We start from the raw sequence: 114,743 nt of genomic DNA on the forward strand, positions 1-114,743 counted from the left end.
AAGGAAAGACAATGGAAAATGTTTAAAGGGAGGAAAACACAGACCAAAATGGAAAATAGAAAAAAACACTAAGGCTAAAGCACAGGAACACTGACAGGAAGAAGAAAGCAGAGCAAATATTGAAAGCACTCAAAGGGAGAGAAAAACAGGAAAAAGAGGAGGACTAATAAAAAGGGGAAATAACTCATGTCAGAAGAGGGGAGAGTTTCGCAAATCCAGTTAAAGGTAAGACTGTCAAAAATTTAGTGTAAGGGGCCCCATGTCTGTGTTCACCTTGGGCCCCCAAATTGCTAAATCCGCCCCTGTTCTCCAAAATTGAACCAGTCCTCCCCAGGCATCAACTGTCCAGGTCCAATCTGCTCTCATTAAGTGTTGGGGATGATTCTCAGCTGCTGCTACACCAGAGTTTGGCCCAGTATCTGTAAATTATTTATAATTATTAGGACACCTTTCTGTTTTTGCTAATGTTGGGTGGCAGTCCTTGGTTACAGCTGATGCAACACGTTTTTAATCCATGTACTTTTAACTGCTTTGATACAATTATGAAATAATTTTAGAAATCCATTATTGATGATGGGATATTATGGGATGATTTGCAATTTGCATTCCCAAAACTTCAGGAAAATGAATCGTCACGCCCTTTTCTAAATGAGAAACAATCACAAAACAACCAGACATAGTTGGTCAGAAAATAAATCAAATAATTTAATAGCATAACATAAGTTTTATCATTATTTTTTATTTATGGCTTTACTTATTCTTGTGTATAAAATAACTTTTAATAAATGAATTACTTTTGATTTCTCACTAGAATAAAATAACTTTTTTCTCTTTACATACTTTTGAGAAAACGCTCCGCCCCGCTGAGGGTTTTTTCTGAGTTTTGAAGTGGGGCTGCACAGCTTAGCCTTTCACAAAAGAATAGACGATGGAGTTGTATTTAATTTCGATTCTTTTAGCGAGCATCTTCATCATTCCCTTCGCGCTGAAAACCTTCTCCCCTTACGTCTGGATGGACTTTCTGTACTTCGGGGATCTTTTGCGGATTTTAGTGACGTACGGCGCCAGACGCAGGAGGAGACCTCTGTTTTTCGTCCTGGATCGTTTCTTGGAGCAAACTGTAGCTTGTCCGGATAAACTCTTTATTGCGTTTGGGGATGAACGCCACACGTACGCGGACGCGGACAGGAAGAGCAACAAAATCGCCCGTGCGCTCCAGTCTCAGGCCGGGTACACGTCTGGGGACACAGTCGCTCTTTTTATGGGAAACGAGCCCACCTTCGTGTTTACCTGGTTGGCCTTGGCCAAACTTGGCTCTCCTGTCGCTCTCTTGAATTACAACATCCGGACCAAGTCTCTGCTGCACTGTTTTAACTGCTGCAAGGCCAAAGTTTTGGTAGCAGCTTCGGGTCTGGTTCTCTGGGTTCACTTTCAGGTATTTTTTGCAGCTGTGAATAAACTCAATGTTTATTATTTTTTCTTTTTGTCTCTCTAGATCTGAAGGAGGCAGTGGAGGATGTGTTGCCCTCACTGATAGAGCAGGGCGTTGTCGTCCTTCTGATGACCAAACACTGTGACACATCAGGAATCCAGAGCTTCTTGGATAAAGTCGAGGAGGCACCTGACTCTCCTCTTCCTCGATCCCTTCGATCACACCTTTCATTCAAAAGTCCTGCTGTTTACATTTACACCTCTGGAACAACTGGTACTAAAGAGGCCGGATTCGTGATGTTTTTCTTATTTCAGGATAATTTACCACCAGTGTATTAGCACCAGGAGTCCTTCATTTTTTTGCTCTAATCTGTGTTTCAGGTCTTCCTAAAGCAGCCTTGGTCAACCAAAATCGTCTTTTAACAGCTCTGGCTATTTTATCTTCAAACGGTGTCACGTCCAAAGATGTCATGTACACTAACCTGCCTCTCTATCACACAGCAGGGTTTTTTGTTGGCTTCATTGGCCCCATTGAAACAGGTGAGACGATAAAGGGCATAGCTACAATACTACGTATAGATCATCTTTATAGAGTTCATTCAGTTGCATGGTTTTTGAAGAAATTGTTTCTTCTTTCTCTTCCCAATCCTAATACTCGCACTGCGCCCTACAGTCTTCTGTGAAGTGCACTTTGAGGAAGTGCACTAAGTAAGGCTTTGAGTGTGTGGTACACAAGTGTGCAAATAATTGCCAAATAGGGACAGGGACATCGACCGTCACACATGCCGGGATGCTGGTTGCTGGTTACCTTTTTTAAAAAAAATCTTAATTAACAACTTTCAAACAAACAACAAAGCAATTGCTTGACAAAAATTACATTCATTGCTGTCAACATTAAATATTTGTTTAAAACATTAAGAGCATCAATTAATCTTCCTAAAATGAACTACTGTCATTTGAAAATACATATTTTCAGAAAAGACACTTCAGCAATGGATTGTGGGGGATACCCTTCACCGGAGTCCGCATTGATGCAGACAAGAGTGCAAAAGGACGTGGTCCACTTCCGCACTTGGGAATCGGGACACCTTACGCACTCGCACACCTGGGCGGGATCGCGTATTTGAAGGGTGCAAGTGTGGAAGTGTGAATATTGGGATTGGGCAGTTTTCTTCTTTTTCGTGACATGTTTGCAAAGAGACAAGACAAGGTTGACTTCAGTGTCAAATGGTTGACGTAACAGCAACGTTTGAAACCAAGATCAGTTATATCAGTTATTAGAGATGACTATCCAAAACTGATGTACCTAAATTTAATTTAATGTTTGTAAAATTGACTGAATTCTAGTTCTTTAAAGTTTTCTAATGTTGATGAGCTGTCTTGTGCCCAATCTCAATACTCGCACTGCGCCCTGTGGTCTTCAGCAAAGTGCATTTGGAGAAAGTGCGCTGTAGGGCTTCGAGTGTGTAGTACACAAGTATGCAAATACCGTAGTTGTAGAATTGAGACAGGGAGCATTGCGTCATCAACCGTAAAGCATGCCGGGATTCTGGTTGCTGTGATACTTCTTCAAAAAAAACCTTAATTAAAAACTTTCAAACGAACAACCAAACAATTATTTGAAATAAATTTACTACAGTCATTGCTGCGTTGTCTAAAAGTTTCAGAACATCAACTAATCATCTTAAAATTAACAACTTTCATTAGAAAATACATATTTTCAAAAAAGGCAGCCTTTTCTCCCGCAGCAATGGATTGCGGGCAATACCCTTCACCCAAGTCCGCATCGCTGCAGACTTGGGCGAAGTGCGGATCAAGGATGCAAAAGGGGCGTGATCAACTTCCGCATTTGAGAATCAGGACACCCTACACATTCGCACCCCTGGTCAGGGTCGTGCAATTGAAGTGCGCAAGTGGGGAAGTGTGAGTATTGGGATTAGGCCCGGGGCCATCTTTAATTGAGTTAAGTTCAAAAGGTTATCTCAGATGTGAATATAATGAAGATTATTTGAGATTTTCATTGAGGTGAAACAAATACAAAAATGTTTGGTAAAGCAAAAACATTACCACCTGCCTTTGGGCAGGTAATTAAAATATAATCAACATAAGCTCACAATTCTTAAACATGAGTTAATTTATCAGCTTCATGATTGAAAACCTCCAAAGCCTCAAATATCAAGCTATGGCTACCAAACTGCAAATTAAATCAAACTTTTCTTCTGCAGTGCACACAAGAGTAATCCTGCTTCTCTCATTCAGTGAAAGAGTCTTTTGTCAGCAGGGATCTGAACAGATCCTTTCTACAGAATGTTTCCTAGAACATTCACAGTTATGTGCTGCATGCCTTTATCTGCTCCCTTTCTTTAGTACTCTGACCAATAGTGTATGTAACAGCTTTTCGTTCAGCACATTTTATTAGATGCAAAAATGTCCACCTGAAAACTGTTTAGTTGGAGAAGTTGGTCATAAAAGTATGTTTTTAACAATGACTTTTGCTGTTTTATGTTGAAGGGTCAACCATAGTTCTAAAGAGGAAGTTTTCTGCCTCTCAGTTCTGGGATGACTGCAGAAAATACAACGTAACTGTTGTTCAGTACATTGGCGAGGTGATGCGCTACCTCTGTTGCACTCCAAAGGTAAAATGTTTATTCCAGTAAGTAAGGTTATGTTTAATATTTTTACAGAATAGGAAGATTTATATCACAGATTTACCTAATTTAAAGGAAATGGTTAATTTCACATTGTGATCGTATCTTTAACCAGAATTTAAATGTTAGTTTTACTTTCAGAGGAACAACTGAAAGTTAAACAAGCTCACACATGATCTTTTGGCTGGAAATGGGCACCACGCATCGTCTGCAATCCTGACTCTACTGTAACACTTCCTGTGAAAGACAGCTGCAGAATCCTGCAAACCGTTTGCAGAGAGCTGCTGTCAACGAAATGTATCTAGTACAAGAGAACTATTTAAATCTGTACATTCACAAAGTACAGCAGTAAAATAGAAATAATTCAATCCTAATTATCGCGTTCCAGCCGTCAGCATCCATATCAATGTGGCTAGGTAGCAACGAGGAAGAGAAAACATCAGATTTTATAGTTTTAAAAGGAATGCACAGTTTTGCATGAATCCCACAGAGGTTTATTTATATTTTGTAGTACTGTAAACATTCTATCTCCATGTGTGCCATTCAGAGTGTCTAATTACATCACATGAAGTATGGTCTCAGTTTACTGTGTGACCGTGCACGAGTCAGAGGAGGTGGCTTGTCTTTTTCTGGTCACCTCTCGGAATAGATGCTGGCCTTAAGGTTGGAGGGTCATATCGAATAACTCAGCAGTCGCATTTTCTTTCACTAGTATTCCGTTGGACTGAATGGTCGTACTATTTTAGGTCACAACGTGTAAGGGTCGTGGATTAGAAGTGTTTTTGCTTGGGTTGTTTGTTTCTATGTCAAATTCTTAACATATTTGAAAGCAAACATGAACAAGATAAGAAGGTGATGCCTTTTAAATTAAGGTGTTATTAGATAACTGTATATAAAGTCTTGTACGCTAACAAGCATGTATGCTAAAAATAACACAGTGCACGTCTTGGAAATACCAATGTGATGTGTTTAGACAGTTTTTGTCCTGTCCAATATCTACAGTACTGTTTTTTTCTTTGATCACAGTTTTGTTCTATAATCTTCATGAACAGATTCTACTTCTCTCTGTTGACATTCATTTAGTCAATTATTGTTTTTGTGTGAAAATGTAGAGAGACAATGACAAGGACCACAAAGTGAGATTGGCTATTGGGAACGGTATCAGAGCAGAGGTTTGGAAAGAGTTTCTGAACCGCTTTGGAAATGTTCAGATTCGAGAGTTTTATGCTTCAACTGAAGGAAATATTGGATTCCTGAACTACCCCGGAAAAATGGGAGCTGTTGGACGAGTACACTTTTTGCACCAGGTGGGTATAAGCAACAAATATAAATCTTTTAAATGAACCTTGAAATAGTGTGTGTGTGTGTGTGTGTGTGTGTGTGTGTGTTTGTGTGTGTGTGTGTTTGCGTTTGCTTGCTGATCTGTAATTAGCAAAACAAGCAGAAATCTGTAATGGAGCAAATATTTTATGTGAACAGCACACCTTCAGCTCTAATATATTAATCAATTTCTCCACTTTCTCCATTACTGTTGATCTCTTGGTTAAAGTCTTGACTCTTCCTGCCCAAACATTAACCGAGTTCTTGTTTGACCTTTCACCCTTAGTGTTTAAGTCATTCAAGGGGTCTTTTAGTTCATGGCCTTTTTTTTGGGTGTTTTTCTTAAGAATTTGGCCACACAGTTCTCAAATGTTTCATTTATTATTGGGAGTTATAGCAGAAAAACAGGCCCAAACCATGAAACTGTCACCACCAAGTTATTTAAATTTTAAAATGTCCTCTAAATGTGTTTTTCATTTTTATTGTTTTTTTTTACTAGACAAGTCCAATATATGGTTATTATCTATTGTTTTGATTCTGTAGGGGTTAAACATTGTTGATTTTAAGCTTAATATATGATCTTCACTTATGACCAATAAGATGTGATATTCTATATAAATATAGAATATCAACCTGCTTTGTCTTTGGATGTTTAATCAGAATATTCTAGGATTCTTTGCTTTTTCAGGGATCAAACACACTTTGTATCAATTCAGACAGAGTCAGGTTTATAAAAAGTAAGAATTTATTTTCTAAACAATTAAAAACATGACAAGTTAACTAGACTACTGTGATGGATGAATCTAAGTGGATGGGATGTGATGTATGGTGATTGAATGGTGTGTGTTTATCAGAACCTTTTATCTAGAAGAACTGAGTTCTGGGTGCGTAAAGGAATTATTTTGCATTAAACTATGAAGTTGGTTCTTATCAAAACGACATCAGACGCAATCGTGTGTGTCTACCTCACCATTTCTTTGGAGACCCTCTTCGCGGATCCGGAGGTCAGGGAGGTCGGATGACCTCTGGGCACCGAGGTTCGGTAGATTAACCGCAGCACCGACGCTCCAGTCCAGAGATGTCGCCAGGCACACAGGTTGGAGCTAATTTGCATCTAGAGCAGCTGTTTCTGAATAGCTGAAGGAAATGTTTTGCTGTGTCAGCTGTAGGCAGCTTTTAGCTTGTCGAAAGCTTGACAAGAGATGCGGTGTGAGCAGTTTCCCTCTGATGGCCAGTCAGAGTTAGCTCAACTAAATGCTGAATCTCACAGAATGCAATCCTGTTTTAATATTCTCAAATTATGATTTACTTGGCCAATCGGGATGTGCCATGCTAAGAGGTGTTAACAACAACAACAACAACAATCCTCAGAACATCACACCTTTCAGACACAGGATGCTCTGATTTGTGGGTAAGAAATTATCTATGTGTGGTGACGTTACTTTAACTTTAATTTATCTCTAATGAACATTGTGTGTGAGTGTAGATAATGATTCACCTGTTAAATCAAACATTACTGATCATAACATCAAAATGTTTCATTGTAATAATAAAATTCATTTCAATCACAGTAATTTAAGCACAGATTAATCAAAACATTTCATTAGTATTCATATAACATTTGTTCATTCAACCATATTATTATTTAATGATTATTTAACTTATGAGTTGTAAAAGTGTTCACTTTATTCAGAGGCATGAGCAATCCTGTAGAAGCGATAAGGGAATCTTAGGCCTTGAAATGGGAACAGGTTGTCGACAATATGTTATCATGTGTTCAGAGCTGCAGAATCTTCTGGGCTTGTTGGAAGATAGAATGTAAAATCCACCTTAGAGAATCAAATTTATGTCTGTAGATGACCGGTGGCATGTAGGTCGACATGTAGGTGAAAACTGACCATTTCTGGATGATACAATTCATAAAAATAACATCACTCATTGCAGCAGAGATTTCTATTCATTAGCTTTTAATTATTTACAACCTTTTGGCCAGCTTCCTTTTGGAGTGATCTCAGAAGTTTTGGGTACATTAATGATTATTCAGATAATGTGTTCAATACTTGTGCAATACCAGATGTACATTAAGTATGTCTGTGTCCTTTATGCTGAGTCGTTCTGGAAACCCACATTTTCTTCTTATTTGTTGTTTGTAGTGGTCGAAGGTTACAATAAAAGAGTATTGCCTATGTGTGTTTACCTATAATCTTGGTATTATCTTCTTCCTTTTTTCAAGTGAATTTCCCCACTGTGGGATTAATAAAGTATATTCTATTCTATAAACATGTGTAGACAATAGTTAAAATCTCCTTTTTTACTCAAACAGAAGTTGTTTCCTTACACTCTTGTAAAATACGACACTGAGCGAGACGAACCGGTACGAGACGCTAACGGTCTCTGCATCAAGTCACCCAAAGGTAATAGAAAAATTCTTTTTTCTGAGAAAAAAAAATCAGTTGTTTGTTTAAGCATAACTCTGTATGTTTCTGATAGGTGAAACAGGACTGCTGGTGTCAAAGATCACAGACATCGCTCCATTTGAAGGCTACGCCCAAAACAAAGAGCAGACAGAGCGCAAAAAGCTCCGGGATGTCTTAAAAAAAGGAGACCTTTACTTCAACACTGGAGACCTGATGAGAATTGATAAAGACAACTTTATTTACTTTCAGGATCGTGTTGGTGACACATTTAGGTGATGGCAATTTTCTGTGTTTTTAAAGCTGCTTTACAAAATCTGCAATACAAGCTAGCTTTTAAACACAAACACAGAACTCTCATCCCTCCCGTCGGCTATCATCTTAGGCCACGCCCCCCGGATATGGGAACATTCATTGCCAGAGTAAACAAGAGAGCACTAAACACCAGTCGCCATTTTCTAGGTTCAAACATTTTTTGTTGTCCGTGACTTGAAATGGTGTTTTCTTTTTTGGGAATCTGGTTGTTTATCCTAAAATTGAAGTGGTAGCAGCCGTCTGTTTCTCCTTCTCTGCTATATTTGAAAGGAGAACTTCTCACACCAGTGGTGTTCTGTTGCTAAATACGCAAGAAAGTAATTAATGAACGATCCGTGAATGTGCGCAGGTTCGGCAAGACCAAAAATCGGATGGTCTAATAGTTATTTTCGGTCAGAGCCGCATTATTGGCTGAGGTTTTTAGATAAACGCGACAGAACTAAATATTTTTTTTCTATTTTTATCTCCACAAAATATCTATATCGATACTATGAGAATGTTTTTAAGAGACTTGTTTTGCATGTTTGGCATTGCAGCTTTAATGGTTTCTTCTGATTTCAGGCTAAACGATGAGCTGGAGTTTCATTACAAATGCGACTAGTTTTTCTAAAGAGTCAAACTCACATGAACCAGGATCTTATTTAGCATATTAAGGACAAGCATGTGCTGACAAATGGTTCTGTCACTTTTGTTTTAAAAACAAAAATTAAGAAAAGGTGTTAAAAAGCAGCTTGTTTGCACTTTCAGGTGGAAAGGTGAGAATGTGGCAACAACCGAGGTTTCAGACATTCTTTCTTTCATCGACTGTCTCCAGGAAGCCAATGTTTATGGAGTCCAGGTGCCAGGTGAGGGTGGCTCCCAGTGCATATTTATTAATACAGAAATACAATAAAGATAAGTAATTTGTTGGTGATCTTTGCTGCTTAATTAATAAACTTTAGGACACGAGGGTCGTGTAGGGATGGCAGCTGTCAGCTTGAAGGAAGACGGAGAGTTTGACGGGAGTAAAGTCTATAAGCATGTCGTCAGCTACCTGCCGTCGTATGCTCGACCGCGCTTTATAAGGATCCAGGTGATTTATTCAAAAAAACTCATTCGTTATTGAAATACATTACTGTAAACGGAACATCCGTGATATTAACGTGTGTTTCCTTCTGTACAGAGTGCCGTGGAAGTGACGGGCACTTTTAAGCAGATGAAGGTGAAGCTTGTGGCGCAGGGGTTTGATCCAGGACAGGTCCAGGACCCTCTGTATTTCCTCGATGATTGTGTTAAGAGCTACGTTCCTGTGACCGCTCAACTCTACAGCTCCATCCTATCAGGAAGCATCAAGCTATGAGCAGGTTCACAGGCTTGGCTCTTTGTAAGTTTTAACTTCCTGCTCAGGGACACAACAGTGTTTTTTAGTGCTTTTGCTTTAAAATGAGTTCTTGGGAATATGTGTTGACATGAAAGGACACATGTAAGCAGTGTTTGGGTGATGTTTTTACAGTAAAGAGATGGTATAAATATGTTTGCTAGCGTGCTGGCTGCTTTCCAGGAGGAGGACTCCTGCTTAGACTTTGTTCTTGGTAATCTTTGGTGTTAACATGTGTTTGAAGGTGGTATGGTGCTGGATCCTGTTACAACAATAAAGATGATGTATGAGACTTCTAGTCTTCTAGCAATATTGTTTTCCTTGTTTTAATTTTAAAAAAAATTATTTGCTCTTAATTAAGATGTCAGTAGTGTGTGACCATGAGTGTTGGACAAAACATCTAGGAAATGGCCTTTTTTAAGCCATAAATATTACATAAATTAAAATTAAATTAAACAAAATAAAATTAGTGATTTTTATTTTAAGGACCACTAAATTTTATGTGCGTTTTTGGTCATTGCAGCTGTTTAGACCAAATTTCCTGACATCTGCAATGAACGACCACAAGGTGAGGCCACCTTTTACTTTGCACAACCCCACATCAGAAACAGTTGTAAAAGATATTGTAGCAATACTGTTCATGGTTAAGATAAGGTTAAATGTGTGTAATATCTCAAACTTTGTGCTTTAAGCTTTTCTCTGATATTAAAGTAAGTCTTTAGGACATTGCTACTGTAGCCTCCAAAATCTGACAAATAAATGTGATTACTTTGAAAAATTCTAGTCTAGGACAATTGCAGAGATTTTACTATAATTCCTTTATGGACAATAGAGTCCTATATGTTTGTGTTATTTAAAAATTGTTTTTTTTTTAATCACAGATTTTCTGCTGCATTACATTTAAAGAAAAGAGAACAAACATTTTATTATAGGAACGGGTTGGTAATAATGTGCTTTGCACATAAAGCAATTTCTGAAAAGTGATAAGTGATTGTTTTCATTGCACAAAATTGTTTAGGGAAAGAAAGTATTTTGAGAAGCAAAAGTGGACTGTTTACCATTTTGCTAGTTGAAGATCAAGTTTAGATTTTTTTAAACAAATAGTTAATTATTTGAACTGGCTCGTTTCTGCTCAGGGTATTGAGAAAGCTGGAGTCCTTGGGCGAAAGGTGTAATACATCCTCAACAGGTCAAAGGTCCATCTCAGTAGTGCATTCAAATGTTTCTATGACATTGTGCAAATTCAAACAGTCATGTGATTGCTTCATCTATTCTGGTGAGTGTTATAGAAAATCCACAAGAAGTGTGACTCCTAAAAATAAATGGCTGGCTGCAGACAAACATCACTAAGCAGTTCCATACATCCATGCATTTTCAGCCGCTTACCTGGGGTTGGGTCGCGGGGTGTTACGTCCCCGACAGGAGGTGTTAAAATGAGAAGGAGGGGGTAACATGAGCAATACAACAGTGGAGTTAAAATGGTTTTAATTGTTGTAAAATGTTCTAAAAACAAGAGCAAACAGATGGCGAGCATTATAAAGATAATGCAAAGCCAAAAAAAAAAAAACTAAAAAAGGTTAACATTACACCAATTACCAACTACAAAAACACCTGGTTAAAACATATTAAAAGTTTTACCAACACAGAAGGTGTTTACAACCAGAGTCAATAAAATTCCATCAAACCAAGTTAACTTTTTTTAACCAACAACATCAAAATATCCCTCTGGATCCTCTAAGAGCTTCACTCTTTAAAAGCTCATAACTCAGAGGTAAAACCTTTAAGTTAACTCATCTCAAACAAAGGGGTTGCGGTAGAAACCAAACTGAGGCCTGGAGGACAGCAGAACCCCTGCACTGCTGCCTTCCAGACTGCTGAAGGCACAGCCTTTTTATGCCAGGTGTGGGTCATCAACAGGATTCAGCTCAGCTGTGCTCCTCAGCAGCCTGGAAGAGAGGAGGGGGAGGGGCGGTGTCAGGCTTGATCACCAGGGCTGGGTGATCTTGGCTCATGCATCCCACTGGCCAGGCTGGCAGCCGTAGCACGGGGGCAGTGGGTGGGAGGCCCAGACTTTCCACTCCCAAGCTACTTGGGCCAGCTCCTCTGGGGGAATCCCAAGGTGTTCCCTGGCCAGCCGAGTGACATTGTCTCTCCAGCGTGTCCTGGGTCTTCCTTTAGGTCTTCTTTCAATTGGACGTGCCTGTAAAACCTCACCAGGGACATCCTAACTAGATGCCTGAGCCACCTCAACTGGCTCCTCTTGATGTGGCAGATCACTGGTCTACTCCGAGCCCCTCCCGGATGACCAAGCTTCTCACCCTATCACTAAGGGAGAGCCCAGCCACCCTGCTGAGAAAACTCATTTTGGCCGCTTGTATCTGCGATCTCACTCTTCCGGTCACTACCCAAATCTCGTGAGCGTAGGTGAGGGTAGGAACGTAGATAGACCGGTAAATCAAGAGCTTCACCTTCCGGCTCAGCTCTTTCTTCACCACAACAGTCTGGTAAAACGCCCGCATCACTGCAGATGCAGCACCAATCCGCCTGTCGATCTCACGTTCCATCATTCCCTCACTCATGAACAAGACCCTGAGATAACTAAACTCCTGGGGGAAGGACCTCATCCCTGACCTGGAGAAGGCATTCTATCCTTTTCCGACTTAAGATCATGGTCTTGGATTTAGAGGAGCTGATTCTCATCCCAGCTGCTTCACACTCGGCTGCGAACCGCTCCAGTGAGAGCTGGAGATCACATTCCGATGAAGCCAACAGGACCACATCATCTGCAAAACGCAGATACTCAATCCATATGTCACCAAAACAGATCCCCTCAACACCTTGATTGCACCTAGAATACCATACACCTGTCCATAAAAGTTATGAACTGAATTGGTGTTTTACTAACTTTTACTTCCATAACTTTTATGGACAGGATCGACACCAAGCAGTTATTGTTACAAATTTTGAAAATTGTTTTTTCAAGTCAAAATTCCAGCCCAAAGCACAATTTAGTGTGTAGCCCCATTATAGTACTGTCCGCATCATCAGGGCATCAAGATGTTTTTTGTTTTGTTGTTGCTTCTGTTGATCCTGTTGAAGAACATTTTGGTTTCTAGGATGTACTTTTTTGGTTTTTGAGGTAGACATTCAGAGTTTCTTCATTCCAAATGACATCTAAGTAAAAAAGAATGAGAGCATGTAGGGTTAGCGACATGTTCTCACAAACAGTCTATCGCTGCAGGCAGCCTGTTCAGACCTGCTGTTCTTGTTCAGCAGAAACACCAAAAGCTAGGTTAAAAATCTGAGTTTACATTTCGCAAAAACAGAATAGAGAAGACACTTTTTTGGTGAAAATTATAACAAAAACCTGCAAATTATAGCACTTTCCAACTTTTCTATATAAAATAATACTTATGAAGTGCTTTGTTTTTCTGTTGGACAATAAGTAAACATGGTGTTTGTGACACTTAAAAAAACCACAACACAATTGTCCATGAGCTAATATTGTATTTACTCTCTCATTCTTATTCACAACAGTCTATGAAGCAAAAGTTACCATGAGATAAAAATGGTCTAACATAGTAAACAAAGTATTTTTTGCTTAAGATTTTTGAATTATTTGACTATGCACTCATAAAAGAACAGCCAAATCAAATGTAAAGCAATAAGGCTTTGCTCCATTACCAGTAAAAAAAACCCCAATAAATCTTGGTCCCTGAATGCAACATCTAAGTGGTGCATGTATGGATGATGGCCCCTGCATGTGAGGATCTCCAGTGTGGCACTAGATGCATTTTAGTGTAAACACCTGTCATTTGTCACCTGGGGTAACAAGATGGCGTCGGTGCTTGGCTTAGCCGCGGTCACCGGCCACTTTTTCAAACTTTTCTTTGTCACGTTGAGGAGCAGGAGGTTTGGACCCAAGATGCAGAACTCCCGGAACGACTCAAGGCAGGAGTGGTTAAAGAAAATAATTCCTTTATTTAAAGGAGGATGTGCCAAAAGTCCAAAGCACAAAAAACAGACTAAACCTTAAAAAAAAAAGAACACACTGAACGCTCAAAAACAAACAAAAACTCACGCATGAGCACAGACTTGGAGAAACTCGAGAGGGAACAGAACAATGCTGACACAAACACAATGGACCAACAAACATTGAGGGACAAGACAGGGTTTTTAACACAGCGGGAAGCAATCAGGGGAACAGGTGGCAGGTGTGAGGAGTGAGGTCTGGAGGGAAGACGGGTGCCATTAATAAACTAAATGGGGAAAGAACTTAAGCAGAGGGGAAGATAAACCATAACCTATAAAACACTAAATAACTAAGACTAAGGGCAAAGATAAACAACTAATGACTAGAGGGGTAAGGAGGACTAATACAAACCAATGAGAACTACACGGGAGTGACTAGGAGGAAACATGAGGGAAGGCTTCATAGAGTTAACTAGTTTGGTTAACTCAGGCAAAAAAACAGGAGCAAAGCTATCTAGGATGATGGGCCTGGTTGGAGTCGGGAGAGGCAGCGATAAGGCTGAAGGAGAGATGCTAAATCTAACCTTATTGACTTTGTCTACAAAGAAAGACGGAAAGTTCTCAGTCTGTAACAGAGTGGATGGAGGCTGTAGGAGAGGCAGGAGAGACAATGCTGCGGATGGTGTTAAACAGCACCTTGGGGTTCCCTTTGCTCTGGGACACCAGGTGGGAAAAAAAGGAAACCCTTGCTTCTCTGACTGCAGAGTTAAAGGATGTCAGAAGATCCTTTAGGTGCAGCAGATGGACATGGAGATGGGTTTTCTTCCACAAACGCTAAATTTTTCTGCATTGGCGCTTCAGGCTGCGAAGGCTGTCATTAAACCAGGGAGTAGGGTTCACTGCAGGAACTGATCTGGTTCTGACAGGACAGATGTTGTCCAGAATGGAGAGGCAGTGCTCGTTAAACTGAGAAGTTAAGGAATGTGGGTTATTATCAGAAGAACAGGGTGGATCAAAAGTAGCAGAAAAATTGCTAGCTGTGCTCTCATTAAGAAAACGAGAACTAACCATACGGCGAGCAGGAGGTGGGGATGCAGAAACTGACAAGTTAAAGAAAATGCAATGGTGATCAGAAATATAAACGTCCTCAGGACAAACACTGTCAGCATTTAGACTCAGGGTAAAAACAAGGTCCAGAGTGTGTCCCCTGGTGTGTGTGGGGCCAGAAACATGCTGGGTAAAGCCGAAGGAGTCCATAAGGCTGGAGAAATTCATGGCAAAGAGATCAGAGGGATCATCAACGTGTATGTTAAAGTCACCAACAATCACCAGTCTGGACAGCTTCACAGTGGAGGATAGAAAGTCACTAAACTCCTGAAGGAAAGAACTGTTTGGACCAGGTGGACAATAGACCACAGCACAGTAGAACGGGTTCTTACGCCCAACTTTAATCAGCTGCAGTTCAAAGGAAGCAAAGTGACCAGAGGTTGTAGAGCTACATGGATGATGGTCTCTGAAAACAACAGCTAGGCCTCCACCACGACCAGAACCCCGGGGGGGCTGGCTAAGAAAAGAATAACCACTCGGGCAGAGTTCAATCAGACCAGAGTAATCAGATGTTTGCTGCCAAACTTCAGTCAGAAACAGAAAATCCAGGTTTTTAGAGAGAATTAAATCATTGAGCAGGAGGGACTTATTGTTAACAGAGCGGGTATTTAATAGAGCCATGCTGAGTGAGGTGGAGGAATCAGAAACTACAGAAACAGCTGGAGTTAGCGGACGTAAATTAGCAGGGTTAGATCCACGGTGTTTATAAAAACCACTTATGGAGGGAACAGGATGAGAAACCTCTGAGGAATGAGGATAAACCGACCTTAAAAAACTTGGACGGAGAAACCACGCCTCAACGCGGCCTGGCGGGAATGCAGAAGTGGCGCTCTCAAGTCGCCAAACAAAGGAAAAGAAGCTAGAAGATCACACCGATGTTTACTAGATAAACCACAATTTAAGAGAAGTCTTATTCTCACCTGGATTCCTGCTCGTTTACCTCTTTTCCTCCGACGTTTTCCCAGGACCGGATAAAAATCACTGGAGGCGCTCTGGTTGGAATCGTCGTTTGGCTCCGGGTCAGTGCGCCACTCAGATAAACAAGCAGTATGGTACGTCCTCGGTGCATCTTGGGCAATTGTGAACGAACAGAAGGACAAAAGAGTCTGGCGATCATAGGAGATGGTAGCAGGGACACTACTGAAGAGGATTGCAGACAGGAGCAAGGTGGAAAAGAGGAGGTTAGTGGAGAATGTCATGTTCTGTGTCCCCTTGATCCCCAGCCCCCTCCTGTTCGTCCTCTGCGTGCCCCTCATGTGTCCCCTTGTGCACTGTGTGTCTCCTTGTGTTCTCCAGCTTCCTGTAGACCTCTGCATGCCCCTTCAACTTCTTACCCTCATCTTTGTTTAAAAGTGCTTTTCAGTCCATCGGTCCCAGCGTGCTCTATAATTAATGCTTCTCTGGTTTCTGGTCAGGTCCCTGCTTACTTTAAGAACGCTGTAATCCACCCGCTTCTTAAAAAACCGAGTCTTGACCCCTCTCTCCATAGCAGCTTCAGACCCATCTCTAAACTTCCGTTCATCTTCAAGATCTTGGAAAAGGTTGTGGCTAAACAACTCACAGCTGCTCTTGATGAACATAACATCTATGATAGCTTCCAGTCAGGCTTTTGTAGAGCTCATTCTACTGAAACAGCTCTTCTTAGGGTGTCTAATGACCTTCTGACTCACAGTGATGCAGGGGACTGTTCTGTTCTGGTCCTGCTGGACCTGACTGCAGCCTTTGACACTGTTGACCATCACCTGCTACTGGAGAGGCTGAGAGACTGGGTAGGCCTATCAGGAACTGCTCTGGTGTGGTTCTCCTCTTATCTTTCTGAGCGCTCCTTTTCTGTAGCCGTCTCCAAGTTTAGGTCCTCCACCACCTCTCTTACCCATGGTGTCCCACAAGGTTCTGTGCTGGAGCCTCTGCTCTTCCTCCTCTATCTGCTTCCTCTTCAGCACATCCTGAGTGCCTTCAAAGGAATCTCCTACCATCTTTATGCAGATGACTGTCTGAGGAGAGGGTCAAAAACAGCTACAAAAGTGGCTTTTACCTGAAAATGATCAAACTCTGACAAGTTATTAAAACTAAAAGTGACACTATACCCCTTACCATGGTTTTGTGTGGTCCAAACAGATGTTGTCTTCAGTTAATTTTCCTTTGCTAGAAAGCCTTTCCACAAACCAATGATAGCGCCGGAGATCCAGTTCCTCTAGCCTAAACCCTTAAGAACAAAGAACGTTCTTTCAAACAAATTTCAACAACCCAAATGACCCAAATGAGTCTGTGGTTCATTGGGATGGTCTGAAAACAGAAGACTTCTAGATAAAATGCAAAATGTGTTCATGAAAGAAAATAGCTTCAGTTGTACTTTTAGGATCCAGATTTTCTTCACCAGCAAATTTATCATGTTCAGTGATAATTTTATGTTGCATCAGTGCTCCTGGAAAATAAGTACAGCTATATTTTCGATAAATAAACATGCTTTAAAATCTTTGAGCAACATGTGGTTGGCATTTACAAAAACATCCATCCATTCTACAAGGGGAAATTTGAACTCTGCACACATTACAAAGGTCAGCTTGCCAAATAAAAGAGCTTTGCCTGCTGTCCCAACCGTTTTGCAAACAAAAAAGTGAGAATGATACCTCTGGGGTATACAGTTGCTGGGAAATAATGTTTAAATGTTTTTTTTATATTCTTAATGCCATGAGATATTTTAAGTGCAGTGAAAAGAAACGGCAACATTTTCAACTTTACTCAGATTTTTAATACATTTTCAGTGGTTTCTAGTAGGAATTAATGCCTTTTAAGTCGTAATTGGGGGGGGAAAGCTCTGATGTGCCTGCTTCATTAACTTAGTGAGCCAGATCAGAGTTGAGCTTTGGGCAGCAGGATTTGGAGTCTTACTTCCTGCTGTTTGGAAAGCTCACCTCAGACTGGCAAACAGTAACACAACTCTACCACTAACTCTGTTTGGTCTGCAATGCTGATGTTTTATCTCCACAAATAACACAAGCCTGAAGGAGTACTGCCATGTGGTGGAGTCACTAATGCTAATGGTTAGCTTTTGCTAGCCGAGATATCGAATCTAATTGGCAGCAAACTGTCTTCCCTTGTTAAGTGCAGACTGTCCTGCCAAAAACAGAACAGCTGTTTTGGGGAATTTTGTAAAGAAAATGCAAACTAAGTTGTACAATAACCAATCTGTCTTGTTTAGCTAATTATTATTTTTGTTTCTTTTATTTAAAGAAAAATGAAAAACATAAAATGTAAACTTATAATAAATTTTGTTGCATTCATCACACTCTTGGACTTTATCTATATCTGATGGCTCTCAAGCACTGAAGTTGTATCAAAGTAGAGGACACAGGCTAAACATTTGTGTGCCTTACCTGGGTATGAAATGCAATAAAACTGCTCTTTTTTGCCCAGCTGTGTGCAGCAGGTCTGTTTCTCTTCTAGAATAATAAAAACTGTTGAAAAATAGTGTCATGATCCGCCCCGGCCTCCCTGTCTGTGTCTCTCCTGCCCTTGATTAACCTTATTGTTCTCACCTGTCCCTCATTACTCTGCCCATGTGTTCCTGATTCCCTTGTGTATATATACCTCCCTCTTTGCTCCTGTCAGTTGTCGTATCATTGTCGTTCATGCATGTTCGTTTGTCCTGTCGCTCCCAGTCTACAATTAAACATATTTTTATTTTTTTCATCCGTTTGCCTGCTCTTCTGCCTCCTGAAACCCACCACCACACATGGTCTGCCATCTCCCCCGCAGAACATGGCAGAATGATCCGACCAACCTGGACCTGTGGTGAGCTTACCGTTCTGTTTCTGTAGGATTATTTTTTCTTTTTTGTCCCTTTCAGCAGAGGGAGATTTCTGGCCTGGAGTTTTGTGTTTTCGGCGCATCCTACCTGTTCTCGGGGTGGTCGAAGTCCTCTGGGGAATCCTGGCGCATCCTATTTGTCTTCGGGGTGGTCAGGGTCATTCTCCTCCTGCTGTTTCACCCCGTCCCGTTCTTCTCCTGGAAGCCGCGGATCCTGGAGCCTCAAGGGAGTTACACCCCCTACGCACGCCATTGTTCTCCGGGGTGGTAGGGCTGGTCTCCCCACTCTTCTCCTGCTTCCCTTCACCCGAGCCTCCACCGATGGACCCAGCAAATCGGGATGTGCACCTTCTCTGACCGGATGTCGAGTACCTGCCGCCGAGCTGGGCTTCCTCGCATCGCTCCCGCTGTTCAACCATTTCCTGGTCCACGCCTGCGGGGTCTGTGTCTGCAGGTCCTCCACGCGGCAGTTCCTGCTGGGTCCTATGCCTGCTGCTGCAGTTCCTGCTGGGTCCCACGCCTGCTGCTGCAGTTTGTCTTTGTGTTCCTGGTGTCGAGTCAAGTGTTCCTGGTGTCGAGTCAAGTGTTCCTGGTGTCGAGTCAAGTGTTCCTGGTGTCGAGTCAAGTGTTCCTGGTGTCGAGTCAAGTGTTCCTGGTGTCGAGTCAAGCGTTCCTGGTGTCGAGTCAAGCGTTCCTGGTGTCGAGTCAAGCGTTCCTGGTGTCGAGTGTTCGAGTCGAGTGTTCGAGTCGAGTCAAGTGTCTGAGTTTCCTGGTCCGTCCCAAGTCAAGTCCGAGCTCGAGAAACCCTTCGTAAGTCGTAGTTGTGCTGCCTGTTCCCAGAGGCCCCTGCTCCGCTGCCCTGGACTGTGTTCTTTGTTCCCTGGTTGCGTCTTCTGTGTTCCCTAGTCATGTGTGCCCGAGTCTGGTCTTCGTTCGTTCCCGAGTCTCCTGTGCTTTGTGGCTTGTGGGTGTCTGGTATCCGCCCCTTGAGGTGGGGGGGGGGGGGGGGGGGGGGGTACTGTCATGATCCGCCCCAGCCTCCCTGTCTGTGTCTCTCCTGCCCTTGATTAACCTTATTGTTCTCACCTGTCCCTCATTACTCTGCCCATGTGTTCCTGATTCCCTTGTGTATATATACCTCCCTCTTTGCTCCTGTCAGTTGTCGGATCATTGTCGTTCGTGCATGTTCGTTTGTCCTGTCGCTCCCAGTCTACAATTAAACATATTTTTATTTTTTTCATCCGTTTGCCTGCTCTTCTGCCTCCTGAAACCCACCACAACACATGGTCTGCCATCTCCCCCGCAGAACATGACAGAATGATCCGACCAACCTGGACCTGTGGTGAGCTTACCGTTCTGTTTCTGGAGGATTATTTTTTCTTTTTTGTCCCTTTCAGCAGAGGGAGATTTCTGGCCTGGAGTTTTGTGTTTTCGGCGCATCCTACCTGTTCTCGGGGTGGTCGAAGTCCTCTGGGGAATCCTGGCGCATCCTATTTGTCTTCGGGGTGGTCAGGGTCATTCTCCTTCTGCTGTTTCACCCCGTCCCGTTCTTCTCCTGGAAGCCGCGGATCCTGGAGCCTCAAGGGAGTTACACCCCCTACGCACGCCATTGTTCTCCGGGGTGGTAGGGCTGGTCTCCCCGCTCTTCTCCTGCTTCCCTTCACCCGAGCCTCCGCCGATGGACCCAGCAAATCGGGATGTGCACCTTCTCTGACCGGATGTCGAGTACCTGCCGCCGAGCTGGGCTTCCTCGCATCGCTCCCGCTGTTCAACCATTTCCTGGTCCACGCCTGCGGGGTCTGTGCCTGCAGGTCCTCCACGCGGGGGTTCCTGCTGGGTCCTATGCCTGCTGCTGCAGTTCCTGCTGGGTCCCACGCCTGCTGCTGCAGTTTGTCTTTGTGTTCCTGGTGTCAAGTCAAGTGTTCCTGGTGTCGAGTCAAGTGTTCCTGGTGTCGAGTCAAGTGTTCCTGGTGTCGAGTCAAGTGTTCCTGGTGTCGAGTCAAGCGTTCCTGGTGTCGAGTCAAGCGTTCCTGGTGTCGAGTCAAGCGTTCCTGGTGTCGAGTCAAGCGTTCCTGGTGTCGAGTGTTCGAGTCGAGTCAAGTGTCTGAGTTTCCTGGTCCATCCCAAGTCAAGTCCGAGCTCGAGAAACCCTTCGTAAGTCGGAGTTGTGCCGCCTGATCTGAGAGGCCCCTGCTCCGCTGCCCTGGACTGTGTTCTTTGTTCCCTGGTTGCGTCTTCTGTGTTCCCTAGTCATGTGTGCCCGAGTCTGGTCTTCGTTCGTTCCCGAGTCTCCTGTGCTTTGTGGCTTGTGGGTGTCTGGTATCCGCCCCTTGAGGGGGGGGGGGGGGGTACTGTCATGATCCGCCCCAGCCTCCCTGTCTGTGTCTCTCCTGCCCTTGATTAACCTTATTGTTCTCACCTGTCCCTCATTACTCTGCCCATGTGTTCCTGATTCCCTTGTGTATATATACCTCCCTCTTTGCTCCTGTCAGTTGTCGGATCATTGTCGTTCGTGCATGTTCGTTTGTCCTGTCGCTCCCAGTCTACAATTAAACATATTTTTATTTTTTTCATCCGTTTGCCTGCTCTTCTGCCTCGTGAAACCCACCACCACACATGGTCTGCCATCTCCCCCGCAGAACATGACAAATAGGTCCAAATCATAATCAGCTTTGAATTAAATTTGCATTGATCTCAGATGATGAGAGAGTTCTAACTTGCAAACAGCCTATGAAAGTGCAGGACATAAGATAGCCTATAGTAATAAGATAACCCTAATGCTTAAGAGCCAACAGATGTATAGTCAGTCTAACAGTGTAATAAACAAGATTTATTACAAATACACGTGACATTTTTCAGGTTATTTTATGAAAAGACTGCAACTGGTTTGTTGCAAAACAGAACAGAATGATTAATATAGTGATAAGATCACATTTTCTTCAATAAACTCCAAGATCTGGCTGCAGGCATAAAAACCCTGCAGTGAGGCAAGACAGTTTTCTGTTACATGAAATAACCATGTTACATAAACATGTTACATGTACAACGGTACACAACAGTAGCAGCTACCTCCTCCACCGCACTACGTTGAATTTTTGTGGTAGTTTTAGCCGAGATGACTCTTTTTCGTGGAAGCCATTAGGTTGTGGATCGTAGAACGCTAACAGGAAACAAGTGCTAACTTCCAGTAAATACCCTGGAAGTTAGCATTTTCTCGTGCACAGGGTATTGTGAACAGAACTTGAGGACCCGTAAGGACACCAAGACACAGCAAGGCGCTTATTAATGTCTTTATTAAAAAGAAACCACAACTAGGTGTTACCAGAGGTGGGTGAGGCTGAGGCAGGGTTAAGGTTGTTTTATGCTTGACACATCCACGAGGTTCGCACGGCTCTGCGTGGCAAAATTGCGTAATTTTAACAACCACGCCCCTCCACCGCGCCTCCGCACGGCCCAAAATTTCCGCACCGCGCACCTAGGAAATTTTCTAACCACGCGGATGGTCGAACGTGGAAAAACATGGCGAACTGGCAAGAACTAGTATGGCAGAGGTTCGTAAATACAGACATTTGTATGATTCAGCTCTCAGAGATCACCGTGATCAACATCAACATGAGGCACGGTGGAGGGGCGTGGTTGTTAAAATGATGCAATTTAGCCGCGCGGAGCCGTGCAAACCTCGCAGATATGTCAAGCATAAATAAACATTTACGGTGATGCAGCAGAGGCTACACCAGTAATTGGGGGGGTGGGGGGTGGGGTGGGGGGGTGGGGGGCAGGTTCCTGATTGTCCCCCCTTCAACTTGCAACTGCCTGCCCCCTCAGTAGTTGGGAGACCAGAGCCATCCCTGGGATCCTCTGAACCATACGCAGATTTCCAGACGGGGATGGGCACCCCCACACGGGGACATACTTGGCAGGCAACAAATGTAAACAAATTGAACGGGATCGGCTTGGATTTTACTTTGTCGGAGTTTACTTCACACTTAAAAACCGAAGAAATCGCTTTATATAGTCAGAAATTAAATAGACTAAACATCTCCGACCCTTACCGTGCCCCTGGGATACTTTTTAAAAACGCCAGAAGCTGTTGGAGCGGACTTCTTACCGGACCTGGCCGGGGAACCCCTTGGGATTTCCCCGGAGGAGCTGGCCCAAGTGGCTGGGGAGAGGGAAGTCTGGGCCTCTTGACGCTACTGACCCCGTAACCCGACTCCGGATAAACAGATGAAAATGGATGGATGGACAAATAACAGATTTACACGTAAGTAGTTTAAATAGAGTGCTGTGCTGTTTGAATGTATAAACTGAACACCAAGAGAAATCACTAGTTTGATTTTTTTCTGTGAATAAAATAAATATGTCAGGCAAGAGCGTCTCAGGATCTGTCTGAGATCTGTCTCGGTGAGACATATAATAGCAATCCAAAGTGCTTTTTATGTGTGATCTGACAATTGATCAACCATTGCTTAAAAATTAAATACAGCTTAGCCGGTTAATTGCTGTGATCATAAAACATGTAAACGGCAGCACGCAGAACTCTCGGGCAACGTTTTACGTGATGTTTACTTGTTGCTGTGAGTAATAAGACAGAAAAAGCCACGCCAAAATAAGTTTAGGAAGACCACTAAGAATCGTAATAAAAGCATTTAAAATAAATACCATATACAGTTGAGGAAACGTTGGTTTAAGTACCTGATATGAAGTGGTCGCTGCATAAGTGAAAACCTTTAGTCTCGGGATCCCACAGCTTCATTTTAGCCCGGTCTCTAGTGCGTTTTATTACAATGATCCAACGTTTGCGGCGCTCCGGATCTTGGGGAATCCTGTAGATGGCTCACTCCTTATGTCATCCGCGTCTGTTCTGCATCCTGTCAGGTTCGGTGGGCTGAGCTGGAGTGGTTATGAGACCCAGGCGCGGAGAGAGTGGTGGATGGAGACTGATATGTGGCAGCGTGGGAAGTTCTCTTCCCGTATGGTTTGTAGAGTTAGTGTCTTAGGTCTTAGAATGGCTTGGCGTCTATCGTTAGATGATGACTGAGTGCCGGCTCCGCTGTGACAGGTCCTTAAATAGGCTCAGCGGGATGACGTCACCGGGAAGCGTCGGTGACAGGCATGCTGGGAACTGGAGTACAGCGCCAGCCCGGCCCGCAGAGGAGGTTAAGAGGAGGAGTTCATGACAGGACCCCCCCCGCGAGGGACGGCTCCAGAAGGCCCAGGGCGACGAGACCAGAAATCAGCCAACAGGGAAGGATCCAGAAACGAGCGGGCAGGCTCCCAGCTACGTTCCTCCGGACCGTAACCCTGCCAGTCCACCAAATACTGCCATCCACGGCCCCGGCGGCGGGCGTCCAGAATCTTGCGGACGGTGTAGACGGGGTCCCCATCGACATCTCGGGGCGTCGGCACCCGGGCCGGAGGCGGATGGAGAGGAGAAGACACCACCGGCTTGAGCTGTGAGACGTGGAATACCGGGTGCACCTTAAGAGTGGAAGGGAGGCGCAGCCGGTAAGCGACCGGACCGAGGACATCTCGGACTGGGAAGGGCCCCAAAAAGCGAGGCGACAGCTTCCTGGAACCAGCCGGAAACCGGAGGTTTGCGGTAGAGAGCCAAACCCGGTCACCAGGCTGGAACACAGGGCCGGGCCGGTGGCGGCGGCAGTGTTGTCGGGAGTACTCCGTATTAGCCCGGGTGATGGCGGCGCGAGCCCTGATCCAAGCGAGATGGCAGCGGCGGACCATATCCTGAGCCGCCGGAACCTCCACCTCCGGCACCTGATGGTCAAAAAGAGGGGGCTGGTATCCGTAGCAGGTCTCGAAGGGCGATAGACCCGTGGCGGAGGACGTCTGGAGGTTGTGAGAGAGCTCCGCCCATAGGAGGTAACGAGGCCAGGTGGACGGTTGAGACGAGGCGAAGCAGCGTAAGTAACGCCCAAGCTGCTGGTTTGCTCTCTCCGTCTGACCATTAGTCTGGGGATGATAGCCTGACGACAGACTGGCAGAAGCGCCCACCAACCGACAGAAAGCCTTCCAGAAACGTGAGATGAACTGAGGCCCTCTGTCAGACACCACGTCCTGGGGGAATCCGTGGAGCCTCACCACATGATCGAGGAGGAGCTCCGCCGTCTTCTTAGCCGTGGGGAGCCCTGCCATAGCCACTAAATGCACAGCCTTCGAAAAGCGGTCGGTGATGGTGAGGATGGTGTCCAGGTGGTCGGCAACGGGAAGCCCCGTGACAAAGTCCACACCTATGTGCGACCACGGCCTTTTAGGCACAGGGAGCGGTTGCAATTCCCCGGCTCCAGGTTGGGTGGTGGACTTAGACCGGGCGCAAGTGTCACATGCAGCGGTGTATTCACGCACGTCCTTTCTCATAGAGGGCCACCACAGGGCCCGGCGGAGGAACTGGAAGGTACGAGCCTGGCCTTGGTGTCCCGCGAGCCGTGAACTATGCCCCCACCTCAAGGCCTCCTGTCGACACACGGCCGGAACGTAAAGGCGGTTAGGAGGCGTCTCTGGGGGCGCCGGGTCCGCCGGGAGAGCCGCCCGGATGGAGGCTTCCAGGGGCCATTGCAGGGCGGCCAAGAACCGTTCGGTCGGGAGGATGGACCTCGGTTCAGGAGGCCTTGGATCCTGGGTGTGTTGACGGGACAGGGCGTCCGCCTTGAGGTTCTTTGAGCCGGGGCGGTAGGCGATGTGAAAGTTATAAGGTTCGAAAAAGAGGGCCCACCGGGCCTGACGAGGGTTGAGTTGGCGAGCGGTCTGAATATGGATGAGGTTCTGATGATCAGTCCAGATTAGAAAAGGAGTGGGGGTACCCAGGAGCCACTGTCGCCACTCCTCCAGGGCCCACTTTATCGCCAACAATTCCCGGTCCCCGACCCCATAGTTCTGCTGGGTAGGAGAGAACTTCCGGGAAAAGAATGCGCAGGGATGGAGTTTGGAGTCCTGGCCACGTTGTGACAGTACGGCTCCCGCGCCCGTCTCAGAGGCGTCCACCTCCACAATGAAAGGCCGGGTTAGGTCCGGGTGGAGGAGGATGGGCTCGCTTACAAAGCGGCGGACCAGCTCATGGAAGGCAGCAACAGCCTCCGGGGAGAGGCGGAAAGGGCGAGGCTGATTGGTTGTTTTCGTCAGGGAAGTTAATGGTGACGCCAGGGCGCTGAAGTTGCGGATAAACCGGCGGTAGAAGTTGCAGAACCCCAGGAAACTCTGCAACTGCTTCAGGGTCTTGGGTAGTGGCCACTGCGCGACCGCCTGAACCTTCTGTGGGTCCATGCGCAGGCCCTGGGAGGAGATGATGAATCCCAGAAACGAGGTGGACTCCTGGTGAAAAGCACACTTCTCCAGTTTACAGAATAAGTCGTGCTCCAGGAGGCGTGACAGAACGGCTCGAACATGCTGGGTGTGTTCCTCGGCCGTGCGGGAGTAGATGAGGATGTCGTCCAAATAAACAAAAACCCAACGACCCAGCATGTCACGGAGGACATCAGTGATGAAACGCTGGAAAACGGCAGGGCTGTTGCAGAGGCCGAAGGGCATGACCAGGTACTCATAATGTCCAGTGGGTGTAATGAAAGCGGTTTTCCACTCCTCTCCTTCCTTTATGCGGATGAGGTTGTATGCACTGCGGAGGTCCAGCTTGGTAAACAGTGTGGCTTGGGCAGTGGCGTCCAGAGCCGTGCTCATTAAGGGAAGAGGATGGCGGTCCCTGATGGTGATTTTATTCAATCCACGATAGTCTATACAGGGTCGGAGGTCACCTTCCTTCTTCTTCACAAAGAAGAACCCTGCCGCCCCAGGAGACGTGGAATGTCGGATAAACCCCTTCTGGAGAGCCTCATTGATGTAAGCGTCCATCGCCTGGGTCTCTGCCGGGGAGAGCGAGAACAGCCGACCCCGAGGCGGGGTGGTTCCGGGCTGAAGCCTGATCTCCAGATCGTAGGGGCGATGAGGAGGCAGCTTGGTGGTAGGCTCTTTTGCAAAGACCCGAGCCAGATCGTGGTATTGGGGTGGAAGGAGTGTTAAATCCACGTCCTTGGGTGGTGTCTCCCTAGGCTGTGATCCTGGAAGGAGTGTTAAATCCACATCCTTGGGTGGTGTCTCCCTAGGCTGTGATCCTGGAGACGGATGATGAAGGCGACAGTTAACACCCCATGCCATGACTTTACTGGTGGACCAGGAGATGTGAGGGTCGTGGAGGCGGAACCAGGAATGACCCAGAATGAGAGGAGTCGTAGGGGCGTGAATGACCAAGAAATGAAGGGTCTCTACGTGTTCTCCGATGGTCATCCGGAGGTTCTGGGTTCGGTGCGTGATCGGATATGGCATGAGAGGGCGCCCGTCCACTGAGGTGACGGGAACGGGATGATCGAGGAGGGTGAGTGGAATCTTGAGCCGGTTGACCAACCCCTGATCGATAAAGCTTTCTGCAGCTCCGGTGTCGAGGAGGGCCACCAGGGGGACCGGTCCTTGGCTCAGCTGGAAGGAGACCGAGAGGGTGGTGTGATGAGGAGCTGCATGAGTGGAAACTCCGAGTGAGGCAGCTCCTACACCGACCCGGAGGGACCGTTTCCCGGGCGTATGGGGCATGTTGCACGGGGATGACCCAGAGCCCCACAATAGGCGCATCGTCCCTCCTGAAAACGGCGCGCCCGTTCCTCGGGGGGCAAATGACCCAGTTGCATGGGTTCCTCCATGGGTTGGTTCTCCTGACGGCGGGGGAAAGTTCGGGATTGTACGGGAACCGCCCTCACTCCTGGTCTGGTGAGGAGGCAGCGGTCCAGCTGGAGAGCCAGGTCCACCGCCTGGTCCAGGGTGGTTGGAGCCTCGTGACCAATCATGCCCTCGCGGATGCGGGGTGACAATCCCTCCAAGTACACAGCCTTCACCGCGGCATCACCCCAGGTTAGACGGGCAGCGGTGGTCCGGAAGCGTGAGGTGAATTCGGCCACGGTCTGAGAGCCTTGTCGAAGCTGGAGCAGGCGTGTCTCATCTGCGACCTCGCTGCTGGGATGAACGAATGCCTTCTTCAGTTCTTTCACGAAGGCTTCATAGTCGTTGCAGACTGGGGACTTCTGATGGTACAGAGCAGCCGCCCATTCACCGGCTCGCCCAGTCAGCAGGGAGGTTAACAGAGCCACGCGAGAGCAGGAAGTCGGGTAGCGTGCCGGCTGACACTCAAAAGTCATTGACAGAACGGCCAACATGCTCTCCGGGGATCCTTTAATCCCATCCCATTTCTCTGGGAGACTTAGATACGGCTCCACCACGTTAGGAGTGGCAGATGACTGTCGTTGGAGGGCTGAGGAGAGTTGGACTACCAGTTCGGTGACGGAATCGAGTTTGGATGCGAGGCGATCAGTAACAGCACGCAGCTGATTGTTCTCCACACGGAGTTGGGCGTTGTCCGCCTCCTGGCGTTCTACTCGGCTGAGCAGCTGCGCTACCTCAGCTCGCAGCTGTGCGATCTCCGCTGGGTCTACTCGGGACTCAGTCATCCTGTCAGGTTCGGTGGGCTGAGCTGGAGTGGTTATGAGACCCAGGCGCGGAGAGAGTGGTGGATGGAGACTGATATGTGGCAGCGTGGGAAGTTCTCTTCCCGTATGGTTTGTAGAGTTAGTGTCTTAGGTCTTAGAATGGCTTGGCGTCTATCGTTAGATGATGACTGAGTGCCGGCTCCGCTGTGACAGGTCCTTAAATAGGCTCAGCGGGATGACGTCACCGGGAAGCGTCGGTGACAGGCATGCTGGGAACTGGAGTACAGCGCCAGCCCGGCCCGCAGAGGAGGTTAAGAGGAGGAGTTCATGACACATCCTGGGGCACAACAGGAATCTACCATATTTCCCGTTTGATTGAGTTTTCTGACAATAACAAATAGCCCAGCTGCGGGCTTCTGCCTGCCAATATGGCGCAGTTTCGATTTGAACTGTTGCATGCCGGGAAAAGTGACGTCAACTCCCGGAGCTCTATAGGGGCCCCAGACTGCAACACCATGCCCTCCCCAAATGATAAATAACTAACAATGGGGGCCCAGGTGTGTTCAAATTTGCTAAGTAGATTTTTTCTATCAGCAGACATTGTTTTTCTGAAGACATGATCCAACAGATGTCCTTTGAACTGAATACTTAAGGTCTTCTTTTGTTTCCAGTAAAAAAACAAAACAACCCTTCCTTAATAGTGCTTAAAACCAAGTAAACGAAATATTGTTGCTTCATGATTATTGTGATGTCCCCAAGCAGGCAGAGTGAGGGGGAGACAGGGATGGGACAGGCATTGTGTTATATCCTCATGTACGCCCTGCCAAAATGTACTAATGAATGGGCATTCCCAAACCACATGCAAATTGGTATCAGTTGGGTCCCCCATGCAACTGATACAAACACCAGTTTGTCTCAGACCCATCTGGAACAATCTTTGCCTTGTGTAGTGTATTCTGTGCAGAACTTTCAGCAAATTAGCTGTAAATTGTAGTTTTGAGTCATTTAAAATGTGTTTTTATGGATATCCCTCCACCGATTTAAGTCAGGGTTCATAGATAAATATTTCTCCCATTTAAACAGACAGAGCGAGGGATGAATCTATCTTGGAGATTGTTAATTACATTTTAGATACTAATTTTGGGGTTGGAGTTTTACGAAATTTGTGATGGTGGATGGAGGCTCTGAGTCAAGTTGCCTAATAATAAATCTTGATTGAATAATAGATTATAGTTAAACATTTATCAGAAGATAATGCAGCAAATACGGGCAGAAGACTCTTTTCATGTTCAGCTTGCATGATAATTTCAGAGTGACCAATTAAATGGTTTTTCAGTTAACTTGATCTAGTATTGAAATATTTTACTTTCTGAAATCCAGGATTTGTTACAGGTTTTTATTTTACAAAAACAAACTTCTTACATTCATATTGTGTGCAATAATGCAACAATTTCCTTTTTCAGTTACCTTTGGGGAACTGGTTCAAAGTGTTCCTTCCAAATGTTGCAACACCACCACCTCTTTCTTGGAACATTTTCCCACATGATTATAAAACGTGTGTTGTTTTGCTTCCGGTCAGCTACAAGAGTATAAATATGGCCCAGCTAAAAAAAGGGTAGGATAAAAAACCCAAACTGTGAAAATGAGCAGCAGACTTAAAGCAGTGGGATCTACAAATCTCCTTTCTGTTAGTTCATTTTGTGGAACGCCCCTTTATTCCACTTTATGCAAAAGAGAAAAGAAAGAAAACAATCTTTTATAAAGCACCTCTCAAAATAAAAATCACGAGACACTTCACAAAAACAAAACAAATGAAAGTATAAAAAAAGATTTAAAAAAATAATTGAATATATGTTTAAAATGAGAAAAAAAGAATTTGTGATAAAATATTTAAGGAAAAGGAGAGAGAAAATGAATAGGAAAGAGGGAAATCAGTGGAGAATAAAGAACGACTGAGAGTTGGTACAGGTAAATTTTGTTCACTGATGTCAAGATTGAGAAGTTTTTTTTGTTAAAGACTAAATGAACATTCCTTTAGTGTTTAAGAAAACAGTTAAGTGCTAGAAATAAAATGTATTTTCACCTTTCCTCTACCAATCTTCTGTTATTGTGGAGCAAAAATGTCTTTTTGCTCTTTTATTATCAGCTTGTTAGTCTTGATGAACTGAGAACTTTAAAGTGACAGTGTGTAGTTTCCCTGGCGATAGGGGGTAGTACCTACCTAAATGAAATCAAGCAAGCATTACTTTTGTGTTCAAGTAAAGCCTGATTTATGCTTCTCCGTCTGCGTCAGTGCGGAGACACGCAACGCCATTATCCGTCCTTGCGTAGGGCACGCAAGTACGTACGGAGTCGAGCCCACTTTTTTAAACATCCGTCGAACGAGACGGATTACGCAAGCTTGTGATTGGTCAGGATGCCGCTGTTGTTTACAGCGCCGCCATTGCAAGGAGAGCCAAGGATAACTAGCGGCAGACACGGAGAAGCTTGAAGAATATCTCGCGAAAAAACTCTAAAAATATGAACGTTTAATTCTCCCGTGACTGGAGGAGTGAAAGGATGCGCAGCAAGCATTTTATTTGTGGACGGAAATGACAGGAAACGTGGGTTTAGAGGTGGGGAGCGCATGAAGCGGTGGGAGAATGAGAGACGAATATGTCCCTGTTAAAAGTCTCTTATATACACAAAAAACACAATATAAACACACGATCTTGGACCGATGCATGACAGGATACCACAGAACAGCGCTACGCCCTCTGTTGTCCTGCAGGGCAATTGCTTTGCAACACTCTCCAGGAGACGGAGAAGTAAAAGAGCAAAACGCTTCCGTCAGTCCGTGCGTGTCTGTCCCTTGCGGAGCTGACGGAGAAGCATAAACCAGGCTTAAGACCTTACCAACAGATGGCTATTAGGGTCAAAAATCCCTGGGAGCACAACCTCCAGCAAAATAACAAGAACATCAGCTTCCCTTTCATCACTGGCAACAAGTAAAGAGGTCAATGTGTAAAACAACAATGTTTATTTTTGGTGAAAGTTTTTCAACCATTTGTTACAAATCAGTAAATGCATTTTGTTCTCACTGGCTCCCGTAAAGGGAACATGGCATTCAATATGGCGTCACCCAGAGACTTAGACCCACTCCCATATATTTTAGAACAGATTTCTATGGTTATATGTTATGAAACTGCCAGTATTTTTCATCAACTGGGCATCTTTTAATTCATTTACAACAACATTTTGATGGATATTTCCAGAGATTAATAGTAAAAACTACACATTATCTCTAAAGAGGGACTGCACACCATCAGAAAATGTAACTCCACCCCCTAGTCAAGATTTGAAATATGCCATGGCCATGTGTGGGGAATTTCCATCCTGAGAGGGCGGAGGAGAGGGAGGAGACTGTACCGATGCCATGAAATTGTACCAGCCCCAGTCAATTCAATTCAAGTTTATTTATATAGCGCCAAATCACGACAAGAGTCGTCTCAAGGCACTTCACATAATAAACATTCCAATTCAGGTCAGTTCATTAAGCCAATCAGAAATAATGTTTCCTATATAAGGAACCCAGCAAATTGCATCAAGTCACTGACTAGTGTCAGTGACTATACAGCAGTCCTCATATTAAGCAAGCATAAAGCGACAGTGGAGAGGAAAACTCCCTTTTAACAGGAAGAAACCTCCAGAGAATCCCGGCTCAGTATAAGCAGCCATCCTCCACGACTCACTGGGGATCGAGAAGACAGAGCAGACGCAGACGCACACGCACACGCACGCACACACACACACACACACACACACACACACACACACACACACACACACACACACACACACACACACACACACACACACACACACACACAAGACAAGTATTGTGTCTATAGAGCTCCGGGAGTTGACGTCACTTCTCCCAGCATGCAACAGTTCAAATCGAAACGGCACCATTTTGGCAGGCACAAGCCGGCAGCTAGACTATTTGTTGTCATAAATCTCACACGGTAAATATGGTCGATTCCTGTTGTGCCCCAGGATGCCAGAACAGACGGGGACAAGTCAAGGGAAGATCCCTCTACAGGATTCCCCAAGATCCGGAGCGCCGCAAACGTTGGATCATTTAATAAAACGCACTAGTGACCGGGCTAAAATGAAACTGTGGGACCCCGAGAGTAAATGTTTTCGCTTATGCAGCGACCGCTTCATATCAGGTACTTAAACCAACGTTTCCTCAACTGTGTATGGTATTTATTTTAAATGCTTTTATTACGATTCTTAGCGGGCTTCCTAAACTTATTTTGGCGTAGCTTTTTCTGTCTTATTACTCATAGTAACAAGTAAACATCACGTAAAACGTTGCCTCGTGATTTCTGCGTGCTACCGTTTCCGTGTTTTATGATCACAGCAATTAACCGGCTAAGCTGTATTTAATTTTTAAGCAATGGTTGATCAAGTGTCAGATCACACATAAAAAACACTTTGGATTGCAATTATCTGTCTCACCGAGACAGCTCTCAGACAGATCCTGAGACGCTCCTGCCTGACATATTTATTTTATTCACAGAAAAAAAAATCAAACTAGTGATTTCTCTTGGCGTTCAGTTTATACATTCAAACAGCACAGCACTCTATTTGAACTACTTATGTGTAAATCTGTTATTTGTCCATCCATCCATCCATTTTCATCCGCTTATCCAGAGTCGGGTTGCGGGGGCAGTAGCGTCAAGAGGCCCAGACTTCCCTCTCCCCAGCCGCCTGAGCCGGCTCCTCCGGGGGAATTCCAAGGGGTTCCCCGGCCAGGTCCGGTAAGAAGTCCGCTCCGACAGCTTCAGGCGTTTTTAAAAAGTATCCCAGGGACACGGTAAGGGGCGGAGATGTTTAGTCTATTTAATTTCTGACTATATAAAACGATTTCTTCGGTTTTAAAGTGTGAAGTAAACTCCAACGAAGTAAAATCCAAGCTGATCCCGTTCACGTTCATGTGTTTGTTTACCTTTTTTTACCTGCCAAAATGGCGTCTACTAACTGAGAGTCACGTGGGGTCCGGAGCTCTATAGTTATATTGTGATGTCTTAGTAAATATTCTATTTGGTGAAAGATAAATTTTTTTGTATTTATCTTAGTGGATCTATAATTAAACGGATAAACTAGCATTAGCACATCAAACGTCAAGGAAAGCAAAAAGTTATTATCAGGAGAGAGATAATGTTTTAGTGGTTAGCAGCAGTGTGCTAGTCGCTGGCCCCCTCCATGAGGCCACCACAGCTCAGCAGAACGTCGTTGTAGCTTCTTCTGGGGAGAAAAACACTTACAGAGAAAATAAAGTTAACAGCTGAAATTGCACAAAATAGTACAGTTAAAGAGCAGACTGTAGAAGAAAGCAGTAGAGTGTGAAAAGTGGTCAGTGTATCCTCCAGCAGTCTAAGCCTATAGCAGCATAACTACAGAGATAACTCTGCATAATCTATCCTATTTAGATGGAGGCCTGTTGGAGTCAGGGCTAGGGAGAGCCGTCTTTACCGACTGTACACTCCACCTCCCTGTACTCCCCCACTTGTCCAGATTTAGGCTAACATCAGATTTTAACCATAGGCCCTATCAAATAAAAATGTTTTAAGCCTATTCTTAAAAGTAGACAAAGTGTCTGCCTCACGGACTAAAGCTGGGAGCTGGTTCCGCAGGAGAGGAGCCTGATAACTAAAAGATCTACCTCCCATCCTAATTTTAGATATTCTGGGAACCACCAGTAGACCTGCAGTCTGAGAGCAAAGTGCTCGGTTAGGAGCATATGGAACAATCAGATCACTGATGTATGATGGAGCTTGATTATTAAGAGCTTTATATGTGAGAAGAAGGATCTTAAAATCTATTCTGAATTTAACAGGTAGCCAATATAGGGAAGCTAAGACAGGAGAGATATGATTGCTCTTTTTAATTCTCATCAGAACTTTAGCTGCAGCATTTTGGACAAGCTGAAGCCTTTTAACTACATTCTGTGGACTTCCTGAGAGTAATGAATTACAGTAATCCAGTCTTGATGTAATAAATGCATGAACTAGTTTTTCAGCATCACTCCTGGAAAGTATGCTTCTAATCTTAGCAATATTCTGAAGGTGGAAAAAGGAAATCCTACAAACTTGTGAAACCTGGGATTTGAATGACATGTCCTGGTCAAAGATAACACCAAGGTTCCTTACTTTGTTCTCGGAGATTAATGTAATGCCATTAAGGTCAGGCGATTGGCTAAGCAATTTCCTTTTCTGGATTTCTGGTCCAAAGATGAGAACTTCCGTCTTGTCTTGATTTAAAAGCAAAAAGTTTAGAGTCATCCAATTTTTTATGTCCTCAAGACAAGCCTGTAATCTACCCAACCGATTAGGTTCATCAGGGTTAATGGATAAATATAACTGAGTATCGTCAGCATAACAGTGGAAGTTTATCCCATGCTGTCTAATGATTTTACCAATTGGGAGCATATATATAGTAAAAAGAATTGGTCCAAGCAAGTAACCCTGGAGTATGAAGACGATTTGTCATGTACATTTACAAAATGAAATCTGTCAGACAAGAAGGATTTAAACCAGCCTAACGCTGTTCCTTTGATCCCTACAACATGTTCAAGTCTTTCTAAAAGAACATAGTGATCAAATGTGTCAAAGGCAGCACTGAGATCTAACCAGACTAGAACAGACACAAGATTCTTATCTGAGGCCATGAGAATATCATTTGTAACTCTCACTAATGCAGTTTCAGTGCTGTGATACTCTCTAAAACCAGACTGAAATTCCTCAAACAGAGCATTAGTGTTTAAATGCTCACATACTTGGATAGCCACTATTTTCTCCAGGACTTTGGATAAAAATGGAAGGTTAGATATTGGTCTATAATTCATTGGGTCATCTGGATCCAGAGAAGGCTTCTTAAGTGAAGGTTTGATTACAGCAACCTTAAAATCCTGTGGTACATATCCATTTACTAAGGATAGATTGATTATATTTAGAAGGGGGCATTAACCAAAGGAAATGCATCTTTAAATAATTTGGTTGGGATTGGATCCAAAATGCAAGTTGAAGGTTTAGATGAAGTTAATATTTTTGATAACTCTGAAAGCTCAACTGGATCAAAACGGTTCAAGCACAGATGAGGTTCTACAGTTACCTCTGATGCTGCCTCACTTACTGAGGAAGAAGAAATCGCATTAAGGAGGATGCTAAAGATTTTGTTTCTAATAGAATTAATTTTACTTGTAAAAAATCCCATAAAGTCATTGCTGCTGAGGGCTAAGGGAATAGATGGCTCAGAGCTATGATTCTGTGTAAGTTTAGCAACTGTACTGAAAATAAATTTAGGATTATGCTTATTCTCCTCAATTAGTGCTGAGAAATAAGCAGTTCTAGTTTGTCGAAGCTCATTTTTATAAAGCACAAGACTATTTTTCCAGGATAGGTAGGCCTCCTCATGGAGCGTAGAGCGCCATGTTCTCTCCAATTTCCTAGAGTTTTGTTTTAAGGCTCGTAAATGAGAATTAAACCAGGGAGCCAACTTCCTGTCCCTAATTATCTTCTTTTTAAAAGGGGCAACATCATCTAACGCCACACGTAAAGAGGAATTAACATGATGAACTAAGGCATCAATTTGTGAGGGGCTAGAACTGAAAATATTGCCCTCTGCTATGTTCCTCTGAGATGCTGAGGACAGTAAAGATGGAACAGTTGATTTAAAAGATGCAACTGCGTTGTCAGATAGAGACCGACTATAGTGAAATTTACTTTCATGTCTCAAGAACTCAGTTGTAAAAAACTCAAAGGTTATCAGAAAGTGGTGCGAGAGGACTGGATTATGTGGAAAGATTGTTATTTCCTCACACTCAATGCCATAAGTCAGCACAAGGTCCAATGTATGATGGCAGGAGTGGGTGGAGCTATGTATTCTTTGAGTAAAACCAATTGAGTCTAAGATATTACTAAAGGCTACATTGAGGCAATCATTTTCAATGTCCACATGAATATTAAAATCCCCCACTACAATGACCTTATCAGTATTTAGCACCAAATCAGATAAAAAATCAGAGATCTGATCCAAAAACTCAGAGTAAGGGCCTGGTGGACGATATAAAACTACAAACAAGAGTGGTTTTGCAGTTTTGCAATCTGGATTAGGAAAACTAAGAATAAGATGTTCAAACGAACTGTAACTATTAATCTGTAAGGGACTGATTAATAAGTCCGAATGAAAAATGGTTGCTACTCCTCCTCCTCGCCCTGTACTTCGAGCAATATGATGATTTAAATAATTTGAAGGAGTCGACTCATTTAAGCTAACATAGTCCTCTTGCTGCAGCCAGGATTCTGTGAGAGAGAGCAAAGAGATCTGATTATCACAAATCAAGTCATTAACTAACAAAGTCTTAGAAAAAATGGATCTAATGTTCAACAACCCACATTTAATTTTTCTAGTTTTCTGCTCAGTTGAATTTGTTCTAATATTTATGAGATTTCCATGATTAGCTTTATTAAGCCTGATATTTAATCTGTGTGATTTTGGCCGTGGGCAGGCCACTGTCTCTATGGGGTAGTGGGTGGGTAACAGTACAGAAGCTGCAGAGGGGTGGATTAAACTACGACTCTGCTTCCTGGTCTGGACCCTGGGTTGTCATGAAGGACTAATAAAACTGGCCATGTTCCTAGAAAGAAGAGCTGCACCATCCAAAGAGGGATGGATGCCATCTCTCTGCATCTGACCAGGTTTTCCCCAAAAAGTTTTCCAATTATCAATGTAGCCCACGTTGTTTTCAGGACACCACCTAGACAGCCAGCGGTTTAAGGACAGCATGCGGCTAAACATGTCGTCACTAGTCCGATCAGGCAGGGGGCCAGAGAAAATTACGGAGTCCGACATTGTTTTGGCAAACTTACACACCGAAGCAACATTAATTTTAGTGACCTCCGATTGGCGTAACCGGGTGTCGTTACCGCCAGCGTGAATAACAATCTTACTGTATTTACGCTTATCCTTAGCCAGCAGTTTCAGATAAGATTTAATGTTGCCCACTCTGGTCCCAGGTAAACATTTAACTATGGTTGCTGGAGTCTCTAATGCCACGTTTCTGACTATGGAGCTGCCAATGATCAGAGTTGGCTTGTCAGTGGGTGCGTCACTGAGCGGGGAAATCTATTAGAAACGTGGACGGGTTGGTGGTGGCCCACGGGCTGGGTTCTATGCTTCCTGTGTACCGTCACCCAGCCGGCCTGAGGTCCCGGCTGCTCAGGTTCCACTGGAGGGTCGCTACGGGGTGGTTCTGAGCTAGTTAGCCCCGCTCTAAGTAGCTACGGCTGTTTACGGGTTTTTCAACAGCGCGGAGCCGGGACTCCAATTCCGACACCCTCGCCTCCAAAGCTAGAAAAATGCTACTTTTATTACACGTACCATTATCACCAAAGGAGGCAGAGGAGTAACTAAACATCTGACACAGAGAGCAAGAGATAGGAGACGGAGAAGCAGAGACAGAAGTAGCCATAGCCGTGCTGAGGCTAAGCTAACTGGACGAGCAAACTGTTCAATACCAAATAAACTGCGTGCAAACTCAAATGGTTCCCTAAAAACTAGGTGGAACAACAGAAAATGTGTGTTTTAGCGTGCTTTTGTGCTACAATAACTCAGAGATATCCAAGTATAGAGAAATTAAATCAGCTTTAGCGAGCCCCAAACACCAAACAGCTACACGGAGTGCAACACTGAAAACAGGAAACAGGACACGCCTTACCGCCAGGTGCAGCCAATCAGCAATCCTGAAGCAGCAGCCACAGTTCAACCCGCAGGGGGTAGCACTAAGACATTTTTAGACCTAGATTATAGATTTATTCAAGTTTACACAAACATGTCAAAAAATGCACAGAAACAGGAAGATTGCATTTGTAAAGACCCAATTATACAGTTTATGAACAAAAATAAGTTATTTTGGGGTTTAGTTGCTCTTTAACATTTTTCTTCACAACTGCCTCTTTAAAGCCTAACAAACTGGGTCAGTTGGACTCTAACGTGCTATTCCATATTACTGCTGGTATTTTAGTTAATGTTCCAAGTTCAATTTCCATGGAAATGACCTAAATAGTGTTATCTGTGTCTCCCAATAAAACGGTTACTCCAATAGATATGTAAGAAACATGCAAATAAAATCTTGAAATTTGTATTTACCTTTTTAAATATCCATTTAAGCACAAGTAACACCTTCTGTTGATTGTGTTTATCCTTTTTTCAGTAAGCTCATCACCACCTCCAAGCTCCCATAATACAGGATAGAAGGAATATGTAAATAATTTACACATCAAGACGAGTTTTCAGCAGCAACAAGTGAGACTCTGAATTAAAGACCCATCAAATCAAACCTTGGAGCAGATCTGCATTCTGAGCGTCTGATTTAACAGATGCATGAGAAGTTTATTCAATCAGAAGAAAACTGTCTGTTCTTTTCTGTTCAGCCCAGGGAACCTAGGACCCTGGGTGCACAAATAGTCCCCCTGATACTGTCAGCACTTCTCTGCAGTGAAAACAGAGGAAATCGAGGACAAAGTTCAGGAGGCGTAATTGGGAGCAAGCTTCCTCCAGTCAAGGCGCTGAAATCTGAACCCTTCAGTACTCCCGCACCAGAAGGACTGAAACATTCCTGCTCACAATGATCGCATACATTCTCTTTACCGTTTTGGCAGTTTTGCCAGTTTTGCTTTTCTGGAAAAACCCATATATTATGAGCGATTTAAAATTTGCAATGACTGTACTTCACATAGGAATTAAATATAGCAAAATTACTAGAAAGTTTTATAGTATCTTGGACTGTTTCATGGAAAAAGTGTCGGAACATCCGCAGAAGACGTTTCTGGTGTTTGAGGGAAGCTCCTACACGTACAGCCAGGCTGACAAAGAAAGCAACAAGGTGGCCAGAGCTTTGTTGACACATGCCAACCTGAAGGAAGGGGACACAGTGGCTCTCTTCCTGGGCAACGAGCCTTACTATGTGTGGACCTGGCTCGGACTGGCCAAACTAGGCTGTGTATCATCGCTTCTCAACTACAACATCAGATCTAAATCCCTGATTCACTGCTTCTCCTGCTGCGAAGCCAAGGTCGTCATCACTAGTGCAGGTAAGATGGAAAAGTCAAGCACTACCAGAACAGGAGCTTCCTTTTCAATTTTCAAGAAACTCCTGAAGACCCTGCTCTTCAGAGAGCATCTTCTTAACTGTCCACTCCTTGTTCCATACTCTCCATGACTGATGTCAAGTTGTTGTTGTTATTGTTGTTGTTAGCCTCAAGGGCAATATGCCAATTATCGCTTGTAAGTCGCTTTGGACAAAAGCGTCTGCTAAATACATAAACATAAACATAAACAACATCACAGTATCAGTGTATCTGAAAGACTTATGGTAAATATAAATCATTCAGTTCATCTAATGGACTCTTGCTGAAGTTGCTGCCTAAATGTTAAAGCACACAGACGTTGCTGTGATGAGAGAAAATAAAAAGAGGTGAGGAAATTGTGGATTTGGCAGAACAAATGTAATCCTCACAAACTTATGCTGCCTCAGCGGTTACCACGGTGACCCAAATGAGTCACTAGCAGCAGCTTTAATATTTGATGTTAGCTCTCTGTACTCATCTTTTGCAAATCAAATGTTGGCGTGTTGCTAAGATCATTGGAAAGGTGAGGCAGTAGCTGCATTTGCAGCATTTAAAGTTATTTCTGAAAATCTCTATTTTATTAATGTTATTTTAGTGGTTTTGTCTGATGGCTCTTTGCTTTTAATCCAGTGACACAAACACATGAGTCTTTGCAGGAATGAGACATATTAATGGATCTTTTTCCCAATAGTCTTGTAGAGAAGCTGAGGTTTGTTGTATCTATATCCACTTCTTTAGCAAACCATCATTTTCCTCTTCTATTGTCACTGCAGAATCCTCCAAAAAGGTTTCGCACACTCATATTTGCTTTACTTGTCCAGAGCTGTGTGGAGCGATAGAGGAGGTGTTGCCCACCCTGAGGGAACAAGGCATTCGTGTGTTTGTGCTCAGTGAGAAAAGCGATGTGGAGGGCATCGAAAGCCTCTCTGATAAGATTCAGCAGGCCTCAGATCAGCCTCTGTCACCTCAGCTGAGAGCCAACGTTAACCTTAAAAGTCCCATGTTGTACATTTACACTTCAGGGACCACAGGTAATCCTAATAATCTGAAGTGACCTGTAATTTGCACCTATATGTCTTGTTTGTAGTGGCCTTGAGCAACAACTGTAAGGTTATAAAAACATAAACCACTGCTTCTGATATCTTTTAGGACTTCCTAAGGCAGCTGTAATTAACCATGGGAAAGTGTGGAGGGCAAGTTTCCTTCAATACATGATTGGCGTGCAATCCAGCGATGTTATTTACTTGTACCTTCCTCTTTACCACACGGCTGGCTTTCTGATGGGATTTTCCGGAGCCATAGAAAGAGGTAATGCACAAACACAACTTTATGATTCTTGCTGATGATAAAATCAAGTTTATTACCAACTAAACCAAAGAGTAACTGACCTCAAACAAAAGGCAGTTTAGCTCTGGTTTTCGCTGTTTGACTTTCAAAGTCACAAAGTTCAGTCTAATAGGTTAAAAGCCCTGACTGAGGTCTCGATGTGATGGACTCTGAAACATGTCTGTATCTCTGTTTTCAGGACTCACCATTGTTTTGAGACGTAAATTCTCAGTTTCCAACTTCTGGGCTGACTGTAGGAAGGACAACGTGACAGTCATTCAGTACATAGGAGAGATCATGCGTTACCTCTGCAACACACCAAAGGTAAAATATATCACCATCACATTATTATACCGAATCAGAAAAATGGAATGGCCTTGCCCATATTTATTATCGAATTTTACTCATTATGAGATGTTTGAATTTTTGTCTCATCAGCTTAATAACTGAAGAAACTTTTGCATTTCAGGCTTGCAACACATTCAAAAGACAATGAGAAGTAAAGATTTGATCACTTGATATTGGCCTAATTCTTTCCCTTAACTATTAAATGCTATTCTAAGACCAAGAACACAATCCATCCATCCATCCATCCATTGTCTGAACCCGCTTTGTCCACATAGGGAGGTGGGGGGGTGGGGTCGGGGGGTGGGGGTGGGGGGATGCCTATCTGTAGCGGTCAACGGGCAGTCAGGCAGGGTACACCCTGGACAGAGTGCCAGTCCATCGCAGGGCAACACAGAGACACACAGGACAAACAATCACACACACTCACACCTAAGGACAATTTAGACAGACCAATCAACCTAACAGTCATGTTTTTGGACTGTGGGAGGAAGCCGGAGTACCCGGAGAGAACCAACGCATGCACAGGGAGAACATGCAAACTCCATGCAGAAAGATCCAAGGCTGGGAAGCGAATCCAGGACCTTCTTGCTGCAAAGCAACAGCTCTAACCAATGCACCACTGGGCAGCTGAGAACACAATCAATACATTTAATTTAGTTTCAGTCTTCGTGCATTTTCCTAGTTCCTATAGCTTTCTCAGCCAAGCCTTTGAAACAAGTGCAGAACAGGGAACTAGTTCAACTTGTTCTTTTGCCCTCTTTGCAACACCGTCAGCCCTGGTCCTATAGGCCCACCATCTTGCATGAATTAGCTGGTGACTAATTAGCTGTTTGCAGAACTGCAGGACCTGCGGAGAGTCCATTCAGTCACTGCATTAGATGTGTTTGAGCAGGAAAGCAAACAAAACAAGTATGGAAGTATGTGTGATCACTAGTAGGTAAGTCTCTGTCCTTGAGGTAAGTCAAGATAAGAGTTGAGTTGTCAAGTTGTTAAGGTTAGGTGTCAGATTAAAGGTTATGAGAAAGGGCTGGAGATTTGTCAATTCAATTCAATAATACTTTATTAATCCCAGAGGGAAATTAGAGTTTCAGTACACACAGTTCTGAGATCAGACTTACATACATACATACATGACAAGAATTGGTGACTGTGGTCATTCGCAACCCGAGTCGAGCTACAGTAATAGATCAAGAGGGTTTATATGAGGATAGAGTCGGGGGGAGGGAATAAAGGCACTTCAGAGTTACTCTCACCCGAGAGGGTAGCTTTGCTATGCAAAAAAAAAAAAAAAAAACACCTCAGACAGATATGCACACACTTCAGACATTACACAACATAAGTGTCCACTAAAGCCGGGCGTACACTGTGCGACTTTTTCCACTCGTAGCACTCAGCTTCAGCTCAAACTGTACGACTTCCTCGCAGAGCAGATCTCACGAGTCATGTGCTCACACTTCATGACCCAGTTATTGGATGCGACCTGACTGCTCACACTGTACGTCTGGTAGCAACACGTCGGCCCTAAAAATATGCTAAAAATAGCAGTTTTTACACAACACGTTAGACTTTTTTGTCTTGTTTTGCCTGTTGTCCTTCGGGAGTGCTGCAGGAGGACACACAGGGATTTATGGGGGTTGGATGAGTAAAACGAAATAAAGAAAGTAAATCTGTGTTTTGTGATCAGTTTAATTTGACATGAACACGACAAACACGCTTTCTTGACAATCCTTGTGAGTAAAAAAAAACGTGTAGAAACAAAAACGAACGTGTGTTATTAGGGAAATAGCGGGGAGCGGTGTTGATGCAGGATTGCGCATGCGCCGTGAGTGGTTCTGATACATTTTGGGTCGCAGCTGCTCGCAGCGCTGCTTCAACAGTGCGATACCCTCACGAGGGGTGAGCAAAATATTAAACACGCCAGAAGTCCGTGCGAGCTCACGACTGCTGATCGGCAGCTGGTCACGTGGTGTTAATCGCCTCTCGTAACCCCCTGTACACTACACGACCGCTCGGCGCAAAACTCGCCCCGATGTCGAGGATTCTCGCACGACTGGAAAATCGGCTCAAAAAAGTGAAAAAGTCGCACAGTGTACGCCCGGCTTAAGTGGGGAGGTAGGGTTGGGACTCTCCTCACTTCAGTGCATGCAGTCGCATGGTGCAGCGCTCATCACCTCCATTTGGACAGGGGAGGGAGATAATGGGATAGAGAGCACAGTGACTCCTAGATACGGTTCCACGGCCTTCACCGGCCACAGTCCCGCTCAGGCTGGGAGAGGGAGAAACAGTTGCCTAGCAACGGCAGCATTCCACATTTCTTCTGAGGGGGGAGTTTTTACTTCAGCCTTATAGGCTCAAGGGCACCAGATTCAGAAAAGGATTGTTTTGGGGACAGACAGAGATAATTTCCTCTCTGCCTTAGAGTTCTGTTGGTCATCAACCCCTCTAGATCCATTAAATAAACATTCTTCTTCCCTCAAACTGCAGCACATGGTAATGATACCAAAGTGTACTGGAGGAGACTATGAAGAGACTTTTGGCAGACTCCTTTTGTTCCTAACCACAATTTTGTACGTGTGGCGACCAAACCTCCCTAAGAACGTTGCATAGGTCATGTCCATATTCAGTCCACCGGTCCAAGACCAATTCTGGACTTCTGTAGGATGTGCAAACTAGGTCGACTATTTAGAACCCTCTTGGACATCAATTATGACATGACACTTTTGGACCTTGGGTTGGGTAACTTTTTTTGGACACCATAGGCACATCTAACACAGGTGCAGGAATCATGTTGAAAACATGATCCCTGCACAAAGACACGTTGCAATGATGTAATTTTAAAGGTAAAATCCTAACCCTACAAATGATGTTTTGATGTTTCTGGGTGACGCAAAAAGACATCATCTGGCATCACAGTCTGCAACTTCTGGAGACAAAAACTGGATGTGCAGAAATGACCTGGAAACGATGTCGCTTTTAAAACTCAGGCGTCTAGGGGACCTGGGGCAACATCAAGGACTTGTGACAAAATTGATAAAAGTTTATAAAGGTTTTTAATTTATTTTCTTGTTGTTTAATTTTTCAAAAGAAATGAACATAAGTGGCTCTAGGCCTAGCAAAAACCAAATTTAAATGAGAGCTCTAAATCACTGAACACTGAAAAACCACAAGTGATCTTAATCACACCAGAGTCTCTTATATATGTCGACTAATAGCAGCATCAATCACAGTCCAAGTCCAAATGGGAGACAACAGGTCAGAGGAAAGAGCTCTGAATGTTGCTCCACCAGGATGTGCTCCAGAAGGTCTTCTTCTTCTTCAATGGGAGACACGGCAGGCTAGACACCTTCAAGGGGTATTGCTGCCCCAGCAATGATGGCCAATTGCCCAAGATTCACACAAAGATCTTGTGTGGCACCTCCCGTACATGCCAACCTTTCGAAGAAAAGCCAAAAGCACCCCCTCTACACGTCGATCTTCCAACCCCAACAAAGAACGCAGGTCAAACACAGTCACACCAACAGTCCCCAGAAAACCAAACAGGGCCTGCCACTCAACCACACACAGACGACAGTGCAGAAGGACATGAGCAACCGTTTCCCACTCCCCGCAAGCACAACAACCATCTGGATATCGACCCACCAAAAACAAACCTCCCTAAGCGTGTCAAAACCTCAGAATCCCTCCTCCCACACTCAATGGCTGGCCCACGGGCACCTACATGACGCCACAGCCTGTAGTACGTCCGCCCAGCCATCCCTGCATCCCAGGAGGACTGCCACATGTTTAGAGCCACTCAACCAATCTCAGAGAGACACTCCAGTAGACCCAACCTCACACTCAAGTCCACGTTCTGATGCCGCGGCGCACCCTTCACAGCAGTGTCTGCCTCCTCGTTGCCCACCCCTACATGAGCAGGTACCCACACAAAGCTCACCATACACCCCAATACCACCAACCTATGCAGCTGCATCTGTATCACCGCCAACAGTTCAGGCCTAGACCAGGAACACTGCCCCTTCATCGCCATAAAGCGGCCGCAGAATCTGAGCACACGACAGAGTGGGACCTGCAACTGAGCCTCAATCCACTGCAGGGCCACCAAATCGCCACCAACTCCGCAGAGAACACAGCGCACCTATCCCCTATCCTCGACCACATCAATACCCCAAAGCAGGCACAGCCAGCCCCACTGCCACCCTGCCCTCCGTCACCAGAAGGTATTTTATGCTTGGAGCCTTTTATCAGCCACTGATTCTGATTCCCCTCAGCTGGGCGCTTCAGGGCTGAGCCAGGAGGAGAGTGGCGCTGCAGAGTTGCTCCTCTTTGCACAGGAGAGGATGAAAACAGAAGAAATGAAACACAAAGTAAAACAAATGGCTCCGTCCGTAACAGTCACTGCAACGTGTCTTTGCACAGTGGGAAGCTGCAAACGAAAAACTTAGCTAAACATTGATTGTACCTGGATCTGTACAGAAAGAGTATGATGCAAGACGTGCTGAATCATACAACAGCAAACCAAGTAAGGAGATTAAACCATGTTTATTTAATAAGGACAACTAAAGGTGTACAAAGGAGGCGAGGGAGAACAAAACTCCAGGCAGGGTTGCTTTTGTGTTGACTGGAGACAAGAGGGAGGGGTGTCCGGTTCTGAGAGAGAGTAGCAAGACACAGGTACCAAAGATCCAGGTGGGAGAGCGGGTCGGTCTGAGGGGGGGAAATGAGACATGGCCTGAGGTGATGTCCAGGACTGTTATTGAAGCGGTAGAGTTATGGAGAGTCGAGTACCTGGAGCAGTACAGAGAACAAGAGTCAAAAAACATAAAATCCAAACTAAGAAACTAGAGACTAGAGACAAAACTAAAGACGAGTCACTGTTAAGCCCTTTTCAGACAGACATTCTGGAACATTTGCGGACAATTTAATCCGGTTTTTAACCGGAACTGTGTTTTCAGACACACCACTTTTGTACCGGAACTTGTCCTTTCGGCTGCGTTCACACAGCAGGGAAAAGTTCCAGATGTCTGACGGCGGCGGGGGGTGGGGGGGTGGGAGGGGGATCGGACTTATGTTAAGAAGAAGAAGAAAATATCATTTCTATAGCGCCTCTCAAGATAAAAATCACGAGGCGCTTAAGCATAATTCTGCGCACACGAAGACGCATAAGAGACCTGGATGATGAAGCTCAATGGTTAAAGTAATCACTGAAGCGGTGTGAAGCGCTCCGTCGCGCGTCTAGACGGTACCGTAGGAGGCGAGCTGCCGTGGTTCGCCGCATGCTACAGCAGTGGGCTATATAGGTGTGCACAGCGTCCCCCGGTCCCCTCCTCCTCCCCCTCCCTCTTGTCCGGAACTTTACCTCACCAGTCTGAAGCAGTCACCCTGTCCGTAACAAGTCCGGACCTGTTACTAGGGGCTTCGTCCGGATAAATTCCGGAACACGTTATCCGGATGTTTGTATTCAGACAGAAAGGTCTTACGGACAGATTCCGGAACATTTCCGTTTTTCATGGCCTGTCTGAAGGGGGCTCTAGTGTCAAGTGGTATTACTCGACCATTGATGGAATTGCAGCTGTCCCGCTCTCTGGCTCCACTCACCTGCAGATCAACTCAGAAGCAGTTACACAGGAGAGAGGCACACCTCAGAGTGTGACAAAGACATTTTATATAATATATATATATATATATATATATATATATATATATATATATATGTGTGTGTGTGTGTGAAGGTGCAAAGAATTCACCAAACACCTTGAAGGCAACAAGTGTTGCCTGTTTCTTCATCTATCTCAGAAAGAGTAAACTTTTGCCAAGAGTGCTGATGAACTCAAAACAACAAATTTAGTATGTTAACCTTTGTTTCATGTTTCCACTGTTTGATGGGTGATCGCTGAAATCCTCTGGCTTAAAAAGGTTTCCACCTCCAATGGACAAGCTAAAAAAAAGATCTTGTTTTTATTTCTGTTTCAGTAGCTTAAGTTCTGATGTTTTACTGTTGTGCTTAATGAATAATTTTCAAAGTAATCCCTTTGAAATAAATTAGCTGATGAACGAGTTAATTTCAGGGGTTGTTTTTGGTCATTTCCTTGCTGTTTGCTTTCAAAAACCAGAATTTTCTGAGTTTAATAAAATACACCATGTAGAGAAAACATGTAAATCCATTTAAGTATTTTTTTTTATTTTTTTTTCTAATTTCTTTTTTTAATTTGCCCCAATGTCAGCATACAATATGAATAGATTGCACTATATCCAGATTTTAAAAGTCGAAGTTATTGTGTATTATTGTTTATACCAGGGAGCCATTTTCAGACAGCATGCTGTTTCATACCATCTATACACAGATGACTGTAGAATCTATTTTTCACTTAAACCCACTGACTCCACTAAACCTCTGTTTGATTGTCTTCATGATGTCAAGCAATGGCTGGCTGATAACTTCCTCCATCTGAATGACTCTAAAACAGAGGTAATCGTTTTTAGTCCTGACAATGTTAGAGCAACCCAGCAACCTGACCTCCACTATCTGTCTCCTAATGTTACTTCTGCTATTTCCAACCTTGGAATAAAAATAGACCCGGTTCTGAAGATGGATGCTCAGGTCCATAGCACAGTCAGGTCCTGTTTTTACCACCTCAGGCGAATTTCTAAATTAAAATCCATCTCTCTACTTTGCTGGAGTTGCTCCGGGTGAGAGGCGGAGGGCTGGGGTTGGCTTTTTGTTAGCCCCGAGACTCTCTGCCTGTGTGTTGGGGTTTACCCCGGGGGACAAAAGGGTAGCTTCCTTGCGCCTTCGGGTCGGGGAACGGGTCCTGACTGTTGTTTGTGCTTATGGGCCAAATATCAGTTCAGAGTACCCACCCTTTTTGGAGTCCCTGGGACGAGTGCTAGATAGTGCTCCATCAGGGGACTCCATTGTCCTGCTGGGGGACTTCAATGCTCACGTGGGCAATGACAGCTTGACCTGGAGGGGTGTGATTGGGAGGAACGGCCCACCTGATCAGAACTCGAGCGGTGTTTTGTTATTGGACTTCTGTGCAAGCCGCAGTTTGGCCATAACGAACACCATGTTCGAACATAAGGATGCCCACCGGTACACTTGGTACCAGGGCAGCCTAGGTCACAGGTCGATGATAGATTTTGTAGTCGTATCATCTGACCTGCGGCCGTATGTTTTGGACACCCGAGTGAAGAGAGGGGCGGAGCTGTCAACTGATCACCACCTGGTGGTGAGTTGGATCAGATGGCAAGGGAACATGCCGCGTAGACCTGGCAGACCCAAACGCATAGTGAGGGTCTGCTGGGAACGCCTGGCAGAAGAACCTGTCAAGACGGTCTTCAACTCCCACCTCCGGCAGAGCTTTGACCACGTCCCGAGAGCAGTGGGGGACATTGAGTCCGAGTGGGCCTTGTTCCACTCTGCGATTGTCGAGGCGGCTGTTGCTAGCTGTGGTCGTAAGGTGGCCGGTGCCAGTCGTGGTGGCAACCCCCGTACCCGCTGGTGGACACCAGAGGTTCGGGGAGCCGTCAGGCTGAAGAAGGAGGCCTACAGGGCGTGGCTGGTCTGTGGGTCTCCGGAGGCAGCAGACAGGTACCGGATAGCCAAGCGGGGTGCAGCAGTGGCAGTTGCCGAGGCAAAATCTCGGGCGTGGGAGGAGTTTGGTGAGGCCATGGAGAAAGACTATCGATCGGCTCCAAAGAGGTTCTGGCAAACTGTCCGGCGCCTCAGGAGAGGAAGGCAGCAACTCGCTCACACTGTTTACAGTGGGGATGGGGAGCTGCTGACGTCAACTGAGGCTATAGTCGGACGGTGGAAGGAATACTTTGAGGAGCTCCTCAATCCCACCAATGCGCATTCTGAGGAGGAACCAGAGCTGGGAGGCCTGGGGATGGACTGTCCGATCTCGGGGGCAGAAGTTGCTGAGGTAGTCAAACAACTACACAGCGGCGGAGCCCCGGGGGCGGATGAGGTTCGTCCTGGGTATCTCAAGGCTATGGATGTTGTAGGGCTGTCATGGTTGACACGTCTCTACAACATTGCGTGGTCATCAGGGGCAGTTCCTAGGGAGTGGCAGACCGGGGTGGTGGTCCCCATCTTTAAGAAGGGTGACCTGAGGGTGTGTTCCAACTATAGGGGGATCACACTCCTCAGCCTCCCTGGAAAGGTCTACTCCAAGGTACTGGAGAGGAGGGTCCGATCGATAGTTGAATCTCAGATAGAAGAGGAGCAATGTGGTTTTCGTCCTGGCCGTGGATCTGTGGACCAGCTCTATACCCTTGCAAGGGTGATGGAGGGGGCATGGGAGTTTGCCCAACCAATCCACATGTGCTTTGTGGATTTGGAGAAGGCTTATGACCGTGTCCCCAGGGGCACCCTGTGGGGGACGCTCCAGGAGTATGGGGTGGGTGGCTTTCTGTTAAGGGCCATTCAGTCCCTTTACCAGAGGAGCGTGAGTTTGGTCCGCATAGCCGGTAGTAAGTCGGACCTGTTCCCAGTGAGGGTTGGACTCCGCCAGGGCTGCCCTTTGTCACCGGTTCTGTTCATCACTTTTATGGACAGAATTTCTAGACGCAGCCGTGGTGTGGAGTGTGTCGAGTTTGGTGGCAGGAGAATCTCGTCTCTGCTTTTTGCGGATGATGTGGTCCTCCTAGCTTCATCCAGCTCTGACCTTCAGCTCTTGCTGGGTAGGTTCGCGGCCGAATGTGAAGCGGCTGGGATGAGGATCAGCACCTCCAAATCTGAGACCATGGTTCTCGACCGGAAAAGGGTGGCTTGCCACCTCCGGGTCGGGGGAGAGGTCCTACCTCAAGTGGAGGAGTTTAAGTATCTCGGGGTCTTGTTCACGAGTGAGGGTAGGAGGGATCGGGAGATCGACAGGCGGATTGGTTCGGCGTCTGCAGTGATGCGGACGCTGAGCCGATCTGTCGTGGGGAAGAGGGAGCTGAGCCAGAAAGCCAGGCTCTCGATTTACCGGTCGATCTACGTCCCAATCCTCACCTATGGTCATGAGCTTTGGGTAATGACCGAAAGAACGAGATCGCGGATACAAGCGGCCGAAATGAGTTTCCTCCGTAGGGTGGCCGGGCTCAGCCTTAGAGATAGGGTGAGGAGCTCGGACATTCGGGAGGGACTCGGAGTAGAACCGCTGCTCCTCCGGATCGAAAGGAGCCAGTTGAGGTGGTTTGGGCATCTGGTCAGGATGCCTCCTGGACGCCTCCCCGGGGAGGTGTTTCGGGCATGTCCTGCCGGCAGAAGGCCCCCGGGTCGACCCAGGACACGTTGGAGAGGTTACATCTCCAATCTGGTCCGGGAACGCCTTGGGGTCCTGCCGGAGGAGCTGGTGGACAAGGCCGGGGAGAGGACGGCCTGGAGCTCCCTAATTGGGATGCTGCCCCCGCGACCCGGACCCGGATAAGCGGAGGAAGACGAGACGAGACGAAAATCCATCTCGAGTGTCCGTCATCTACAATCTGTGATTCACGCGTTCATCCCTTCTCGGCTTGATTACTCCAACTCCTGCTTGTATGGCATCAGTAAAGACACTCTGTCTATACTTCAGCTTGTCCAGAATTCAGTAGCAAGGTTCCTGACTGGAGCTGACAGAAGACGGCACATTACACCGCTCTTAAATCACTCCACCGGTTGCCCGTTCAGTTCAGAAGCAATTTCAAAATTCTGCTTCTTGCATTCAAATTTTTGAACAGTCAGGCATCTCCCTATCTGTGTGAACTCCTTCATTACTACCACCCTCCTCGTGCTCTTAGGTCTGAAGATCAGCTCCTCCTAACTGTCCCTAAGGCACGTTTGAAGACCCGCGGGGAAAGGGCTTTTTCTGTCTGTGCCACAAAATTGTGGAGCTCATTACCTCTTCGGGTTAGGCAAGCACCCTCTATTGCTGTTTTTAAATCACGCCTGAAAACACACTACTTCTCCCTGGCCTTCAACACCCAAACCATAAAGCATTAACTCATTCTTAGTGTTTCCACCTTGTTTGTTCAATTTTAAATTTGTGTTTTTATATTCTGGTTTTACTTGTTCTATTGGTTTTAGTTTGTTGTTCTTTTAACTCTTTTATCTTTTTTTACTTCATATGATATACACAACTATTTTAGCTTGTGTTTTTTAGTTATTTGTTTTTATGTGCAGCGCTTTGGTCGGTTGTAATGCCGCGTTAAAAGCGCTCTACAAATAAAGTGGCATGGTATGTTATGCTAGATGCTAATTTGTGTTTGTTTCACCAGCCCAGTGATGAATGTCACAAACATTATGAATAATTAGTTGAAGTTTGTTTGTAATTTTTCCTTCTTTTAACATTTTCCTAGCGGGACAATGACAAGGACCATAAAGTACGTTTGGCTTTTGGGAACGGGATAAGAGGGGACACCTGGAACGACTTCCTGGATCGATTTGGGAACATTCGTATCTGTGAATGCTATGGAGCGACTGAATCAAACATCGGCTTTGTCAACTATGTTGGGAAAGTTGGAGCTATTGGGAAAGAGCACTTCCTCCACAAAGTGAGACAGAGTCAATACGTTTTTATCTAGTCACTTGTCATGTCAGATTCATTTCCATCATTGCAAATTACACTTAGTAGCATGCAGGTCTCTCATCAGTGATTAAATCTTTTCTATTTGTGTTACCGTTCATTTTTTCCCCCAGAGGAGTTATCCATATGCCCTAATTAGATATGACACAGAGAAAGAGGAGCCTGTCAGAGACGCCAGGGGATTTTGTATTGAAGTCCCAGAAGGTAAACAGTTTACCTCTGGTCCTGTCCTCCTCTATCCAATACGGTGCATAACTTTTTGAATTTGCAGGAGAAACTGGTTTGCTGGTGTCAAAGATTGGAGAACAAACACCTTTCAGTGGGTATGCCAAAAACAAACAGCAGACAGAGAAGAAGAAGCTGAAAGACGTTTTTGTGAAAGGAGACCTCTACTTTAATAGTGGTGACCTTTTGAGGATAAACGAGGGTTTTGTCTACTTTCAGGACCGCATTGGAGACACTTTCAGGTCAGTGGATGACGCAGACTGAAGGAATGTGACAAGCTGGGCAATTAATCAAAGAACACATTTATCCATTATTGGCTTCTATGTTGACTTTTTGTAGTTTAATTTCTTTTTTATTATTATTAAATCAGATTTAAATTGAGAACGTTTAGAAACTAATTCAGATCTAGTTTTAATTTCCTATGTATAAATATGTAATAATTCCACTTTTAAAACTTATGTTTCTGATCTACTTTGACTCAAAAACAACATGATTACAGGATCAGATCCCCACTGGGTAACTCTTTATTCAGAGATTTTTTTAATGGGTCATTTATTATTAAAACACTTTTGTTCAGCAGGATGGTTTTGTGCCTGTGTTCACTCTGATTAGCCCAAACATTACTGGCTAATACAGTACGGTAAAAATCTGAGCTTTTTAGGCTGCAGAACAAATTCTATCATCTGTAGTTTTGAATTTATTTTTTTTTAGTAGTGATTTATCTGTGAGTCACAAGACTGACATAGAAACACTTTTTGTGACTAAAAGTATTAACTGATCCCATTGAGACTAGTTAGTTAATCTGACCTTTCATCAAGTGTGTGCAGGTGATGTCTGCATGTTCTGTTCTCTAATGCAGGTGGAAAGGGGAAAACGTGGCAACCACAGAAGTAGCTGATCATCTTCTGGCTGTGGATTTTGTTGAAGAGGCTAACGTTTATGGGGTGAAGGTTCCAGGTAAATAAAATGGTCATCCATTCATTCATTTTTCCTGTGCAGAGGGTAGCCATTGCTACAGAGGAGGGGGGCACCTATCACAGGACCAAATGAGGGCATCTTTACAAATGATTTACCAGTATCCTCGTGTTACATTCACTAAATTCAAAGTGCCATACGTAGGATTTTCTTAATAAATCATTCATCAAAACTCTTTTTAAATAAAAACAAAAGCACGTTATACAGTGAAGTTTGTCTTTATTTTGTGGATGTTTAGGGCACGAAGGGAGAATTGGAATGGCGGCCCTGAAGCTGAAAGAAAACATGGATTTTGAAGCTAAATCTATTTATGACCATGTTAAATACTTCCTGCCCAGTTATGCAAGGCCACGCTTCATTCGTATCCAGGTAAAGTAAAATACCTTCGAGAACTAAAACTCTGAAAGCATGTAGGAATGTCACACGAAGTTGTTTCGTTTTGTGGAATAGGACTCCGTAGCTGTGACTGGAACTTTTAAGCAGCTGAAAGTGAAGCTGGCTGAGGAGGGCTTCAACCCAAACATCATCAAGGATCCTTTATTCTTCCTGGATGACAGTAAAGGCTACATACCAATGACCAAGGAGATATTTGACTCCATCTTGGAGGGAACACTCAAGCTCTGATTAATTTCTGGCTCTGATTGTCAAATTGTGTTTTTAATTCTTTAAACGACACACAGTGCAGAATAACCACAAATGACTTGTACACTGAACAGATACAGCACACTGCCCGAGAGGGGAACATTTCACACAATAATGATTATTTTTCAACAATTCAAACCATACGTTAAATCAATCCACTCTTATTTAGTGATCACCAGTTAATCAGAAATGGTTTGTGCAGATTCAGAAAAGCCCAGACAAAAGCTGTTACAGGAGTTGAGCTGTGGTGCTGGTTTCCAGTGGAGGGGTAGAGGGAGCTTTACTGGCTGAAGGAGAAGCAGGTATGCAGTTCATCCACCTGCAGCTGGAGTACAAGTGTTTCTGAGGTCCCTGTGAAACCTTCAGAGGGCAGCACAGCTGGTGCCGGCCACACTGGACCCACTGGTTGCAGAAACTGGGCACGCTGTAGAACTTTGTTAACTTTCTTAGGTCCTGTGTGCCCAGAAGAGTGGGACTGGAATGCACTTTGTTCATGTTTAACACTGACCCAGGTTCTGTTGGGCCACCTGTAGCTTCTTTTACACTGGGTCTTATTTCACAGTCGTGGCCAAACAGTGGGCCGACGCAGGTGTGAGATAGAGGCTCGCTGCTGCAGCTAAGGGAGCGCATCTGTCTTCTTGGTCGATTCCAATCTTTGTCAATCCATAGCTCCACTTGAGCTTTCTCCAGCTGGGTGACCACATCGTCCTTCTCCTCAGAAGTGTCGTCTGAATTAGGGTCTTCATTCTCCTCCTTTCCTTTCACCCTGTCCTCACCTAGTCCTGGCGGGTTATTCGAAGCCTTCATCTCAGCAAGAAGAGCTGAAGCTGTTTTAGAAATGACTTCCCAGTCCTTCAGAATGTCATCCGCAGTCGTGAACTGGGAAGTCACTGAATATCTGATGATGCGTTTTCTGTGGATTTCTGCAAGAATCAGGTACATGGTCCCAGAATGGGTCAATCTTCTCAGCAGCTCCTCGGTAAAACTGTTTCCTGCCTATATTTAAAAAAAAAACAAAAACAAACAAAAAAAAACAGGATGATTTGTAATGGCAGCAAAGTGAATTTTCTGCTGCACCGTGTCAGGGTTTAGCCTGTAAACATTTACTAGTATTGCTCTATCTTTCCCCTTAAGCCACAATAAGCTAACTCATCTTTGAACGAGGTGTGCCAGTTGGTATTAGTTCATCTCAGTAATAATTAACCACTTGGAGAAATGCTGCTTCATGCAAAGAGCTTAACATCTTGATACTTTACTGCCTTTAGTTTAAAGTCTTGCTTTTTACTTTCAGACAAAAGACCACCAGTCCAAGGTGCCTCTCAGCAGGAACCTCAAAATTTGGGTCACTCCTTATGTGAGATTCCAAGAGGTTTGCCATCTCAATCCCCTAAAATAAGACAAGGAAATCAACAAGTTATAAGAGTTTAGCATGTTGCCACTTTAACAAAATAGGAGTCTCATTCCACTTGCATGTCTGATGTGAGCCTGCAGGTTCGTCAGCCCAAACGAGCGCAGGACAAACCATAGCTTCAGAGATCGAAACCGCCGGCTGAGAGGAATTTGCCAGTGCTGGACATGAGGGGGTAAAAAAGTAGTTTTATTAGTTTGAGTGGCTCTCTTAGTCCTAAAATTTAGATTCTGGTTAAGAAAGAACATAGTATAATACCATGAAGTCTGTGGTTGCTTTTGAGTTTTCATGTCTGAGGTAAACAGGGTCAACACTGAAGGTCTGCTGCAGCTTAAATTTGTCTTTTACCCTAAGAAAAAAAAAAACGTTTCTATTCAAATTTGTTTTTTATGAAGCTGAGGACAAAGTTGAAACTCACCAGAAAGCTGCGCAGTCAGAGTGAACCATCATCCACTTTGAAGAGTTAAAAACAAAGGATTGTGCAAATTCAATGCCCTGCAGGGACCAGCGTAGTTCAGGGCATAAGTAGGCTGAGCCGGCGTACGCAGCGTCGACGTGGAGCCAGAGGCCCTCTTCTTCACCTGCACAAAGGATCAAATGCTTTACTTGTTGCGCATGCACTAGTTTGACAATTAGTGAAGGTTTCTTCTAAGTAAAAGTGTAAAGACGCACAGACTGGTCCCAGTTCAGACAGCTTGTCGAATGCACACACGCCTGTTGTTCCCAGAGTCGCACACAGCTGACCAGGAGAGAAACAAATTGCATCTTGTGATTTTTCTTTAACATATACACTCTGGTCTTTCATTATAGCTGATCAGTGGCCATGGCTAATTATTTTAGTCATATAAAATGTAAATAACACAAGGATAGAGGTAACTGAAGAAGAATAATAGTTTAAACATTTAAAAATGAAATGCTAAACCATTTTTCATGAATGAAATGTTTAAACTTAAAACCAAGTTTCTTTAAAACAACAAGTCTAAGATAACAGAGTAAAACATTATGATGAGGAGGCCAACGTCCACATGTGAGGTGCAGAATCTCAGAAGGAAAATGTTGTTTTCTGACAAATGAAATAGTTTGCATGTTTATTTAGGTTTTGATGTCGATATTTTCTACCAAATGACTAAGATTTATTCTTTAAACGTGTATTTTTCACCGTTTGTTGACAAATGAAAATTTGGAACATCATCTCAATCAAATCCTTTTCCTTTTTGATTAATTTTAATAAAACACTAATAAATAAACGTTTTCTCCTGTTATATATGTATGATAAAGCCAGAAAATGAGTTTCATATCTTATGAAATCTCAGAGTTAAACACCAGATCACTGGGAAGACAGTACAGACGACGTGAAAAGTCCCTCGTGTTAAAATCTTCGCTGTGTTCTTGAACGCATCCACAAAAAATAATATAAATCAAGTTCTGCTTGCATTTGTGTTGCAGGAGCTAACCTAAAGGAAAGCTACTAGTTAATGAAAACATAATTGTGAAACACTGTGTGACAGTTTGAGTGTCAAATACACACCATAAAAGGAACAAGGCCCCTCCCCCTGTCCTCTTCAATGGCCTGTTTCAAGGCGTCTCCCCTCAGAGACAGCGTCTCATCAGTGGGCAGAAACCTGATCTTCACCAGAGAGATCAGACCGGCCTTTTCTACCGAGGAATGAGCCTGTGAGAGACGTTACTCATTAAACCCAAGTGCAGTCAATAAACCTAACAGCAGAGTAAGTTAACGAACACTCGACCTGATCAGAGGCGTAGCCTATCAGTCTGGAATTGAGAACTGAGTCGTCAATGTCCTGATCCAGTTCGGATCGCAGCTGCAGGATTTTGTCTTTCCTGGCTGCTAGGAGAGCGACCAGTGTGCTCTCACTGACTGTGCTCTAAATGGGGTCAGGTCAGAAAGAGCTTTGTTGGCTGAGACTACTATGAATGATTAATGGTAAATAATGTTCTCACAAACCTGCAGCAAACCTCCGCCTCGGCTGTGCGGATGGCGATGCATGAAGAAACAGGGGAGACCCAGTGCTTTACACAACCAGTCCATCACATTCATTTCCAGTTCTGTGCAGGCTGGGCTGGATGCCTGATAGAAACCAAAGCACAGAATGAAGCGTGGTGGTTCTCTTCTGCTGTTGTGTTTTAACCCTAACCCACTTACCCAAGTAAATCCTAGACAGTTGATGGCATTGGCCAGCATGTCCCCCAGCATGGAGGGCCATGAAGTCAGACAGGGGAAGTAGGCGTGCATGTGAGGGCTCTGCCAGTGAACAACCTGGACAACAACCAAAGCCGTTCCTTACGTTCATTATAATGAAGACAAACAGCATAAATAAATGTAATTATTGTTTGTTGGGTGTATGATGGGTGTCAGTCAGCACTCACTCCTGGCATGATGACTCTCTCAATGTCGTTGAAGATATTCTCCCAGTCCTCCGGTTCTGTAGGTGCAGCGTCAGGAAGAAGTTCTGTCATGTAACCCGGTTTCACATCTGGAATAACCCTCCTCTCCCTGATGGAGTTCAGGTAACGAGTGATGTAGTCCACCATCTCCTTTCCTGATCAGTAACAGACACTCACTTTAGCAGCGTTCCCATCTTTTGTTTTCTGTGAAATCTAGCATAATGAATGATAAAAGGATCCTGTGATTACCTCTGCGGTTGAACTCCTCAGCTTGCATTTTCAGAGATGAGACCTCTTTGACTGAGCTGTGCAACAAGTGGCTGCAGGACAGTGTTCAGCATCGAAGATCACAGAACTGTATTTATAGGAAGCTTTTGGTAAGGGACACGCCTCAAATTAGTGACGCATCTCAACTAGTAAAAGTCGTTCGTGTATTTTCCCCAGATATTCACCAAATATTTATCCCCATCCCAATCATTGTAGCTCAAATTTTGTGAAATAACATTTTGAGTGCCTCGTTTTAACAGTTAAACTACGTGATGTCGGATAATTTCTCTATTTCTTTCTTTATTTATCTAATCTAGGACATGGTTCAGATCATGTCTCTATTATTTATCTGTACACAAATTTGTCATGGTCTGCATCTGCGTCTTTCCCCATGTGTCTCCTAATGTTTCTCCATCCCTCTCTAGATTCCCTTTTGTGTTCTCTTAGCGCCCTCATGTGTCCTTTGTCTGCATCTCTGTTATGTGTCTTAAGTTGTAGCCCTTTAAAATAATTCCTCCCAGGTCTTGTGTCATCCAGTCATCCTCAGCCCCTCTAGTTGTAGCTCCAGCCTCTTGTTCCTCAGCTCAATATATGTGTGTGTGAGTTTATGTGTGAGTTTATGTGTGTGTCAGTGTGTGTGTGTGTGTGTGTGTGTGTGTGTGTGTGTGTGTGTGTGTGTGTGTGTGTGTGTGTGTGTGTGTGTGTGTGTGTGTTTGTTTGTCCTTCCCAGTCAGGTCTGGTGTCCTGCTCTGCTCCTCTCCTCATTAGTGATTTCACCTGTGCCAGTTCTCCACACACCTGCTCCTCGTCTCCTATCACTCCAGCCCCGGTGTATAAAGCCTCTCCTTGTCTCATTGTTCTTGTTGGTCCATTGTTGTTTGTCAGCGTTGTTTTGTGTTTATGTTGGTCTGTCCTCCCCAGAGTTTTGCCTGTGTCCGTGCTCAGTTTTTGAGCTTCTGTTTTTGTATTTTTTGATCTCCTGATCAGTCCCTGGGATTTTGGACTTTGGCTTCCTGCCCTTTGGATTTATGTTTTTTTAGAATCATCCTACAAGTAAAAGGATTTTTTCTTTACATCTACTCCTGCCTCGTGTCATCCTGGTTTCTGCATTTTGGGTCCAAACCCTCCTCTCAACGTGACAAAAGTACGCTGGAGTGTTTGTTCTTACCCAATTAGACTAGATACAGTGACACCACGATTATCGCATCTTGTTCGTTCAGGATAAGATTCGTGACACACAGCAATCTTGACACATTTCCACGTGCCGATCCACAACTATTTAAGATTGTCAGCCAAGGCTCAGTTACTCTTTGACTAGAATTCAGAGAGGCCAGATTTGTTTCCTGTATCATTTTCCTGTTTTTCTATAGAAATCAACTTCAATTTAAAGCTACTGATTGTCTTTTTTCCATCTTATTTACTTATCAAGGTAAAAGCTATAAGATTTGAGTGTTTTCTCCGTACATCCTTCCCCTGGGGATATAAGGGCCGGACCGGGGGTTCTCCTGGACTGCAACCAGCAACGGACTGGACCCTGCGGATCCAAAACCAGCATCAGTGATATACATAAATTATATTTGCATAAACTATTAAATAGGAGGTTTGTAGTTTGTAAATGCCAGAGGTGAGATGAGATCACCTTCGGAAACTCAACAGGCTGATGAAATGGTAAAGAAAGCATAAAAAAATGCACTCTTCGTTGTGGTTAAAGATTATGCACCAACTGTAAGATTATGGATGAAATGACGGTTTTACTGAACAAGTTAATCAAACCATTAGAAATAAACCCAGAAAAGTGACGACTGAAACAGGGAAGAATTTGTTTAAATTCACTACATTTGTACATAACAGCAGAAGGCATTTCTCTATTTGAAGTTTTGTCTGGAAGACCTACTGTTGCTCCAGATTTTAGACACACGCCTGCAACTGAGGCTGAAGACAAACTTGCTGAACGATGCAAAGACAGACTGCTCTGCTCATATTTGTATGGCCTATTTTCAGAACCAGGGTGTGAACTGCAGCCCGGTCGCCAGATGTTTCGGAGGAAAAACGAACTGATGTAACAATCATAGTCCCAGTCACTTGATGGCAGTCTTGTATCCTAGTGCATTCTATTGTTCCTGAGGTTATGGGGACAAATCCCCAGAAAGACGAGACATGCCTGTAAGGACATCACATCCATGCTCATCTTCCTGTGGTCCTGTCATAGCCTCTTACCAAATTTACATCATCTCTGCATCTCCTCATCCTCATCATATTGAGTAAAAGATAAACACATTAAAAGGTAGAGTTATTGTGAAGATAAACCCATCAATGTCACAACTTGTTATTGCCTTTAACCTGGGACAAAGACTTGAGCAGCACCTGGACTGTGCTGTTTACTGACCTTGTTATACGATCCCTCTCCTATCAGTGTTGTATTAATGGAACCATGCGAACGCTGAACAATTCTTTACAACTAAAAGGTTTCAGGAGAGTGTTTTTGACTATATTTTCTCAGCATATTTCCATTAATCTTTAGGAAAAGTGCAACTTTAATCATTATGTTCTGTGCTCATAAATCATTGAGGTTTAATTTACTTATCACTTCAAACAAAGTGTTTTGGTAAAGTACCTGCAAGTCATCAGGTGACAAATGAAGTCAACATTTGACTTTATTCTCTGAATTTTATCAGCAAGTCATATCATTACACATTCTAGTGCAATCTGGTTGTCAGAACAGCTGAAAACACAACAAATAACTGGGATCTGAACAGATCTCACACAAAAAGATCCCGCTGAGGTCAGGACACTCGTAGTGTGTGACACTGGTCGTGGCATTTGTGTGGACTCACAAATAAAGGTCATGTGATATGAACCAGAGCACACTGAGGCTATTGTCCCTCCACCCTTTTATGTGGCTTTATGTCTGGGAGTCCAATACTGATGAAAGCAGATTTGATCAAAATTGTGCTATTTCAAACTTGACCACTGCTCTGTGACATCAAAGAAAAAAGTGCTCTACTTTCAACGTTTTTCTGGGTGTTTTATGCAAATAAGCTGATAAAATAAAAGTGACATTGGCTCATCACAAAGAAAGCTTTTATACACACTTGATATGTTCAAACAAATACGTCAAACATAATTGAAAGAGGGAGAACATGACCGCCAAGATTCATATCAGATAAGACACATGGTGTTATATATAACCAGCCTGAGAATCAGGATGAATAACCATCAGTAGCTTAGACATATTCCATTAGACTGGTAGCTTTTTGGTGGTAGACACAAACTCAATATTATTAGAGTATGAACTACATGTGATCATAAATGAGGTGAGATGAGGTTATGCAAAGACAGAGGGAATAGATATATTTTATAGATACAGTACAGGTTAAAGGTTTGGGCACACCTTCTCATTCAAAATGTTTTCTTTATTTTCATGACCATGACCATTTACAAAGGGGGCAACAAGTGCTAAACACCTCTGGGAACTCCTTCAAGTCTGTTGTCTACTGAGGTGCCTTGATACAGCACTCTGGGAACAGCCTATTCATTCAGAAATTTCCTTCTGTGTCTTACCCTCTTGCTTCACCTTCTGGACAGCAGTCAGGTCGGCAGTCTTACCCATGATTGCGGTTATGAGTAATGAACCAGGTTGGAAGTTTTTAAAAGCCTCAGGAATCTTTTGCAGGTGTTTAGAGTTAATTAGTTGATTTAGATTATTAGGTTAATAGCTCGTATAGAGAACCTTTTCATGATATGTTAATTTTTTGAGATAGGAATTTTGGGTTTTCATGAGCTGTATGCCAAAATCATCAATATTAGAAACAATAAAAGGCTTGAACTACTTCAGTTGTTTGTAATGAATCTAATATATATGAAAGTCTAATGTTTATCAGTACATTACGGGAAAATAATGAACTTTATCACAATATGCTAATTTTTTGAGAAGTACCTGTACATACATACATACATACATACATACTTACATACATCTCACTGAAGGGGTGTATCTTTTAGAGAAGTAGGCTAAAATGTTCTCTTCTAAACTGTTTACCACAGCCTGGCTGTAGTTCCATGTTATTGCCACTGGAGTGCATTAAAGTCCCCCTCAGTGATAAAAGTCCATTAAAAACTGAGTTAGAAGTTCTGTAGCTAATATTTTCTCCACACAACCATTGTGTTTCACATTGACGTAAATAAGGTTTTAATTTAGTTTTAGCTAAATAAACTGCTGGAATGAGTTCTCCTGTTGCTAACTCCAAAATGTCACAGCATTTTATTTTAGAAAGAATTAGCAGGAAGTATTTTTACTAAGTAACTATTGGTTTCCTCTTCCTCATCAAGTTCTCCTACATTGTATTATTATTTCCAAGTGGACAGAAACCAAGATTAGGAATTTTCACCACTTCATTGAGATGAGGAGGGTAAAATGTTATTTTCTCAAATGTTTCCCTATAGTTCCAGCTCGCTCTTGTCAGGCGAATTAAAAACTAACTACCCCGGTAACTTGCTTATTTGTTATTATACTGTTTGACCTTAGAAGTCTTTTTAATTTAAGTAGTTATGAAAAAATCTTGATGAAGTGTGTCGAAAGACCCAACTTGATTTAGTTATTAATAGTTTGTGTGTGTGTGTGTGTGTGTGTGTGTGTGTGTGTGTGTGTGTGTGTGTGTGTGTGTGTGTGTGTGTGTGTGTGTGTGTGTGTGTGTGTGTGTGTGTGTGTGTAATCATATTTATATTGATAAAAAAGGGATAAATCACTGCTTCTTCACCGATTCTAAATTAACATCTTCAGAGATTGTATACTAATGTTGTTATTTGATTCCAAATTTAATGTTCTTCAGAATTGCCCGTCAGAACCTGACTGATATCGCAAGATTTTTGCAAAAGATAGCAAATGTTAGCTTGGCCTACCAGACTCATCGTCTGTTCCACACAGCCAATGACCTCAGCAGAGCAGAGTCTACTATCAAAATAAATGAATGAACGAAGATACACTTCTAGCTGATCTTCTTATCGAAATCCTATTATCCCCATTCATGTCTGATTACTCCACCACCCCAAATCACAGTTTTTCCTTCTCTGTGGTATTCATTCTCCAGCTGGTGGCGGTAATGAATCTCTGGGCCGGTTTTGTTAACGCGAGCAATTACCACAGACGAAGAAGGCAAAATAAGGAAGTAGAAAAAATCAGCTGTTAAAAAGTAGCTAAAGTAAACATTGGATAAGAATAAGGTAATGTTATTGCTTATTTATTATTTTTAAGCAAATGCCACATACACCCGATTGTTTTGCTTCCGAAATATATACATAAAGTGTGGGGAAATGTCGTAGCTTTAAGTACAGCTAGTAAAACTACTCCCATCTCATAACGCAACATGCTAACGTAGCTGCGGAGCTAACTAGGATAACAACAACACCAAGTTCACGTTTGTTCCTTTAACTGTGTTTATTTTAAACGACTGTGTGGTATATGGTCCACATTGTAAATTTTATGTTCAGTTTTCCACGGACTGTTCATTAATAATCTATTTAAGGAAGATGTTTGTGGTTAAGTTTAGCCAGAAAACAACTTAGTTTTGCCAATTTAGACTAGTTAGCCAGCTAACCACAGCTACACGCTAACTTCAGCTTTCTACGGCGCCGACGATAACGGTAGCGTTTGGTTTAAAATCAACTTCTCATTGTTTATTTCATTCTAACGTGTTTTTATTGGGCTATTCTGAACGTCACACGGTCTTTATACATTAAACTTGCGTTCATAACTCTGACAGGCCTAGCCACACTCCTACCTAGCACTCAGTAGTCTTACACCTGCTTGTCTAATGCAAACTCTTTTATGATATAATTAACGTTTAGGATATACAAAGTAATATCATTTTTATATAGAAAATTATATTTGAAAGTCGCCACAACTGAGATTATTTTAGAGAAACATCGGTTTAAAATCAACAATCTCTGACATAATTCGTTTTAGAGAGAATAATATTTCAATTATCTGCAATGTTGATTTTGAACAGGTGAAGTGTTTCTTTATAAATAACGACTATGCATATTCTAGCTAGTGCAAGATAAATTGGCTGTCAAATTTGCTTATCAACAGGAGCTTAAATGTAAGCTAATGCTGATTTGGGGCTTGAGATTCATCTAATGTCACACAAAAGTTGAGTCTTTTGGTTTGTTTGTTTTGTTTTGTAGAGATGTCCAGAGCTTGTGCAAGGCACTGACTGATGGACTGGTCACCAGTTTGTGAACTCAGAACACATCTGCCAAGATGCCTGCAGTATCTACCGGGGTCAAAGAGTTGTATTTGTCTACATCTCTAGGTGACCTCAACAAAAAAGCTGAAATAAAGCCAGACAAGTCGAGCACCAGAAGGTAACCATTTCTGTTGTGTTTTCTATTGTTAGCCGTGCATTATACCAAGCTGTTGCTGATATTTTTACATGCTCTTACCCTGTTATGTTTATATTGTTGGTTTTAAGTGTCCCTGCTGGTTTTTATCTGTTTTGTTTTTATTGTACAGCACTTTGGTGGCATGTTTCATGCCTGGAAGGTGCTTTATAAATAAAGGTTGATTTGATATGATCTGTGTCATACAAACGGGGTCTATTTATTCATGTTCTTGCAAGAGATTTAGGGTTTGATTAAGCTATATATTTATCACATTCAGAACTAAAGAAAACACTATTTCGGCTTTTTTTCCCCCCAACTGTATATTTATCACATTGTCTCTTTAAAAAACTAAAGAAAACACTATTTCGGCTTTTTTTCTCCCAACTGTTGTAAAGTAGAAGAATTGAAACGGAGAACGTAGAGTGCTACCAATCACTCATCTAAATCAGTAGTGATTTACCCCTGCTGTGGACTGTGCAAAAGTTTATGAGTGAGTATCATGTGTCAAGATCAATCCACAGCTGATGTGCTCACAATTGAGGTCATCATAAAGTCGCACGTGTGCATTTTGGGCCTTTCATAGGACACTTTCAGGATTTAGGCCAACAAATGAAATAAATCGACAGAGATACAATAGGAAGCATCTGAGGTTATGGTCACATGGTGATGGCGTTCTTTTCATCTGTGTTGCAGCTATGTTCAGAGTGCATGCAAACTCTTCAAGGCGGCAGAGGAGTGTCGTCTGGACAGGGATGAGGAGAAAGCTTATGTGTTGTACATGAAGTATTTAACGGTATATGACATCATCAAGAAAAGACCAGACTTCAAGCAGCAACCGGTATGATTAATGATTCTAATTCTTTGTAGGTTTGTCATGGAAATGGGTCATGCTAGCTATGTAGACGCTTTTATTGTTTTTTGAGTAACTCTTTTCTCTCCTGATATCTTTAGGAGTATTACATAACTATGCTTGGACCAACCAGTTTTAAGAAAGCCATTGAAGAAGCTGAAAAGCTGTCTGAAAGCCTTAAACTTAGGTTAGAGTATTTGCTTGTTTAAAGTTGAATGTTATTCTTCTTTGGAATTAACTAATCTTGGTATTTATACAGGTATGAGGAAGTCGAGGTTAGAAAAAAACTAGAGGAGAAGGAGAAATTGGAGGAGAAAAAGAAACGGGAGCAAGTGACAAAGAAAGATGGTGGCCGTGAATCTCCAAAACCTTCATCCATAAACAAGAAGGACTGCAAAAAGGTTTTAAGAAGCAAAAAAATTGAACTTGCTGCTCTGGGATCTGCTCAAATGTTCAGAGTTTATTAGTACTGCATTCTAATTTATTTCAGTAAAATAAAATCCAGTAATGTAAATGTTGCACGTGTGTTTTAGGTTAAAGGAGAGCAGAATGAACTGAAGAGTGTCATCACAAAAGGTAAACTAAGTTACACAAAGAGGCCTCAGATGTGTGGCTTCTCTGTGAGCTTTTGGAAACAAACTGAAAGCTTTAAAGTTTAGTTTGTTTGTTTTACTGAAGTCTTAGAATTAATTTAGTGACCATGTGTGTTAGCTGCACAGCCAGCAGGTGGGATCACAGCTGAGAAACTTTTCAGCATGATGAAGGACCAGACGATCTCAGTAACTGTCATGGACGCCCGCTGCCACAGAGACTATGAGGAGTCTCACATCCAGGTCCCGGGCCAGACCTGCATTAGTGTGCCTGAGGAAGCCATTACTCCAGGGTGAGCAAAGGACTCGTGTCGGCTTCGTGTCGTTTCCGTTCAACATCCTAAACTCGTACGTGATCATTTTACAGAATCACTGTGAATCTGATTGAGGCAAAAATGCCCGAAGGGTCCACGGATCATTGGAGGCGGCGGGGATTTGTAGACTACGTAATCCTGCTCGACTGGTTTAGTTCAGTCTCTGACCTCAAGCTTGGCACCACCTTACAGAGTTTAAAAGATGCCCTCTTTAAGGTGTGTAAGGGCGTGTTGCCACCAAGTGTGAGAGTAAAGGAAGGTGATTAATATTAATAACTGTGATGCCAAACATTTCACAGTGGGACAGTGTCACCTTACTGCGTAGTGAGCCGCTGGTGCTGGAGGGGGGCTATGAGAACTGGCTGCTGTTTTACCCCATGTACACAACCAACGCTAAAGTTCGACCCCCGAGACAGACCGTTTCCAACAACCTCCCTCAGTGTGAGTATCACCAGCGATGGATGCAGCAGATTTTATTTAACTGGTTCTGAGCTGTGATTAAGGTGATTTAAACATATTTAACCAAATTCATCAAATCAAATGATCTGTGAGAGGGATTATTAGTTTCAGTGTTTCCCCAGTTCTTCTAGCTGGGAGGGGCTGAACGTTTCGCTACCCTGCGTCTTCCGTGGTGGTGGGGTCGTAGATGTGGTGCCACGCCTATGTAGAGGAAACACTGATTAGTCTAAAGCTGAATTTTCATCTCAGTGGTTTACAGTGTCAAGTATCCAACTTGGTGTTTGAGACCACAGGATGAAAATAAGCAAACAGATGAACCAACACTTAGAATCATTCATCTTGAACGCTTTACTGATAAGTTTAGTTATTAAAGAAATGAACGAAGTTCTGCTTTATTTTAAAGGAAAACCTTTATAAGGAAAAGTACTTTTCAACTGTTTTAATCAGTAAACTGAATTCCTGTTAACCTGAGTGGCATTTCTAAACTAGCTCATCTGAACAAAACAGGAATGAAGCATTTAAAAATATCATTACTGCACTATTTAGTGTTTACCGTGTACCCATTTATTTTCTGTGATGTTTTGAACAGTAAACTTTAGCTACCCATCCTTAGAGGAGCCAAAGCTTCCGACTCCAGTTCAACCTGAGCCTGAAGTTTCACCTGAGCCTCCAGAACCATCAGCTCCTGTGCTGGTGAACGGGGTCACTCCTGCTGAGCCTCCAATGTCCAAAACATCCGTGGTTGCTGACAGGTTTCCAGACACAGCTGATGTCTCCATCACAGGCTCTACAAATTCAGGGCTAGACCAAAGTAAGGATTCTGCCTTACACCAGTCACCTGCAGCAGCCAGAGCGTTCCCACAGGTATTTCACCTACCCTGAGATCTTTTTGATCTCCAGAATAGACTTGCATGTCCAGATGTGTGCAAATATGACTCCTGTTGTGTTTTATTCTGTTCTTCTGTTGCAGTTTGACCGTACCAAAAAACCATCTGTCCCGGTGTCAGATCAAACTAAGTCCGGTCAGAACAAACCTGCAAAAGATCCCACTCAGAATGGTCCGGTTGTCCCCGACCGCGCTGTAAAACCGGCCTTTACCCCCAACGCTGCTCTGTCTAAAGATGAACAGAAACAAATCCACACCGAGGCGGTGGCAGTGATGGAGAAGGCCAAACAGGAGCAGGAAAAACGCAACCAGGAGCGCCGCTTAGAGGAGGAGAGGCGAGAAAGGGAGCAGAAGGAGATGAGAGAGAGGCTTGAGAGGGAGGAAAGTGAAAAGAGGAAGAAGGACGATGAAGAAAAGAAACAGGAGAAGAAGAAACTTGAAAGGCAGAAAGCTGAAGAAAAGGAAGATAAAGAGAACAAGGTTTGGGATGAGAGGGAGAGACGAGGAAAAGAAACAAACTCCGACACGCCTTCAAAGAGCATGTCTCTGGATTCACCGCTTCCCAACCACATTGTTAGTGAAATAAAGGTGAGTTCTTTGTGTTATCGCTAGAACACAGCTACGAGTTTGTGTTCCACATACAACCTGTGTGTCTGTGGAACCCACTTTTACATTCTCCATCGATCCACCCAGCCAGGAGCCTGTCGTTTCAATTGTTGAGCTGTTTTAGATCTTTTGTCAGTAAAGATAGTGTGTGCTTGCTCCACAGAGGGAGCCTCTGACCAGAACGAGGAGTGAGGAAATGGGTAGGAGTGTTCCAGGGCTTCCAGTCGGTTGGATGAAGGTGCCACATATTTAAAGCTCAGATATGGGTGAATTGGTGCAGCGAGATTTAAATCTGCATATGAATTGACTCAGGAACTTTCTCTTTCAATAGTTTCTTGACACCGTGACTGGTACCTACAGATACTATCACTCACCAACCAACCGGGTCCACCTTTACCCCCCTGAGGTCACCGTTCCTCAGACGCCACCCTCGACACCGCCAACGGTCAAGCCAAAGCCACAGCCTCCCGCGGAGGTCGACACCAACCACGAACAAGATCGAGAACAGTCCAATCTCAAACGCTCTTACTCCTCCCCAGACATCAGCCAGGACTTGAGAGAGGAGGCCCAGAAGAAGGTCACAGCTCCGATTCCTGCTGCTGTCATACCCAACATCAACAGAGAAACCAAGTAAGGCACACTGATTTCCTCACAATGGGAGTGTTTTCCGTTAGCCTGAGATTATTCACAGCTGGTCAGTTCTGTTTCAGTGCTCAAGTACTGATTAGTTTTATAACTATAACCCTTTATTTCTTCTCTTTCCTCCAGACCTTCTGTCTCTAAGGTTCATTCTAAAGCGGAGATCGTGTGGCCTACTGCGGCTAAAATTCGTAACCTGAATCCTACGTTTGGAGGTTTGGGTGCTTTGCTAACTGGCCTTCGTAACCTTGGCAACACCTGTTACATGAACTCCATTTTACAATGTCTCTGCAACACTCCAAAGATGGCTGAATACTTCAACAACAATTACTACCTTGAGGACATTAACAGGTCAGGTCTCAGATCAGTTCAGTGGTTCCCCGTCTGGCATGAGGAAGCTGTGTAAGCATCCCGGTGTCTTCTCTCTTCCAGGTCCAACATTCTGGGCCATAAAGGGGAGGTTGCAGATGAGTTTGGTGTGATCATGAAGGCCCTGTGGGCCGGACTGTACAAGTGCATCAGTCCACGGGACTTCAAGAGCACCATCAGCAAAATCAATGATCAGTTTGCAGGCTATGACCAGCAGGACTCTCAGGAGCTGCTGCTGTTCCTCATGGATGGGCTCCATGAAGATCTGAACAAGGTAGCACATGTGTGGTTTAATCTTATGATGAAAGGCATTAAGAAAATCACACTCTTTGTCGAAGGTTGAGTAAGTTCCTGAAAAAGCAGTTTGAGCAAACTACTTTTTAATGTAGACAAAAGGTCTGGGCTCTCTTTTCAGGCGTCCCCGCAATGATTTTGTTTTACCTTTTCAGTTTTTTGTTGCCACCTTTCCTGTTATAATTCCTAATGCACCACACACACATAACTATAAAACAGTAAAGTAATATAGTGTGGTATTTCTGTTGTAAAAAATAGAGCAGTGTTTAGCTTTCTGGGTTTATTTTTGACTTCAGAGTCACTGCAGCACAGTGCCGCCAACAATCTGGGAAAACCCTGCAAACAACAGGTCAAAACTTCCAGAACACACCCCAAACCTCCTCAGACTCTCCGTCTTCTTCTTTCTGACTCCGCACACACACGCATGCCTAGCTCTGCCAGCTGACAGAGAACAGCTGCATTCACAGACAACAAGTCCGTCACCTAAAAATTCACAAGAGCAGAACCAGACTAAACAGAAGATGTATAATCAAATTTGCAAACGCAAACTTTAACAGAACAGAACATTTCCTCCATCACACAAGGCTTCACTTCCTGTTCAGCTGCGCTGAGCTGAGAGTGCACAATTTGTGCACATAGAGGGAAGGGATGGTCAGGATCCAATCATTAAGGATGGGACATTCACAGTGATTGGATGGATTTTTTTCCCTGGATTGTAAGTATCAGAAGGGATAAAAATTTATCTTTTTTTTTTTTTTGGACAAACATTTAATTTATTGGTTTCCACCTGGTGTGAAGAGGCATGAAATGCTCCACAAAAGGATCTCATACTTCAACGTTAACAGTTGTTTAACTACTGAGTTCGTGTGAATCATGACATTCTACTACACTAGTATGCTGCACAGTTACCTTTTAACATTTTCTGTATCGTTTTTCTTTTTTCTGTTTTTTTTTTCCCCACTGGGTTTCATTTTGATTGCAAATTAGAGCGTAAGTAAATAGCTGTGTTGTTCGTCCACCTACAGCAGTGTGAAAGTGCTGTGTCTGCATCTGTCTGGTCTGATGCTCCGTCAGAACCTCTGCATGTTGACCCAAAACATGCTCATTGCCTGCGTCTGATTTATGTTTTTATTTTTTCCTTCTGGTTTTGTGTGCATTTGGACACTGGAAAAGTCAAAATGATTCAGTGAAAAGACAGAATAAGATTATTTTATTTTTATTCTGTTAAAAAGAAATAAGACTTGAGTTACGGTTTCACAGGTCAGGAAGCTACTGTGACAAATGTGTTCCTCTGGAATGAGTTATTGTATGCTTTCAGCTGTTTAATCTTTTTAAATGAGAAGATTTGATTAGCTTGTAACAGCTGGTGAAGTATGTTTCACACCAAATAATCTCCATCTCACCTTGTTCTCCTTTTGTGTGATGTTCAGACTTGTTTGCCGTCAGGCTGGCCCAGTCCAGGTCTCGTAACGTATTTGTACATGGAAATGATTTTTTGTGGGTGGGGTACTAGTTAGAACTAAAATGGTTCCCATGTTTTCATGCCCAACATAATGAAACTGATTAATTGGCATGCTCCTGAAACGTGACACCTTTCATTATGATTACAGCATGCATTTGCCGTCTGTTACTATCCAGAGTTTCTTTTTTCTCTTTTCTGAAGATAATAGCTTGATAACTGTGTAAATGGTTCTCCATCACATTCCAAATATTCATAAGTGGGTCAGGATCTGGACTTTGGTGGCCAGGTCACGCTGAACCAGTCGTTTTCAAAACTTCTGCCCGATGAGTTTCAGTACCAACCATCTCACATGATTACTGAAAACAAGAAGCTGCTCACGAGTCGGTCAGGCCTAGCTGAAACCTATTATTCACTGCACAATGTCCTTTAGTTAAATCCAGCTGCTGACATTTTCTTTTGTGCCCAATAAGGATTACAAGTTCTCATGTCGTCCTTGTTGTTTCTGCTGTCAGGCTGACAACAGGAAGCGGTACAAGGAGGAGGAAAATGACCACCTGGATGACCAAACTGCAGCTGACCTGGCCTGGAGCAAACACAAGATGCTGAATGAATCCATTATTGTAGCGCTGTTCCAGGGGCAGTTTAAATCCACGGTGCAGTGTCTGACCTGCCATCGCAAGTCACGGACGTTTGAGACCTTCATGTACCTGTCGCTGCCTCTGGCCTCTACCAGCAAGTGCTCCCTGCAGGTCAGTCGTGGAAAATGGCCCGTGTCAGGGGTTAGATACGTTCAGTTTCTTCAATCACAGCTTGATTTTAATAGAAGGAAATCAAATAAACACACACACACACACCTTAGCATGTCTGAGTAGCTGAGTTTTAGACTGTCTTGCCATGCGCATAAACCTAGCTGTGTGTTAGATTTGTAAATGTTGTTGCTTCCTATCAGGATTGTCTGAGGTTATTCTCTAAAGAAGAGAAGCTCACTGACAACAACAAGGTGTTCTGCAGACACTGCAAAGTTCACAGAGATTCCACCAAGAAACTGGAGATCTGGAAGGTTCCCCCCATCCTTCTGGTGCACCTGAAACGGTCTGTAGTCTCTGCTGGCATTTTACATGGAGGGGATCCTTTTCACTGGTTGGGTAATACCTAGGGTTGGGCATCGTTTGATTTTGAACGATTCCGACTCTGATTCCAATTCCTCGTTTCGATTCCGGTTCCTATCGATTCCCGATTCCGATTCTTTCAAGACATGACATGCTTTACATGAGCTAGCTAACCACAGGTCCTACTTGATAAAATAATCTTAACTTCAACATGAATTTTAACTCTATGAATAATAGCATCACCTTCATTTAGACAAAAACGTGTTTTGGAGAAAAAAGAAAAAGACTTTAGCACAACCAGTGTGTTTGTTTCTGACCACAACCAAAGTGTGGAAGAAGCCTCTGGAATGAGAAGCTAAATGTCTCCAACATCTCCAGAAACATCCAGCTGTTTTTAGCTAAAACTCTCAGGATGATCATGTCCAGGATGACTGAGAACTACACCTCCATGCTGCAGCAGCATTCAGTCAGAACAGGAAGTGAAACTTAAATGTAGCTGCTGTCAGTAACAATCTAACAGATTTTAAACATTAAAACTCAACAGAAATAGTTCAAAAAAGTCAATTGAAATGTTCACAACTTTGTGTGTGATTTATTATTATTATTATTATTTATTGTGGCAGAAGCTGGTGTGGTCCACCACATAGAAGCTTCTCTAGCATGATGACTTTAATTATTCTACATGTTACTGTTCAGCCTTCTGATGCTCATGCACACACACAAACACACACACACACACACACACACGAGTGTTGGTGAGCAGCTGCGTCTGACTGCTGACGCTCCGTTTGTGTTTTTATTTCTGCAGTGAGACAAACTCACCTCACACCGTCCAGAGTTTGTTCTTTAAAGCTTCTATTAAATCCACCGTGTTGACGTATTTTAACAAGTTTCCTCTACGCTGCAGGAGTTAAAGTTTACATTCTCAACTCAACTTTATTTGTAAATTGCGCCTCACCCTTTCTTTCCACCAGAGCCGTCAGCAGCACGTTACTGCAGCAGCACGTCATAGCTGCTGATAGGAACCGTTGTGGTCAACAGAACCTTTTCCACTGGAGCCGTCGGCAGCGTGAGTCGGCCGCGTCTCAGGAGCAGCATGTCGCAGCCCTTACACGCCAATTCTATTTTCTACGCGCGCCGCCTCTGAAACGGGTCAAGTTCGACATTTTTGGGGAAGGAAAGACAGGAAATTGGATGCGGAAACGGAGCGAAGCTCCCGAGATTTTCAGAATAAAGAAACGTACTGCCTTCCGGTTGCTTTACTTTAAAAAAAAGTTTCTAACTGTGCGGCCCCGTGAGAAGTTATCACCTAGCTAGCGGTCTCCTTTGTTTTTCAGGTCCGTATTGGCGATTATAAAACGGACAGAACATAAAACACAAACCTTTTGGAGCCATGTTGTAGTTTTCTCCTGCTTGTTGTTGTGTTTACTGATGAAGTCACTCGTGTGACTTCGTGCTCTGTCGGTGACAGCTGCTCCCCTGCTGCTTCGCGTCTCGTGGGAAGGGCCAAGCAGCAGTTTACGCGAGCAAGACGTGCTGCTGCAGTAACGTGCTGCTGACGGCTCCGGTGGAAAGAAGGGGTCACAGGTAAAAAGATGCCACCAAGGCGCTACACTGATCAAGTAAAAAACATAAAACATTAAGTCCAGAAAATAAAAACATTGTATCACAAGATACAGATAAAATACAGTGAGTGCACAAATCACTATAAGTAAAATAATAAAAACTAGTTAGAAAGGTTAAAAGACAGATCATAAAAGTAGGTTTTTAGCCTTGCCTTAAAAACCGCAACAAAGGTGAAGGCCCTTATGCTGAGAGGAGGCTCGTTCCAAAGCTTAGGACCTGCCACAGCAAAGGCCCTATCACCACGTGTCTTTAGGCGCGTTCTTGGGACCGAGAGGAGCATGAGGTTCTCCGAGCGGAGTGACCATGCAGGGGTGTACGGTTGAAGCAGTGACACCAAGTAAGGAGGGGCCAAACCATTTTAATGTTTTAAAAACCAATAAGAGTAGTTTAAAACGAATCCCTACATCAACGGGTAGCCAATGAAGCGCAGCCAGGACAGGAGTTATGTGGTCATACTTGCGCCTGCCCTCTAAAAGTCTGGCCGCAGCATTCTGGACCATTTGCAACCTGGCTACTGAGCCCTTGCTCACACCGAATAAAACAGAGTTGCAGTAGTCCAATCGCACCGTAATAAAAGCATGGACTACCGTCTCAAGATCATGACGTGACAAAAATGGTTTGATCTTTGCCAACTGACAAAGGTGGAAAAAGGAGGTGGAGATCACTCCATTGATGTGGGTATCAAAACTAAGGGCGCTATCCAGTTTAACACCAAGATTAGTCACCGATGCAGTCAGATGGCCATTAAATGACCCACAGTCAGTTAGGGAATAATCACAATGTCTGCTTGGAGCAAACAATATAGCCTCTGTTTTGTGATCATTTTGGCTCAGAAAAATTTCACTCATTCAGGTCTTGATCTCCCTCAAACAGTTAGTAAGAATAGAAATAGAGAGACCACTTGACGTGTTCAGAGGCAGGTACAGCTGACAATTGTCAGCATATAGGTGGAATTGAACTCCAAGCTCACGACAGATGTCACCTAATGGCAGAATGTAAACAGAAAACAACAGAGGTCCCAATATCGAGCCCTGTGATACCCCACAGGCTAGATCAGAGTACTCTGAGGAATAACTTCCCATCTTTACACACATTTCTATTTGTCAGGTATGATCTAAACCATTTCAGGGCTAACCCTGAAATCCCGACATAATGATGTAGATGGTGAAGCAGCACTTCATGATCTATCGTGTCAAAGGCAGCCGTGAGGTCCAGCAGAAGTAACATTACGGAGTAAAAGTTCGGCAGACGCGTTTGTTTATATTTGGCCGCTGCGCGTCGGGTGGGGGGAGGGGGGGGACGACTCAGTGCTGCACACAGACAGCTGGTGTGATCCGCTCTGAAAAGCGGATTCCTCTTCCGGTCAACATTCTAGGAATCGAAACTAGGAATTGAAATAAAAAAACTTTGAACGATTCCGGGAAAAACTAACATTTGGTCCCGGTTCCAATCGATGCTCGATGCCAACCCTAGTAATAACATAATAAAGTTCAAATTTCTGAGACTGAAAATGTAAACTTTGTATTTTCTTTATTTGTTTATTTCTTCAGGTTCTCTTATGAAGGTAGATGGAAACAAAAGCTACAGACTTCTGTTGACTTCCCACTAGATGGTCTGGACCTGATGCAGTATGTTATTGGACCCAAGCAGAACCTGAAGAGATACAACCTTTATGGAGTTTCTGTAAGTAGGAACAACACAATGCTCAAAACGTCAGCTAAAACTATGCAGTGCATTTATTTAGAAACTTTAATGCAAACCATCTGTTTTCCCCCACCACCAGAATCACTATGGAGGCTTAGATGGTGGCCATTACACAGCATACTGTAAGAACATCCACAAACAGCGCTGGTACAAGTTTGATGACCACGAAGTGTTTGAAATCTCCTCCTCTTCGGTCAAGTCCTCTGCAGCCTACATCCTGTTTTACTCCACCCTGTGACGCTGCTGCAGGACATCAAGGGGGAAACTACATTAGAGTAGTCATGCTCTAACTTGGAGGCCATTTTCTTTTCAAATAGCTCTGAGGAGCCTGGTGCACATAGTTGAGGGTGAAGTGGTCACATATGTGCAAGAGAGGACAGTGGCTTTGAGATCCTGACAGGAGAACGTCGGAGGCACGCTGTGTACTGCTTCAGCTACTAGAGGAGCCTTTAGCTGTTCAAACATGCTGTCTGTGCACATTACTGACCAACCAGAGACTAAACAGATGCTCATGTTAGTCTGACCTTCTTACTAGAGCTGTGCTTTAGGGCTGATTCAGATCATCTTCACTCTCATTTCTCTAGTAGGCAGCGTAGACAGCAGAACTGATCTTCAGCTTCCTTGTACTGCTGTTACACATGAACATGCACGTTTTTAATGCTGAAGTGGCACATTCAAACGTTTGGTGTAAATACACAACAGCGAATTCTGTTTGGTGACCAAATCTCTCTCTTTTTTTTTAACCGTAGCAACCGCCATGATATCACTATATAAATTTAACTGAATCACATTTGTTTTGAGGGTTTAACTGTAACGACTGATATAAGAGTAATGGGAGAAACTGTGAGTGATTTTTTTTCTAACAGATTTCAGACTTTTGCTAGTTCCTATTAACATCCTTCTTACAGAGTATGCAGTCAGTTTTAGGTTGTACAGCGGGTTGTTAAGCAGCAGACCTTTATCTTCTTCTCAGAATGCTTTAAACAGATACCAGACATGGGCTGGTTGTCTACCTGCTCCTTTAAACTTTATTCTCAGTTAGGTGGATGTTACTTTTTCAAATATCAAACTCAAACACTATTAAAAAAACTGGGAAAAGTTAAGTTTGAGATTCACTTATTTTGATTTTCCTCCAACCTGATGGATTTTTTGTGTAATGAGCTGGAAAAAATGAAGACATTTTGTTCTGCTGAGCGATTCTGTGTCGACGCTCGATGCCTGCCAGGCTAACTCACAGACACGACTTCTAAACGGACCAGAGATGCGAAGGTGCAGGATCTGATCATTTCCTGGGTCAACTTCTCTTGCCTAGCATGACATTATAATCCTTTTTCTTTTTTATTTGTACATTTGTTTTATTTCCTAATGCTCTACAAAAATTGTTTCAAATATAACGAATATATTAACCTCAAACAACTCATGACTATTTATTAAAACTACTACAAATTCATTTTGTGAATGTGCATTTTTGTAAATTTCATGTTGGCTCAAGTTCACAGGCTTCTGATTACATTTCTGGCAGGTACAAAAAAACCTTTTTAACAAGTTTGGATTAAATCTGCAAAAAATGAAGAACACGTTAAATGAGCGATGGGTTTTTTCCTTTGAGCTGAGCTCAGAGTCCTTGGATCTTTGGTTTCTGGAAAGGCTTGTGGCTGTAGAGCAACATGTAGACATCTGGAGATTGGATGTGGGTGTCCTCTACTTCTCTTAAAACTGCGTCGTCAAAGCAGTGCCACGATTGGGTTGGGCCATTGTAGCACACAGCGGTGTAGTGACCCATGTTCAGATGACCCATGTGGTTCTTGAAAAGAGTAAAATCCCAAAAGACATAATTTACACTCCAATAAGGTAAGAGTAGTTCTAAATTTCTCCAAACAGCTTGATCTGATGATCTGACTGCAAATCCCAAACAAAAATCCAGCCACAGCTCCACATATACTCACTACAACAGCATAGAGGTGGTATGCAGATGCGTTTTGCTCCGAGCAGGAGAGAAAAGCCGAGAGATCCAGCTTCATGGAGAACAGAACGTTGGTCCTGAGTTTTACCTGATTCTTCCCTTTACGGCCAAACCTAAAGAGGAGATGAAAAACTTTTTATCAGGTTTATTACTCTCCTGTCTCTGTGGTGTTTTGAGGTACAGTTGTAATCATTCGCAAAACAATTCTTGTTTGTGCACAAAAAGTATGCATGACTTATAAATTATGCTTACTTGTATTTTTATAGTAATAGTTTAGTGTGATGTTTTATGCACTTAGTACATCAAATTAAAGGGCTATCACGTAACGTCTGAAGTAAAATTATATTGTGTTAATTAGACATTGAATATATGTTCATATTTTATTAATCTCCCACTTGCAAAATGCATTTATATCTGCTTTTTGTTGTCTAATATAATTTTAACCCTTAAGAGCTCAAGACCGTTTAAAACGGGAAAAACTGCATCAAATAAAAATGAAATAAAAGAAAGAAAATAATTGTTGATATATGTATGGATAGGATGTCACTTGATGTTGTCAAACTTATGATGGGCTGTGACACCAGTGTCACCGTGGGTGCATAAGGGTTAAGACCAAGTTTATTTCTGCTGTTGTGTGTTTAAGGCAAAGCTCATGTATTGACCTAATTGTTAAAAGTTGATGTCAAGTTAAAGAACGAGTGAATAAGGGAAAAAACAAACTACAACTTCAGATCTAACATACGGCTTTTAAACTCATGTAAAAACAAATGATCTGAATGTCATGAGAAGATTTTTGTGAACAAATTGTTTTTTTATTTTTATTTAATAAAGTGTAAGTATACAGTTGAATACATTTATGTGAACATTCATGTTTAATTATACAAATATATGCAAAGATCCACAAACATCAGTCGATTTTAGACCCTTTTTTTAGAGGATTGTGAAATTTGATTTATATGTACTTCTACATCTTTAAGGAAAATATGGCATCTTATTAGCAAATTTACATTAATGAATATGGAATTTAGCCAAGAGAATAGACAAGTTCATTACAAAAATACTAATCATACTTGTTTTCTTTTTTTTTAAAGGAAACAAACAATCTTAAAGAGATATCCTTGAAAATATGTTAAATAATAAACCTACTACATTTCTTCCCAATAGCAGTATACCAAAACAAATGAGTAACACTTTCTGCTGGATGATCTCCACAAAAACTGCAGTTAACATCACTATCTCTTTTAAATTTCACCATGTAGAGCTTTGCATGGTTGTCATGAAGAATTTTAAATGATGCATTTTTTTAACTTTTTTTTTTTTTTTGATACTGGACTTGACTGCTGCCTTCCAAACGGTGGACCAGGACGTTCTGTTGGATCATTTACAGAACTGGGTGGGAATTACAGGGGTGGCCCTTCAACGGCTGAGGTCCCATCTGGATGACTGGAGGTTTTGTGTGTCGATGGGTGAGGCTACTTCAGCCTGGGAAAGTCTCAGATAGGGAGTCCCTCCTGGTGAAAGAGCTAGAGCAGGTGCTGAGGTTGATCTTGCTTCCCTGGCTCAAACAGAGAAGACTGTGGTCACTAACTTGGGGGTGAAAATTGATGCAGCCCTTAAATGTGACTCACACATGGTTTTCTGGACCACAGTTTCCACTTTTATCGGCTAGCTTTCCCCCAACATCGACACTTTTATATTTTTAACATTTGTATCGCAGTTTTTAATTGCTTTGAGTAGTTTATTTGAATTTTTAATGATTTTTATTTACTTTTATGTATGTTGTTTTTATTACTACTCTGGTTTTTATGTCCTGTTCAGCACCTTGGGCCTCTGCTAAGGTGGTAGAAGATGCTTTTTTAATAAATGCATTGAAATGAAATTGAATTTACTTCATTAATCTGCAAATATTTATGGGGGATCATCCACACTGCCTTTTAGCTGATATCCAGAACATGGCGATTCCAGTGCCATGTGACAAATGGGTGCAAAACAATAGCTTTTTTAAACAAACTTCATATTTGTTTGTTGCTGCTACCAAGTTCTTGTAAAAAGCAAATTTTTCTCCACCGCTGATTCAGTTGGACCTGGCAGTGTAAATTGAGTTGGTGGTAAATCATCAAAATTTCTAAACTGCATTAGAGTTCCTAAATGTATGGGATTCAGCCCCACTGGGAATTCCTGACAGGAAAGCTACATTAGGGAGGAATCTGTAGTTGTGCCACCAGTAGGATCCCATTCTGCACCCAAGTCTCTAATAAACGTGATCTGTTTTTAATTAAAGGATCTCTGTTGTTCCAGATGAGGTATTTGTGTGGTGAGAAGTTGTGCTTATAAATAAGGGTCCACGTTACTTGCTTATGAAAAGAAAACAAATGATGTTTTACCCACCTCTTCAGGTGCAACAGGAGGATCTCTGGAGGTTTTTCTAAACGTGTGAGGACAGTTGTTTCCCTTCTCAGCCCACACTCTGAACAGAGCATCTGCTCACTCCCCGTCAGCAGGGTCTCCTCAAAAAACAGAGACAAGCAGTCCTGCACGAGTAGGACAGGATGAAGATATAGGAAGAGCTGTGCAGCACCTGGAGTGATTGGCTGATCAAAGCTACCTGAATGGAGCACTTCGAGGTGTCTTTGGGCAGTGGAAGAGACAAAATGGTGAAGCTTTGAGTGTTGTGCGCCTGGTGATCACAGTGCATGCAGATGGTCGTGTAGCTTAGCTGGCCTTCAAACAGGTGTGAGACGATGGTGGGCTCAGCGTCAATGTTTCTGTTTGGTTCTTTTCTTGGTTGTTTCAGGAAATGTGTCTGGCGCTTTGCTACCTAATAAACACAAGCAAGCAGAATCTTTGTTTTAGTTTGTGGCAAAGAGAAAATAAAAGTGATTGTTTTAAATCCCCCCCCCCCCCCCCCCCCCATTTTTTTTTTTTACAAAAGGTTTTAACAACAAAAAGTCAGATTTGATTAAAAAATTATTGTGCGGGTGTGTGATGTTGCCTCACCTTTTTTAGGTCATCATGGAGCGCATTGAGGAGATAGAGCAGCAGTTCCTGGGCATCTTGCTGTGAGAAGTTGTTGAACTGGGGGAAGATGGAGCACAGCACAGACCTGGTTTCAGCAGGGGCACAGATGGAGCTGCTGCCCAACCACATCTTCTCCAGGAGACGGGCGAAAACCTCTGCAACCCTGCATCTACACCTGCATGTACAGGGAGGTTCAGATCACTGGGGTTCCTCATCAGTCTTAGTCAGAGGAAAACGTAGATGCTGTTACTTTGCAAACTCTTTACGTGCATCCTGGTTAAGGAGATGTTCCACAAGAGGCACAGTAGAACAGAGACACTGTAACACAGCATTTAAGTAGCAGGAGTTGCCAGAGTTGTCTAACCCACAAACTCCAGGTTTGTTCCATCTGGACTGTAACTCTGCTCCAGAGCTGTTTTTTACATCTTCCACTGCCCGAGTACAGCTGTTTGTATTCAACCTGCAACAGCAAAGAAAGAAAGTAAACAGAAACTTTTAATTTGCGGTTTTGCACATTGTGTTGTTAATCGGGATCGAGTGGCAGGATTAGTAGAACCTCACTAACATTAAAAAAACAAAGTTTTTACAGTAAAAGATAATGTTCGGAACTAAAAACTAAATTTAATTAATTAGTAATAAACTAATTCCCAAAAATGAATAAAATAGTTGTCATGGTCTGTGTCGGCGTCTCATCTCATGTGTCTCCTTTTGTCCTCCATTTGTTCTCCAGGTGCTCCTTTTGTGTCCTCTAGCGCCCTCATGTGTCATGTCTGCGTCTCTATATGGTGTCTTCTGTTTGCAGACCTTTTTATCAACCCCTCAGGTCCAGTGTTCATTTAGTTATCCTCTGTGCCCCAAGTTGCAGCTCCAGCCTCTTTGTCCCCAGCTGTGTGTGGGTGTGTGTCCATTCCCCATTCCTGTTTATATTAGTGCATTTGTGTCTGTGTGATGGTGTGTGTGTGTGTGTGTGTGTTAATTCTTCCCGCAGCCTTTAGGTTTAGTTTGCCCTCCTCTGTTTCTGTTTGCCCATTTTGATTATTAGGTTCACCTGTCTTGCCTCCAGCTCTCACTCCACACACCTGCCGCCATTTTCCCTAATCACTTCTCCCTGTGTATATAAGCTCTGTCTTGTCTGTGTCTGGTGTCGGTTCATTGTTGTATGTTGTCAGTGTTGCGTGTGCTCTGTTGTGAGCGTTTGCCTTCAGGTCTTCGTGCTCTTGGTTGAGCTTTGTCTCCAGGTTTTTGTGCTCTAAGAAGAGCTTTGGGTGTTCCTGTTCCCCAGGACGTATTGGACTTTGGCTCGCTGCCTTGGATTACTTTTTGTTCTTTATCCTCCAAATAAAAGGATTTTTACTTTGAATCTACTTCTGCCTCTTGTCATCTGTGTATCTGCATATTTGGGTCCTAAATATCCTCAGAACATGACAATAGTCTGAAGCAAGCTGAAACTGTTAATGTCATTTAAGAGATTTACATCACCCAGTAACCTGAAAGTTATAATCAGCATGAATCAAACCTCTTTTACCTTTGCTTAAAACGATTAGGCAAACTCATTTCCTGGTAGGAACAGCTGTTTAGCCGAGGCAGGGCGGGGACGATGCTGCTGTTTTCTGCAGCCAGCTGAGAGACCAGAATCCTGGTGAACTCAGTCAGCTGAACGCTCCGGCTCGAGCCTCGACTCTGCAGAGTGTGGAGAACATACGTGTTGATGCAGACCACGTGTAGCACCGCCCAAAGTCCGGGCAAAAACACATCTACTGCAGACCCTTTACGGTCTGAGAGTAGAAGCAGAGCAGGTCCATTCCAGCCCTGCAGGTGGGCAATAACAGACCCAGAGTCATCAGAATTCTGGTGAACCTGAAGTGGTGTGACTGATAAAGATGGAGATGATGTTTGGTCTTTCACAACAGGAGCAAAGCAAACATCAAACCCTGATCCCGAGAGGGTGGGTAGGGCTTTGCAGGCAGAGCTGTCTATCTGGACCAAGTGTCTCTGGCTGCAGAAAGGTCCCACCAGATGTTTGACCACCTGCTCCACCACAGATGTTTTGCTCTGCTTTAGGAGCTGCTCTGTGTGGTACAGACACATGTTACAGATGAACCCAGTGCTCAGGTCACAGAGGAGGGCCAGACATAGACAGCAGGGACCGTCCTGAAAGGAAAGTGTGTATTTCTTCACAGCCAGTTTGGCACCAGGTGTGTGTAGGGTCTGGTAACGCCTAAATAAATGGGTGCAGAAAGAAGACAGGACCTCCAGTTTGTCCTCATCCTCCAGCCTGGTTAAAGACAGGAGGCTGGTCTGCATGCCGTTCCTCTTCAGAACACCCTGCTGCCTGTCCAGTTTTTGCTGTGGACCAACGCTGCAGGTCTCTCCCACAGATAAACCACTTTGTAAAGCAACGGAGAACCACGCCAGGGCCTCACTGTACTCTTCCTCTGAGAGATGAGTGCTCCTCTCCCTCAGACTGTGTGGCTGCCGCTGAGCTCCGGCCTTCCCATCAGCAGCTCTCCTCATCAGCCCCTGAACAGCCTCTTTATCCAACACCTCCAGCAAAAGTTCTCTGGCTGTACGGTAAACCTGATACGTGGGACTCCACTGAGCCCTTGAGAGTGGCTTCACTTTTTTTGATCTGAAGATATTTGGGAAACAAATAATCTCACTCTGTGAATCTTCATGCAGATCCTCCACTAGATGGCACTCCTCTGATGTCCAGTCACACTCCTTTACTGACAAAGCTCGGGCCTTCATTTTAGCCTCTGGATAATAAAAAAAAAATCAAATAAAAATTCTTCCTGGAATGCAGATGAAATCACAATAAACCATGAGAAAAAAAAGCACCAGAGTTGCTGAAGATAACCAAACACTGACTGAGCACATCAGTTCTGTTCTCCTGCAGGGTGTGTGACACACTCTCTGTGGACTGTACAGACAAACTGCAAATGTTCTCAGCTACATCACACACTCACGAGAATCTGCTGTCAGGGTAAAACACCAGGGATCCTCAGTCGCCACACCACCATCTTGACGACGTACAAACATGACACTTTGACTCCGGTGCAACTCTTTCACCAACACTTATTCCTTTGAGGCGTAGCTCACTATTAAGGAAGCATTTGAGAAGCTCTGGAGATCTCATGCATGTTAATTTTGGGTCTAAAACTAGTTTTCACAAGTGCTATTTATTTTTCCTGTAGAGCAGCTGTATTCCGACATTAAATAATTGTTTTATTGTGCTAGATTATTTATTTTCATTGCATATTGGCTCTAGAATGGATTCTTCTCATTATAAAGGATCATAAGTGAGAACCTCACACCTGCAGAGACAGAGACCAGCCAGAAGAGGTTGTTGCAGAAAGGACGAGGACGTAAATACCTCATTATTTCTCCTTTGACCAGCTTCAAACCGCACACCCAGCTTTATCAATTTTAAGACAAATAGTTTGTTTAAAGTGAGTGCAATAACAAAGGAAGTCTTTTTTTGAGGGGGTGTAAAGAAAGGTTAATTTTAGGTACAAATATGATTTATACTAAATGTAAAGGGTGTCAAAAAAGGTCTGGTGTCTGCAGTTAAAGAGGCTGATTTTTGTTTCTTGATGTTACCTGAGCAGCCTGTATCAGAGCACGGGTCTTAGGTTTCGTCTTTCTAGCACCTGCAATGCAGCTCTGAGCCTAACGTTTCAGTGTTAATCACACCTTCCTGCAATTGAAAGTCCAGCTGCATTCATTCAAACGTAGAAACAAAACTTAATCTTTGCTTAAAGAAAAATACCAGATGACTACCTCATGTTTGTGTAAAAAGGTGAAATGCTGACATTTGTTTTATATTCAATCTACTGAAAGGCAGACCAAATGTGACGCTCAGATATCTTTGAGAATATAACGATGACTTAGCTTCACAAGTTCTACACAGTTCATTTCTTCCACTCAGGGTACAATATAGACTATCTGTGATCCAAGGATGATTAATGGATCTCAGAGTGTGTGTATTTATATTTGTAGTAGTGGTAGTAAAAAACGTTGTTCTGAATATGTATATCCATGTCTTATTAAATTAAACGACAACACAACAACAACAACAACAATAAAGCAAATGATAACAGAAAATAAAGACACAGCAACAAATAAATACGTTTATTCAGTCACATATCTGAAAAGAGCCTGAAATGTACATTTAGGTTTCCTAAGAAGGAAAAGGTTAACAGAAGTTGTTTACTCCAAATGCAAATGTTTTAATTGGACACAAAATAACCAGGTAGGCGTTGGAATTACCTTGAGTGTAAAATATGAACAAGGGTCAGCCGGCTCAAAGATGGTAAATGACTTGTATTTGCACCTTCTTAGAATTCTACAACCCTACAAGGCGCTTCACGACACAATCAGTCATCCACCCATTCATTCACACATTCACACACTGGTGGTGATGAGCTATGCAGCCTCAGCTGCCCAGAGGCACACTGACAGAGGCGAGACTGCCGTGTGCAGGTGTTACCGGTCCCTCCAACCACCACCAGCAGGCAAGGCAGCTTGGGTGTCTTACTCAGAGACACAACAGAAGCATTCTCTGGCGGGAGTTGGAATCAAACCTGCAACCTTCCAATTACAAGACATCCCGCTCTGCCTCCTGAGCTACTGGTGACTGGAAAAGTCACTCTGTTATTTATAGGAGACATTCAAGATGTTTTTGTGCCTAAGATCCCTTTTTGTTTCAGTCATCTAGAGGACATGACTGTCACCAGAGGTACTCTTCTCTGAGAGGTACAAACTTCAGGCTGCCACAGAGTTCCCAAAGTTAGGAGGGGAACATTGTAATGCTACAGATAACAGCATTTTAGCTTTAGATCTGTGAACTTTGAGCAAAATCAGTTGTAAATAAGTTTGAGTTTTCAGCCATTTATAAATAGAGATGACTCATTAAAAGATCTTTTATGTTTTTCTTGAATGATAAACCACAGGAAAAGGAAGGAATGAGTCAATCATTTAGAAAAAGATGAGCAATCTAGCTGAGCTGCTACTGAAATGTCTTCAGGTCTGCTGACTGTCTCCACTGATTAAATGTTCCTGTTGAAGATTTTCAGGTTTGAAGAAAAAAAAATCTTGAAAATCTTAAATCTGTCTGTTGCATTGATGTGTGTCTGCAGTAGACATGGCGCCTCGGTCTGCCTGAGGATTTAGCATTTATTCTAATGCAAACTAGGGCTTGCTAAATTCATTTTGTTATTCATTGAATTGAGTTACAAAATTCTTTTAATTTCAGCCAAAATTTTCATCAATAATTTTCTGTTTACACAAAATATTTGTTTTTTTCTGCATCTTTCAATTAGTTTTCCCCAAATGTGTGCATAAACATCAGATCAAAGCTGTCTTTAAGAATGGATTTCAGAAAGAACTGGCTGTAAAAAAAATAAAAACAAACGTTAAAAATGATGCACAATGCACAAGAAGAACTTTATTTTTCTTTCTTCTTTTACTATTTGCTTCACTGTGATGCCCATGTTTGTCATAAACAGAACCAAACAAGCAGAGGAGCAAACAGAAACAGCATCTTAGATGAGGTCTGTTTTTATTCCAATGTTTTTTCACAGCAAATATACTCTGTAGCTCCAAGAAGTCGTGATAACTCCCTGCCTTCTGTCTTTGGGGGTGGAAGAATCACAACTACCTCCTGCTCCATTGCATAAATCAAATCTACTCTTAATCTTAAAATATGTTAATTCATTCAAATCAAAGGGCATATTCCCTTCAACACGGCCTTTGTTCTTTGTCTAATCTGAGAACCTTCTCATTTATCAAAAGAAACACAAGTGAGTGTCCTCTGAGGCAGGATGAAGTGTCTTGCTCGGGTCACCCACGCAAAGCAGAAGAAAACACAGCGATGATGATTTTATCCCCTGTAGGAGTCTGATGTAATCACATGTAGGTGTTGTTTTACTGAGCAACCCCACACAAATTCTCAAATTAACCCTCATGAACCATGTTGTTATTCAGATCGCACCACATGATATGATGCAAGAATACTGTTTGTTACTGTAAAAGAAACATTTTATTACAATTATCTGTCAAAATCTAATTTCTAATAATTTATCTGTACCGTAGGATTCTGATACTGGAGATACTAACTGATCACATGCTGAAATTATTTATTCGGTTCTTATAATTTTAACAAATAAACAGTCTAAAAACAAAAACATGCCTTTTGATGTAACTAATTTAATAAGGAAATTCTACGATGAAGTCATAGAATACTCCTGATTAGATTATGGAAATTAAGTTTTGGGGCTTAAAAAGCAAAATGTAGTTTAGGAGTAGTAAGTATAATTAAGCATCAGTTCTAATTAATATGCAGCTAAAGCAAAGATGGGGGGAATATGAAATTTTCTTAAAAAATGTGATAGATGAAGTACACAAAACTATTCATAAACCTATTTTTTTCCTTCTTAAACTAAAAAACAATCCTGACCAAAAACACCCACAACTAGTTTAGCTTAGAAAGTCAGTTTGCACGTGGAGTTCCTCAAGGGTCTGTCCTCAGTCCAAAACGTTTTAATGTCTTCCTTTGAATGGTGCTTTTGGTTATGACATTTAATTTAGTTTTATTTTAATCATTTACAGATGTATTTTTCATTCTTTGTCATGTTTTGTGATGAAATGAGATCAAATTTGAATTGAATGAAAAAAATAAGTGATACTTTTGACCTCCTGATTGCCACTCTGCCTTAGAATGGATTTTATTTGAAGATCCCTTTAATGGTTCGTTTTATTAACCTCTTTTTTAATTTGATTAAAACTCTATTTCCAATGTGTTCATTACCTGTTTGAGAGCTTTAACTAATGCATGGCCCTTTCTTTCCTTCATTGCTTTAAAAATGACAGACAACTTCATTTCATGGAGAACTTATTCATGTCAAAATCTTGCTTTGTTTACTGTCTTTCTGCATTTTCTCCAAAGCAAGATGCAATGCAACACCTGGCAAAAATAACAACTGTTTTAGCCGAGTTGCACTGACTCACAACTTGTTTTAAAGCTAGTATTTAACTTGTTGTTTAAAGTAATTCAATGTTTCACGACTTTTCTGTCTCCTCTGTTTTTTTTTTTTACTTTGTCGCTGCGGTCAAAAGTGATTTCCCGTTAGAACCTATCCACTACTAAACATAAAAAAAACTTATTTAAAGATGTTTGTTCTGTTTGAGTTGGGCTATTTTCAGTTTTAAACAATTTTCTAACTGTTTAGCTTGTATTGTTCCACACATACGTATACTCTTTCAATCGTACAAAGTTGTTTGTCACTTCTTGTTTTACATATTCTCATGATTACCTTTTTCTTCTTTGTTCAAGTATCCCTTGCTCTCATTCTGACTGATTACGTGCATCAGGCAGGCACACACATGCAGTTATTTGCATTGTTATCTAACTCTTCTTGTTGAAGAATCAGCAGTAAAACTGACTCACTGAGTTTGAATGTTATACTTCCCGAAACTCTGGTGAGTTCAAATGAACACACACTCACACGTGTCACTCTAATGGGAATAAATTGTTTTCACCCCCTCAATCTGTATTCTGAACCAGGATATTTACTAATTTATGAGCAACGATAGGCATGATCGGGAAATGGCAAAGGGCATCAGTGCACGTCTAATCATAACTGCGGTCCTGGGAGATCTTATAAGAAAATTTTTGTCCAAACATTTGAAAGATTTGTAATGACTAGTTGCTATCTGAATATACTCCTGCTGTGTAATTTTGATGTAAACAAAATAAAAAGCATTTAGAGTGACAACTTGTAGTGGCAAAGTCCACTTCCTGAGAAAGGTCAGCTTTGCTTTAAAAACAATACAGGCTTGTTGCTGTCGTGCCGAGGCATGCAGGTTTGTTGTGAGTTGTGGACAAGTGGCCACAAAGAAGAAAATCAGTAGCGAGTTGTTTTATTCTCTTTTTTCCAGCTTGTTTCACTTCATCTCACCTGCTTTGTCCAATGTCCTATAACCATCCATCCATTTTCGGCCGCTTATCCGGGGTCGGGTCGCGGGGGCAGTTGCCTAAGCAGGGAGACCCCGACTTCCCTCTCCCCAGCCACTTGGAACAACTCCTCTGGGGGAATCCTAAGCCGATCCCTGGCCAGTCGAGCGACATAGTCCCTCCAACATGTCCTGGGTCTTCCTTCAGGTCTCCTCCCAGTTGGACATCCCTGGAAAACCTCACCAGGGAAGCGTCCAGGATGCCACCTCAGCTGGCTCCTCTCAATGTGAAGGAGCAGCGGATCTACTCCGAGCCCCTCCCGGATGACCAAGCCTCTCACCCTATCTTTATGGGAGAGCCCAGACACCCTGCGAAGAAAACTCATTTCAGCCGCTTGCATCCGCGATCTCGTTCTTTCAATCATTACACAAAGTTCGTGACCAGAGGTGAGGGTGGAACATAGATCCACTGTCTTCGCCTCTGGTCTCTCTTCACCACGAGAGACTGGTACAACGCCAAAGCAGCACCAATCCATCTATTGATGTCGTGCTCCCTCATTCCCTCACTCGTGAACAACACCCCAAGATACTTAAACTCCTCCACTTGGGGCAGGACCTCATCCCTGACCTGGAGAAGGTGTTCTACCCTTTTCCGACTCAATTCAATTTTCAATTCAAGTTTATTTATATAGCGCCAAATCACGACAAGAGTCATCTCAAGGCACTTCACATAATAAACATTCCAATTCAGGTCAGTTCATTAAGCCAATCAGAAATAATGTTTCCTTATAAGGAACCCAGCAAATTGCATCAAGTAACTGACTAGTGTCAGTGACTTTACAGCAATCCTCATACTAAGCAAGCATAAAGCGACAGTGGAGAGGAAAACTCCCTTTTAACAGGAAGAAACCTCCAGAGAATCCTGGCTCAGTATAAGCAGCCATCCTCCACGACTCACTGGGGATCGAGAAGACCGAGCAGGCACACACACACACACACACACACACACACACACACACACACACACACACACACACACACACACACACACACACACACACACACACACACACACACACACACACACACACACACACACACACACAAAGACAAGTAATGTGTCTATAGTTATATTGTGATGTCTTAGTAAATATTCTATTTGGTGAGAGATAAACTTTATTGTATTTATCCTAGTGAATATATAATTAAACAGATAAACTAGTATTAGCACATCCAACGTCAAGGAATGTAAAATGTTATTATCAGGAGAGGGAGAAAGTTTAAGTGGTTAGCAGCAGTGTGCTAGTCAATGGCCCCCTCCATGAGGCCACCACAGCTCAGCAGAACATCATTGTAGCTTCTTCTGGGGAGAAAAACAGAGAGAAAATAAAGTTAACAGCTGAAATTGCAGAAAATAATACAGTTAAAGAGCAGACTGTAGAAGAAAGTAGTAGAGTGTGAAAAGTGGTCAGTGTATCCTCCAACAGTGTAAGCCTATAGCAGCATAACTACAGAGATAACCCTGGATAATCTATCCTATTTAGATGGAGGCATGTTGGAGGCAGGTCAAGGGAAAGCCGTCTTTACCGACTGTACACTCCACCTCCCTCTACTCCCCCACTTGTCCAGATTTAGGCTAACATCAGATTTTAACCATAGGCCCTATCAAATAATAATGTTTTGAGCCTAGTCTTAAAAGTAGACAAGGTGTCTGCCTCACAGACTAAAGCTGGGAGCTGGTTCCACAGGAGAGGAGCCTGATAACTGAAAGATCTGCCTCCCATCCTATTTCTAGATATTCTGGGAACCACCAGTAAACCTGCAGTCTGAGAGCGAAGTGCTCGGTTAGAAACATATGGAACAATCAGGTCGCTGATGTATGATGGAGCTTGATTATTAAGAGCTTTATATATGAGAAGGAGGATCTTAAAATCCATTCTGAATTTAACAGGTAGCCAATGTAGGGAAGCTAAGACAGGAGAGATATGATCTCTTTTTTAATTCTCATCAGAACTCTAGCTGCAGCATTTTGGACAAGCTGAAGACTTTTAACTACATTCTGTGGACTTCCTGAGAGTAATGAATTACAGTAATCCAGTCTTGATGTAATAAATGCATGAACTAGTTTTTCAGCATCACTCCTGGAAAGTATGCTTCTAATCTTCGCAATATTCCGAAGGTGGAAAAAGGAAATCCTACAAACCTGTTTAACCTGGGATTTGAACGACAAGTCCTGGTCAAAGATAACACCAAGGTTCCTTACTTTGTTCTCGGAGAGTAATGTAATGCCATTCAGGTCAGGTGATTGGCTAAGCAATTTCCTTTTCTGGATTTCTGGTCCAAAGATGAGAACTTCCGTCTTGTCTTGATTTAAAAGCAAAAAGTTTAGAGTCATCCAATTTTTTATGTCCTCAAGACAAGCCTGTAAGCTACCCAACCGATTAGGTTCATCAGGGTTAATGGATAAATATAACTGAGTATCGTCAGCATAACAGTGGAAGTTTATCCCATGCTGTCTAATGATTTTACCGATTGGGAGCATATATATAGTAAAAAGAATTTGTTCAACCCCTGAACCCTGTGGTACTCCACAAGTAACACTGGAGTATGAAGACGATTTGTCATGTACATTTACAAAGTGAAATCTGTCAGACAGGTAGGATTTAAACCAGCCTAGCGCTGTTCCTTTGATCCCTACAACATGTTCAAGTCTTTCTAAAAGAACATAGTGATCAACTGTGTCAAAAGGCAGCACTGAGATCTAACAAGACTAACACAAGATTCTTATCTGAGGCCATGAGAATATCATTTGTAACTCTCACTAATGCAGTTTCAGTGCTGTGATACTCTCTAAAACCAGACTGAAATTCCTCAAACAGATCATTAGTGTTTAAATGCTCACATACTTGGATGGCCACTATTTTCTCCAGGACTTTGGATAAAAATGGAAGGTTAGATATTGGTCTATAATTCATTGGGTCATCTGGATCCAGAGAAGGCTTCTTAAGTGAAGGTTTGATTACAGCAACCTTAAAATCCTGTGGTACATATCCATTTACTAAGGATAGATTGATTATATTTAGAAGGGGGCATTAACCAAAGGAAATGCATCTTTAAATAATTTGGTTGGGATTGGATCCAAAATGCAAGTTGAAGGTTTAGATGAAGCTAATATTTTTGATAAATCTGAAAGCTCAACTGGATCAAAACGGTTCAAGCACAGATGAGGTTCTACAGTCACCTCTGAAGCTGCCTCACTTACTGAGGAAGAAGAAATCGCATTAGGGAGGATGCTAAAGATTTTGTTTCTAATAGAATTAATTTTACTTGTAAAAAATCCCATGAAGTCATTGTTGCTGAGGGCTAAGGGAATAGATGGTTCAGAGCTATGATTCTGTTTAGGTTTAGCAACTGTACTGAAAAGAAATTTAGGATTATGCTTATTCTCCTCAATTAGTGCTGAGAAATAAGCAGTTCTAGTTTGTCAAAGCTTATTTTTATAAAGCACAAGACTATTTTTCCAGGATAGGTAGGCCTCCTCATGGTGCGTAGAGCGCCATGTTCTCTCCAATTTCCTAGAGTTTTGTTTTAAGGCTCGTTAATGAGAATTAAACCAGGGAGCCAACTTCCTGTCCCTAATTACCTTCTTTTTTAAAGGGGCAACATCATCTAATGCCACACGTAAAGAGGAATTAACATGATGAACTAAGGCATCAATTTGTGAGGGGCTAGAACTGAAAATATTGCCCTCTGCTACATGCCTCTGATATGCTGAGGACAGTAAAGATGGAACAGTTGATTTAAAAGATGCAACTGCCTTGTGAGATAGAGACCGACTATAGTGAAATTTACTTTCATGTCTCGAGAACTCAGTTATAAAAAACTCAAAGGTTATCAGAAAGTGGTCCGGGAGGACTGAATTATGTGGAAAGATCGTTATTTCCTCACACTCTATGCCATAAGTCAGCACAAGGTCTAATGTATGATGGCAGGAGTGGGCGGAGCTATGTATTCTTTGAGTAAAACCAATTGAGTCTAAGACATTACTAAAGGCTACATTGAGGCAATCATTTTCAATGTCCACATGAATGTTGAAATCCCCCACTACAATGACCTTATCAGTATTTAGCACCAAATCAGATAAAAAATCAGAGATCTGATCCAATAACTCAGAGTAAGGGCCTGGTGGATGATATAAAACTACAAACAAGAGTGGTTTTACAGTTTTGCAATCTGGATTAGGAAAACTAAGAATAAGATGTTCAAACGAACTGTAGCTATTAATTGGTAAGGGACTGATTAATAAATCCGACCTCAAGGCCATGGTCTGTTTAGAGGAGCTGATTCTCATCCCAGCTGCTTCACATTCAGCTGCAAACCACTCCAGCGAAAGCAGAAGATCACACTCTGATGAAGCCAACAGGACCACATCATCTGCAAAAAGCAGAGATGTGATCTTTAATTCACCAAAACTGATCCTATCACCTCCCTTGGCTGCACCTAGAAATCCTGGCCAAAACAGTTCTGAACAGGATCGGTGACAAAGGGCAACCACGGCAGTGTCCAACTCCCACCAGAAACAAGTTTGACCTTCTGCTGGCAATGCAGACCAAGCTTTGGCACCGGTCATACAGGCACCATTAGAGGGCCTGGTACACTATACTCCCAAAGTGCCCCCCACAGGGTCCCCTGAGGGATACAGTCGAGCACCTTCTCCAAATCCACAAAACATGTTGGGGTGGGCAAACTCCCACGCACCCTCTAGGTCTCTCATAAAACCAGGAAAGCACAACTAAAAGGCAGAGACGGGCCTATAGCCCGAGATACAAACCTGTTGTTAAAACCGTTTAAATCATCAGTAAACGGGGCATACAATTTAAATTCTGTTTAATTCAAATTTAGTTTGGCTCTTCGTTCTCCATTTCTACTGACAAAACATAAAAACACAATGTGCCTATTACAACACTACAGTAATTAAAAGATGAAAAGCTGTGAAAACATCAAATTTTCGAGTATCTTCGTTTTTGAGTAAAAAAAAACACTTAGCATTTCACTTGAACAGCATTCAAATAAAACAAATCTGTTTTAGTTTTTATTACCTGAGTTTTAGGATCCTCATGTTGAGAATGATGGAATTAGTCATGTCAATCAAAATTTGAAAATTAAGCACCATTTTGTCATGTTATTGGTATGTTTAGATTTTTGCATGGTCAGGCTGAGATAATCTCATCCTTCTCGAAAACGCTGATTGTGACATGCTGATGTCAAACCATCAGTTCTGCCTCATTTATGTTTGTGTTGTCGTGTAATCCTCTGGTCCTATCTCAGATTATGCTGGTCCATTTTCTATACATTTTGCCCTTTAAGGCTACTGTTGTTTAAGGAAGGGGATCTCACATAGTGACCTTAAAGAGCTGCGCACCTTTCCTCAAAGAATCGGAGGTTGCGATGTGTAATCTTCGTTGTTCAACTGCATAACAAGTAAGACAATCTCATTCCTCTCATGTTTTAGATACAGGTGGTCTGATCAGCCCCATACTGCATCACCTCTGCTTAAACAGTGTTTCACCCAATGTTTCATTTTCTTCTTTGTGGAAAATGTTTTACCTCCCAAAAAACCTTTAAATGTGCTCTAATGATTCTGAAAGTCATGTCTTTTGATTGTAACACCAAACATGGGTGGACAGGTGCAAAAGTAGGATGCTGATTACACGAGTAGTTGTGATTGTACAACTATTTGTGGTAAACTCAGTATTTTCTAAAAACATGTCTCTTTCTTAATAAACCCAGTCATGTAGCCAACCTAAAATTGTATTGACTTATTTAATATCACATTTTATTGTACAGTTTTCAGACTTTCTGCATTGAATACACTCAACAACCATGCATACCTTGCAAGTCCAAGGTTAAACTATAGTCCCCTTTTGGTTTCAACGTTGCTTTTGTTCTTGGTGGCACTAATTTAACTCGATGTTGGAAATATTATTTTAATAGTATCACAAAGTTGCTGCAGATTTGCTGGCTGCACGCCCATGATGAGAATCTCCCGTCTCATCCCAAAGTTTCAGGACTGGACTGAGATCTGGTGACTGTGGAGGCCGTTGGAGTCCAGTGAACCCAAGCTCAGTTAGATGATCTGAGCTTTGAGACTTGGTGCATTATCCTGCTGGAAGTAGCCATCAGAAGATGTGTGGGGTGGACATGGTCAGCAACAATACCCAGATAGGCTGGTGTTTCAACCAGGCACAGCTGGTACCAGTAACAACCACTGCCATAAATGTAACCTAATTTAAAGAAAATAATTAAATTACTGAGTTTCTACCGAGAAAAAACCGACTCAACTCACCTTTAAAAGCTGCCCTGTTCCTCAGCGCATTACATTTTCAGCTGAAACTAAATCACACCCAGATAAAACCTAACCCTGAACTCTATAAATAAGGTTCGGTGAAGTCAGAAGGCCTTTAAAATACCTAAAACTGATTTGTCCTTCTGAGAAGACAATAGCTGTTTACTTCGAGGCTCAGCCCCCAGGAACGGCTATTCTTTTAGCTGAGCTGAACAGTGGGGACACCACAACAATATGCCATACTTTGGGGCTTGTATTTGTTATTCATCTGAAGAGACTACAGCTTAATTGCACGTCCCTGTGAAATAAATGTGCTTGATCAGGAGCAGCTGTTGCTACTCTTCAGGATGAGGGAACATTGTGTTATGAGGGCAGCGAATATTAAAAAGCTCTTATGATGGGTTTTATTGCACGAGGGCACAAATTAGCATCTGGTGATCATCACGTCAGCTTCAGAGTACTCAAATCTAATAAAATCCTGATCCACTTGTGCTTATTGATCGCTGTTTTACTAAATTGTACACCGTTTGAGCTGACCATTTGGATTTTTGTAGCACTGCCTTCAGCAATCTGGAGCTCTTGATCCTGGAAGCACCGCTGAAAAGAAATGAAGAATTTGTAAATGCTTGGGGGTGTAAAAGGTGATACTCTGATCTGATATCAGTGGTCAGGACGCTCTGTAACTGCAAGCCCCTCAGGGATCAGATCTATTTATGAAGGCACTTTGTGATCTAACTTTAGAGCCACTGCTCTGGTCTGAATATGGACACACAGTTTGACACTGAGGAGCCATCATGAGTGGCCATGAGTTATTAACAAATAGCCACTGGAGGTGTCCACTTTGTCTCTGCATTCATGCTGCAGTTACATGACTTCTCAGAAAGCAGCTCGTCTAATTAGTTCACAGAGGAAACTGCAGGAGTTCCTTTAATTTTCTGAAATCCAAACGACAAAAGATTTTGTAACCTTGAATTCGGTTTTATGGTGCGACCAGCAGTTGGATGCTGAGTTAAACAGCTAAAGTTGTTAGATTTTTATTTTTGACCTGACGGAGACTTAGAAAAGACGGAGCAATGTGAGAAAGTGGAGCCTGTGGTAGGAGGACAGGAAAATTCCACATAAAAATTCCTAAACGAGAGGAAAACCAGTGAGTTGGGACACAAAAAAGTACAGTTCAACACATTTTTCTGAACAAAAGCAGCAAGGATTATGGGACAAATTACATGAGGAGACTGAAAACTGTTTACAGGATCAACCCCTCTCGTTCTAAAACTCAAATAATATGACTTAGTTTCCACCAGAGTATTTCAGGAGGGCTAAAAACACCGACGGTGAATTGTGCCATTGCCAGAAAAGAACATCGTTGCATAGCTGGCCTAATTCTTTCCCAGCAGGAAGTGACAGCAGAGAAAAGGGCAGCTCTGGCTGATTTTACAAAGAAAACCAGTTCCAGCCTTTGTGCTACAATTTCATTTCTCTTGTAACATTTAAAACATGACTAGTTTGTTCTGATTGTGTGTAATGTGGGATGTATATAGAAGCATAACTGAGGTAGTTATCACAATCACTGAACAAAAAGGTAGATGTAGGGATTTACACACATATAATTTATATCTAAGAAGGAAAAAGGCTTTGGGGTGAATGTACCTCCATTTCTTCTCTGGGATCAACATCGTGACTCAAACACGTGTCCCTTTATTAAGATGACCTCTAAAAGTGGACACAATTTTAGTACAAAGAAAATAATCTCCAAAACAAAGCTCCAATCTGAGTGTCAGGGTGCCTTTGACAATGTCACTACAGCCCTTCGTGTCTTCACAACCTGGAACAATCTCACCAGTTTTTAGTAACTTTACGATAAAGGTCCATTTATTAACCTTACTTGGTGCTTTAAGGATGCCTTTATTAAGGCTACCATTAACTATTAAGTGTACTTAAGGTTAGTGCAAAGGGCCAAGGGGGTGTCTGCTTAGTGATGCATTACTATGGTTAATAACTTAACTTACATAACTAGTTTATTAATGCTTAATAAAGCACTAAGTAACGTTAAGAAAGGGACCCTTATTGTGAAGTGTTAGCTTTCCTAAAATGGCTCAATCTTTGTAAGGAAACGATTAATTTGAAGTGCGACTTTGTCAAAAACCTCCATAAACATAAAAATACACTTGCTATAAAAGTGGATCAGGCTTTGCCTTTCATGTGACCCCTTGTTTTGTAACAAAAGGTTTGTGCATTTGACTAAATCTAAAAGACTTCAGCCTATTCCTCTTAGAAGAATCATTTTCCATGTTTGAGTTTCTCCAAACAGCACATTTCATCATCACCTTTATATTTGAAATACCTTTAATCTTAAGTTTGGCTATTCTGACAAAAGTGTAAAAGAATTTGTCCTTGGTTACCATCTCTGAAACCTCCAGCGCTGTGATTGAACACCGTGTCCCCAACCCTTTAACTGTGTAATTTAGTCAACCTGAACATTAAAAGTGAAAATTAAATGATGCAGCACAGCAGTCAGCACTTTTTCCTCTAACAAGGACCTTCAGACTCGAGTCCAAATAAAACTCGAGTAGCGAAAACAACGTTTCACTGTGAGAGCTCGGCTTGAGGCAAAGACGAGAATAACAAAAATATTTGCCAGTAATCTTTATTTTGGGAGATATTTTGTAGAACAGGGGGAACCAATGATTACAAAAAAGTCCATAAGTGTTCTACATGCTACACCTTAACCTAATTCATCATGCTTGCCTGGAAAAAAGTACATAGAAATTTAACAAAAGATGTACAATTAAAACTGACAAACATTATACTCGCCATTAACTTTACTTTTGATGTACCTTTCTGTCGCCTCCATGCTCGCATTTTTTTTCCCGTTTCAACACCTGGATTAAAAAAAAACTTAAGACTTTTAGGCGCTTCTTTCAACCACAAGTTTTCCCACTAAAGATTGAACGCAACTATATTAAAAAAAAGAACGATACCCAGAAGAACAATATTGATGGAAAATGGAAAGCTTCAGCTTCTTTTAGAACTGCGGAACACTTGCACATCCTTTTAGCGCCGAAATGAAAATGGAAGTTTGTCCAACTCTTCAATAATCACATCGACATAACACAGTTTCATAAAATAAATATCGCACATCTGCTAGAAATAAATAATGATTACTGAAACACCTTAAATGAGAGATTCTTCTCGGCGACCACTTCAATTCATGGTATGAGGATGGTCATGTGTGTAAAGCACTAGTGCGCCTTTGAGCGTCTCTCACGGCTGTTACCTTGAGGTAGATAACACATTTACATTTTAAACACCTACGATAATGGTTGCTGCTGGCATCATGTGTCAGATTTACAGTATGAAAGGGTTGGTAAAGGAAGCTTTCTTCAGGGAAAATGATAGTCAAAAAATAAAGACCCCACACACCCCTCCATTTTCACCCCTTGTGTAGATATTCTGAAACAGGAAAAACTGCTTGAAAGTACTTTAAAAGCCCACAGCAATGTTAGTCCAACACCTCGTCTCATGTCACATCAAAATAAAACAGTAAATAAAACGAACCACAGCCAAACCTCATCTCACGAATCCATCTACAGTACTTAGGTGTGCGAGTGACATGCCAGATTAGCAATGAAGGCGTAGACGCTATCCCATAAAGGCCAGGTGATCAAGGCTTAGAGTGATGACAAACTCCTTAAATATAATAAATCAACTCCAAGAGAGAAAAAAACACAATAAAAAAGGTATGAAATGATTCAAGTACAACATACCATATTATAAAAAAATAACATAAAACAAAATAAAAACAAAACTGCCTACATTTTGCACTGAGGGAAGATATAGATTTTACTTTAATTAAGATGCTTGAAGATGCTGCTGTAGGTTTTGTGAGCGATTTGTGGAGAGCATTTGACAGCGCAAGGTGTGAGGGAAGCCTGGATGGATTTTAGAGGCAAGTCATCGGGGCTGTCAAAGCCAGGCAGGGCCAGAGTGTCCAGCTGCATATTAAACACAATCTCTGCACTACTGTCCAGGAAGCCGTCATCCAGCTCTTTCACCACTGAGGGCTCCATCTCAGAACTGGTCACAGTCTCTGCAACTCCCTCCTCTTTGCGGCTGAACAGGTGGTCCAGGTAGCTGGTGTAAGTGCTCTCCTTCTGGAAGTGGTCCACGTTACGAATGTCCCAGCATGCTTCATCTATCAGACATCCATTCTCCCCGACTATTTCCCCGGAGCTGAAGTTTTCCCAGGGCTTAGCGGGCCAAACGCAGTCTGCTGCAACAACCCCTAAACCACCTCCGCCTAACTGGGCAAGGTTTACCAGGCACTTCTCTTCCTTCTCCTGACTTATGGTCTTTGATACGGAGCTGGGGCGAGGAGCCTCCAGCTGGGAGACAGAAAAGTTGAGCTCATTCAGAAGGCCTACTTCGCTGAGCAAAGTCACCTCCTGACAGGGCTCAGGTTGCAGGCTCAGTTTAATGGTGCTGGCAATGAAGGAGTCAAAGTCAAAGCCTTGGTTCTGTTGACTTTGAGGTCTTTCGGTCTGGTGTTTTTCTTGTGCACTGTCCTTCTCTGCATGGCTCTGGGTCTTCTCAGCCTCCTTCAGAGCAATCTGGGCTTTAACAAGCCCATTCTTCTCACACTTGCTCTTGGCCTTGCGGTCTGCCTTCTCCTTGCTCTGCTGCTCTTTCCAGTTGGAGAGGTCGATGATGAGCTTGGGTTCGTAGTAGTGGTTGACTTCACTGTCCCTCCAGATGAGGTTGTCCAAATAGGAGGGTGACACAGCCTTGTAGTTGCAGGTGTGGCTACACTGCACGTCACAGTATTTATTCTCATGATGGTCTTCCTGCCAAGATCGCTCTGATGGATGGCGACTTGAGTAATCGAAGGATGGCTCGTCCATAAACTTCTCTCGATCTCCATCGGTGTATTTCCGTGGATCAATCTGGATGTAAACAACCAACCAACTCAAATTAGTAACATAAAAAAGGCACACAACTAAAAGTCTTTACAAGGACCTGGGGCCACCGGGTCCACTCATCGAGATCTACCATCATTCAAATTTTACCACACGCCTGATTTAAATGAAGGAGTGATCAACAAGCGTCTGCAGAACTCAACATGGTGAGGACTAGGTGGTGATTAAACCATTAGACTCTGTTGCTGAAGCAGGAAACGTGTAAAACACGCAGCATTGTAGTCCTTGAAGATTGGAGTTGAAGGCCCCTGACATGCATGTTGACAAAAGAAACATACCTGTACTTCCTCTTCATCTGTGACATCAGAGAGAGCTCTTGGATCAACCTGAACTTCATCTGGGTCATGGGTGCTGTGCAAGTGCCAATCAGCCTCTGAGAACTGGCTCTCGTGGTATCTGTTACAACATGGAAGGAGGACAATTTAGTCAACAAAACACATCGAATGACAAAAAAATCTGATAACAGTAAACAATGATATGTTCTCATGGGTCAAAGTTTAGATTGAAGACAGCAAAGCAAACAGTTACACCCCCCACAACTCCCTTCCTTAAAAAGGCTAATCTTATATTTCTATGTGGTTCGTATGAAATGGTCAGACATACTGTTCCCAGGTGTGGCTCTGGCTCTGATCCATGAGCAGGATATCATCTACTTCATCCTCAATGTGAAAGGGGTGCAGAGAGACGGGCTCATCCAAGGGGAAGGAGTAGTCAGCCATATAGGGGTGGGCCAGGGCCTCCTCTGCAGTCAGGCGATCCATGGGGTTAAAGGTGAGGATCTTCTCCAGAAAATCCAGGGCTGCAAAAGAGGAAAATGCAATTGTTTAGAGGAAAACAGAGGATCTGATGCATGAAGGATCTCACCAGACCACCTTACCCCCAACTCTGAAAGTTCTTTTGAATATATAATGTTGAGCTCACCCTGTGGACTAATGTCAGGCAACAGCTTGGCCAGCGGAGTGTGAGGCTTTGACATGTCACTGCGAATGAAGACAGGGATGACGCTGTGGAGCTCTTGCCGATCCTCCTCTCTCAGAACAGGGATGGATTCCAGGATCAGCTGCATTTGCTCAAGCTCATGTGCTCCTGAAACACCAGACGTTGGGTCGTTTCTTAGAAAGGTTACACAACATTCATGACTGAGAGGGTTTAGAAAGTCTAAAAGTGGCAGATCATGGGAGTAAATATGCCTCGTGCCCAGCTCAGGGAGGGTTTACCTAGCTTCTGCTAGATTTGAAAAAGTGAGCACTAAGAATAGTGAAAGCAAAACTGTGCTTCATCTATCTACCATCTCACCTAAACAGATTTAAGCAGGCAAGACAAACACACGCCTCAGACCAGTGCTACAAATTTACCTCTGACTTACACAAACAGCTTTAAAAACACTGTTCTTCTATAAGTTTGAAGACTGGATGCTAACACATGAATCCAAGTCAACATTTACCTGCAAAGAGTGTTTTCCCAGTGAGCATTTCAGAAAAGATGCATCCAGCCGCCCACATGTCGATAGCTTTGGTGTAGTTGTTAGGAGACAGCAGCAGCCGTGGAGATCGGTACCACTTTGTGACGAGACCTTCAGAGAGATGGCCCTGTGTCAGCAGGAGACAAGAAACATACGAGCCTTTGTTAAAAGAACAGTGTGATTCAGACATATTACACTATCTTTGGTTTCTCAGCAACCACTCAGTGATTAAAGTCATAAGTCTGCTGTGGGCCTCAAGCAGCAATGGTGATGACCATTTCCCCCACTAATTACCCGGTTTTCAACACAACAATAAGATCGTTCAGTTTTTTTAAGCAGAGTTAATTATCAGCAGTCAGTCTTCTGCAGCTTAAAAAGCTCCAAATATGATCTAGTTTGAAGCATCAGGCTGAAGCTCTCGCAGGGGAGTCGAGCTAACAGCTAGGCGGATTGGGGCCAAGACCAAAGTGAATTTCTGTCGTCTTAAAACAACTCGGGTCCCTAAAACCGTGTAGTGGTTAACGTGTCTGCTGTTTTCCACCACCACTTTGCAATTAGATAGTTCTTTACATAGAAGCCTATGGTTATCGAAGACCAGATGGCATGGTTGGTGTGAAAAGCACAGCAAAACAAAATGTTACGTATTACAGGTCAGAGTTAGTGATGACAAAGTAAGTAAATGAAATTGCTGTTTAACCATCTGAATGAAGGAGGGGTCGTTTTAAGGTGGCAGAACTCTTCATTTCTGGTCCCACTGACTAGCCACTAGCACAACCCCCGTTAGTGAAGTTGATTAATAATTTTTTGTGGTTCTTCATTATACACTAAGCAAAAAAAAGCTTTTTACCTTTGCCGACATGTTTCGACGTCTACTGCTGCCTTCGTCAGAGCAACCGCCGGTGTTCGTGGCGTCATTCCCGTTTGTTGCCACCAACGACAGCGCTGACATCAACAATGGCGGTTGCTCTGACGAAGGCAGCAGTAGACGTCAAAACATGTAGGCAAAGGTAACGCTTCTTTTGCTTTGTGTATAACGAAGAACCACAAAAAAAAAAAAAAAAAAGAAAAACAGAACAAACCTAACAAAGATGAAGCTGATAATGTTCTGAACTCTTTCTGCTTCAGCTTTACTGAAAACACCAGAGAACATTCACAAACCTAAACTACCCTTTACCAAATATGAACCAGACTCTTATCGGTGCTGAACTCCAAAACTCTAGGTTACCTCGTTGACAGATTTTCTTTGTGCTGGTCACGTACACAACTTAGCAGAAAGTCAGAGCTCAGAGGGTAAAAGGGGACTAGAAAGGGAGTGATTGGGCACGTGCAGGCCATGTCAGCAATCTGAGGGAGCGGGATAATCCCCCACCACCACACCAGTGATACAAACCTGCTCTCCACTCTCATACAGTCCCCTGACCAGTTACAGGACACTGAACACAAAAGAAACTGACCTGCCTCCAGCTCTGCCTGTGTGTGTATTTAGGGGGAGGGGGGTGGTAAAAACACAACACCATTGCTGCCCCCCTTTAACCCAACATGCAGAAGTGGCAGGGCTCCTATTTCTTCCCTAATTTAGCTGCAGATATTTGATGTCACACTATCCCGAGATGTATCAGTCCTCTGAAAGTCCTTGTTTATATGGGCCTATAAATGGAATGCAGCATGGAGCTCAGACATTAGCCCTGCTCCAGGTAACTAGCTTAATCCTTTTGTCTAAGAGCAGCTTGTAAAAGAGGTCAGTCCAAATAGGAATGTGGTTTTCTGCATGGACAGGAACACATAATGACCTGCCCAGCACCCGTTCTAAGAAACTGCTGTTAAAGCTGACCTGTGTAGCTGTGGTTATGGTAGGAAAATGCATGCAACCAGCTTATCACAAAAGGATGTAGGTTAGTTGTGTCATTGCATAAGGACAATTCAGTGTCTAGTGGACTCTGAACTCCAACAAGCAGATTAAAGTTTCTCTACTGGCTAAAGACGTAAAACACAATAGGTGAACATATGCCTCTTTTAGTGATTGCTAGGTGAGCTTCTCACAAAAACAAGATAACCCCAAGCCAACTAAGCATTAACCATTACACTGCAATAGTTAGTGAATGACTCAACCAGCAGACCTAGATCTCAACAGGCTGACTTTTATGACTCAAATGGTGTCAGACGGAGTCAGTCTCGGCTTCCTGAAGCTGGCCTTGCCACATGCTCATAAATGAAGCTGAAAAAGTAAAAATGATCACATGGACTTCCATTTACAACAACAGACTTCAGACTGAAAACTAAAACCATTGATTTGATTTGAACTTAATTCAGGTTCTTTTTGATCTGAGAAGACTGTAGTTTAGCCCTGAGCCGAACCACGTGAGACACTTGGACTTAAATGGGAACAGCTGTGTTAACAGCACTCTAGTCCTACCTCTGCCTATTCAACAAACCATTTGTTTAAACGTTATACAATTCATGTTTTTAATTATTGCAGGTGAAAATGAAAACACTTTAGAATGCAACACCTCAATGGCTTTTAAAATGTTGGAAAATAAGTGAAATCCTCTCACTGAAATCCACCAAGAGTCAACTTCCAAAGCATTTTCCCCTCAGCCCTGCTGTCTAGTGCTACACAAACCTGTTGTTGGCATAACAACTAGGTCAAATATGTGTGTTTGGGTGTTTCTGCACTTGTGGTTTGGAGTTTCAGGAAGCCTGTGCGGCAGAAACGACCTCTGAACTCTCTTTATAAGATCACTGAACACTTCCAGCATCTCAAATTACTGAGGGTTACACCATGCCTTCAGCAAACACATGATCTTAATAACCAAGACTTCTGCAACTCAATTTTAATGGAAGTCTCCTGAACTAACCACCATGCTATAGCAGCTCAAAAGTAGCCTTCAAAGTCAGCTTTCTAAAACAGAACCAATGCTGGTATTGTTGGATCTACAGAAGTCTCATGTTGGAAGGCAAACCACAACTGGAAATGAAGTGGAGCGCCCCCCACCCCCCAACGAGACAAAGCAATGGCTGGGAAAAGGAGGGGTGACTGGGCTGGAGGAGGTGAATGAGTGCACAGGAATTGTTGTCATTCTTGAGCCTGGGCCAACATATAGGACAGCCTTAAAGTTCACACAGCCACGAGACCAAGTATCTAGCACAACAAAGTCTCGTTGGTTCGCAGCTGTAAGTAGGGTTGCAGGGATTAACTGGTTTGATTATTAGCCCTGATTAACCCACTGTAAGGTCGTATCCAACACCGCGTATAAAAAAGATAATAGCGGGACCTGCACAGACAAAAACAAAAGTTAAACTGAACGCTCACATGCAGCAGAAGCAGAACCAGTGACAACAACCATCGGGACTGCTCCAATTCCTCCTAGGAAGCAGTTGGTCTCCTGTGTGGGAATATTTAAGATATAATACACATATTCCCACACAGGAGACTTCAACCACTTCCTAGGAGGAAATGGAACAGTCCCAATGGTAGTTGTCACTGGTTCTGCTTCTACTGCGTGCACACACTCAGTTTCACTTTTTTTATTATATAGGCGGCGTTGAAGACATTTTTATGGGGGTTAACTGGGGTTAATAGTCAAACCGGTTAATCCCTGCAACCCTAGATGTAAGGTGACCAAACACCACCTACTGAAGTATTTTCATTCTGGTAAGTTACAGAATGTGTACGTTTTTAATTCATTGTTTCTTTCCTTCAACCACGACATGCACACAACACACACATAGGCTACACACACACACACACATGTAGGCTAACCATCGGCTAACGCAGGCACACTTAAACACAACAACTTCTCCTGCTACACTTTTTCTGTGGGATACACTAACCCAATGCTGTTGTGAATGAATGGGCAGACAAAAATCCAATCTGTATTGTTCATAAGAAAGTTTCAAACAAGCTACAGAAAAAACATTGACAGCACAACTAAAGCTTGCAACTTGGCAAAAGTCAGCACTAGTCTGATACAGCAGTCAAACAAAAAAAAGACCTAACCGCCAACAAGCAGCTTTAGAAACCCCCCCGCCTGCATGTTTCTCATTAGGGAAAACTGCTTATACAAAAGGGAAAACGCCTACATGGCAAATCCAGCAAAAGAGCGGGTGTGACTGACTGCAGTCACTGAACTGTTTGAGAAACTCACTTCTTCCTGGCAACTGTGAGCCTTTACCTTCCTCTTAACTACTGCACAGTGACATACCGTCTCCAGCAAGTAAATGACTCATAACCACCTGAACTGAAAGTGACCAGGCTGGTTTATCCTGGTCATACATGAAGCTGTACCAGCCAAAGGGAACACACCACGTGAGCTCATTTTAGACCCTCTGATGACTAATCTGAGACACGTGAAAGCATCTGACTGCCTCTGTGCTTAAAGATTCAACAACCACAGAGAGCGACATGGCTAGACTGTTCAACCTAGATTTTCTCACATCACACCACCATATGGCCGTTAGCTGGAATTTCCTCCCCCTTTTATAAAACGATCACCTTGCTCCATTTTGGGCAGAGAACAATAAAACTCCAATTTTAACTGGGAAAGCTGGTGTGATTAAACTATTTAGCAAAAAACTAAAAACATACAGCTTTTATTTGTGTGGATTTAAAGTGACAATGTGTAGTTTTTACCATTAATATCTGGAAATACCCATCGAAAGTTTGTTTAAAATGAATTAAATGACGCCCAGTTGTTTAAAAATAATGGCAGCTTCATAACATATAACCATTAAAGTCTGTTTTAAAATACATGAGAGTGAGTCTAAGGCCCTGTCCACACGTAGCCGGAGATCTGCCAAAACGTAGATATTTTTCTACGTTTTGGCCTGTCATCCACACGAAAACGGAGTTTTTTCACACGAAAACGGATCTTTTTAAAAACTCCGGCCAAAGTGAAGATCTGCGTTTTCTCCGTTTTGGGTGTCTGCGTGTGGACAGACAAAACCGGAGTTTTAAGGTCCGCAACGTCACTTTCCGCGACAAAAAAATGCTGACATCACGTGTGCGACCTGTGTTTACACTAGCCGACAGCATGGATGCCCTCAGAGCTGCGCTCGCTTTTTCAATTGTCCAAGCGCTTTTTGCTCGTTTGTTTTTGCAAGCGGAATTACTGCTCCTTGCGGAAGACCACAGACGAAGGACGAGGTTAAGAACGGGGGAAGTACTGCCGCCTACAGGTTTGGCATGTCCTTAACAACGTATTTATCCGGGTACGTGTGGACAGAGTTTTTTTTTAAACGAGGTGGTGTGGATGCAAGTTTTTGGAGGGGTGGATATTCGTTTTTAAAGAAACCCGGCTACCTGTAGACTAGGCCTCAGTCTCTGGGCAACACCATATTAGATGCCATGTTTCCTTCTATGGAAGTCCATGAGGACAAAAAGCATCTACTAATTTATGACAAACTGTTACAAAATTGTTACCATTAATAAACATTGTTGTTTTACACAGCTCCCTCTTAACTTGCTGCCAGTGGTGAAACGGAGTCTGAGTCTTGTGATGTTGCTGGAGGTTTAACTCCCAGGGATTTTTGACCCTAAAGGCCACCTGTTGGTAAGGTCTTACTTGAACACAAAAATACTGCTTGCTTGCAATGATTCAAGTTATGTACTTCCCCTATGGCAGGGGTGGGGAACCCTGGTCCTCGAGGGCCGGTATCCTGCATGTCTTTGCTTCAACACTTCTGATACAGTGGTTGGTTCACCTGTTCTGCAGCTCATCAGACTCTGCTAAAGCCTGTTAATCACCTGCTGATTGAAATCAGGTGTGATGATGCAGGGTTGAAACTAAAATATGCTGGATAGCGGCCCTCGATGGACCAGGGTTCCCCGCCCCTGCCCTATTGCCTGGGAAAATACACACTGCCACTTTAATGGCACACTTGGCAGTCTTGCTTGTTTTTAGCACCCTCAAGTGTCCATTATTATTTATCTGATGTTAAACCGAAAACAAAATTATCTCCTCGCTGTGAGTCCCTCTTTTTAAAATCCTTAAACAGCTGAAATGTCTCCTCAGCCTTCATTAGTGTCTACAGGAGCAGTTCCTCACTAAATTAAACTAACACTGAAGTTGTCAGCCACAAAGGGCGGTAGGGATCTGAATGACATTTCGTTAACTATGTAAAGGGTCGTTTTAGCACATACTGGCTCAAGAAAACTATTTAAAAACATGAATCCCTTCAACATTTGGTTGTCCACGTGTGGCTTTTGATCCTCAGGTTCTAACTAATTTCTAGATTTTGCAAATCAATAAGTAAAAAGGTAATTGAAAAATGAACCAACTATTATATATTTCTTTGCTGCATGCCCATAAAACAGGCTTTGATCAAAAACGTCATTGTCTGCATTAACAGCATGTAAAAACCCATACTGAACTGGTTCTGTTGTAATCATGAACCAATTAATTTTTTCATCCTAATGCAAAGAATATATCTAATCTTCCTCAATGTTAAGCAACATCACTAATAAACTCATAAAACAACAAAAAAAGTTATCCGGGTTTGGTTTTCCAGTCATATTCCTCCTGAGAACGGAAACAGAGGCGTTACATGAAGGAACCACATCCTGTCTTGTTTACTTCCTGCATTGAAAAACTGCATCACCCAGGAGAGCACCACATTACCGGGCAATAAACATCTCATGTCAGTGTAACAAAACACTTGCCTCAGAGCACAAAATCTGGAACAACGGAATATACAACATTATGAGCAATCACAAAACCTTATAAATATTTAAATTCTTAAACTCAATAACATAACTGCAACAGCAGTAGCTTAAGTAATAGCCCTACCTTGTGAGAGTAGTGAGGATCCATGATGCGGGCCAACCCAAAGTCCCCAATCTTAAGTACTAGGTCCTCTGTGTTAACAAACAGGTTGGCAGGCTTGAGGTCACGGTGCAGCACATTGGCAGAGTGGATGTACTTTAGGCCCCTTAGGAGTTGGTACATGAAGAGCCTGGCGTGGCCTTCAGACATAGGGCCTCGCTCCAGCAGCTGACAGAGGTCTGTCTCCATGTACTCCTGTACAATGTAGACAGAGTTTACCTCTGTCAGCGATGCCACATCTTCTGTTAGCCTGCGACCACAGGGGCCTAGGGTCTCAAACACCTGAAAAAGTCAACACCAGACATTACAGCAAATGTTCAAAGTAAAAAGTAAGTCAACTCATTTTGTTTGATAAACCACCAGAAGCTCCTACCTTGACAATGTTGTCGTGATCAAGTCGTCGAATTATCTTGATTTCCCGCAGGGCATGCTTGACACTCTGGGGATCAGTCAAGATAATTTTCTTCACAGCTACACGCTTGTCACAGTCAGTGTCGACCGCTGAAAACACCAGGCCGTTTCCTCCATAGCCCAGAGGCTTCAAGTCCATGTAGCGAGATCCCAGGTCAAAGCCATGGATATTCATCAATGACTCAAACTTTTCTGCCATGATGATGTTTTTTAGGCTTTAAGCTATTTTCAAGTTTATTTTCAGGCCTTTTACAAGCCCAACTTTAACACCTAAAGAGGAATTTGTTAAAAAAAATTCCCCCTTTCCTTCAAAGGATGATCCAACTAACCCCTGTACAGATGACTACCCAGTCCCCCTGGTTAGCCGTCAATGTCAGATGTGGGGCACTAATGTGAAATCATACGTTCCCTCCATGTTCAGTAGGAAAAATATTTAATATAACAAATTATTTTAACAGCTCCAAGTAAACTAGTGTTTATAAACTATATTGGAATGAAAATTCCAGGCCAATTGGAAGGGAGTAAAAAAAAAAAGCACTGGGATTAGGTTAAACTAGAAAGATGTAGTCACATCCTCACAGTGCAAATACATTCAGTGTACGACTGGTCCTGAGTAGCTTCATATGAAATGTGCCTTATTGCACAAATATTCTTTTTCTTAAATTTCTTCACCTGATCTATAAATTTGAAATGAATCTTGTTCAAAAAAATCTTTCACCCTCAATGATCAGGTGGCTCAAGCTCACCACAATCACAATCAAAGCTATCCTCCATTTTACTTGGATATAACCTGAAAAGAGAAAAACAAAATACTGATTAGAATACAAAGAAACTAGAAAATGGGTGTTCGTGTAAATTTCCTACAAAACGTAATCAAACGTCCCCTTTTGTACGTTAACATGTCATTAGGGACACCAAAACCGCTTTCGCTTTAACCCCGTGTCCTAGAGACATTTGCCCCGCCCCTAACCGGTAGAAGCGCTTGCTAGTCCGGTTTCTGGACATCGATTAATTCCAGAGAAAATACAAGTCAGAATAATAAAATGTACGACAACGTAGGAAAACAGCACATCAATGACAGATGACATATTTTATGCCGAGCTTATACCGCTCGTTTTGGCCTTTTCGAGTGAAACCCTGGCGGAAAAAAACCGACAAGCAAAGAGACAAGCCGCTCGCACAGCGGCTGTCGACTCGGTATCAATTTTATCACAAACACAGCCAGTGGCACACACATAAAATACATTATAAAAATAACACGTTAAAGTCTAGACATCGTGTATTTAATAAATGTCAAGTATAAAGGTTAAACAGAAACCCGGCAATCGCGCGAACAAAGGAGTCCCTGTTGGCGGAGGGTTTTGACTACGTGGTATAGCTCTCTCGGCGCTACACTACACAAAGCCGACGGCGGCTAAAAGGCTCAAAACGAGCATAAAACGGCAGTGAAATTACATCATTCGTAAGCAATAATGACGATAATCAATGTGTGTGAAATTACTTACAGTCCTTATTCGTCGCATTAGTTAGGTTATTGTGTAAATCAAACCCAGACGAGGTTTGACTGCGCTTCGCTCCCCGACCTCTGCGGATCTACTGCAATCGCCATTATGCTGGCTATGAAAGGAAACGGTCACGTCAGAATGCTACATTCAATGACTATCGGAATTGTTCCTACTACAGCGAGAGAACGCTGAAGCTACGTCAAACCATTTATTTTAGATTGCTTAATCACACCGAACTGAATTAGAACATGTCACAATAAATAAAAAATAATAATTGAAATAACAAAAATCATCCAAATAAATTTGTAAATATTTATTTCTCATATGTTAAAAAAGGTGGGCTTATTTACCATGGAACACTGCAAACTACGCTGCTCTTTTTTTTTTATTAAATTCAATATTTTGTTCTTTTTTTTTGTAGTCCAGGAAATACAAGTATTCCTTTGACATATTCCATAAGGCTTCCATTAATGCTTACTGTATTTTCAGTATTATATAACCGATATTAGTAACATAAAATGCAAACTAAACCCTCCTAATTTGACGCAAAATTTCGCAGCACATTTTCACGGGTTCCTTGTACTGTTAAAACTCTATCAGACGCAGAAAGGCGTGAAAACTCGGAGTTTCAAGCAGTACGTGAATGCAGCAGAAGTCATTCAAAACGTAAATTAATTTTGGAGATCACGCCACAGCTGTAGATTAAAAATAATCTATGATGGTTGCAGGTTCATGGATGCAATAAATGCAAAACAGGGAAATCGACTGTCTTTGTTAATCGGTTAATTTTAGACACACACACACACACACACACACACACACACACACACACACACACACACACACACACACACACACACACACACACACACACACACACACACACACACACACACACACACACACACACACAAATAAACATGATGTGTATTTTATGGTCAATGTCAGGAACAATGAAGCAAAATGAAAAAGTTACAAAGAGCTTCTTATGTGTAGAAATAGATAAAAAAAAGACAGAAGATCATAAAAAGAAAGAAGGTCCTGGTAATGCAATTTTTTTTAAAAAAAAAAGCTGCAGGCAGAAATGGCATTTGTCAATATATTTAATTGAAATTCCTACCATTTTAAAACATAAATACACACTATAGAAAAGCCTTTCACTCTCATTTGTTTTGGTTATGCAATTTGTTAAACCATTTGTTATAACATACTGTTGACTTGTTTTCAGCCTTTAAGCTGTTTTCAGCATTGCTCCAGAGAATAAGCTCTTTGTTTTTGTTTTTGAAATGAATTAATGCTGTTTTTAGATTAGATTGCATTAGGCTTGTTCTGTTAGTGAGAAAATCCTCTGGCCGGGTCGCTCATTGCAGTTTGCGGATTTAGAGATTCCATTTGGCATAGAGATGAGCTGTGCAAATTCATCTTCTTGTGGTCCCCTTTACGCACCCTGCGCAAAAAAGGATTAAAACAAGATACAAATGAAGGAACTAATCTGTGTTCATATTTCATTCAGAATGTGGCTGGTGTCCTGAACCGCCTAGTCCAGACACATGGATGCTGTGAATGGATGAGCAGAGGGGGCGGGCGGGCTTACAGGCAGCGTCACAGCCGCAGCAGCCTGCATCAGCATCCACAGGCACACCATGTGAGGATCCATGTGTTTGAGAATGCAGATGCCTCCTACAGGTTGGGATGGGCTAAGGGATGGAGAAACAGCATGCCTGCCGAATGTGCTGCGACCAGAATGGAGCACGTCTGTCCCGATGGTAACAGGAGACGCTAAAATGTTTATAGCAACCTTTTTAGATGCAAGATATTTGAAAAGGACGTTTCATAAGACGTAGGCCAAAGTCATGTAAGGCTGTTAAGGGTTGATTTTCTTCAGAAACCTAGAAGGGCCATGAATTCAACACACTTCATTTTATAGTAATACCCTTGCATTGTGCACGATGCAACATAAGGGTTGCTTAAAATCGTTCAGATATATATTGTTTATATTTCTCAGTAAAGTTTTGTTGTAAATGCTTCTGTAATTTAACATACTGTTTGTTTTATGTCTTTATTTGGTGTGTCAGAGGTCCACAGCAGCTTGTCACTTCTGTAAGATTTATTTCTGATGACACAAAAACCAGAGTCGGGATGTTCTGACATGATTCAACATGATTAATTTCTAATGACATTGGGCCAATTTTCACAAGACTATCTGAGTGTGCGATAAAAGCCATAATGATTATTGAGAATCAGATTACCAGGATCTCCTGCCCCGTGAGCGCCCTTTGACCCGATCGTGCAGTAGGTGCATGATGAAGGCTGTATGTCATAATTTCTGACTTACACAAGACAATCCCGTCTCTTACTGGATTGTTTTGGGTATGACATAAAACAATTTTCCTTTAAGCATTAACATTGTGTCCCCACCAGCATCACTCCTGTCTGTTCTGCTGGCCTATCTTGTTACATCATGAGACAAACAGTTGACATCGAGTCCTAAGCACATCTGACTAAGAGACATCAATTTTTGCTGTGCACCAAGGACACTTGGCCAGAATCAGTGAACCAAAACATTTGCAATCAAAAAGTTTTGATTTTAAGGCCAAGGATATCAGGTGTTGACCTGCTGCACAAACTTTTGCAGGACAAGTCATTTCCTTTGTTACACAAGATCCATCACCCACCTAGACATTTAACTTTTTTTAGTAATTCCAAGCAAAAGCTGGGGGGAAACCCCCTCAAACATCATTCATATTCATGTTTACTTGACTATAATACATAATATATAGTCTTGTCACTTACCAAGGTTGAAATTCTCCTCTGATGAATAAAATGCCATCATAAACAAAAGTTATTATTCCACTCAAGAGAATTATTCCTGCATCCAAAAAGTTAGTCCCAGCAAAAAACGTAAGTGCAGTGCTGATTGTGTTCTCTGAGCCTTGGCAGTGCGTTATCCTGCTCTATGTACCTCTATTTGTGAGGTGGAGCTCCATGAAAAGTTAATATAGGCCAGACCAGAGAGGGGAGGAGACTGCTCTGTGTTTGGCCTGGCCTTTCACTGTGTCACACCAACAAGAGTCCATCACCACCACCTCTCCCTCACACTGCTCATCTCTCACTTCTTAGCCTTTCTTTCATCAAAATCTTTCTTTTTTTTAGTTCTGTCCTCTGGAGCAGTGTCTAATAAGAAAAAGGAAAACATTTCTGCAGCCTGTGCTGAAGTGATCATATGTGCATTCATTCACAAAACACTCTTAATTATCTAATTTCTTTCATTTTTTTGAAACCAGATAAAATTCCCACTTGCATTTTCGTCTATGCACTTTATCATAAGCATGCATACACTGAGGTTGGGCTTTACAAGTGCTTGACAACACTCACTGTTATTTTAAATTAATTTAAGTCATGTGCACATTTGATATCTTGGTCTGTTAAACAAATTTTGGGTTATATTTATGTATTAAAAGGAATCATAATCTGCAGTATGTCTGCAGACAATGATACGTCTTCTAAAAATGGAGTCTTTATGCTTTACTGCTCTCTTTAATGTTCACTAGAACTGTAGCAACAGGGGGTTCATAAAGTTGTGAAATTGAAAATGCCAGTGCACAGTTATTTCCTGCTTTTCCCCCGTTTGCTCCATAAATCAAAGTCTTCTCTTTAAAACCAACATGTTTACACTCAGATCTGCTGTCTTCTGGCCATATTCTGGCCCTCTGCAGTCCTATTCAGTCTGGATCAGCTAGTCATGTCCTGGCATATTTCCCCACCAGCATGTTTGATCCACGAGGACGTGTGTGTTTGTACATTTGTTTGACATCTAAACTAGGCTGACGTGTGACCAAAATATTTGGATGGATGTGTGAGGATAGGAGGGCAAGTTCTTCAGTTTGATTAGCTTTTCCTACAGCTTGTCATTTTTATTAAATGCTGCCTTCAAAGAAATCGATCTGTGGTGTAGTGAGTGTAAATGTGTTTGACTGCAATTATTTGTTATACTAATATAAATCCTTTTGTTAAATGCCATTAGTGAATTAATCATTGATTACCCAGTGTTCAGTAAAAGGATCCTTACGTAACATCTTACTGAAATCTGCTCCCAAATCAGTAATTAGAGTGGCCAGTGCTGATCTCTCCTGCTTCCTCTGTTTTCCTCTCACTGTCCGATGTTGTGTAACATTCTGTCTCGCTGAACCTCAAGTCAAAGGGCAAAAAAATAAAACTGAAAACTGAGCAGGAATTCTTGCCCCCGATGTAAACCATAGGGGCAATGTTATCTACCCTCCTCACCTTGTTGATGTCAGACACTACGCAGCTTTGGTATGAATGTTGTGAAAGACACCCATAAAGAGGGTGATGATACCCATTCCTCCCTGTGATTGAGTTACAGGGGACAAACATGTTTTTGTAATGAGATTCCTTTGCAGTTCAATGGACTGCTTGCATAGGTAATAACTCACATGACTTTCTTCAATGGAATTGATTGCTGTCATGTGCCCTTTTCTCCTATTTGATTAGTTCACTATAAGTGATACCACTTTCAAAGAAAGTCTCTCTTCATCCTCATTAAAAACACATCTAAGCTATTTGAAATGCACTTTAGGAGAAAAGTTATAAACAGGTACTATATATTACTCGTTGTAGATAGCCTTCTGAAAGGCCTCAGTTCGGAGAAATAGTCTATTGGGCTATTCCCATCTGTACCGTGTCGGCCCGGGCCGGGTAGCCCCAGTCGGCCCCAGCCTGGCCCGGTTGATTCCACACATCCTTGTCTTAAGCCCATGTGGGCTGATTCTACCCACCAATCAGAGGCTTGCTCTAATGGAAGGTGTGAATTTGTTGTCAACAGTGGGTGTGTTGGTCCTGGTCGGCCTGAAGCAGACCCCCTCGAGAAGAGGGCTGAGAATGAGCCTTGGTTGGCCCGGAAAAATACCAGGCCACCCAGATATGTAAACAACCTACGCTACCCGGCCCGGGCCGACCCAGTACAGATGGGAATGGCCCACATCTCTGGTAGGACTGCTGAGCTAATGACTAAACTGTGCACAACCAACCCCAAAGTGTGTTGCTCCTGTCTTAAAACAGCTCAGATCTATACATTTTTACAACTTTTCACACAAAAATGTTTTAATTTAACTTTTACAAAGCTGGAAGACCTTATGTTGATATTTAATCACAAATATTCAGAAATCCCTGCTTGACTTGATCCTTGGATGAACTGGAAGTGATGCATTTAGCTGCTTGTGGTGATTATATTTAGACCTGTAAAGAAACATTTAATGTGAAATTAAAGGCAGAGTAAAAGTTTGTTTGTAATGTTTGCATAAACTGCTAAAATTGACTAAATTCCCCAAAATGTTGGCAACTGGAATTGTTTTACTGTGTCAAAATTAAACTTTGATCAGTCCTGACATAAATGCAATATCAGTACTGGGTTAGAGAGTAATTATTTCTAATGTGAAACTTTAAACAGAGTAAAAATAATTTCAACTGGCAACGTGCATCACGTTTTACCTTTTTGCTTCCTCTGACATCAACACTGATGGTGTCAATGCACTTCTGGTCAATGTAGGGTCATTTAAGTTCAACATTATTTGACATTGATGACACATTCAAAAATAAATGGCACATATAAAATACGGGCTGATATTTCTGCTCATATTCCTAGGGACCTTGAAATAATTTGTTTTTATAAAAACAAAAAAAGTGGTGCACACAGACCTTATGTGCCTTTTCGCTCTAAGGGACGTGTCAGTTGGCTGTGGTGGTTTGGTTATGCAATGCAAAACTCTGTCACCACTGACCTGGAAACAGCTTGTTGGTTATTGAATGTTTAC

General features: G+C 42.8%; 7 protein-coding genes across 9 annotated transcripts; 4 read left to right on the forward strand and 3 right to left on the reverse strand.

Moving 5' to 3' along the window:
* Window positions 1–726: 726 nt before the first annotated feature.
* zgc:158482 (long-chain fatty acid transport protein 2) lies at window positions 727–9,777 on the forward strand. The gene is made up of 10 exons (XM_015953534.3): window positions 727–1,409; window positions 1,496–1,705; window positions 1,813–1,971; window positions 3,943–4,067; window positions 5,192–5,386; window positions 7,723–7,813; window positions 7,890–8,088; window positions 8,876–8,973; window positions 9,070–9,200; window positions 9,291–9,777. Exons 1-10 carry the CDS (start codon window positions 929–931, stop codon window positions 9,465–9,467), a joined length of 1,866 nt encoding a protein of 621 aa, XP_015809020.1. The 5' UTR covers window positions 727–928; the 3' UTR covers window positions 9,468–9,777.
* An 8,798-nt stretch (window positions 9,778–18,575) lies between these two features.
* LOC129153183 (uncharacterized) lies at window positions 18,576–38,226 on the forward strand. Of its 2 annotated transcripts, XM_054732347.2 has the most exons (3): window positions 18,576–19,184; window positions 19,772–20,528; window positions 38,112–38,226. In XM_054732347.2, exons 1-3 carry the CDS (start codon window positions 18,715–18,717, stop codon window positions 38,112–38,114), a joined length of 1,230 nt encoding a protein of 409 aa, XP_054588322.2. In that variant the 5' UTR covers window positions 18,576–18,714; the 3' UTR covers window positions 38,115–38,226. The 2 variants fall into 2 exon arrangements, with proteins under 2 accessions (XP_054588322.2, XP_054588321.2); XM_054732346.2 differs by lacking the exon at window positions 38,112–38,226 and having other exon boundaries at window positions 19,772–20,680.
* A 205-nt stretch (window positions 38,227–38,431) lies between these two features.
* LOC107381711 (long-chain fatty acid transport protein 2) lies at window positions 38,432–53,302 on the forward strand. The gene is made up of 10 exons (XM_015953536.3): window positions 38,432–38,991; window positions 39,849–40,058; window positions 40,177–40,335; window positions 40,553–40,677; window positions 51,022–51,216; window positions 51,362–51,452; window positions 51,520–51,715; window positions 52,333–52,430; window positions 52,687–52,817; window positions 52,899–53,302. Exons 1-10 carry the CDS (start codon window positions 38,526–38,528, stop codon window positions 53,070–53,072), a joined length of 1,845 nt encoding a protein of 614 aa, XP_015809022.3. The 5' UTR covers window positions 38,432–38,525; the 3' UTR covers window positions 53,073–53,302.
* hdc (histidine decarboxylase) lies at window positions 53,299–57,090 on the reverse strand. The gene is made up of 11 exons (XM_070554851.1): window positions 56,887–57,090; window positions 56,663–56,776; window positions 56,465–56,587; window positions 56,247–56,384; window positions 56,027–56,170; window positions 55,171–55,237; window positions 54,917–55,079; window positions 54,757–54,847; window positions 54,561–54,659; window positions 54,376–54,477; window positions 53,299–54,086 (listed from the first exon to the last, which is right to left on the reverse strand). The coding sequence occupies exons 1-11, from the start codon at window positions 57,049–57,051 to the stop codon at window positions 53,319–53,321; spliced, it is 1,974 nt and encodes a 657-aa protein (XP_070410952.1). The 5' UTR covers window positions 57,052–57,090; the 3' UTR covers window positions 53,299–53,318.
* Window positions 57,091–62,285: 5,195 nt separating this feature from the next.
* Window positions 62,286–74,812, forward strand: usp8 (ubiquitin specific peptidase 8). 2 transcript variants are annotated; one of them, XM_015953537.3, is made up of 19 exons: window positions 62,286–62,391; window positions 63,355–63,534; window positions 64,246–64,390; window positions 64,504–64,589; window positions 64,662–64,803; window positions 64,936–64,978; window positions 65,114–65,285; window positions 65,360–65,522; window positions 65,606–65,747; window positions 66,355–66,629; window positions 66,736–67,239; window positions 67,421–67,495; window positions 67,589–67,887; window positions 68,026–68,247; window positions 68,329–68,539; window positions 70,534–70,770; window positions 70,971–71,113; window positions 74,307–74,439; window positions 74,540–74,812. In XM_015953537.3, exons 2-19 carry the CDS (start codon window positions 63,431–63,433, stop codon window positions 74,696–74,698), a joined length of 3,255 nt encoding a protein of 1,084 aa, XP_015809023.1. In that variant the 5' UTR covers window positions 62,286–62,391; window positions 63,355–63,430; the 3' UTR covers window positions 74,699–74,812. The 2 variants fall into 2 exon arrangements, with proteins under 2 accessions (XP_015809023.1, XP_015809024.1); XM_015953538.3 differs by lacking the exon at window positions 62,286–62,391 and adding an exon at window positions 62,679–62,811.
* A 1,157-nt stretch (window positions 74,813–75,969) lies between these two features.
* On the reverse strand, window positions 75,970–82,308 carry LOC129153182 (uncharacterized). The gene is made up of 7 exons (XM_070554432.1): window positions 80,967–82,308; window positions 79,692–79,901; window positions 79,421–79,616; window positions 79,029–79,241; window positions 78,812–78,954; window positions 76,407–76,536; window positions 75,970–76,264 (listed from the first exon to the last, which is right to left on the reverse strand). The coding sequence occupies exons 1-7, from the start codon at window positions 82,187–82,189 to the stop codon at window positions 76,076–76,078; spliced, it is 2,304 nt and encodes a 767-aa protein (XP_070410533.1). The 5' UTR covers window positions 82,190–82,308; the 3' UTR covers window positions 75,970–76,075.
* Window positions 82,309–96,879: 14,571 nt separating this feature from the next.
* mapk6 (mitogen-activated protein kinase 6) lies at window positions 96,880–107,839 on the reverse strand. The gene is made up of 7 exons (XM_015953540.3): window positions 107,370–107,839; window positions 106,961–107,278; window positions 100,158–100,302; window positions 99,635–99,799; window positions 99,317–99,512; window positions 98,992–99,109; window positions 96,880–98,680 (listed from the first exon to the last, which is right to left on the reverse strand). The coding sequence occupies exons 1-7, from the start codon at window positions 107,604–107,606 to the stop codon at window positions 97,586–97,588; spliced, it is 2,274 nt and encodes a 757-aa protein (XP_015809026.1). The 5' UTR covers window positions 107,607–107,839; the 3' UTR covers window positions 96,880–97,585.
* Window positions 107,840–114,743: the final 6,904 nt, after the last annotated feature.

Source organism: Nothobranchius furzeri, chromosome 9 (genome assembly GCF_043380555.1).
Source record: "Nothobranchius furzeri strain GRZ-AD chromosome 9, NfurGRZ-RIMD1, whole genome shotgun sequence".
Lineage (NCBI taxonomy): Eukaryota > Metazoa > Chordata > Actinopteri > Cyprinodontiformes > Nothobranchiidae > Nothobranchius > Nothobranchius furzeri.

Coding starts and splice junctions, on each gene's coding strand:
- zgc:158482 (XM_015953534.3), top strand. CDS start 929: ATGGAGTTGTATTTAATTTCGATTCTTTTAGCGAGCATCTTCATCATT. Junction 8,089..8,875: donor CGTGTTGGTGACACATTTAG/GTGATGGCAATT, acceptor TTGCACTTTCAG/GTGGAAAGGTGAGAATGTGG. Junction 9,201..9,290: donor CGCGCTTTATAAGGATCCAG/GTGATTTATTCA, acceptor CCTTCTGTACAG/AGTGCCGTGGAAGTGACGGG.
- LOC129153183 (XM_054732346.2), top strand. CDS start 18,715: ATGTGCACCTTCTCTGACCGGATGTCGAGTACCTGCCGCCGAGCTGGG. Junction 19,185..19,771: donor CCGAGCTCGAGAAACCCTTC/GTAAGTCGTAGT, acceptor TGTCCCTTTCAG/CAGAGGGAGATTTCTGGCCT.
- LOC107381711 (XM_015953536.3), top strand. CDS start 38,526: ATGATCGCATACATTCTCTTTACCGTTTTGGCAGTTTTGCCAGTTTTG. Junction 38,992..39,848: donor GGTCGTCATCACTAGTGCAG/GTAAGATGGAAA, acceptor TTACTTGTCCAG/AGCTGTGTGGAGCGATAGAG. Junction 51,716..52,332: donor CGCATTGGAGACACTTTCAG/GTCAGTGGATGA, acceptor TCTCTAATGCAG/GTGGAAAGGGGAAAACGTGG.
- hdc (XM_070554851.1), bottom strand. CDS start 57,051: ATGGTGGACTACATCACTCGTTACCTGAACTCCATCAGGGAGAGGAGG. Junction 56,171..56,246: donor TAGGCTACGCCTCTGATCAG/GTCGAGTGTTCG, acceptor CGTCTCTCACAG/GCTCATTCCTCGGTAGAAAA. Junction 54,478..54,560: donor TGCAGGCTCACATCAGACAT/GCAAGTGGAATG, acceptor GTCTTATTTTAG/GGGATTGAGATGGCAAACCT.
- usp8 (XM_015953537.3), top strand. CDS start 63,431: ATGCCTGCAGTATCTACCGGGGTCAAAGAGTTGTATTTGTCTACATCT. Junction 64,979..65,113: donor GAAGAGTGTCATCACAAAAG/GTAAACTAAGTT, acceptor CATGTGTGTTAG/CTGCACAGCCAGCAGGTGGG. Junction 70,771..70,970: donor CCAGCAAGTGCTCCCTGCAG/GTCAGTCGTGGA, acceptor GCTTCCTATCAG/GATTGTCTGAGGTTATTCTC.
- LOC129153182 (XM_070554432.1), bottom strand. CDS start 82,189: ATGAAGGCCCGAGCTTTGTCAGTAAAGGAGTGTGACTGGACATCAGAG. Junction 79,617..79,691: donor GCACGTAAAGAGTTTGCAAA/GTAACAGCATCT, acceptor CTGTACATGCAG/GTGTAGATGCAGGGTTGCAG. Junction 79,242..79,420: donor TCCATGATGACCTAAAAAAG/GTGAGGCAACAT, acceptor TGTGTTTATTAG/GTAGCAAAGCGCCAGACACA.
- mapk6 (XM_015953540.3), bottom strand. CDS start 107,606: ATGGCAGAAAAGTTTGAGTCATTGATGAATATCCATGGCTTTGACCTG. Junction 99,800..100,157: donor TGGGAAAACACTCTTTGCAG/GTAAATGTTGAC, acceptor CTGGTGTTTCAG/GAGCACATGAGCTTGAGCAA. Junction 98,681..98,991: donor CAGATGAAGAGGAAGTACAG/GTATGTTTCTTT, acceptor GTTTACATCCAG/ATTGATCCACGGAAATACAC.